The 144,179-nt window shown below is 37.1% G+C and overlaps 2 protein-coding genes across 2 annotated transcripts; one reads left to right on the top strand and one right to left on the bottom strand.

Moving 5' to 3' along the window:
- Positions 1-89,454: 89,454 nt before the first annotated feature.
- CAPZA3 (capping actin protein of muscle Z-line subunit alpha 3) lies at positions 89,455-90,532 on the bottom strand (the record flags this gene model as incomplete). Its single annotated transcript, XM_080609736.1, has 1 exon — positions 89,455-90,532. One exon carries the CDS (start codon positions 90,530-90,532, stop codon positions 89,765-89,767), a length of 768 nt encoding a protein of 255 aa, XP_080465862.1. The 3' UTR covers positions 89,455-89,764.
- Positions 90,533-90,992: 460 nt separating this feature from the next.
- Positions 90,993-143,811, top strand: PLCZ1 (phospholipase C zeta 1; the record flags this gene model as incomplete). The annotated part of the gene is made up of 13 exons (XM_080609725.1): positions 90,993-91,072; positions 91,447-91,597; positions 95,906-96,140; positions 104,285-104,486; positions 106,112-106,256; positions 109,174-109,326; positions 118,958-119,188; positions 123,699-123,855; positions 125,485-125,601; positions 137,838-138,010; positions 141,011-141,143; positions 142,809-142,958; positions 143,774-143,811. The coding sequence occupies 13 exons, from the start codon at positions 90,993-90,995 to the stop codon at positions 143,809-143,811; spliced, it is 1,965 nt and encodes a 654-aa protein (XP_080465851.1).
- Positions 143,812-144,179: the final 368 nt, after the last annotated feature.

The raw sequence follows: 144,179 nt of genomic DNA, 5'->3' as shown, positions 1-144,179 counted from the left end.
AATTTTATCTTCAATTATTAGTTTTAGGGTAACCTTCAGAAGTTCAGTGACATTCATGATACAGAGGCATTATGGAGAACCATGGTGAGAGACAATACCTCCTTATGAGAATTTTCAATGAAATTGCCAGTCTTGCAAGTCTTCTCTATGTTTTTTGCCAACTCAGGGCCTAGGGAAAAAAAAAAAGAACTGGTGAAAAGCATAAGGAGATGAAACAGCTTGGGTATACTTCACAGGGTAGGCAGGAGAGGCAGGAATAGGATACAGCTGTTCTGATGCTTAAGCCCAAGGCACTACCCTTCAGGCCCTACTGACTCTTACCCTTTCAGCACTCCGATTCATATTTACAATGGAAATGTGACTGCAACAGATTAAAACCAAGTTATTCTAGGCAAGTTAGAAAAAGATTGATGACAGAAAAAAGTGATAAAAGAGTAGTTCTTGCATGAATGTGGCTGGGATTTTCTCTTTTCTTTTCCTTTCTTTTCTTTTTCCTCTCCTCTCCTCTCCCTTTCCCTCTCTTCTCCTCTCTTTCTCCTCTCCTTTTCGTTTGCCTTTCGTCTCCTCTCCTCCCCTCATGGACCAAATGTAGAAGAAAATCTTACAGAATAAAACCCCCACTACTGATATGACAAAAGAGTAGCTGTTTTCTACAAACATTTCATTATCTGCTTAAATTATTGATTATAATGATTTTGCACACCTGTGTGCTAGGTAGCTGAAGCAAATTATGCCACTCAATGAAATAATCATTATTTCACTTTGTCTAGTGTACAGAGTGCACCAGAGGGATGATGCAGAGGTGAATTCGGAGCCCAGTGAGGCTGTGGAGTCTCCATCCTTGAAGGCCTTCGCAATTCAGCTGCAGCCTAACTTACTTTCAAAGTTGACCCCTCTTTGGGTAGGAGGTGGGAGAAGAGGACCTCCAGAGGTCCCATTCAACATACATTGTCCAGCGGATTTACTGTGCGAAACTGGTGCTGCTATGTGTACCCTGGATCTGGATTCAGTTCCTTCTGAGAAAGTAGAATCCCTTACACAGCATTTCATATTAAAGGAAGCAGAATTGGCCATGTGTTTATACTTGAGTCAGGAAAAAAAACAACCAACTTACTGAAAAGTAAGCTTGAAACAGAACTTCTCAGTTTCCTTATCACCTTTCCCTTTTACCTATTTGCTTCAATAAAACCTGAAGAAAGAAAATATGACCTTTACTGCTCTTTATCATTTGCTTTCAATTAGAAAATGCAATTCTTCCAGCATGTAGAATTTGCTAATATTTAAAAGGATTCTAGACATAGTCCTTTAACTGAAGAAAAAATATTACAGTTTTTAAACTAGTCTGGAGAAAAATTCCTTTCCTAGTACCCCATATTATTTTAGAAATCCTTAAGACCAGAAGGAAGATGTCCCTCGGAACCATTGCACGTATTAAAAGATGAGAGGAACGCGCATATTTTGTTGTATGTCCTACCAGCTGTCTCAGGCTGAAAGTTAAGAATGCTATTTGCCTCTGAAAATAAACATTTTTAAATGTACTTGAAATTATCACATTTTTTCTTTTCAAGGTTAAAGATTTTCAGATTCCTTCAGATGATTTTAGACAATCAGAAAACATGAAATTGAAAAGAAAGCCAAAAATGCAATGATGCATCAATAGTCATATTCCTTGGAAAAGAAGAAAATGCTTCTTTTAAATAGAAAAAAAGAAAAGTTAGGAAGAAAGGCAGAAAACAAGCCCAGTTCTTTGTCATTCTCTGCCTGACATCACTCACATTTTCTCCAGTGAGAGACTTGAATCCTCAAGTATGCAATTACTACTGCCATTTGTACTCTTCTAGTGCCTGGAGGTCTCAGTCAGGGACTGGGCCCTATTGTGTGTGTGCTGTATAAACACATTGAGGAGCTCACTGTAAAACTTGTCTAAAGCAATAAATAAGCACAATATGAGAAACAACTGAAGAGCAGAGGAGAGGTGGTAGATGGTCAGAGGGAGGTGATTAGGATCACAGCTGAAGCAGCAGTTAGTGCAGCCATAGACTAATCATTGCTGAAGGGCTTTTTGGCATTTAATCTGTGCAGCCATCGTTGGTTTACATATCCACCAGCAGCTGCAGTAAGTGAACATCTTTAGTATGTTTATCTTCACTCTCCTACCCTGTGATAAGAAAGCATTAGCCTCATTTAACACAGTGTTCACATACTTAGCTTGGTTGGGGTACTCCACTCTTTGGAGAAGTACCTCCTCGTCCCTTTGACCCTGACCTAGGAGCTCCCAGCCCACCTGCCAAGGAGAAAGCCTCTGCATGGTCCCACATACTGAACTGTTTGAACCCCAGATCTCCTCAACCCACTAGCACCTTCCTGCAGGAGGGACCCTACTAGGATCTCCTGGGCACTGCAAACCAGCATCTCCTCAAGGTTTCCAATGATTTCCAGTGCTTACCATGTTGAAACACAACCGTATGAAAATCTTGTTTGTGTATGCTAGATATGAACTCGTTTGCTGAAATACTCTTCAGTTTAATTCTGCTTGCCTCCTTTCAATTTTAATAACTGATTATCTTCCTAAATATGCAATGCAGATTAATTGACTTTATGGTTTACCTACAAAAGTCAGAGGCGTGATCAGTACTCTTTATCCAATTTATTAGGCCTGCATGACATTTAGGTAATTAGAAAGCAAAACATAAGGATCAAAAGAGCAGAATAATATATTACTAAGAGCAAAAAGGGACTGTGTTGTCTTTCCCAAGTGAAACGGTATTAAAATAGCTTGCAAAAGTTAAAAATAGAAATTTTGGCAGGCGCATTTTGCCCTCTGTGCACTGTTGAATCCCTGTGCTTTCAAGGCCATTTAAAAAGTTTAATGTCATAATTCAAGCCTCTTATTCCACCCTGAAAAGGAAAAAGAACACACGCACACACACACACACAAAAAAAAAAAGGAAATCACACTAATACATAAGACAAAGGATTCTTGCTCTTGCAATTTGCATCTGGATGATATTCCCACTGAAAATGAAGTCTCAATGTGCACATGTGGGGATTTTTGCCTTTCTCTCAATCTCCTAACTTTTCACTTAAAGCCAGTATAACACCCGTTTCACACATGAGCATACTGAAAACCTTCTGCCATTGATTCCTAATGTGCTCCTTTTTCATTATCCACCACTAACAGTGACCACAAACAAGTGTGAAATTGACAGCTATTGCTGCTGCAGGTGAGTTGATGATTTGTTGCATTGCTCTGACAGCTCCTTGTGCGACTCAGCCACCCATGCCTAATGCTGAAATGTAAAGCACCACTAAGTGACAAAAAACCTGTGCCCCTTAACTGGACCTCCTTGTTTTTAACATCTTGGCTTCCCGTGCCCCTTTCCCATATAGCCCACTGCACAGAGGATTATTTTGCGCAAAAATAGAGCACGGCAGTCTGAGTATATAAAACCCTGACACCAGCTTTGTCACTGCCATGTAGCAATTCAGCGCCTTTTAATTAGAGTTAGCGCAAATGTGGTGTGCTCCTGCTCTCCAGGAAGACCAGGCATTGCACCCAGTTTTTCATGTTCAGTACTTGCACCTGGCACACCAACCCTTGGTGAACAGCTCTGGAAAGCTGTTATTGCTGCGTGTGGTCATGCAAGTTTCTACTCAGTTTTTGCCTGTTAGCACACATAATAGCGAGCACTGCGCTGTGTTTTATGTTTTGGAAGTCTACCAAAACTTTCTGTTTTATTTTGGCCAGAGAACTGGAGGCCAAGACACAAATGTTGCTCTGTTCTATGTTGGCTCTATTTCTAGCCGTGATGTTTGTATAAGGAAATACAGTGAAAATAATAAGTATTTCATTGGAGAGGCATAGAATGACATTTTGGTTTCATTTTCTGCACTCTATTCAACAAATTGAGAGCTCTGTTTGGACTTGCTCATAGCAGGAGGGTAAATAACTCCTCTGCTTGTTGCTTCAGCTTATGTTTGCCAGAGAGGAAATATCCCTGACACCCAATGTTTGTGTGTGCCAGCCCTCACATTGGCCCTAAGCATCTTGGCAGAGATACTACCAGCTGTGATATGTCTGTAATATTTCTGTAAACACAGAGCCTTCAAAAGTCTCCAAGTATTCAGCTTTATTTGCATTTGTTTCCTCCACAGAGGTGGAATAACCTGGGTTTGCCTGTTTCACCTTACTGCACTTTGCACTCAAAATACTAGGCAAGGGTAATATTTAGAGTAATTCCCCCCTCACAATCATACAAACACACACATTTGCATTTATTCAGCAAGGTACCGTGCCAGGATATCAGCCAGACTACTAAAGTAGGTAAACCAGCAGAGCAAACATAAATGCAACCCTAGGTTCACTTGATAATTGGATACCTTTCTAATTGCTCAGTGTCTGATAGCTAGAATACCTAAGAGGCTCTTCAGCCCTTAAAGCTGGAGGTTTAAGATATCTGCTAAGACTATCCAGAGACTGTACAACCTGAAAGACTTTCTTTGTGCTCTATGGGAATATCTGTGGAGTTTGAATTTTGGGTGTAAATGTGGCTGTTCCTGACCATTTTCTGGAGAAAGCTTATCAACCCTCTGGGGTGCTGAACGATGATTTCCTCTCTGCCACAATCGTTTGAGCAGACTCAAATGACTGCTCAAATTGTTACTAATGAATCTGAGAGTTTGAAAGTCGAAAAGCTTTAGCTTCTTTGTTTTTAGCCTGTTGAACCCATGGCTGCCTCCTGTCTCCACCTGGGTAGGGCCTTTATCTGGTTTATGGATAGGTTCATGGTAAGCAGACTGGGCGCCGCTTACACAGACTCAATGCAAAGGAAGAGAGAGACTGTGGCTATGCCACAAATTTTTTTACGAAGAAAACATATGAAGAATCCCTGTGACAGACTGAAGCCTGGTATGAGCTTTAGGGGTGCCAAGCCCTGTATAAAACAAAGCCTTTAACATTTTCAGCTGTTTTGAAAAGTTCTGGTTGCTCCAGTGTTTCCTTACTTCTGTCACATGGACACCAGTGGCTAAATGTAATTGTGTAACTACTGTCTCATTTCTGTCAGGTTAATCTTTTATATCTCTATTTTCATCTGGTACTATTCTGGGAGTAAAATGCTATCAACTAGTTTAGAAGAAAAAAAATCCCCAAGATCTGTAGATGAATGACAAGTGAATTGACTTTCAAATTAATGACTTAGAAGTGTAAATTATTTTTAATTAATTTAAATTTTTGACATTAGCGAGTCAAAATACATTTTTCCTCTTTTTCTTTCTGGAATCAACCAGTTGCCTGCATCATGTTTCTTGTCATTTTTTCTTGTGTCTGCTGTTTACAAAGCTACAAACTTGAGGTCTGGCTGTGTTACAAATATATTAGGCATTTCAGAGAGCAAAATAAAAATGACTTGGTGAGCATGTTCAGTGAAGCTTAGAAGTTTTAGTAACACCTGCTGTAGTTAGCATCCAGAAGCAATACACTAGTCATGCTGAAGTAAAACTGTACTCTAATTTTGCCTTTTTAAACAACTGTCCAAATGTGATACAAACTCGCTACACTACAAAGCGGCTCAAAACTCTCCTTCTTTCAAGTTCAAGATACTGTCATTTTTTCTGACCAGAAAACAAGTGCCATTTCAAGCTGATGGCAATAAATGCTAAAGCATCTTTTTGGCTGTCCTTGACATTAGCGAGTTTCCTATAGTAGAAAGCGATAGGCTGTGTCAACGTAAGAAGCCTAACCAGTCTTGGCAAGCTCAGCTTGTTATTGATTTAGCTCTATTGCTAGTCAATGAAGGTAAACTTGTTTGTGAAACACTGGAATGTTATAATCCAAGAGCACTGCTGGACTGTAATTCAGGTGCTTATCTTCTGAGAAAATCAGAACTTTAAAATAATCAAGTCTTCTCTTGTGTGAAAGAAAACCACATTTGACTACTTAGCCACTGGAACCAGGCTATATACATGCACTCACCTCCTTAGCTTGACAGTAACAATAACTGGTTTTCTAATACACAAAGAAAATTCAGTTAATTTCATTTTAAGTATTAATACAATTTGCTCCTGCTCTTTCTGGATTTTGCAATAGATTCTCTAAGGTTGTCAGTGAAACAAAACCTTCAGGCATGTCATAACAAGACTTTTTTTGTTATCTACGCGGTAGCACACTCCTAGTCATCTGTTTCATTCAGGTATTTTATCAAGATTGAATATTTATAAGGTATTGTATAGCTCAGCAAAAAGAAGGAAAAAAGTACCAGTCACCTGATCTCAATTTAGCCTTAATTACATATCCATCCTTTATAACAGTTATTCCCTAAGAGAGGCTGCTGCTTAGCATGTACCAGACACTTGGGATGAAACATCACTGGCATTCATAAAAGTCTGTACTGGCATTTCACAGTCTGCAATGTCCTTTCCACATAGCAGTCATACTTTTGCAAAATGTAGACGTTTTGGAGGATCATGTTGGTAGCGATAGAGAAAGGAAGTGCATTAGATTATGCTGTGGTCTGCTAATGATCTGTCTTCCAGTTTTTAAACTTTGTTTCCAGTGCATCTTGTAAATACATGGATCAAGCATTCTGATACAAGTTGGTATTAAAATGCTAGATTCTAATGTCAAATCTAGAAAAACTGAGCAAGAGAAATCTATTGTTCAATCTAAGCACTTCCAGTGGCACACTGAGGTTTAAACTTGACCTGCTTGTACCTATTATAATTTTATCCCTTTATTTGTGGTATATCCCTTTTTGGAAAGGAAAAAAACCCAAACCCCATAAAAACCCAAACAAAAACCAACCCAAATTTTAACTTGAGATGACAAGACTAACATCCTATTCTCTCTGTTCTTTTAAATGTATGGGAATCCTGAGAGGAAACTTCAGATTTCCCAACCAACGCCAGACAGGACTGTCACCTGATTTTGTAATGGTAGGTTTGTTTTGACTGTAGTTTTCAGGCATTCAAAATCTCTGTGTGTGATCCTTGGCAAGCAAAGAAGAAAGGCAGTGTTCAAGCTTTGTGGCAGCTTTTTTTAATACGCAAATTTTGTTGTTCTTTTTGTTTTTCTTGAAGAAGCACAGTTGGAAAATCCCATCTTTTTATAGAGCAAGTTCTCTGTTTATGGAACTTCCATATAAAGTCTGTAGGAGTATCCTAAATGGTCTTTGTCTTTCTGACTCAAATGGGTTATGGAAGATCCAAAAGAATTGGTGACATACCAACAATTTCCCCCACTCCTTGTCCCCAGTCTGTATTCTCATGTCTTTGTGCAGAATCCTCTCTTTTCATTTGCAAATAATCAGCAAATCAGTATCCACAGATGGTGCCTGCTGAACAATTTACTTTGCATATGTGATGCTTACCCTGTAATGAAAGTTTCTACTTTTTCTATAATCTTTTCTTAGAACTTCTTCCTGATTTCCTTTCCGTGTTATCATTTTATTTCCTTCTAATTTAAAAAAATTAATTTTTTCTAGATAGGAGAGATACTCAGTAGGTCAGGTCTTTAAGCCAAGTATTGTGTTGAGCTGCAAAATAATAGTATAAGGGTAGTGTAAAGGTGGAGAGCACACAGAGCACAGAAAAAAAGTCTGACTTTTTAAAGGAAAAGTGTTAAGTCAGCTCTTGTGCTGGACAAAGTCATTGTAGGCTCCTGACCAGGGAACTCTGTTTGTGAAATGATTCTGTGATTTCAAGGGTTACTAAGTAATGGGAAGCAATAAGCATGTCAAAGTCTTTGAAACCAATTTGCCCATTCAGCACTCTAGTCTTGTGTCTATTGTAGCACAGGAGGGACGGATCCTACTTTAACTCTCTTTCTCTAGATGTTTTCTGATGATCTGTCAATTTGCAGAGAAACTATCAGTTTCTTTTTTACATAATCTTGTGCAGGATGAAGAATTTTTCCCTAATATGAAACGATTTAAATGAATTTTGTCATCTCTGCCTTCACTGAAAATACCAATTTCTGTAATTTACACATCGCAGAAAAAAAAAAAGGCAACTAATGACTAATGTTGATTGTACTGTGAGATTCTCAGCAGATAATTATATTTAAATATGTGGGCTTAAGAATAAATAATTGTAGCAAATTAAGGTAAACTAATGAAGCTGTTTCTAGATAGAAATAATTTCTTGAGGGAAGTACTGTGGCAGTTTTTTCTTTGCTTCTACAATTTGCCTGAGAAGGTATTTTGAATTCTGACACTAAGTAAATGATGGAAAATGGGTGTGAAATTAGGAGTTTACTTTTTGGAATTCAAGTGCAGTCTTCAACAGACTTACTTTAAACAAGTCCAAAAGAAGAATCAGGACTTTTGTTTTCACATCAAAGCAACTTCTGAACCTGATTTTCGACTTCACAAAGGAGGTTTTGATATACCACGTGGGATTACAAATAGCAAAGATGAATAGGTGTGCATTTAAGTCACTCTAATTGCTATCTCTGAACTGATGCATATTCTGGAGCTGTAGTGTTTTGGACAGAGGCCGTGTTAAACTCCTCCTCTCAGATTAGGTCATAGAAGAATATAAATCACAAGCCAATTTTTGTGGAGTGATTAGGGCCATACAGGGCAGGCTGTATGTAAAATATGTTCAGTGCCCACCTTGAGACAGCAATTCTGGTGTTTACATCAGAATTCTATGAGAGTTCAACTGCATCTGAAAATGGTGCTGAATATATATAACGAAGAACAAAAGACATAGGCTCTCATTCTTGTACTAAAACATAGAAGCAAGTGGTAGGAAAAGCTCTGTCTTGTTTTAGCTGTCAGCAAAAATGGGTTCCTGATTGATCCTTCCCCAGAGGAAGAAGGGAGAAAAGAATCCTTCAAGAGATAAACTTTCAATGTACAGTTAATATTATTATTTTTTTTTGTATTATTGTTTATTTGTCCTTCTTGTATACCTAAGGATGCTCTAACCCAAACCTAAGAATATCATAGCAAAGCTGTTTGGATTTGAAAAGTGAGTACAATGCGTGTAAGATATTGACTTAACCCAAGGAAGTTCACACATTTTAACTTGTTCAGACTAATTAACTTTTCACAGTATCTCTGCTTCAGTTTAGGCTTTAGCTGTGAAGGGTTTGGGGAACCAAATAAAACATTTATGATACTAATAAACCAGTGAAGCTGAAAAGAAAAAAGCATCCAGAAGCCAATGGAAGAAAGTGCGAGGTAGACTGACAAATCTTTTCATCATACAATGAACTTGCAAATATAACACTTTGTGGCTACTTTGGAAGAAAGAATTAAAAAATCACCAACAATTGTTAAAAGCAAAACAAGAATTACAGAATTCGTGCAATTATGCCCAGAGTTAGGTGAAATCAAAGGCTTAGGCAATCTAGGCTAACTAACACCAAAGAGTCATGAGTTGAATGTCAGTCAGTCATTATGCATTAGTTTCAGTACATCTGCTCCAAAAGATGCATCCATCCAGACACCCTTCAAAAACTGAGTGAAGATTTTAAGTTTTCTTTTCTGCAAAGAGAAAGGAAAGTTGTGGGTTTGGTTGGGTTTTTTGTGGGGTTTTTTAGGGTTGTTTTTTGTTGTTTTTGTTGCTGTCTTTTTTTTTACCTAAATGCTTTTTAAGTTTCTAAAGCTCCAAAGAGCTTCACAATCATTACCTCTCACAAGATTCATTGGAGGCAGGCAGTAATTGTGGCGTGCACTTACAGGCTAAATTGTGGAATGGTTTGAACTTATGACACTCTGCCTGTGTCTATACTAGCCCCCATCAAAGGGCTTCTGAGAGGCTTTCCTTGCAAGTTGCCTTTCCCAGGATTCAGGAATCTTATCTGTCTTTGTGACAGGTGCCATTAGGGCTCTTTTACAAAGTAAACTGGAATTCAGAGGGTGAATGGCTCGGTTTGAGGTCTAAAAGTCTTTCACACTGCGTGAGACTGCTTTATGTTTTGGATATTGCTGAAAAGTGCTTTATCTGTCCAGGTTTTCCCTAATAACTATAGGAAATTCTCTCCAGAGCTGGCCCTAGGAGTACTCTAGATCTCATCTGCTGTAGTCAGCTACTGATTTTGGCTTTGACAGCACTCCTGGGCATTACCTGCAGCTATGCAGATGTATCCATAAGGCTAGATTTTTAGAGGGAGCACAAAATGTCAGGAGCACACAAAAAATTGCAATGACAATATATGCTCCTGTCCCAACTGCTAGAAGACATCACAGATAGAAAATAGCAAGCTCTGTTTTGCTGCAGTTCTTAGTGGTAGTAAGAAATATTGCAAATAATTCTGTATTAATGAAGTTCAATAGTTTTCTAAAATATTGATTGCACCAAAGAAGGTTTCGGTTTTGCTGCCCTTAGCAAACTTGAAGCAGTGACTAGTATCTAAATGAAGAAGTGAAAAGTTTAATTAAAAGAAAGGAAAGCATAATGTTCTACTTAGGATAAAGTCTCAATATTTTGTATTCCTCATGTTTTTTTGCTTATGTTCCTTATGGGCATATAATTAACATTACTCTTTTCTTGGGTTGTTTTTTTTTTTTTTGTAATTCCCCTTTGAATGTCTTCTCAAATGTGAGCCATGAGACTGAGATGGATATCCCTTCCATAAAAGCACAACCCTGAGAATTTTAGTGTTGTGTGGTGAAATATTACAGAGCTAACTGGGTTTATTATTCATTTCGGAAGGCAAATACACAAATGTATCCAGTTCTACTAATTTTTATTTCTTTATTTATTTTATTTTGCTAGTCTTGGTTATTTTACAGATTTTAAAACTTTGATTTTTAAACAGTTGTCCTCAGGGAGCAAGCTCCAGATTGGAGACTAAATTCAGACAGCAGAAAATGTCTTTAACTTATATTAAACAGGCATCAGTTAAACTTTGGGAGGTGAAAAGGTATGGCAACTCCTGGAAGATCTTCAAGCAGGAAATCTTGCCCCTGTCTGAATAGTGTGAGGGGTCAAAAGGAAAAGAGATTTACACTGTGTATAAAATTGGATATTGAAAGCCTAAAAAAGTTTTTAAATTGCACTTGGTGAAGTCTAGCATAGGAAATGTCTGTTTTCTGAAATGTGATTTGTCCAAAATTAGTGACTGCCTCAGAATGTAACTGAACAATGAAGTCATTGTCTAAAAGCTTTTCTGAATGATGCTTGGACTACTCTAAGCTTAGTTAAAAATATCCATAGTAAGTGTTTTAAAATGAAAAGCTAAAACCCCCAGTGTCTAATTAGTACTTGAAAGAAGATTCCTCAAGGATACCTTAAAAACTTACCAGTCCATTCCCAAAACAACGCTAGCTATAACCATTGGTGAAATGGTCTGAATACTGTTGCCCTCTGAACAAGCCGTAAGAGCTAAATAATTTCCTTTGCCTACTGTAACCTACACCCAGTTATGTTAATTTATTTTCCTTTGAATCTTTCTTTCTTTTGCTTAAGTTTCCAACTTCTTTTCGTGAAAACAGAAGAGAACATGCCCAATATTTAAGACACAAGGGCAATGGTAAGTGGCTGAAACAGTTCTCACAACATAATTGAGAGTTTGGAGGGAAGTCATGTTGACAATTTGAGTTGCTGGCTTACAATTTCTGGCAGTGCAGCAGGATTCTGTTGTGACAAGTGAAGTCTGAAACCATCTTGACATATATTTGTTTCCTAATCAAACCTCTGCTGACTTCTATCGGAGGGGGTACTTCCCAGCAAATGCTTTCTCCTGAGTAAAGGGATGTAGGAGTAAATGTTGTGGGCAAGGCTGGGTATGGATTAGCACAGCTTGTCCACGTCTGACTGGGCAAGACCTGTGTGTAGCCTTTTTCTCAGGTGCAACAAACAACTTCCTTTGGCTTTGGTTTATATTCTTTGCTGCACCAGATGCAACAGACGTCTTTGGTGATGATGTTTTCTGTGTGTCTCAGTCTTCTATCACTCAATAAGATTAATCTGCTGACAGAGATATCTGCTTCTCTCTCCCTTCTGCTTCACGAACTGGAGGAAGACTGCAGATGAGCATCTATGATGTGAAGCCTCAAGTATCCACAGTAGGATCTGAGAAATGGACCAAAACTGCCCGCTCCTCTTCAGGCAGTGTTGGAGAAGAAGAAAAGAAAATAAAATTCAAAGTTAAAAAAAGAGTTCTTGAAAGGAAAGGAAGAATCTGTTTCCCAGCACTTCCAAGGGGCAAGACTGATGACCCCTGTTTTCCTACTGCTTGGCGCTAGCCTGTGGCTTGTTAAATGCTCTGGTTTTAGACATGCTGCTGATTTTTTGCATACTAGTTGTTCTAAATCTTGTTATGAAATGCCTCATGTTCTCTATGTAACATATGGGCAACTAGTATGCCTAAGACAGTTTAGGAAGGGGCAAGTGCTTCGAAGTTACAGGTCTTTACTTCTGGTCCTTTATTTGGTAGGGATGCTTAACCTTACTTGACCTCAGCTCCCAACTCTGTAAAGAAAGAATAAAACCAGCATGTTAATACATGCTCACTAATATATCCAAAAAATACCTTTTTGAATCTTACTCAAGACAAAGCTCCCCTAGAAAAATCACCACTGGTTTTGGAAGGTTAAATTACAGCTTGCACCGTAAGCATCTATTACTGAACCAATGACTATGCTAGTAATAGTCATAACCATTTAGGCATGAAAGCCTATAGCCAAAATGTTGATGCTACTCTTATTGTTGTATGACCTTTCCTGTGTTTCCAAGAAAGCTTTGCTGTGCTGAGAAAAATCTCCTGACCTAAGCTTTTAAAAAGATTGGCAGACTGCTCTGAGTGGGAGGCTGCGTGAGAGCAGAAGATAAATATTTGCAATACAATGGAGATAAAGAGGAGGCTGGAAATGTTACTGCAGCATCAAGGCTTTATTTTACTTTTGAGCTTGGGTAAGTGCCAAAAGGACTAAATCAGCACACTGGGAAATGCAGGAATGATCTTTCTTAAAAAAAAAAAAAAAAAAAAAAAAGGAAATAAAAAGAAAAAAAAAAGAGTAAGTTTCTAGCATGAGGAGCAGGAGTACAAATTTTATTCTGAATATGACTCTTGGAATTTCTTTCTCTTCTGAACCTGAAGTTATACTAATGGAAAAAAGTAGTATTGTGTTTTTATTTCCAGCCCATATATATTTGCCTTTATAATTTACATAAGTATTTTAGTGGAATATTAACTTCCATTATTTATGAATCTATTGAACTTTGCAAGGATGTGCTGGCAGTTGAAGGATTATAATTTTGAAGGCAGTTCAGTTCACATCATAAATATCCTAAAAGGTCACATACTACCTTACAGTAACATCTGAAGGAGAAGGAGCTTAAAGTCAGGGTTGTTTTCAGGAAAAGTTTCACCAACATTATTTTCTAGAAATCAAAATGTACCAATTTATCACCTTAGGGGAAAATTTTTATATGTTTTTGTGAAGTTCTGTGCTCATATAGGTATTGTGGTTTTATGTAGAGTCCCTCGTCTTGGTTTTTACTGGACCTCTTCACTCTGGGGTTACCAAAAAGCACAACTGCAGAGCATTCAGGCTACCTTCATACAACATGTACATTGCAATATCAAAATCAACTAGATTCTCAACATCTTTCTTGCTGATGTCTACCTACCCTTGAAATGCCATAAATAAAATAAGGCACTCAGCTTTTTCTGGCAATTCAGTCAGCTTTAGACTGTGTAAGGTCAGGAATCCAAAATATGGAATCCAAAATATGGAAGCAATGAAACTTACTGTTTACCTGAAAACCTTATGCTGTGTGAATAATGGTAAGCCTGTGTAGCAGTTCAGCCTAACTAGATTAGATCTGAGTTGTTTCCATTGAATAGAGATCACTACACCAGTGATCATCACATCATTGTATCATTAAAAAAGGTTTTATTAGGCCATGGGTAAAATATTCACAGATAAAATTTGAAATAGTATGTACAAATGTACTGTAAATAATATTACTTCATTTGTAGTAACTGTTCATGCTTTTTCCTTGATAATCCAATGGCTGACAGTGACTTACCATTTCCATTTGCCTGTTTGCAACAGAGAGGGAAGAATAAAACATTTATTAACTTGGTGTATTAAAATGGATGGATAGATGAAACTGAAAAAAAATGGAATATTTCATTGCATTAAAAAAGGGTGCCTATAATTTTTTTTGCTTATTTTTACACATGTCATGTTATATTCCATAATAAAAAGTGCTACCATAGCTTCATAAGAGCTCTTCATTATACAGATGTGAAGGAGATGGACAAATATAAACCAATGCACTTTGTCCACGTTATTAAGTTTTCCTGGGAGAGTTTAAAAGAGTTCATATTCGTTGTCAGCAAAGTCTCAATGTCCATATGAGTCATATGCAGATGTATTTTTGTTTACCACTGTTGGAATGAAAGTCAGAAATACCCTGCTTTTTATTTAAGCAGTTTCCAAATGTGAGGCTCTCACACTGTATCACTATTTCATATAGTTTAAAGGACTGGTCTGCTGCTGCAGAACAAAGCAGTAGATCAGTCTTTAGTAGCTGCTAACAGGCTGTTGTGTTAATGTCTGCTAACAGAGCAGGCCTCAAGTTGAGAGTCTGTATTATACTGTCTGGCTTTGAACAATCTCACCTATTCAAATATGGGGAGCTGAAGTATCCCTATTCATGACAAAGGTTGGCAAAATTATTTTTAAGGAGATAAAGTCTTTCATTATTTTACTGTTTTTGTTATCATGCTGAAGACAATTTATTTTTGCTTTTTAACAGCAGAAAGCATGCACATCAGTTACAAATGGCAAGATTTCTAGTTTTGGGTTAATTAAAATGGTATTAAAATCCCTCTCATAATTGAAAATAAGCCCAAGTAATCAGTTGATTCTCAGAGGTTATGGTATAAACTACTTTGGCTAAGAAGACAGCAAAGAGAAATACAAGGCTGTCCAAGTGAAACTCCAAAGGAATGTAGGTAAATAAACTCAAGAAATCAAGATGGAAGCACAACATCAGATTACTATACTTGAACACTTTCTTTCCTTAGGAAACAGTGTGTGATACAGACCCACAGTCCTTTTTGAAAATGTTTGCTTACTGACTCCTCTTAACTATTTTAGAATCAGGATTACACCCACTAACTTGAATGGGACTACTTGTTAGATAAAAGATGACAAATCTGGTTGTAAAGTGGTAGACTCTCTTGAAGAATGTGCATCCTAATTCTCAATGACATTTAAGTGAGTGAAACATATGTACAGAGAGAATAAGATGCCAAAACGTGTCACCTTGCAAGTTGCCACAGTTGGAAGCTTTCAGAAAATTTCCATGTGTTTGTTGATAAATCCTCCTTTTTGAATAAAACATTATTTCATTTTTACAATAGATTTAGAGTGACAGGTCCTCAAGGCTAGGCAATACCTTGCCTTTTTTTTTTGAAACATCTGTGAAAGAAAGTGATTTCTTCACTTTTGTCTAAATAGCTGCAAGAAATCGGAATTTTCTGGTAGCTAATCTATTTGCTATGCAAATATACATTTTTAAAAGCTCAGAAGCAAATATCAGGTCAAAGGTCTTATATGTCTATTGCTAGAAGTAGAAATTAGCTTGGTTAATTGTTAAACAGTGGGCAATTTCCTGGGTGATTCAATACATAACAGGAGATAGGTAACCCTGATTAGGAACTCAGAAATAATTGAACAGGATAGATTACAAAAGCAAGTTTAAAATCCAAACAACATAAAACAGGAATTCACTCTAACATAATGATTATTATCTTTATAGTTCAGTATGTGATTGTTTTGTTAGGGTTTTTTTTTGTATATTCTATATTGTGTTTCAAAACTTGCTGAAGTTATTGAAAATACAGTGAGATGGCAGCTAATATTTGGAATCAAAACTATATTATTTAATTATTGAAATTTGCAGTAGTCAAGAGAGATATCTATGTACTCTAATTAAAATTTAATATTGTGAAAAAAGCCAATTTTAATTAGTATTAAATCACTCGATAATACTAGTTAACATAACACCAGCTCCTTCCCGTCCTTAACAAGTGATACTGTGATGCAGTTCACATAGCACGGCAAGTCCTGAACTAACAATACTGTAGCTATTTCATCTGTCAGAAACCTTGTATAAATCAAGGCCTCCATAATGGCTATACAGAGTCACAATATTTGGAAACCAACACTACACTTTTCTCAGCTAAAAAGTCCATTCCCATGTGCATCTATTAACCTCTCACCCTCTAAATTTGTGTCCTCTATCAACTCAACCTGCAAAAATCAATCAGACAAGTACCTAGAATTGTAAGGAGAGCCACAACAGCTCTCAGCAAGGGGCTTTACTCTCTGACCACGGCTACTAGCAGGTGCCCGGAGAAGATGTAAAGACATGGTAAATATACAGTTTATACTTCCAGAATATTCTCTCAGTACCCACCTCTGTGACTTCAGAGCTCCTTATTTTTTAATGTAAGCAGAATACAGATCCATATCTGTATGCTGGCAGAATTATGTAGCAGTTTTCTTAAATGTTCTTGAAGCATTGCCCCTTTCAAATCATGAGCCATGCACCTCTCGGTGCTCTAAGCTAAACCCTATTGCCCCTGCAAAACTTTCCTTCTGTCACTACATTCTTAAGGTCACTCCCCTCTTTGCTTTTAAGGATTAGCATGCATAGTCTGTGACTACTGGCTTTTAATAACAGATTTCTTCCCCTTTTCTCTATCAGTATTTCTGACAATAAGCAGTTGTTGTATTTTCTGTCCATGGGATATCTCTATAATACTTCAGTTTAGACATTTCCTCTGGTAATTGATAAAAACCCTTGAAGTTGCAGGGGAAATTACTGTAAAAATTAGAAGGTTAGAATGGTTTACTTAGTAGTTGTTCTATAAAGTCTGAAAATCTGCAGCATCTCAGACCAAGTGAAGATTCAGTCTGATTGTAAGTTGAATATTTTTCTGCTGAAGTTTATAGAAATCGATTGTAGGCAATTTAGTTGCAGAAAGAAAATCTGAGCCTTTGAAATGTCACACTGGCAAAACTTTTTTTTAATGTAGCTTGGCTATCCAAGAAAATATGCTATACCTAGACAGGTAGAGATTATAGGTCTAGCTATATCTGTATGTGACTACTGGTCTCTACTTTGAAGTTCTTTTTCTATGATACATAGAAAATACTAAGAAAGCAAGGAAATTAGGATATACAAAGTATTTGTGCTGCTCATGATTATTATCTATCGATAAGTATATTAGGAAATCTCATTTGTTAAGAATGGAAGAGTATTCAGTCCAAAAAATAATGGATTCTGTAGAGTTTTTAGTCTGATGGCAAATATGATTCTCACCTCTTGCTAAATCTTCTGCGTCTCATCAGCAACAATTATTTGTCCATCCTTCTGACCTACTGGAGTTATCAATCTTCTCAACTGTTCCATTCTAACATTTCCTCTTGCTCCTTATAATGCAACTACCTTTCTCTTTCAAGCTGTACTCAAGTCCCACTCTGACCCATGGTCATTTTAACTCACAGCAACAGTTCTCAAACTGTACTTGACATCAGTGGCTTCTGAATGATAATTTAGGTCTCTCAGAACTAGTATATCCAGCTATATCACTGTGTATAAAGGTATCACCTTCTTTTCTAAGCCTTGTTTTTATCCATTAATAAATAATCAGGGTAATTATGTAGGGTATTTCAAAAGCTCTAGAAAACATCTAAAATGTAAATAGGTTAATCAGTTTCTCATTTGTCCAAATATCCCATTAATGCATATCCCATCTGCATTATTTTAATTAGATGTGATCACTTCTAAGCTCCACATATATTTTCTTTTGATATCTGTGCCAATATCAATCCTATTAGCATTTAATTCACCAATATGACTGCAAAAAGCTGGATATTTGCATTACTGAAGGAGATGTTAGAAGATGTAGTAGATCCAGAAGCTCCTTGTAAAATCTATGTAGTCAATGAGCAGATAAAAGACAATTTTACCAAATACATATTAAGCCATTAATCAAAATAAAATTAAAAATGCATGCCAAATTTTACTGTACATAATGAGTGAAGAGAGAGGGTGGTTTAGAAACTTCTTTTAAAAATATATTAGCTTCAATGTACTGATCATATTGTAAACAGAACTACTTCTTGCTTGCATCTTGCTTTTGCTAGCTGATCAGCATCCAATTTTCGCCACATACAGTGATAACCATGCTACGTAACTGTTCATATTCATGCCAACCTCTCTGCCTTGATGGAAGGGCGACCTGTTGTCTTGGGTGACAGTCAACTTGATGGTAACTTGACCCAAGAAGACAGCAGCAATGGGGATGTTATCTGCACAGACACTAGCTAATATCTCAGAGAGAACACTGCCCTCTCACTGTACAGACTAATCATATCAAACACACGCCCCGGTGGATACACTTCCTTCCAGAAGCCTGGTCCTGCCAATTGACACAAGGCTACACATGGGATTGACTAGGATAGACTAATTAGGGATTAAATATTAAAGAATGTTTTCTGCTTTGTTCCTAGGCAGATATGAAGCTAATCTGGAGTAACCTACTCTGAAATAAAACATAGTATAATACTGAGTGTTTTGTTTTGCTCCACAGTAGCTTAATTTCTGTGCATTTCATAAGACCATGCTAGCTCTTAATTAAGTCTCAATTCATAAAACATGAATATATGGAGAAATCTTTAAATATTTATTATTTGAAATGATCCCAAGTGGCAAAGAAGTTTTGATTTTGAATAAGGACTTTCACAAAGTTCAGGGTTGTCAGAATCAACAGTTTTGGTTTAAGCCATTCTAATAATGACTACAGAAGAGATGGAATGACTCACAAAAAGAGCTTTCAAGCTAAAATGTAACAATATATTTCTAGAAAGTAGCTAGCTCCTCTTCAATTGTCAGCTTCTCACTACGATCAAAAAGGGTTCAACAGCAGTGATTTGCAGCACTCTTCGTTTTCATCAATGTTTCACAATTCATCAAGTTCAAACCTAAATAATATTGTATCCCACTGCAAATGTTCCTATAATCCTCTACTTCTCCAGTGACCTGATCTGCAGAACTACAGGGGAAAAATCCCCACTGCTCAGCACTAAATATAAATCCTGCATGAAACAGATGTTTTGCCTTCATCTTTTCCATTGCTTTGTTATTGCATTTAATGGTCTGCCCATGATTTCCCTCATTTTATTTCTTTTAATAACCAAGGAAGACCAGACAAATCCACTGTAATACACTCATCTCTTTGAAGTCTCCCACTTGATAATTATAGATAAAATGGTGCTAAAGAATATTAAAAAGAAACAAGTTTAAGGGAGCAAATGTGCAATATATCTGTAATATTATATTCCATTGTATCTAGCTGTTTATTATAACCTTGCCTCTTTGGATGTTGTTCAAGAAATCTGAGATACCAATTGGTTTCAGATTTTGTTATTATCATTTTCTGTGGTGCAAATTCTGTGTATTGCTGGAGATATTTTAAATATTGAGTATTTTGGGGTTTAAAGCGTTATTCAAAGAAAAAAAAGGTATACATCTAGGATGTATATCTCTTTTCCCAGTGCTCATCTCTAATACTTGATTGATATACTCTCCAGGTCTGATTTTCAAAAGAAATAAAAAAGCAAGGCAGGAATCTGAATGTCCTACTTTCCTTGAAATCCCTGTTATTTCCTTAGTTTTGTTGAAATTCTCAGCATCTCCTACAGATTCTTTCAAGTTGTTGGCTTCCTTATCAATGTCAGAATTCACCACATATGTGAGAATTATCTCCTACCTCTCCTTGCTCTATGTGATGTGAGTTCCACAATGCCATATAATAATTCATCCTTCAGAAGGACCTTCAGCATGCATTACAGCTGGACTTGAAATGCTTTTATCTCCTACACAGAATTATGGCCAAGTAATGAGCTAAACTCCTCGCGTTCTATAAGCAGCAGATAAGCTGAGAGGGGACCACATTCAGAGGAGATGTACAAAATCTGGAATGGAAATCGATTACTGCAGAAACCCCACAGATTCGGAGGGTACCTCATCCCCTCCCAAATCTCTCCTCTTGTTCAGAGAATAAGGCTGCTGCAGCAAGTCATTTGTATGTCCATGAACTTGTGCAGCTTAGTATAATTTAGGTATGGATCCCATATCTGTATAATTTAGAGAAGAAAATTTTGCTAGAGAAGATCCTTTAGGGGTCTCTTTGAGAGGCCCTAACGGGCTAAGTAACAGGGGCCAGAGTCCACTGCCTGGCCCCATATCAGGTGATGTGGCCAGTTTGCATCAACATGTCCAAGCTTTCTTCTGCCCAAAACTGTATGGTCACCTCCAAAATCCTGTTATGAACAATGTCCTGCATTTGGCAGCTCCCAAAATATGCCCAGCATAAGGAGAGTCCTGGCAATTACCCACCCAAAGGTTAGATAGGTAGCATAAGTTCAGTCAGAAGAATTGCATTCTCTCTGTTGTAGTTTTCAAGGCACAGGGTGAATCATGAAAGGATGTTTAAAAAGTCTTACAAAAATAAGAATTTCTCAAATGTTATTCAAATGAGAGATACATAAATCAAAGGATCAAAGGACAGTTCATGTTGGAAGGGATCACAGGAGATCATGTTGCCAACCTACTTCTCAATGTATGGTCACCTTTTAGATCAAACCAAGCTGCTCAGAGTTGGGTTTTGAGTCCAGTTGCATTTTGACTATCCCCAGAGATGAAGAGCACACAGCCTTCCTGGGCAGGCTACTCCACTGCCTGGATTCCTTGAAGGGAAAAAGATTTTCCTCATGGCAAGTTTGATCCTCTCTTGTTTCAGTTTAAGCCTGTTTTCTCATCACACTGTGTCCCTCACCCCACTCTGCTTTCTTGATACCCTCCCTGCAGGGCTGAGCAGGTTGCTGTTAGGAGTCCCGCAGCCATCTCCAGGCTCTCAGCTTCTGCCCACAGGGCAGCTGCTCCAGCCTCTCACCCACTGTGGTGTGCCTCCACTGAACTCGTTTGCAATGGCTTTCTTCTACAGGGAATCTGAAACTGGACACAGCCTTCCAGATATGGCCTAACAAGTGCTGAGCAGGGAGGATGATTCCTCTCTTTCTATGAGCTACTGGCTGTGACCCAGGATGCCATTGGCCATCCCTGCTGCCGGGACACAGCTGCTCGTGCCCACCTCAGTGCCCACCAGCATTGGGTCCTTTCAGCAGAGCTGCTGTCCAGGTGGGCAGCCACAGTCTGTGAGGCTGACAGGGCTCATCCTCCCCAGGGCAAGGCTGTGCCCTCAGCCCTGCTGGATGTCACTGGGCTCCGGGAGGCCTGTCTGGGTCTCTGACCTATCTGGACAGTGTATGTTCTTCATCCAGTGTTTCAGTTAATCCTGTTGAAAAAATTTCCTCTTTCTCCTTCATATTCCTCTATCAGTCTATCTTCTTGTGCCCTTCTTCTCTCTTGTAGGCATCTGTCATTAGTAATGGAAATCCAATAGGTGACTGTTGCACTTCTCCAGATTCTTCCAGATTTCACTAGGCTTCGTTGCCTAGTGAACTCACAGAAACAGGCATGTCTCTGAGGGCATGAGGCATTTTCTGCTGTTTCAAAATGTTGTCTGAGCTATTTATTACCATATGAAGGGACATTCATTTGGCATGATTTAACGGTTATGTAGATAAGAGATTACAAAGAAATAATATCTATAATCTGTGGAAAACAGCCATCCAGCTTTCAAAGGAAATTTTAGAATGAGCAAATCTGGGTCTTTCTATCTAACCTGATCATGCTCTTCCATAATACAAGCCCTTCCCTGCTACTGGCAATATCTGCTTCTACAAGATCTGAAATAAGCTACATCTTTCAAGCTGGAAAACTGGTAGATTGGATTGGCAGTTTGTGAAAGCACAACATACAGAAGACAGCAAGAGCTTGATATATTTGCTGACATTTCATCTTTGTTCTTGTATTTATTAGACTGACAAATAACTGTGGAATGCAGATGCATAAGGAAATCTTTTTAAAGAGAGCAGTGAATCAGTGTTCAAGACTGATGTTACATATGGTGACAATTTCCTGTCTCTCTACAGTATGTCTCCTGTCTGAAACAGTGTTCTGCATGTCATTTCCTATAGCTTGTTTTCCTTTACCTCAAGTTCCCTCTTCCACAGTTTTCTTATGTAATGAAGTGCTCTAAAATATACTGATTATACCATTCTGTTCTGTTTTCTTACCCTGTCACTAGTGTCCTCCCTCCCTCACATATGCATTTTTAATACACAAAATTTTGAAAGTGGGAGCAATAGCTTAGAGGTCAACATCAAGCCATTCAAACTGCTTCCCTAAGGATAGTCACTGTTAGCACCACAAATATAGATGCATTCGAATAAAGGCGCTAATGCTTCATTACTACTGCAACAGAATAATTGGTAGTCTAATTTACATCGTCCCAACACTATCTATCTATCAAGATGTAATGAGATATTTAACATGTTGTTATTCTAGGTATGCACATGTTTTATACATAACAACCTGTTATCCATTAGCTTAAACCAGAACTGTACTCTACAATTAGATTCTTTCCCCTGTAATTATCCTAACATATGTCTGGGCAACCTCAGTAAAATCAAGTAATATGCACTGGGTATAAATCATGACAGAATAAGGCCATGAACTCTTTTAGTTTGGTATTTTATATTATTTCACTTTCTTGAAACTCCAGATCCTTAAGACAAATGGATTTTTAAAATGAAAAATCTATTCCTTCTTCTAAGCAGATGGCATAATACTTATAAATGCTTTCTTTACATTCTTATTCAAGAGAAATAAAATGAGCCATCCAGCAGGGTAGAAGATGGATCGATATGTGTTTTCGACAGCTCCCACTGAAGTCAGTAGGTGTTTTGCCACTCATTTCCAAAAGTGCAAGATTAGCTAAAACTAATATCAATCCTGTCTTATCTGCTTTTTGGCGCACAAATAGTCCAGAAACCTTGAAATTCCATTGCCTATCAGTAAACTATGCCCAGAAACATGGAGTTCCCCCATAATCTGAAAGTTCTGCAGTCATTCAAAGTCCAATCAAATGGCTGCTCTTGCAAATATTCTTTCTCAGTAAAATTAAAGCAGTAATTTTCCCCTTGTTCCTGATGATCTTAGTGTGTTTTTTCATGGCCTTATACATTAAAGATATTTTCTGCCCTCTCTGCCTGTTTTGTACAAAGAACTGCAGTGAACAGCGTGTTTGTATACTTAGTAGAGATGATGCATGATAACATCAGGGATTAATTATAACAGGCTACTCTCTCCACCACCCCTGGCACCTTCTGCATGAGCAGAAGGTGGTCTTTTCCTACATCAGGTAAGCACATCAATTTTCCAAAATGCTCTGTTCTTTCAAATGAAAGAAAAATAAAAGTGAAATTATTCAGATTAAAAGAGAATGATTAATTAAAAAGAATTAAGAATGTCCACTATTTTGAAAAACACTAGGTAGAAACAATGCCAGCTACACTGAGACTGATTGGAGTGTTTCGTTCCACAAAGGCATGCTCTTTTATATTGACAAAGTGATTTTAATACTCACTTTAACATTGTTTTCTTTGAAAAGGAATTCCACTTTCTGATTTTACTTTTTTTTTCTTAATTACACCAACTGTAGGTTAATTGGAGTGAAGGCAGCCCAATTTTTTGCTCTTTCTTATAATATCCTTGTCTGTTAGCTGCTGACACATCAGCAAATAGCAAAATGCCATAAATTTCATTGTCTTAAAGAAACCCTTTGATAAGAAATCTGATATTCAAAGCAATATTACTTTTGGATTTTATGGACTTCAGAGATTAAATAATTTCTAAAATTAAACTTGTTCAAAGTTTTTCACTACTTTTGCTTTGCAGACAATAGTAACTACAACCTTGGGTGGACTCTCAGCATGGAGCACCATTGAGATATGATTAGGCAAATGCTCTAGAAATTAGTGCACATAGTTCTGGCATTCCAGATTTACATCTTAATTTTCCCTCCCTTCATTAAATGTTAAATAGATTTCCATCTGTTTTTGTCCAGTTAGCATAATGTGCTATGGTGTATTTAACATGTACAGACATTTTGCCAAAATACAGAGATCTGCAGCTATTAGATAAATAGGTCTGGATGCTTTCTTGTAAAAACATTTTGCTTTTATTTCCAATTTCAGATCACCTTACTGGGACTCTATTTATTCTCCTACAGACAAGGATGTTAGACAGATTAGTTCTTGTTTCTATACAGTAAATAATTTCAATCAGGGAATACAATTCAACTCAACATTTGTTTAATTATCAAAATAATGTATTCTCAAATATGATTGACTTCTAGACACTACCATAATATAAATGTTAAAAGAGGGCTACTTTTCATATTAAGGTAGATATTAGACAGTAATCATGGAAAACAAATTTAATACTGGCTTGGATGAGCATATATACTATGTAGTTCAAAGTTACAGTCATCAAATATCTGAAAGGAAGTATATCAAATATCTAACCAGGCAGCCAAAACAGCTCAAATTGCAGCTATCAGACACTTACAATGAATTGCTCATGAATAAGCAACAGGCTGAGGATTACTGACAGAAGCTATTCGGAAAGGAGTTTTGAACAAATCCAGGGAAAAAAAAGTCATGCTCTTTCAATGACAGTTCACGAACAGGGAGATGACATTTGGCAAACAGATATTCAACATCAATTACTCACTCAAGACTAGTAATAACACCTAGCAATTATATAGTGCTTTACGCATTCAGTGGGTTGTACAAACTTTGACATTAATTAAGTTGAACTGCCTCTTCTTGTCTACTCTTTGCTTTAAAATTCTTCTTAGTTAGAAACTTAGTTTGGCACATACAGATTTTCACACAGGCCAGTTGTGTGACTAGCAAAATCTCCATCTTTCTGTGTAAAAGCAAATACATAAAAAGAAACAATGTCAAAGTCTGAGGTAAAAGCACAAGGCTAGCTTCTCAATTTATAGTACACCATAAATTAGGAATGAGGCACAGTTGTTGTGGCGAGCCGAGGGATGGACCTGCGAATTCTAAGTTACTGTCATTATTGGGAGGATGAGGAGAAGGAAGGATTTGTCTGCTGAGTCGGTATCAGCTAAAACCTTGGCAGTTGACTTAGTGGAGCTGGCTGGTGCACAGCCTGTACCCCTTACAGTGCTCATTCCCATTCCTGCATAGGAAAAAGTACCACCATCATTGCTGGAAATATTCAAAGATTATTTAGCATGTGAAGTATGTGTCAAAACACTTCAGAGGGACAAGAGAGAAGAGGCTTTCATGTGGACTCTTTCCTCCTTCCTTTATCCATGCTTTCTTTCCCAGTTATTCAGGACTGTATATGAAAAAACAAAAGCAGAATAGTACAACTAAGATCTGAGTAAAAGCTATTGGAAGAAAACAGGAAGACTAATAGCCTTGGCTCAGCCTCATAACTAAAGGCAGTATTTTCTATCATTTCTCCTAAAACTTCTGTGAAATTTGTTTCATAAATAGTGGCAAATCATCTAACCTCTCTGATCAGATAGATGATGAAAGCATGAAGTTGAATAGTCTGTAAGAAATATATACTGAAATAATATAGGTCTCACAATACTGGTATAATCCACTTTTTGGAGGATGTCTTGAATAGATTAGAAATTAGAAATTGTTCTTAATACACTCAAGAGATTGCATATCAGTTTAGAGAGATGATACGTATGCTAAAGAGGCAGAGAAAAATAAATTAGCCCTAGTGCTTTTAGCTGATGGGGTTAGAAGGCAAACTCATTAGCACATTCATGCATTTGCTTATCTGTACATGAGCCTTCTGTGGCTGAACAAACCTCTGGAGTATCCGCAGGTTCATTTCTCCACCATTGTCAGCTGTGCCATATGTATAGAGTTCAATATTGTCCTAGTTATTCAGCACTGGTGAGTAATCAATATGCCCAGCAGCCGCTCACTCGTGTGTAGGAAATCAAATGGTTCAGGGTCTTTGATCTCATTGCCTTTCACTGGTTGTGTAATTTATAAGGCTGATAATGGAAAGTAATATGGGTTCCCTGAGTTAAATTCTCTGCTCATTTTACAATGTGCTTTCATAAATGAAGTAGGTTGGTAAGCATAATTACAGTTCTGGGGTTTGATATTTTTTTCCCTCTCACTTTTTAGGATTATATTTAGATATAGTGGCAGTACAATTTTAAAAACAGCTTTTCCTTACCATATGCCGAGTCTCTCCCAAAACTCAACTCTTTAAGGCACAAACTCTTAGAGAATGCATAAGTTTCTGACAGACAACCACCTGTCATGTGCTTAATTGTATGCATTATAAATTGCATGTCCCTTCATGACTGCAGAAAGTGAACACTCATACAAAACATTCAAGGTTTGTTAATAATCAATAGCTTCATCTTTTCCTGAAATGTTGGTATTCAGATAGAAAGGGATACATTCATGATGGTGTTCAAGACAAGTGTAAACTATGTCTGGCTATATCTATATTACTAAACTCTTCTGCCTCGGGAAGCAATTCCTGTGTCTGCGGCCCTGAGATATAACTAGACTATTTTGTGTTTTCAAAGTGATAATAAAGTGAGATAATCTGAAAAAAATGTGAAATCTGTACAGCAGCCTATCAGAGCAGTGTCTGCAGAGCGTGATGCCAAAAGCATGTTTTGCTTGCCCTGCAGCCTGTCCTGGGGGCATGTGTTTGTCTTTGTGGGCACAGGGCCCGCTGGCGTCATGTCAGAAATCTGTCCCAGGCTGAAAGAGCCCATTTTGCCACCATTTATTTCATGTTTTCTGCCTGGAGTGAACCCTGAAGCAAAATATTGTGCCGATTGTGCCTTGGTTTCCTCCTGGAGAAAACAAGTTTACTCATTCAGAAAGGGGACTTGACAGGCCGTGGCATACCTGCAGTGTGATGAATAACCAGCAAGCAAGGCTGTGGAGCTTGCTCACTTAGCATAGAAGCCCCTTAGGATACCATGTGGTCTTCCTATACTGACTAAGGGTTGCAAGCGCTGCCACAGTCAAATAGATAATAAAAAAACACCTACGTTACAATTTCCATGACTATAGGAGCTTGAAGAGCTTCTTATCTCTCATCAGTAAGTTGTAAAAAGCAATCTTTTTGTCATCTTCCGTGTAAGATCCTGGGTCTAATACAACAATTCTTACTGAAGCACATTGTGTTCACATTTCTTCCTATAGCATGATTTTCTATTGCATACTAAATAAGTTCAGAAGAACATGGAGAGAAGTGGTGAAGAGTACTGGATCTCCACAAAGCGGCTATCAACATCTAGATATTCCCCAGAGATCTGCCTTCCAAGCACTAACCAGGCATCACACTCTTTTCTGGATAGCTGTTTCAGCCTGCCACTTTCACAAATATTAAAAGTAATTAAAATAGCAAAAATAAAAACATTGACTCCTACACACCTGTTTTTTTAAACTATTGCTTAACATTTACTTGATTTTCATTATTGTATTTAGTACCATCACTTCTTTAGATGGATCTGTAACCATGGCAACATCATCATCATCTCATAACACGTTCTTTAAAACCACATTCTGGAAGCAGCACATTGTTCCAACTTGTATTGTTTACTCTGATGCTTTGGATAAAAATTGACTGAACCTTTATGCTGTTGCTCTCGTAATGATACTCTGCAGCTCAGTAGCCCCTTCCAACAAAAGTGCTTTTCAGGTATCACTAAGTGGTTCTCAAAACTTTTGTCAAAGTTAGTCTACATTCCTACTGAGGTGAAGAAACCAAGGCACAAATATATTAGCTGACTTGTCCACTGTCAGACAGAATGTATGGGCAAAAAGAGGTACTAGAACACATTTTCTACCCTTCCAGGCACAGCACTCTCTGTTCATCAAGTAAGCAATGAAACAGAAGGGAGGGAGGGAGGGAGAGAGGGAGGGAGGGAGGCAGGCAGGAGGGAAGGAAGGAAGGAAGGAAGGAAGGAAGGAAGGAAGGAAGGAAGGAAGGAAGGAAGGAAGGAAGGAAGGAAGGAAGGAAGGAAGGAAGGAAGGTAGGTAGGAAGGCAGGAAGGCAAGGAAGGGAGGAAGGGAAGGTAGGAAGGAAGGCAGGAAGGAAGGAAGGAAGGAAGGAAGGAAGAAAGGAAGGAAGGAAGGTAGGTAGGAAGGCAGGAAGGCAAGGAAGGGAGGAAGGGAAGGTAGGAAGGAAGGCAGGAAGGGAAGGAAGGAAGGAAGGAAGGAAGGAAGGAAGGAAGGAAGGAAGGAAGGAAGGAAGGAAGGAAGGAAGGAAGGAAGGTAGGAAGGCAGGAAGGCAAGGAAGGGAGGAAGGGAAGGTAGGAAGGAAGGCAGGAAGGGAAGGAAGGAAGGAAGGAAGGAAGGAAGGAAGGAAGGAAGGAAGGAAGGAAGGAAGGAAGGAAGGAAGGAAGGAAGGAAGGAAGGAAGGGAAACTGAGAGGCTGAAAAGAAACTCCAGGCTGAAGCAGAATAATTCCAGATCCATAAAACACACTCAGAGAGCCAGTGTGGGATTTCTCTTGCTTGCACTGCTATTTGTTTACAGTAACTGTTGAATTTCAAATTTATGCTGATTTGAGAGCAGAACTTGACCTCTTGTTTTCATGCAAGCATCCACCTCAGGAAAAAAAGAAGCAGTAAGAAAATCTGAAAGAAGCCAAATAGTTTCTCAGCAGCACGATTTTCATAGTTCCTTGTGAGGCCTCTCTGAAGGGCACAGTTGTGCTTTTTGTGTAAGATGACATATTTTTGCCCTTGCCTTTTTATTGCTGTTCCCATTAGATTAGAACAGTAAACATTTTTAACGATGATATGTTTTCCCAGATTATTCAACAAATATATGCAATGTCAAGTTAGAGGAAATGAGGCATGAAGTACTGCAGGCAGAGTTCATACAAAGCACCACAGAGGCTTGAGAGCAGCTGCTGAAAGCCATTGTGTAAAAATTTCACTTTGAAAAAGGTACACTTCTGTACAATAGGCTATAATGTTTGTAAAGGAACTGTTCAAAGCCTTTTGTGTAAATCATTTACATTCCTATTGTGTAAATAATTTCATTTTAAAATATCTAGTCAGTGGAAATGCCACAGATATTTGTATGATTGGCGTTTGGGCTTGAATATGTGAAAACACAATTAAAATATCCATTGCAAAGGCTGCAGATTGTCCTTGGTTCTCCCTGCTTTGGAAACAAAGCATGTAGGATAAGATACTCAAAGTTGTCTAGCACAGTAAAGGTCTGAGCTAGGCATCAACACATGTCTATTGGGTTTGCATGGCAAGATTTTGATAGCTACAGGGGTGGCTTCTGTGAGAAACTGCTAGAAGCTTCCCCTGTCTTCAACAGAGCCAATGCCAGCCAGCTCCACGATGGACCCACTGCTGGCCAAGGTCAAGCTCATCAGTGATGGTGGTAGCGCATCTGGGATAATGTGTTTAAGAAGGGGGGAAAAAAACTGTGCAAGAGCAACTGAAGCCAGACAGAGGAGTGAGAATATGTGTGAATAACAGCCCTGCAGACAACAAGGTCAGTGCAGAAGAAGTGGAGGAGGAAGGAAGTGTTCCAGGTGCCAGAGCAGAGATTCCCCTGCAGCCCATGGTGCACACCACGGTGAGGCAGGCTGTGCCTCTACAGCACATGGAGGTCCATGCTGGAGAAGGTTTGCTGGCAGGACTGGTGACCCTGCAGGGGATCCACACTGAAGCAGTCTGCTCCTGAAGGACTGCACCCATGGAAGGGGCCCACACTGGAACAGTCTGTTCCTGAAGGGCTGCACCCCATGGAAGGGATGTGCACTAGAGCAGTCTGTTCCTGAAAGACTGCACCCATGGAACAGATGCACACTGGAGCAGTTAATGAAGAACTGCAGCACCTGGGAAGCACTCACATTGGAGCAGTTCATGGAGGACAGTCTCCCATAGGAGGCACCCCAAGCTGGAGCCGAAGAAGAGTGTGAGGAGTCCTCCTCCTGAGGAGGAAGGAGCAGCAGAGACAGCATGTGATGAATTGACCACAACGCCCATTCCCCGTCCCCCTGTGTCACTGGTGGAAGAAGGCAGAGAAAATCAGGAATAAAGTTGGGCCTGGGAAGAAGGGAGGGATGAGGGGAAGGTGTTTCTTAATATTTAGTTTTTATTTCTCATTATCCTACTCTGATTTGACTGGTAATTAAATTAAATAAACATTAAATCAAATTTTCCCCAAGTTGAGTTGGTTTTACCCATGAGGCAGTTGCTGAGTGACCTCGCTGTCCTTATCTCGACCCATGAGCCTTTCATTGTAATTTTTCTCCCCTGTCCAGATGAGGAGAGGCAGTCCAGGCAGGGTCAACCTGCCACAACACCTTAGTAAAGCTCTTTCTTTCATATAATTAATCCTTGTTTAATGCTGCTGCTGATGGTTCAGGAGACGTTTATATTTTCATGTTACCAGATTCATAAAGTAGTACAATGATGTCATTTTTAAACTAATATATGTTCTGCCAGTGCTGAGCATGGACAGTCAAATGCCATTTCTGATGACTCATTCACATAACTGTGGTCATTCTTTTGCCTTGTTTTTCCTTTGATGCTCTGGCTTTTCAACTTCTTTTTGATTTCTCTGCTCTTTTGAGCCATTCTGAGTCCCCATCTGACCCTCACTGGCTCCAACCTCTTTGACGCTTTTATTAGGCAACCTACTTCCTATCGCCTTAACTTTTTAATTTATTTCTGCTTCTGTTAATGCATGGAGCTCATCAGACTTCTCTGGGGCAAAGGGGAAATTAGTTTTCTTTGCTGACAAGAAGTACAGTTTGAGAGCTGTGGATGCTGTGGTATTTGTGAATGCTGAATAAATAAATAAAAATACAAAGGACCATAATATGTGAATGAAGGACACAGTACCTGAGTGTGTGGCAAGGAAAGGAAAGAAACTCTATGAAATTTGCACTCCTGCCCTTTTTTCTTTAAATAAACTGAAAAAAGAGAATTCCACTTAATTGAGTGCTGGCATCACAGTCATCAAGCAGCAGTGTACTCCAGCACTTTCCACAGAGCTGTTTTGTAGAACCATGGGTCACTTTGTCTTTGGGTTTTATACGCTGATAGCAGAAAAATGGGAAGACTCAGAAACAACCCTAATAAGGCCCAGCTCTTTCCCAGCTCTTCCTCTGGGCTCTTTGACCAGTCAACCTCCAGTCCATTGACCCCATCTTCTTACCAGGATTGTTTCTCCCTTGTTCCCATGCTCTCCACACCATGCTGTTCTCTTGTGGCTTGCTGGGGATTTTCCTTTCTTGTGCTCTGCCCTGTGTCTTTTCTCTTGTCCCTGTGAAATATTCTCCGGGATCCAGTGCTACATCAGGTTGAGATAACTTGCTGCAGCTCCCTTCCCTACATTTTCGGTCTCCTCATCTGGTAAATCTTCCCTTATGGCAGAACTACTGTTCACTGACAGTTACACTAATACATTTAACTTTCCCAATGAGCATAACTTGAAAAAAATATTTTTCATTAACTTTATTCATTGATACATTTGGATCATGTAGCTCAGGCTGTACTCAGCCTTTGGACTGAGGGAGATATCTACCATGGCAAATTTTAGCCCTTTCATTAAAAGATTAAAAAACCCCTGTATTATAAGAATAGTGTCTGGCAATTTTAATAATAAGCGTAATACTTTCAATAATAATACTAACATCAGTCACTCATAATATATATATTTTCCTTGATTGTTATGGAAGGTTTCCCTGTGATATTCATTTGAAATTATATTATCTTTTCCTTCTGTGAATAAATTATAATTGACACTGCAATTTATCATTTGTGAATAGCACCATGACGTTACATTTTCAAAGACTGCTTTTATTCAGATTACACAATGGGACAAAATCTACACAACAGAAAAGACCATGTAGTTTGTCTTTCAAGGTCAACAAGATTACAGTGAAACAAGCAAACTTGGTCTACCATTGACAGCTGTATGCCATAGCTCTGTTTGAAGATCTTAGCTGCCTTCTGAAATGTTTTTCTGTTTCAACCAACATCTCTCTCTGTCCCTTCCCTTTCCAAGTCAAGCAGATATCGGTAGAGAAAACCAATTTGAAACTGTTACACATTGTCTCAGAGAAAAAATGTGAAGACAGAATGTGAAATTAAAACAAGTACAGTGCATTTAGTTCTGAAAAGAAATATAACTTAAATTAAGAGCACTGATTTTGACTTTATATTTTTGAGGGACTGACCAGTGAAATGTTAGTGCACAGTCCAGGATTTTAATGGAGAGGTACTAGTTGTCAATATTTTTAATCTTGAGTTTACCCACAAGGTATATAGATGTCAGCAAAAATATCTGCGTAACAGAGGTATTATAAAGCTTTACTAAAGTGTAATCAAAACCTTAGAGAATATATAGCAATGCTATAATGATTTGCCTTTCTTTTCTTCAGGCATTTTTAGTCACAACATCTTTTGCATCATTTCCTAAATCTAATTAATACCCCACAGTAATACTGAACACGACATATGTGTTGTCCCTAAGTAAGTCTAATTCAGCATATAATGTGCAGAAAAGTTTTGCACTCCTCCTATAGGATATTTTGCTGAAATTACTCCACATAAATCAAAGAGAAGGCACCAAAATAACTTTAATGAGTCTCCTGTTTGCTTAATGTTTGCATGTTGGGCATAACTGATTCACTCTCTAGCATGCCCTGGAGAGTTGTGAAATCCAGAAAACGAAGCGCTCTCTGTTGAAACACCATAGTATTATTCATGAAAATAAACCTGCATTGGAAAGAAAAGAATAACCCTACTAATTAACACGGGGTTACTGCAAACAGATCTATTATTTCCCAATATTAAATAATTAGCATTTTTATTACTGTACCATTATATACATCATAGGCTTATTTATTAAAGAGATGTAAGAGGGTTCTTAAACTTGCCTGAATAAGGTTTGATGCAGAAGAGAACTGCATTACTGCAACAAGCTATTCCAACATTTTTTCTCATTTTCATCACCTATTCTTAAAGGAATGAAAGCTGATGAGCCTAATAAAGCTGAAGTTACTGTATCGATCCATACGCACATGTACCATTCCCATGACATTGCAGTGTGTTGCTATCATCTTTTTAGATTTATAGTTAATTCAATGCAAAAATAAGCTAATTCCTTGGTTCTGTCTCCCTACAAGGGTGTCTGGAGTTCTTGGGAGTTTCTTTTGGAAACCCATCTTCAGAAGATGCTCAGTAGGAATCACTTGTTCTCTAGTACCAGCATGGATTGACACAAGTCCATCCCCTGTGAAAATGCTCTAAAAGAGGGCACACAACAAAATATGTACATAATTCAGTACTGTCTGAGAGAGACACACAGTTCTTTATGACTGTGCTTGACTCTCCTCTGGTGCCAAAGGGGAGTACCATTCTTGTGTATTCTGTTTGTTGCTTCTCAAATATTTGATTTTTTAATAACTGCGTGTCAGTTCTCATTGAACAAAAAATGTCAGAACAATTGTGTGAACTATGGTCAGTGTCCAAATTGCATTTGGCAAGCACCTCTGTATTATGGTGTTTTGCCCACAATTGGATTTGCTGATCAGACTAACAGCTATTTATTTATTAGTGGTGGAAGTAGGATGAAATTCTATTTATAAGCTATGGAATAATTCTGACTTACTGAACCGCAAAGTCACAACAGCAGCATCAACTAACATCTATATTTGATTTTTATTTTTCTTTGCTTATCTGTGCAAGCCTAATGCAGCAACAAAGTTGAACTATTCACTGTCCTGTGCAGTTATGTCCAGGCATGCTAAAGCACTGAAAAGGTTGCCTTCCACGAGTGGATTTTTTTCTCTTTGCAAATGGAGTGAGTTGGCAAAGACTGTTGTAGCTTCAGCCTGACTTAGGTAGACACAAGTATTGAGAAATAACGTTAGCTTGTAAAACAGAAGTGCTACCCACATCTCACAGATAGAGCATACAGTTGTAGAATCCATTCATATGGGACAACTGCCCTTCCAATGTTTATATATTGACCTGATTTCCAAGTCATCATAAAGCTAAAAGTCATCATTATTTATGAACTCAAATACAATTATCTGAACTGGCTGTATATACATATTCAGGTCTTTCTGAAGATCCTTATCTAGAATAAAAGATATAGAGTAGTTTGCAATAATGGAAAATTACAACCAAACTCTGAAATCCAGAGCTATTCCTGGCTTTGTCTTTCGTGTGTACTTAAAGTTTATTATTATAGACATATATATGGCAGAATTTTACTTGCATAGAACAGAGGAAGTGTGTAATTTTGTATGAGTTTTTTAATTTTCTTTTTTCCCATGGTGTTTTTTAAAATCTCATCTAAAGTTAATGAATAACCATCCAAAAATAATAAAGCCAACTAACCTAATAAAGCTATTAGGCTCTTTTGAATAGGCTGCACTAGAGTGCCATGAGCTAAAACAGATTTTAAAGAGATTATAGGCTGAAGATAAAAATCCCTATCTGACAGATCCCTCTGGAGGTCAGGGAAGGAAAACAAACAAGAAGCCTTGTGGCCAAAAGATGATCCTCTTACAAACAATTAAAGGATATCTGGGTCAGAAAACAGGGAGAAAAAGTGGGCAAAATTGGAAATATTTGGTTGTACAAGATGATTGAGATGCTGATGGAAACACGTATCATATGCCTTTATGTTCCTGATGTCCCATCTCTTCAGATGTTGAGATGCCGTGTATTTTTTTTAAAGGCAGTTGTACCCTAGTCTGGTGGAACATTTGCCAGTGGTTCCCTCCATGTGGCATATTCCTAGCTGATGTGCAGTAACTGCTTCATGTGATGCTTCAGCTATGCCGAGCCCTCTGGGTCAGGTTGCTCAAGCTACTGCAGCAGTGGGGGAAGCACTGTATGTGCTAGCCCTCCTCCTACCTCCTCATGAGATGCAGCTGGCCACAGGATAGTCCAGCTGTATGTGAGCAGTAGCCCTGGTCTTTTCCCAAACAATGGACAGGCAATATGTGTGATCCTGGTCTCCACACATGCACAAGTGGCTCCTGGAAAGATGGTGCCTGGCAGGTGCCAGGTATGGACAGGGAGCAAATGAATTTTCTGATGGCAACATCCAATTCTATCTGATTTCAGTTTCCAGGAAACTTGGGAGTCTCTCATTTTTTTTTGTACAGCAAATGCTCTGTATTAAACTGCAGAAATGATCCCTCTGGTAGTCAGGGTGTATTGTACATTGCTCAGCCTGAGAGCGGAGGAAATGAGTGGCTTCACTCCATGTCAGATGCTAAGTAACATATGAAGTATGTTCACTGTGGTAATTATCCTGGAAACCATATCTTCTATCAAAAAAGTTCCAAGCTAACGCTAGTGTTCTGACCACTCTCATGAAGAAGGAACTGCCTCAGGAGGAAATGTCATTGGAAGGAGAAGTATCAGCATTATAGCTTTGGGGAGAGGCTATAAATATAGGACAGAATGACTAAAGTTTGCTCAAACAGGGCATATTTGTATATACAGGAAGAAACAGCATTTGCTACTGGAGTTATGAATTCATAGGAAAAGAAAATAATTTTACAGTCTCCAGCTCCTGAGATTGTAACAAACGTGAATTCTGTCTGACGACCCCAAATGCACTTGCTACATTAATTCTGTGAACAACTCCAGCTGAAATTAGGAAGCTGGAGAGAACAAGGGCTTTTTCATTTGCTTTGAAAGTATGCTTGAAGTCAGATGGATTCTACAGAATAAATTAGCGGTGTGCTGGATTGAAGGTTGAAGGCTGTTTTATGACTGAAAGACACTCAGAAAAAAACAATGTCTATTTGCAGAAGAGGAGATTCCAACCAGAAAAAGAAAATGGTTAAGAAAAAGAAAGAATACAGCTGGTTTGAAGTGAAGTGATATATCAAAGATGTATTCACTATTTAGGTAACCTATTTGTTTTTATAATATTTTCTTTTTCTCTGACTTATTCTTTCTTTGTCAGAATTTTTCTTTCATTTTGATTTAGGTTTTTTCTCCCACCCTGCAATACTTTGGTTGGCTGTAAATGATGCTTTGGCCACAATTCCTACCACTACCTTATTCAGAAGAAAAGATAACTGGAGAAGCGTTTTCTTTCTAAACTTTCCAAGTAATCCAACACTAGTCTGTAAAAAAAAAAAGTTACACTGAAAAGTGAGTTGGGAGTGAAAGCAGGAAAAAGACTGTGGAAGAAATACCTGAACTGCTTAACTTTTCTGGTAAATACACAAGATTTTTGTCTAAACCAAAAGGATCACTGGTGATCCAAGATATAACAACCCATGAGCCACAGATGGTAATGATGAATACCATCAGAAACACAGAATGACAGTTGTTCATGGCTTTTTTGTTGTTCTGGTTTTTTTGAATGATGTTCAAAACCAGTGGACTTTTACTTATTTGGCCATTTTTACCCACACTTTGTTTCCTTTTCATTTGTTGTTATACTGAGATCTATTTAGGGATTTAATGTAAAGCTAAACTGGATCCCATCAAAGGTTATTTTTTGTGCAAATAAATCATACAGAAAAACTAAAACCTTATTAAACCTTATTATTTATGCTATTATAGAAAGAAGAAAGTTATGTGGGGTTTTTTTGTTGTCATGGTGGGGCGGGTTTTTGGGTTTTTTTTAAAGATGTTTTTCTCTTACAAGCAAAATCTTACTCATACTGGGAAATAAGAGTTTTCTAACCATAATCGCCAAATCAATTCTGTAAGTAGTAGTGAACTAATTCCACTAAATTTAGATTTAGTATTTCATAAGCTACTATAAGTTTTCATTGTTAGATGCTAATTATAGGTAGTATGCCATCAGTTTTGGAAAACTTAGCTTGTCTCTTAGTTGTTTCTCTTTTCCAAAGCCTCTGCTAATGCAAGGATTGTTAATTCCTATTTCTAACTTGTCTAGTAAGACTGGCTACAACAGCTGAGTGAAATTCAGTAGAGAGAACAATGGATCTCTGTAAAAGGGAGGTGAGTATAAAACCCGGGTGGTTATACCCACTCAAGATTTAGAACTCTTTGAACTACTGTCTTGATTAGCAGTCCTGGAAAAGAAAGAGGTGTATTTACACTGTTGGCTGCAAACACCCCATGTAGCTGTGAATAGTAAGAGGGAAAATCAATCTAAATGTAACTCCATTCTGTCTCAGCTGGGTTGTTTCTATTCTTGAGCTATCTTCTTTATAGCTGTCCTGGGCAAAATGTCCAGGATTGACATAATCAGAGTAAAACCAGCAATGTCTTAAATGCATCCCTGTGTGGCTAACAAAGGATCTTACTGAACTGAGAATTACAGGGTTCGTCAGGTAGTTTTGTGTCTGAGCTTTTATGCGGCTTCTCCACCCTGGGAAGTTTCACTGATGTGCCTCTACTTAGGTTATATAGACTCATCATACAAAAATCTGTTAATTAGTCTAGGCTTCATAACACAGTTCCTAGTGTGGCATAATTAGGACTGCTGGACAATAGGTATGTGATTACTGAGTCAGGTCCCCAAACTATGAACAACCTGGAAATACACCAAGAAAAGAAAGAGTACTACAAAGCAACCACATTTGTATTCTGAAAGCACAGTCAGGATGCAGTAAGGCAGAGTAGATCAGAAAATGACCACGCAGAACAAAAGCATCACTCAAGAAAAAATCAAGCAAGCAGATTGTTGTGATGGAACTGGAAGAGACAGCTCTCTCAAGGGCTGTGTTGAATATGTTTGTGAAAAAGCAGAAAGCATAAAAATGCAATGCCATGGAAAAGAACTTAGATGACAACTGAAGAGACAGTGACAGGACAGATATGAGACTGAAAGTAGCTGTAGACTGAAAGAGAAGGAATGGTAAAGAAAAAAAAATGTATTAAAAGGAAGAGTAGAACTTGTGACTCAGCTGTTACAGACTCTGCCTAAACTCACAGGTGCTGGAGGCGTCATGAAACCACTGTATGCCAGGCTTTTTTTTGGAAATCTGAAAAAGAGGATTGCCTCATGGAAAGGGCAGCAGGTGAAGTACTCCAGTGCTGATCCCTGGTTGCTAAAAGGACTCACTCAAACAATAGGTAGACATGCATAATTAGGGGTAACTGAGACTGCTCTAATCTGTGACAAGGAAGTGTTCAGCTGGTTTATTGCTGCCTCTCCACTTTCTCTTGAGCTGCTTTACATACAGCTCTTGCTTGGCACAATTATATTCCTCAGTGAGCATAAGATGCTCTCTGAAAGAGAAACAATTGAGCTAATGTTTAAGGAAATCTGTAAGGAAGAAAACACAGAAATGCTTTTTCATCTGATCATTCAGACACCAGCAAGGTCTTCATAGTAGAACTGGTAGAAATGCTTTTGAGATTACTTACTGCATGGCATCAGAACACTTCATTAGAAACTTTGAAGAACACACCTATTAAAATAATTTCAGTCATATGTTATATACACACACACCTGTATTTGAGACTGTCAAACATTATTTTATATAGAACAGTAATAGGAGAGAAAAACGTCCGTCATGAAAGGTCAGGACTCTTTATAAAACGTAATCCTCCCTGAGTTTTGTGCTTACTGATTGCAAGGCACTGGGGAGAGGATGTACTTCTAAAACTCTTCATAATCTAGAAGTTTCAGTAGCTAGAGTATGGAAAAGATTCATTGAATCCTGCAGCTACTAAACCAGCACGTATATATCTTTGCCTGTATCAAGATTCATTCTCTCAAGATTATGCTAGCACATCTGTGAAAATCATAAGTGTCATTGGTGTCTTCAAATAGAGCAGGAACTATACTTTAAGAAATGTTGTGGCTGGAGACAACAAGCACATACACTAAATGAAGGGGGTTCATTTCCTGCCTGTCTGACATTCATTCAGCCAGAAAGAAAATGGGAAAAATGAAATCTGGAGGGGGTGTAATTTTTCTGTTTCTCTGTAATAAGAACTTGTTCTCATAATCTTCTGAAACACATTGAAGGCATTCTTGAAGTTAAAGACTGTCATTTCCATCATCTAACATGAAGAAAATAGAAAACCGAACTTAGTGCCTCCCACTGCAATTTTAGGATATCTGCACAACAGAGATGTCTAACAGCAGACATTGAAAAATTTATTGCTTAAATTCCTGTTGACCAGAGCTGTCTGTAGTCATAGCTACAAGCTACAAGCTTCCACAGTCAGAATAGTACTCCAGAAATGTTTGTGAAGTGACCATGAATATGCAATCCAGTTTCCAATAGTATGGGTCAACAGAAAGTGTCCTCACCCTGAGTAAGGGTGAAGAAATGGTGGTTTCTAATGCAGGAATGTCTTGTTCAAATTTTCACATCTTAGCTGTAAACACAGGCAGGATAGCCTTGTGGAACTGGAAACCGACAGCTGAATCTTAGACACTAAAATAAGCGGTACAGAGAGAAAAGAAAAAGAATCAGCTGCCAGAACATGATTAGAATTGTGTCTAGTTTGCTTTGTTCGGTTTTTGCTTTACTAGTTTAAATCACAGTTCTTTGCATTAAAACATACCAGTTCAGGCAGCTATTAATATCCTCTGAGATTTAGAAGCAATTACTTTTAAAAATGGAATTTCAGAAGATGTATAAACAGGAATGATGTTTTAAAGACATTAAACAAAAACCTTAATTGCAAATCCAGTCATATGGCTAAGAACAGGAATAAACCTTTGTTAAATAAAGTCTCTGTGACATGAAGAACTAATAATCTGACATTTTATTGCATGAATTAGGTGTTTCTTTCTAACTGCTAAATACTTGCCTGATAATCAGTTGCTGTCACATTTAGAACTGTAAGTTTCACCAGAAAAAATTGAGTGTGTCTGACAAGATGCATTACTTACCATGTATCTAGAACAGCACCAGGGACTAATATAGACTGTAGTCCTAACAAAGACTGCGGCTATATAGGCTCCTTTTAGTAATTTCATGGTTATAAATAATGCCAATAAACATTTGTATTTCTAAATGAGGCTGAGAAGAGTCTTGGTCTCTTTTTTGGTTAGTTGTTCTTCCATAGCAATCCATGATAAAAAATATTCTCCCCCCACTGTAACTGGAATTATCCAAGTCTTTTATACTCTAGATAAAAATGGATTCCTGTTCAGTTCTGTTACAACCTTTCCTTATAAATTCCTAAATGACATGAAACTTACTTGGGCCAGATTTTGTTATAATTCCCAAATAAAAATTGTGTTCATTTCACAAGCTTAGCCAGAATTTTCAAGGAGGTTTGGGTGAAGTGTCGAGCTTGTATTACAGCATTACATTTAGAGAAAAATTTGACTGATTGATTGGGTTGGCATTACAGAATGCTGATTTTACAGTACAACGGTACCTTGGCAGATGCCACAATGCTTTTTCTATCAATATTTATCTCAATTTTTTATGAGACTTATCATAAGTTGTATTTTCCCAACGATTGTGTCTACATTTGAGAATCCTGTAGGTCTCGTTTAAGATGATGTCATAGTCTGAGGCAAAACAGAAGTGCAAAGATCTCCTGAAGCAAATGATGCAAATGGTGAGAATCATGAGTCAAAAAGAACATGAACAGTTATATGACATGCACATATGCTTTCCCATTCTTAATCCTTAAAGAATGACTTTGCTTTTTGACATCTTACAGCAATTCTTAAGTTTGTAGATCAGGAAGCTCATGCAAAAATGAGAAGGAGCAGAGGGACAATCATTCTAAGTAATCTCTGTGTGCAGTAACAACCAAAATTGGTCAAATATTAACAACTAGTCAGAATAAATATTATAAAACACTGCTATAAAATGACCAACTTTCAAAAAAAAAGTTAGCCAGGCATATACAATTTCTAATGTGAAAAACATGGAATTAGTCAAGTTAACCTTATTTGTTTTCTCAGCTCTAACTGTAAGACAATAGCAGAAGTACAGTATGGTGTTTATTTAATTTTGTTGATGAGTCATATATCTTGGATTCTACAGTTACAGTTTAAATTTGAATCAGAAATATTTTCTGAATTAATTGAACAAAAAACTAGAATTTTAAAAAGTATTCTTTGTGTTTATCAAAGTTTTCATTCATTAGAAAGGAAACAGTTCAAAATCGTTTAGACCATTTCTTCCTTTGTTTGTGATAGTACATTCCAGGTCTTCAATTTCACCTCTTTTAAGGTTATTAAACAAATGGTTTCTCAGCCAGAAATGTGAATTACCACAGTGTTTACTTTTCACGATACAGGAACAGAAATAAGAGCCTCAACGTTGTCTGAGTAAGCAGTCTGATTCTCCTCTCAGTTACTGGTGTGTATCTGCTGAATTTTCCAATTTAGAACCTGATCTACCATAACTGAATTCAATGAGAGATTTGCTTTTGACTTCTGAGGGATGTGTTGATGTTTAATGAAAATAAACCACAAACTGTTCTCTTTCCAAGCTGAGCTAACCAGGACTGGAAGCTGAAATTACAGCTTCAGTGGAGTCGTATTTCCAGGCCTGTAAGAAGAGAAAAAGGTGACCAGGAAAATGATGGTAGCCATAATCATCCATCTCTATACTTGAAGCCATTAAAAGAAAACAGGAGTCTTTAAATTTAGTGGGTTATCTTTGTCTGTAATAATGTTACATGCGAACAAGCATCTTTTTACATGCTCTGCATTTCATTTCTAAGCAGGCAGAATTGGATCCCCTAGCCCCACTCCCCCAGCGCAGCTGTACATATTCTGTTGACATTATGACAATACTTTGGGTATTTTGGGACGTTTACTTTTACTGTCAAGCCTGTTTGTTGAATTTACACTATGCAGTATCAGCACAGATGCTTTGTCTCAGCAGCCTTTGAAGAGAAATGTTAATGAGGCTTGCGCATGGGCATGAACAGCAGGACCAGAGCTCCAGGAAATACAGGGAAGCATGAAACTGCCTGAGAACTAGGCATAAAATGAGAGTTAATGATTGAGAAGCAAGAAGTGCTTGTTGCTTACTGAATACGTAACTCTGGGTTTTTTCACAATGTAATTTTATTGAACAAAGCTTACTTGAAGGTAAGGAAAATGTACTAATTTTTAACACCAATATAGGTACAGACTTCCCTATGGATATGTCTTTATGTGTGTGCTTGCTTATTTATTTTATCTACAAAGGCATATTCATGACCACTTTCTCAGTGGGATGAGCTATATGTTGTAGTATATCGTAGGAAGGGCAAACTATGAATGGCACTTGAAAGCTGAATTGTACTCTCATACCATAAATAAAGTTCTGAACTTGGGTGGAACTTGCAGATGGGAGGTCAATATAACTAACAATAAATCTGAAAGATTATCTACTAGCCCAGTCCCAACACAATTAATTCCTAACACTCTACAGATTTTAATTCAGTTGAAACCAAGTTAAGGCATAACAGTGCTGTAAGACAATAGCCTAACACAGCTATATTTGTAATAGAGACATGTCCTTTTCGGTGAACTAGAAATAATTGATGACTTCTGCATGCAGTGTTGGGAATTTCAAAGTTCAAGCACTCACAACAAGAGTTAGAAGCCTGGAGATAAGGTGAAAGATTCTGACTTTTTTTTTTTTTTGGCTAAGTGACCGAGAAGTTCTCTTTGATTGAAAGATGGCTGAACAGTTGTAGAATAGTAAATGGGCAATTGCATTCTTTGTTGTAGATTTTACATTAACATTTAATAAAGGGGAATAAAATTTGCTGATAGTACTGCACTTTCTGCTTTCCTTTATACCAGACATCACACAGAGAAAACCTACAGTGAAAGGAAATAAAGGCTGCAAAATTAACTACAGGAAAAAAATTGAATTAAGATTACCTGTATTTGAAGTGATCTTTCCCTTGTGTATATTAATTATTCTACAGTCTAATTACATGATTACATATTAATTTTTTCTCTAGACTCCAGACTCAGTCATGCACAGAATGAATGGTGCTTGCTGCCTGAGGATTTTTCAACATTTGGTTCAGTGTGCAGCTCCAGGCCTCACGGAAAGTCAAACCACATTCTGAAAAAAAAATTTTTTCATTTCCACATGGACTTTTCTCCTTTCATTACAATATCTAAGTGTCTCAGCAATATTAATTAAACTAATTCCTAACACTTTTGTCAGCTAAATGACCTTATGGTTTCCTATTTACAAAGCGAAAGTGAGCCACAGCAACATCTGCCAGTGGCAAGCAGTGTAGAAAACGTCAGCCAAAATGGTTAGAGTCTGGTGATGTCATGAGTTGCTAATTAGATGATCTAGTGATAGGAAGCATTGCCACAATCAGCACAATTTAGTGACAGGAAGCATCAACACAGCAGCAATGTGATGTCAACTATCATATTTTTCAGCATTTTTAAATTGTTACTTCTAGCGTTATAGAGTAATTACATAGAGCCTTCTTATAAAGCACTGCAGTAATAAGATCAATGCCTAAAGCTGCTACAGCTTGTTTATTTGTGAGCTGTGATCTCAAAAACAGAACAGGGTCACGTTGGGCAAATACTTCAGAATAACATCAGGTTTCCTAGGAAACTTTAGATACCACAGGTAGGAGCATGCTACTGTACAGTGGGTACTGCATAAAGCTATACTTTCAAAAAAGATGAGTATCTCCACCTTACTGTGAATTTTCCAAGAGAGGAAGTGATCATATCATTACTTTCAATTTGGGCTAGTGGTGACATCTCTATAGAGGTCACAAAGCCCCCAGTAACAGTTACTGTTACCTTTGCACTTCCATCACCTACATCAGGATGATATTATTGTACAAGGATTCTGTGAAACTTAATATAAAGAAAATGCTTTGAAATGGCAGAGAGAATGATATTATATAAATATCAAAAATACCAAAAACTGTAAGGCACTGCTGATGGTTGCATATTTACTCCTCAGAAAGAATTATGAGTTTGTTCCTTTTCCTTGTTTATATTTATCACAATATACATGAAACACACTTTTGCCTGTGGAGGATCTTGAATTTTTATTTATTATATGGCATTTTATTTCTTTGTTTTAAAGGAATGTTGTATGTGTTTGTCTGCATGTAAATTTCTTATTCTATTGAGGTGCCTAAAACCTTTGGTAATTGAAGCCATAGTGTAAAATTGATGGTGTTATTTGTAAAGTAGCTTACTGGAAAGTAAACAAACAAACAAACAAATCTAGTATTCTCTGCCTTGAATCTAAGGCAAACAAAATTTAGTTTTCCTGACTGTTAAACTTAAATCTAACTCCTACGGTCTTCGTATAAATCTCAAGAACCTTATTAATAGCACTGGCCTGAATTAGTAGGATAAAGACAGTTGTAAAGCTTATCTCCTGCTCCACAGTTGTTAAGTTGTCAAATCAGGGCACTTAGGTGAAGATTAGTTGCACTAAAACACCTACTTAAGTTAATTCCCAGGAACATTCTGCAATAGGACATATCAGACCAAACACCATAAATAGTTGTAGCAAAATATGATTTTAAGGCAAGACATATGTGCTGCTCAGTTTATGGCTGGCTTTATTTGTACCAGGCTAGAAGAACAAGAAATTCATGTCCTTGACACCTCTCCCCAATGGCTAAGTGTTGCAGTTGTATCATTTAAAGCATATATACATTCACAGCCTGCAGGAGTCGTGGTTAGCTCCTACACCTGGAAAAATTACAATTCCCACAATGGCTTCATGATACAGATGATCTTGTGATGATTAATTAAAACAAAAGTATTTGAGCATTGTAAGACGACAATTAAAGATGCCTAAACAGCCTCTGCAGTCTTCCTCTCTCCCAAGAGAGATTAACCTCTATCTCTGGGGTTTTGACTAAAATTACTTCTCAGGCAAATTCTATGTCATCAAAGATAACTTAAGGAAATTCTGTCTCCTCTTTGTCTCCTACCCATCTCCTCCAGAAAATTTCAGTGAATGGCTTTTAACTGCCCTTATCAAGAAACATATTAAAATGTTTCAGAGGTGAGATGTAATCCAGCCAGCGAAGGTTCGAGCATAGAATTATGGAAGCTGCTTTCTGGCAATTACTGTTGTTATACAGTCACTGTGTCACAGTGTCACAGGGAGACGTGATGTCACAGGGGGATTTGATAATGCAGATGTCAATGACCTGGTGGAGTATTTATGATAATGGTTTCCAAAATAGAGAAGGGCTCTAGTTTTCTGTGTGTGTGCCAAAGGATCTCCATACCTTACAGCACAGCAAACATCCTGACACTTTGTTGATTTGTACAAGTCTGATCCCAAGAGCGCAGCTTTTATTTGGCAATTGAACAGTTCTAATTGCTGTGACAATGGAAGACCACAAATATTACATTTCAAGAACAGCTTTTTAATTTTCTTAAATCAATAATAATAATAATAATAAAAAACCCCAACAACCTCTAACTGCCTCAAACTGCTCTTTGAGTCAGAAAATAAGATGTCCCCATCTAGAAAAACCCAGATGACTTTTTGAATGATCAGCAGTTCAGCATTTTTGATTCATTTACTATCTTAAATGCTGTAATTCATGAGTACTGGGTTTGAATCCATTCTGTCTGCTAAAACAATACAAAGGCACCAAACCCGTATCTGTTTCAAAATACACCGTTTTGAGACACCTCCTGTATTCTGTTTAAGGATTATAAGATATATATCTTATATATCTTTTCCAGGTTTCTAGTCTTCCAAGTGATTATATTTTGCAAGACCTGTTGTATCTGAACTATCACAGGTATGCTTACCTGCAACATTTCAAAGAAGCTTTTGGACTACTAAATCCTGTTTTTCTAGTACTCCAAGGGAATAGAGTTTTGTAGGTGTTCTTAAATTTAATTTTCCTGTTATGATACCAAGGTATCACAGAAGAAGATTTGGTATATATCAGAATTATTGAAACACTGACTTTTCCTTGTCACCTTGATATGAAAACTGAAGTCTGTGACTGAACACATCTTTTTAATCAGTTGAACAGAAAAAGATGAGACATGAAAAAGTGGAAAATCAGAAAGACCAAAATTGATTTCAAGAAAGCAGGATATGCACCCAGAAGGCACTGCTGCAAATACGACTGAGCGCAGAACTAATGTGGGCTGTTAGCAGATTTGCAAAATGTGTGTGCAAATCCTATTTTTGGATTAAATGACTCATGTTAACTACACACAAGCCAACTAACTCTCTGAGTACAACAGTAACAGCTTAAATGCAAACACGTCCTTCAAAGAATGTTGGGGGGGAGAATTAATGGTTATTTTTTATTTTTTTTAAACAGGCAAATGACCTGCTAGTAGAACTGACACAAGACATAGGCAGTTGCTTTGGGAGACTGTTGACAGGAGGTAGTAGACATGTCCTTTGCCTACGCCCATATGTAGCTAGGTCAGGCTTGCTGCCAGCCAGCTCAGTAAATGCCACAGTAATTCAGAATTTAACCTGCCATCATCTTCCTCCACCAGAAATGAAAGAATGAGGCCACATTGACTAAACAATATTAGCTGGGAGAAGACAGCTCTCTCCAATCAGGTAGGTCCAGTGCCCTCTCTCTCAGGAAGTAGCCTTCTGTCTTTCACATAAGTAACTGTTCCCTGTGTCAACTCTTTTCCATTTCTATGTTGAACTAGAAGTCACATAAGAGGTATTGTGGTTTGAGAAGGTACAGCAGAGAATGTTAAATACAGCAGCAATAAATGTTTTTACTGTTTAGGTATAAGTCCTGTAAATATCTACGGGCTATGAAGCATAACAAGGGCTAAAACTGGTGTTAGAGGTTAGGACTGTAGCATCTAGAAACCGTGGTCAGTGTTAAACATCAAATAAACGATAAGATTAGAGAGGAAGCCATTACTGTCAGATACTGCCAGTGCTTTGCTGTAGGAGAGGATCCTATTCTCTGATATGGTATTGGGAATACAGATAAGAATGAGATACAGGCTAAAGAAATTAGGATTTACAAAACCTGCTCCAAAGCATCTATGAGCCTGACTCCTAATGTTACCAGGTCTCTTAATTGTGTGTGCTTTATGGTAGCTCATCATTCTGCCTCCATTAGTAATCCTAACTTGCACCCTGCTCTTTTCATCATAACTCAACTATTCTGAGGACTGTATTGGATCACCACATACAGAAACCACTACGTTTTCAGAAGCCACAACAGCACAGTATTTTTTTCTGTGAATTAGCATTGAACCATTCAATAGTATCCTTAGTCAATCATTTGCTAGGATACCTTGGAAGTTTCCAACAAAAATAAATATTGCTTCTTGCCAACGCTACCACCTCCACATCCTTAATCATGATTTTAGGATGAAGGGGAAGCTGTTTGCTTGTTCCTTAAAAAGGATTCACAGACTATTTTAATTAAAGCACAGGTGATACGTTGTTGGCAAAATTTTGGTAATTAAAGTCTGCCTATCTGATATCCCCTGCTGTAGCAGTTCACTTTCCAACAGTGTTGCAGAGTCTTTTATATCAGAGATCACATGGGTGATTTATTTTTCAGAGAATGATACAATTCTGAATTATTATTGTGATTTGTGATAAAATACACCATGTGTATCAAGGATTAATATAAGTGAACTGTACAATTCCAATTAGCTGTTGGCTTTGTGGATTTAGGTAAAAGTTTAAAGCTCCATCATCTTGACCAGCAAGATGCTTTATCCTTTAGCTTTGTCGTTGAATCCTGACTGTATAATCAATCAAGCCTCTCACTTTGTAATCATTTTCTAGCCTGTGATGAAATGTGTGAATACCACAGCAAACAAGAGAAATACGTAGGTGCTGCCATTATGGTTTCAAGCTAAAGCTGTTAAAAGATAGAAGCATGAATTACTGGAAATACATTTTTTGGTTAAAACAGAACAATCAGGCAGAAAAAAGGAATAGGACTAGGCAGAGTTTAATATAATTCTATGATTCTACAAATCAGGTGATCCTGCCCCTCTACTCTGCTCTCATGAGACCTCACTTGGAGCATTGTGTGCAGTTCTGGTGTCCTCAACATAAAAAGGACATGGAACTGTTGGAACAAGTCCAGAGGAGGGCCACGAGGATGATCAGGGGACTGGAGCACCTCCTGTATGAAGATAGGCTGAGAAAGTTGGGGCTGTTCAGCCTGGAGAAGAGAAGGCTGCGTGGAGACCTCATAGCAGCCTTCCAGTATGTGAAGGGAGCCTACAAGGATGCTGGAGAAAGACTCTTCATTAGGGACTGTAGTGATAGGACAAGGGGTGATGGGTTAAAACTTAAAAAGGGGAAGTTTAGATTGGATATAAAGAGGAAGTTATTTACGCGTAAGGGTGGTGAGAAACTGGAATAGGTTGCCCAGGGAAGTTGTGAATGCTCCATCCCTGGCGGTGTTCAAGGCCAGGTTGGATGAGGCCTTGGGTGGCATGGTTTAGTGGGAGGTGTCCCTGCCCATGGCAGGGGGGTTGGCACTAGATGATCTTAAGGTCCTTTCCAACCCTAACTATTCTATGATTCTATACAGAAGTTAAAAATTTCAGGTACAGTTTTCTCTGCCAAAACCATGGTTATTAATTTGTGTTTTTCGAAATGTTATAAACAGCAGAATTCATGAGCAGAACTTAGCATTGGTTCTCAAAAGCCTCCTCTATTTAAGAGAAATTACCCATACACATTTAATTGGAATTTGAAGTTCCCTAAATAATACTGAGCCACAGTACAGTATAGTACACATCTCTTTAAAGCACTTTTACTTTTCTGAAACCCCAAAAATCAACTATGCAAAATCCAAACATAGGAAGAATCAAAGCACTTAGAGATGCTTGTGCGAAAACACCTGCAAGAAAGGTCTGTGTATTTGTTATTACTGATGTGGCCTGCAATCAGAACATCAGTCAAGGACTCATTCCGTCACAACATTTACTGTCAAAAAGATGATGCTTACCCATAGGTAACATCTAGAGAGATTGCACCGGTATATATAAATGACTTACATGAGAATTGAGTACACTAACTTAATCTTTGGGTTGTTTTTTACTTTGCACACAGCAAAAGATTGTAGTAGATCAGCAGTTTAAATGAGGTTTAAAGTTTACGCTAAAAATACCAGCCAGGTGCCACAGAACAAAACAGCAGTTTTGTTTATTGTCTTGCCCCTGTTAGTTCTTGATTTGTTCCTTGACTTGTCAATACGCTAACATCAGTTTATCCTATTCTACCAAATTCTTTGCATTTAGTTCCCTAGTTTCAGAATCTTCTGAAAAGAAAAAAAATCCTTCCCTTAAATGTCTCTTTTTAGTTCCGTATAGGGAACACCTGATCACTTCCCAGTGGGATCTAGTAACAGCTTGTGCAGTTATCAGGCTCCTAGCTTCCTCACCTTTAGAGGACTTCTGTAACAAATACAAAATAGTCACATTTAAAGAAACAAGACTCTTAATTTTAGCCACAGAAACTGAGTACTTAAGGACATGCTGAATCATATTATTCCAACATCATTATCAATAGCACAACACTGTACATTTACACATCCACAATATGAGAATTTTGAGAAGGAAAATAGAAAAATTGGTATTTTCTGTGTAGTCTCTCTCACCCTCCCACAGGGTTTGAAGAACCTGTTTTTCCCTGACATGACCTCCCACTTCTACATTTACAACATTGCAGCCACTGGAAATTCAAGGTGGCTGCAGCTAAGGGCAGAGGAGAGGGGAAATTTTTTCTTCTTAACAGCTAGCAAAGAACTAGAAACCTGACTAGAGTAAAATCTGTGTGTTGAAAGATGCACATGTTTCTGGGCAGCTAAATAATGTTCTGAAGGCAGCTTTCACCTTCCATTCTTGTTGTAGTCACTGATTTCATAATATTTAAGCTGTGGTTTGCAGCCGAAATATCTACAATAATATATTCTACATTTTACTGTAATGCCAAGCGTCATTATAAGAGAAGCACTGGGGGTATGCGTGGGGTGTGTCAGTAAATGTACTCTGATAGCCCTGACGGGGACTTATACTCTTCTGCTCCTGAAGAATTTATGGATTTGACCTCAGCAAGACAAAGCACGCATTCTTTGTTCTATAAGACTGAAAGCAGGAGGACATTCAGAGACAAAGTACTACCACAGTAATTCTGCAGTCTTTGTGCTAGGCTGCTGGCAGCACTGCAGTTGTCAGCAAAGCCAACAGTGGAACTAAACAGGAACATGAAGAGAGATGCATAAGAAAGCTTTAAAAAGCTAACATCTGGATACAGTTACTGGAAAAAGCTCACCTCTGTGACTGACATCTGGGCTGACTATCTGCCAAAAACTACCTATTAAGCAGCAAGACTAAGTGATTCTGTTGCTGGGCCAGACATCGAGGGATGTCAGATGATCACACAGCCCCATTTGTCAGCTGGAGGAAGATCATGGCACTGGCTCTGCAGGTGGGAGGCAGTACCTTGCGCACTGGCTGAGAGGGGCTCGCTGGAGGTCATAGTCCTGCTCTCCGGTTGGTGCTGTGTCAGAGCACAGGCTGCTTCCTCCTGCTGTGAGGGGAGGCTGGGGACAACAGCTATGGCCAGGGCTGGAGGTGGCCCCAGAGGGCAACAGCAGGACACCCAATGCTCAAGGGTACTCCTCATCTCAGTTTTGTACTCTCACTCACCTCATTTTCCCTGCCATGATGGCAGCCGTGCAACACCAGCCCTAGCTCCTGGCGTTGTGATGAAGCAAAATTCAGAAAGCCTGAAGTTGGCTCTGGGAAGATTGCAAAGGGCTCAGAGATGACCATAATGGCTGTAATAAAGAGCCACAGGAGAAAAATAAAACATATTCCAAGACATTATTTTGCGTACACTAAGGTGATTTGCGTCACGGTTTGCAGAATCCTGTCCTGTTTGTGCACACAAATTCTGGGATTTTCACATAGCTTACTAGGCATGCAAAACTAGAGGCTGGTTTCAAAATACCTGTTTGAACATACAGTTTAATATACTTTTACTATTAGATTTTAAGCAGCAGTTGTACTAATTCTTTGGTGTCAACATGTCTTTTACTTGTGCACTAGAAGCAAGACAATAGGCCCAGCCATTTCAGAGAAGAAATAAGCACATATTTACAGAGTTCTGTGGTAAACTTGATTAATTCTGCTGATTTCCATTTCACAAAAATATTTTACCTTGTTTAACAAACAAAGCAAGAAGCTTTTGCTGTCATATAAAATAATTACATGAACAAATTAAGAGTTCTCTATCTGAGCTTTGTTTTGAATGGTGAATGGAAAAGAGGAATTGATTTACATGATGGTCATTATGTTGGCTTGGAAACACCAGTTCAGTCCATGTCCTGGTGGGAGCAGAAGTGGCTGAAATTTACATCTGGATGAAAGTTACATAACTGTGGGAAAGGTGATGCATATTATAACACATGGCAGATTTATTACCTTATATTCTCCTGTATTTCCCAACTTTAAAAGTGAAAAGCGTACCAATGACTTTATGAACATAGCACTAAATGATCCATAAAGAAATTGCACTTATATCAGAATCTATGGTCTTCCATGTACATAGCTGAAAGTCAAAGCCACGCAGCTAATAGGACGGTTGCTTCCTGATGGCATTTATTACATTAATATTGAGTTCCATTAATCCTGGAAAACAGTTTGCCATCCTTAGCATCTGCACAGCAAGCATGTTACCAAGAAATGAGGTGATGGAGATATAGCAGAAACTGTTAACATTGAAATATGGTCAGACCAAGAGGCAAGCATCAGAGGGCTGCAACACACTTCATAAATTGAATGAACATCCATTCAGAATTTGCAGGGCTTTTCATGAAAAGTGTCTTCAAGTACTTTGAGGCCTAGAACAACCCTGCAGGTGCCCTGCTTCTTTTCTGCTCAAAATAATTCAAACAATGTTTTCTTCTGGCAAAATTAATTTTACTTATGTGACTTAATTTCATCACATTCACAGCTCTTCTTAGGACTTATCTTCTGTTGCTTTCTTTTTTTGTGTGTGTGCTTGCACTTTCTTTTTTTCCAGACTCTGTAGTCCACAAGTTCCCCATTCCCTGAAAAGCCATATTGTGTAGGGCTGTGCTTTCCAGCCCTATCTGCCACAGCCTGATGATTCCTGGCATTCTCTTTCTTAATTTTTCTACTCTTGGCTTTAAGAACTCTGTAAAAAAGCCCAGCTCTGAGCAGGGCTTGAGCTTCATTGTACAACATTTGTCAAACTGTTTAATCCCTTCCCCAAAGTTTTTTCTATTAGCTAAGAGAAACACCTAGGCTGTAAAATGAAAATGGCTGTTTTCCTCTACTTTTCTTGTCCCACAATCTTCCACTATTGAAGTCTCCTTCAAAAGACCTTTCTCCCCATTTCCAGAATGATGTTGTCCTGGACTCAGCAGTAGCAGTCATTTTTCTGCTTCTTAATAGCTGGTGCAGTGCTGTGCTTTTGACTTTCAGCCTGGGAACAACTCTGATAACACTGATTTTTTTCAGTTGTTGTTCAGGAATGTTTAGTCTGACCAAGGACTTTCTGAGTCTTATGCTCTGCCAGGGAGGAGGAGAAGCCGGGAGGAAGGAGAGACAAGGCACCTGCTCAAACTAGCCAAAGAGGTATTCCATTCCAAAGCACGTCATGCTCAGTATATAAACTGGGGGCAGTTTCCCACAAGGGCTAGATCACTGCTCGGGTTGGGATGGGTATCGTTCGGTGGGTCGGTTGTATTCTCTTCCCTTGTTATTTCCCTTATCATTATTATTATTGGTGGTAGCAGTAGTGATTTGTGTTATACCTTAGTTACTGGACTGTTCTCATCTCAACCCGTGGGAGTTACATTCTTTTGATTCTTCTCCCCATCCCTTCGGGAGTGGGGGAAAGAAGTACGGGGGGAGTGAAAGAGCTGCTGCGTGGTTCTGAGTTACTGGCTAGGCTTAAACCACGACAGATGTATATGATTTTGTTTCCCCAAAAGGACTCTTCACCACTCGCACTTTTTCATGGCCTTAGGTGATTAGTATTCTGTAAAAGGGTCTTGATCAACTTTCCTTGAAGGCAAAAGGAATTTTTATCAAATAGAAGTCAAATCTTAAAATATATTCTGTGTATTCCAGTATATATTTCAGAGAAATATGATAATTAGATCACCTTAGCTAGCCACCTCCCAAATAAGGACAAGGAATGTGGTCATTAACTTCTTATTTAGACACCTAAAATGTGGCCTGCAAAGTATTATCACCCAGGTAGTTTCATTGCACATAAAAAACACATGAAGCAAGGGCATGAAAACAGCAAGGACACGTTTTGAAGCTGTAAAACTGCTACTAAACACAACAGTAAAAATACCCAACACAGTTGAAGAAGGCAGGTAAACACTGATGTCAAAATGTTGCCTATTATCCAATTGGCAAAGGAGTTTTTTCTGGTATAATCAAGAGTAGACAATTTTGAGGATGGAAAAGATGTGCTGTAGTCATAGTAAATTAAAACAGATGCTTAGTTACGCATCCAGTAGGGATCTGAAAAAACCCCACAACAATCTTATATGCTTTACAGATATTTTGGAAGATAAAACCATTAAAGGGAAAGGTTCAATTCAGTCTCTGAGCTGGTGTAACAGGGGTAGTGAAGTATGCTCACCATGAGTAAAAATAGAAAACTTAGAAGCACGTAACTGAATCAAGAAAATGTTAAAACACATGCCCTACAGCGTTCGCTTACAGCAGTTTTGACACATTTGTCCATCAGTATGTGAACCAAAAAGATTAGTTTGAAATTATTTGCCTTGAAGAGAAGGAGAACACAAAATGAAAAAAAGGTGAGAAAAATTTTCTTTGCAGCAACTTCCTTTCCTTCTTGTAGGAACACCGAATAAACTGCAAGTTGCCAGGCTTAACAATATTGATCCCAAGTTTATGCAATTGTGTGCCACATTTGACTGCATGCAAATAATATTGCTTTCATGAAGAGAAAGAGGAGAAAAAAAACAACTAGAATTTTGAATGCCAAGAATAAAAATCTTCAACGCTTGAGAAGAAACATGATAAAAAGCTGCTAAAGAAACTTCTTCCCTTAATGCAAGTGTTACCAGAATACTACTTAGATTTTTAAGGCAGCAGACAGGCTTATTTCACAAGATGCATTACTACAAGTTACTGATGTAGATAAATTAACATGATCTTTTTTGGTATATCTTATACCTCATATCTTATATTGGTAGATACAATAAAACTATTAGACAGCATTCTTCTCATACCTCCCAAATAGAAGATGTTTTGAATGCACAAAAAGTGACAACTTATATAATACATTACAAAACCAAAACCAAAATGTACCTCTTTAATAGTATTGTCAAAAGATTAATTCCTTAAAAATAATAATAGACTTAAGATACAGAAATAGATTATAACAAAGTTAATAATATTAAAACATTTAAAGTTTCCTGCATTACTAATCTTTCTGGCTTAGTTCAGCTGCACTTCTATTACACTTCACATGCTCCATTTGGTCTTTCACAGGGCATGAAGCATGGGACCTCTCATCTGTAGTACACAGACAATATAAAGAAATTAGAGGCAAAGAGCAAGAGACACAGATGGGCAGTCACTGCAAATCTAGAATAACTGGCTTTCTGAACTGTAAAATAATTTCTAAAAAACCCACAAACTAATATATCATACTTTTATAAATAAAAATATACATACATGTGCATACATATAAAATGTTATTCTCTGATATTGTATTAATTTATTACACTGCAATAAGTTGACCAAAATATCTTGTCTCATATGAGGCAAAACATCTCACAATCTAATAAAAACAATGGCAAAGACATTTGGTCACAGAACTGAAGTGTTTGTCATCTGTGCTTGCCAACAGCAAATCCCACACCAGCTAAAGGCAGACAAACAGTCTTCTCTTCCACTGTGCTCTGGCAGCTGCCAAAAATCAAAATTGGACAGATCGTACATAGAAAAAAAATTGTAGAGTTTAAGACAAATTTGAGGCATATGGTCATTCTACTACACACAGTTATCTGTCATTCATTGTTTGACAGGAAAATCTTATTTTTATATTTCTTATGTTCAAGTTTTCCCCTACCAATGCTTCTTACTGAAATTTTGAGGTCAAATGTGACCATTGATTGCTGCAGTATGAAGATTTTTTTTTAATGATTAGGCCCTAATCCAGCTCCAATTAAAGTCAGCAAAAAGACTCTAATAGCTACATTGAACCAGGCACTGTGCCAGTGCTTCCAAACTTTGCAAAAGCCCTAAACAAAGGTACTTATTTTGCAGTGAGTCTCGCATTCACCAATCCAGCTATCTACATCCAGGAAAGTGGTAGCCGGATTTTTGCAAGCTGCTGTAACCTTTCTGACAGGCCCTGACTGGCAAAAACCATGAACAGGGTCATTGGAAAACTGATGAAAGCAATATGAAGCAAAACACGAAACCACATTTCAGCCCTTCATGAATATAAATTATCTGGTTTCTTGGTCAGAAGTGCTTGGGAATCTCCATTTGCAAGCAATGGGTTAAACTTATTTACAGAAGACAAACATTATCAGGGAGCAGAGATGAAAGGGAAACTCAGTATGACTAACAGCTAGGAAAACCAAACAACTCGAAATGTGCAAGACTATCACACCTCAGAGTACAATGAGCAAGAGTAAAGTAACCAGCCATTAGCCATACTTGTCAGCATCCTACATGCTCACTAGTGTCTAGATGTGGGTGAACCCAACTCCTGAGGAGAAGGATCTGTTCTTCTAAGGGCAGGGGTAGCGGGGATCCAGGTTTAGGAATGCTGTTATGCAAACACCCCCAGTAGTGAGCATTCACTAAGAAGTGGAAGTGTCAGTGCAGATGCAGCTTTGAGCTGCTGATCTTGATGGACAGGCTGTCTGCTACCACTTTTACTTTTGAATCTGGTTTGCCATTAGCTATTCCCTTTAATCTGCTCTCTCGAGACCATGTCTACCCAAAGCTCTGATCAGAGCTGGTGAGTCAGATCACAGCAAGCACCTGCAGCGTCCCAGGTTTTTATGATGGATGAGCAGAACACAGACTACCTCCACCCCATAAAAAAGTTACCAAGTGAATCCTTGCTCCCTTCCTTAAAAATCCCATAAAGCCCCAAATTGTCTCTTATAACTCCTTTTGCCAATGATTCTTCACCTAAAAATGCAGCTATAAATACCTGCTTTATATGATTCCTTGATCCTGAAGCACAGAATCCAGTGAGGTTGTCCAAGATCTCATAAGCCTAATGAAGAAGAGCATTTTGTCATTGACTTTAAAACCAGAAGCTCTTGAAAGCGAACAAAAATGTATTTCAAAATACATAGTTAAATCATATTTCTCTGGGTCTGGCCCCTTGTAATCATGAATTTGCAATTATGAAAGAAGTACGCATACTGTCATGGGCAAATACTGCTAGCATTTTCAGGGAGATGCTACTTGCCTTCCTTAGGCCACTATATTTTCTCCTCATTTCCACCAAATTACTTAAGAGGTATGTTTGATACAGTCTTCCTGTCAAAGTAAATTAGTGTTAAGTGGTTGTCAACTGCATATGTTAGCAAGGATCTGACGAAAGGCTACAAGAAAATAATCTAGTGCTAGTACAAGGATGTGAGAGTGGACAATATGAAGTACACCACTGTATTGGTTTTGTGTGGCAAGGTTTTGGTAGCAGGGGGGCTACAGAGGTGTCTTCTGTGAGAGGCTGCTTCTTTTTTTTTTTTCACCAATTTGAGTCTGTTTTGCCTACAATGGTAACTGCTGAATAATCTCTCCCTGTCCTTATCTTGACCCATAACCCTTTCTCTATGTTTTCTCTCCTTTGTCAGGTTAAGGAGGGAGAGTGATAGAGCAGCTTTGGTGGGCACCTGGTATCTAGCCAGGGTCAACCCACAATAGTCACTGACAAGAACATTTTTAAAGCTCTAAGCTTGAAGTCCCAGAGTCCCTCAGAGAATGCATGTTTGACACCACCAACACAAAGCAAAGGTAATGATTGCTATCCTGGTAAACATTGGATTCATCCTGTCATTGGATTCACCCTGTTGTGGAATGGCTGTGCTGTGGTTGTAGAAACAAATGTTTCTGGTGTATCACAGATCAATTTTAGAGAAGTCAGGGAAGCTGTATCAGTTTAAACTACTAGAGAATCTGATAATCAGTGAACTTCTATGTTTTATTATATTAAATGTCATTTATCTTTGACTGTATGCTACAATAAGAAAATATGAAGTGTATTACAACGAAATGTTAACAACCAGTCAGAAATGTTTGTCCCTTTTTATTGCAATGATCCAAGAGGCTCAAGAACAAAGACATTACAGTTTTATAAATACAAAAGTAATAGAAAAAAGGAAAAAACCGAATTATTTCTGTACAGAATTGACACGATGTAAAAAGTCTCTGCCAGCCATCTTCCTGTGGTGCTGTTGTTGGTCTCTACTTTGTTATGCTGCAGAGTGTGTGGTCTTGGGATGAATACTGTGCGCTAGGACTGAAGAAATTTGGAGAGTAATACCAGGTTTATCATCATGTCAAATGCTTATATGGCTCAGGTAATCTAGCACTCCTGTCATTTTTCCTTTTTAATGATAAGACAGACAATGTACCCTGTTGGCTTGGTACAGATCAGTAGAATAGGAACCTGCTCTTGCACAGCTAAAACATGACTCCTGTAACTTTTTAATGAAACAAATAACATCACTATCTTTCCTCTAAGTGTTAGAGTTCTTACATAACTGTAGGCCTTAAAAGGCTTTTCTGGTTTCTAATGTTAATTGAGGTTATATACAGGGTCATCTCTCCAGAACAAATTGTTCCCAAAGACTCTGTACTTGTTAACAGATTGAAAAGGGCAAAAGGAGATTAATTTTGAGTTGTGGGGTTTTGCGTGATTGTGTGTGGGGTTTTTATTTTATTTTTTTTCCCAGAAATAAAAAACATTGAATTTCTTTGTGAATCTCTAGAATAAATTATTGCGGCACTTTAAATGTAGACAGCAGAACTTTTTGTATGCTATGCCAACTGCACTACAGATGAAGTTTTTGAAGAGTAAATGCTATATTAAGTCGACATCACAGTGTTTGTTGTGCGTTTGCCAGGTCCAATTAAGCAAAATTTATCAAGGCTGGCAACAATCAGCTTGTTTCATCTGCTCCTTGAAAGGCTGGATCCATATTTTCTGTGAGAAAATTAATGGTTGGCCTGACTTAGAATACTGATTACCATTTCAGGAAAACAGTAAAAGATAACTTGGAAGAGGCCAGGATTGTCTATGGAGTTTATTATCCTATGTGCAAAGTATTACAGCTAGTACTCTGTTTTTATTTTTTTTTATTTATGTATTTATGTATGTATGTATGTATCTATCTATCTTATTTTAGTTTTGGACAGGCAAAACAGGATTAATTAACAAGCAACAAAAATGCCTTTTAATGGATAAAATGGATATAATGATGATGCATGCCATAAAATTGCCTAAATATTGCTCTTTTCTCTTACCTGGAATCTGACATATCATCAGTTACGTAGCATGTATACAGTCTAACAGATACTTCACTAGCTTTCTATCTGGCCTTTCTATCAACTGGATTTTGCTGATGGCTGTAAGAGGATGTTATAAGAGCCCATTGAAAGTCGTGGTGCTAGACCAGTAAAGAATAGATGGGTACATTAGTGTCAAGAACAACCACAGACTAAGTTGCACTTAATGTTGACAATCTTGATAAAGCTCACTCTACAGAAAACATCACATGCTGGAGTGTGAAGTAATGGAAAGATACTGTGCTACAAAAAAATTTGTGACAAGCCAAAGTATCCCCAAAATGCTGACACTCTTTTTACCTCCCTCAGGATTATATTGGCTGCCACTAGTTTGGCTCAGGCCCTTAAATGGGAAACTGTAGATCATTCATCTGACAGCCTGGGGAGGTTGATTTCTTCTGCCACTACTTATGCAGTGGAACACTTCACTCACCATTCTGCCTTTAGGAAGAGCTCACTGATCATTTGAAGGCAGATGGAATTTTGTTGTTTCCTCCAAAATACAGTTTTTGTGTTCTTAAGCTGCTTGCCAGCCAGCTTGATCTCCAGCATTAGCACTGTTCGAAATATAGACCACAGCTGATGTGACAGCTAACATTCCTATAAATGAATGCTGACAGTACGGAGAGAATTTACCAACCTTTGTTATCTAAAAATCTAATTAAGTTGTTGTGGGTTTTTTTTTTTGGAACTAAAAGTTTGACAGCAGTGATTTAGAGTATGACAACCTTGTTTATCTCTCTAAAAACAAACTCTCAAAGAAAACAAAGTCTGACGGAGAAAAAAGTTGTACCTATTTGTTCCTTTGAACTCCACTGAAGAACTAATTTTTTGACTACCGTTCCACAGCTCACATAAAGGCTAATCTAAAATTACTCATTGAGCTACGTGAAAAAGCACAGCAGAGAACAAGACATCAGAAGTGAAATAAAATTCATTAATTTGGTATCTTATTCTTCTCATGACTCAAAGAAGCAGCTCAAGAATATTTTTAAGACCAGGCTGTGGCCTCCCTTCTGCAAAATTTATGACAGTAAATAAGAGCGTACCATTCCCCATTATTCATCCTTTCCAGTTGGAGACTTAATTTTGGAATTTCTATTCAGTAGGCATATTTAAAGTAATGAATGGCCAACAACCTAAGAAAGGCCCAGGTCTACACTTCACTCCTGAGTAAATCTGACAGGTGAAAACTATTGTCTGATTGTTCCTCAGTACTCTTGCTCCAGTGGAGTCAGTGAAATCCTTACAACGAATCTTAATTCAGACTCTGATGTGACCGAATTTTAGATGACTGGAATTAGAGACTGCTTAACTAGACTGCTACATATGACCCACATCCTTTGGATGCTATGTATAAAGATAAAATGGACTTGCCAGGGGCAAGATGGGACTTTGTGTCTCAGGAAGAGTTGTTTATAAATTTCCCATGGGTTTTCTACTTGGCCATACTAATTTGCAACAGAAGTGTTGCTATAGTTTCTCTCTCTTTCCTTTTTGTCATTAACTTAATACCATTTCTGATCTACTCGATTTTATTTTTTTTAACTTTACTTTGACCTTTAATTACTAGCAAAACCCAGATTTGCTAACAGACACCTGCATTTCCTATCTGCTCAGCCAGTTTAACCAGTATATAGTTTGTTTACAGTGTCAAATTGTAGTAATTGAAGATGTTCACAGGCAAATGTGAGGTAACTGCAAAAATGGCATTTTATTAATAAAGCAAATAATAATGGAGGCCATTTAGTCAGGATGTGCAGTATCTCTGCCAAGTAAGCATTTTTATTGCTACTTCTTCAAATGAACTGTATATGAAGCAACAAAGCATCAATTTTTAAGCAGTACACTAGATATGAGTTGCAAATGCTCCTGCTTCACCTAGTCAGGCAGTGAATAGGTCACTCTTGGGTACTATTCTGAAAATACACATCTGAGTTATTTCACATGTTCATTGTGGCTATCACTGTTCATTTGTTATAAACAAAGATAATACATGCTTTGTTAGAGCATAAAATCTGCATGAAGAAAACACAGTGGCCATTACTTTCCTAGTAGTTGAAAACAGAAAGTTATTTGTATGGTTAGTCTATCCAGAAGTATATTATAGTGTTCTACAAACAGAGCAAATAAATGACAGCATGAATCACACATTCACTATTATACACTCATCATATAATCTCTATTTCTGTCTTCAGGACAGCTGGAGGATATCCTATCGCTATCACACTGTAGCCTGTTACACAACTGAGACAATAAAATCCCAACAACAGATCATTTAAGTTCCTGCTCTTTCTGCGGAGACTAGCCTGTTCTGCATACTTTGTATTTCCTACCATGGACAACCACAATATTGGATGACTCTACTGTTTATTTTGAATTTCATGGTTAATCTTTCTATCATAGTCATCTATCAATCAAAACATGAAGATAGTTCAGTTCAGTCACAAATGTTATGAATGGAAAATGGGACCCTCACAGCCTACCAGTTACAGTTTCTCACTTACTTCTACTTCTATCATAATCATAATCACATGCCTGTTAAAAGCAAGGGAGTAATTTTGTGTAAATCTGATTCAGCAGTATAAAAGTCCAGTATCAACATTAATTTCAACAACCTGCTTAGGGTTGTGTTATGCTGTCCTGAGCACTTGGAGTTCAGTGTTTAAGTACTACACTGGAAGTGACCTCAGGCAAACTGACTACAGATTTCCATGTGCTGGAGAAAAAGGAAGGTGTACTTCGTATGATATTGACTACATATCTAGGTGCCTGTATTTGTGTATAGCTTTATATATGTGGTGTATTTACATATTATATGGCACCATACAATTTTTTTGTTGTTGTTGTTGTGGGTGGTACAATAACTGAGATGCCTTGACACTAATTCAAGTATTTCACAAGGCAGGTATGCTCCTAATACAGTCAGAGGGACACATTTCTGTCTACTGAACACTTGCATCAGGTATTGCATTGCACTTCCTCAAAGCCTGAAGTTTTAATTACTGGCTTTGAGTTTTGTCTGCTGCTTACCCATACGGAAAAGAGGTCAGGAAGCTGTTGTTCATAAGAATTATTATTTACACAGCACTTCTTAAATATCAAGTGTTGCACAATATTATTTTAGTCTTCTGGTTTTTATACTCTGCTCAAAAGAATATTGCAGTTTGTCACCACAGATAATTGCTAAGTCTTTCAATTTATATCTTTAAAAGATAAGCTAGCACAGAATAGTAGAAAAAACCAGGACCTGCAATTAGTGCAGGTAAAGTGCGTTTTAGTGTGCTTTCCAAACCCCTTAAGTGTAATTATAGCAGTTAATTTTACAATACCCAAATCTCTAATAAAACATTTCATCTGCAATTTTATTGTCCTTTTGAAGAGACATTTTTGTGGGGCTCAGAAGCAAAGTATTTATGTTGTTAAATGGCAAGTTTAATGGTGAAAAGACCTAAATATATATAATGCACTAGCTTTAATTAAAAGGTCTTCTAAAATATTATTGAGACAATATTTTTCTTACTGGCAAAAGTCAATAAATATTGAATGTTATTTATGTTTATAACTTTTACCTGCCCTACTAAAACAAATTTTTGAAAGCAAATTTGATGCAAAGAGACGGTTTTTAAGATCACTTGTGTTTTTTACACTCTGCATAGCCATTTTGAATTTGAAAGCTTTTAAATGCAAGAGAGCAACTTGTTCTACTTCTGTTTACAAGACAGTATACAATGCACAAGACATTGTGTAAAAATGGGACGTTAAGTAGCTAAAACAACAATGAATCAGGTTAATAGTTGTCATTCTACAGAATTACTTATTTGCTCTTTTTATGACTTTGGCTTTTTTTGGCCTTTCTGTTTTCAATACCTTTCTTCCTACTGGAATATTTTTTTCTTTACCTATTATCACCTTTTCCTTTTCTCTCCCAAAATGCATACTGGGATCAGTTTAGTAGTCTTTTTAGAAAAATAAGTAACATCTCAATTAATAAAGTTTTATATTCTTCCACCATGTTTCACTCTATAAAGAACCTTATTCCATATCCTAGAATAAGACACTAGTTTCTAGACACTATTTGTTGAGGGCAGCTGTTGACAAAAAAACCCCCACCAAACTAGAGTTTTATTGCACATTTTTATTTTCTATTAAAGCTAATAGCTCCTTAAATTGGGTTTAGGTTTTTATATGTCTTCCCAAAATATCAGGATGGAGGTTTTTCCCCATCTTTGTGTTTTATTGCAAAACTGTGCATTCCAGGAAATTTAAAAAATAAAACACATTGGTGGTTTACACACTCCAGAGGTCAGCATTTACAGCAGGAAATAAAGTTGTGACACAAATTTGATGACCACAGTGCATGACGGCCATAGAAGGATGCAAAAATTAACCTGTTTAAAGTTCTATCACTATAGTGAACTTGAAAAATTAACAAGGGAGAGAGGAGTGAGTCTTGATAACAACTAGTTTCAGCTAAAAAAAAAAAGTCAGGTCTGAAATGCAAAGAATTCACTAGCCAAGGATATGATTATTGTTGAGTTAACAAATAGGTATGATTGTATAGAAACATGCTCTTCTTCCTCTTTTTTCTACAGTGAAAATTGGCTATTAGAAATCTTTCGCCCTTTCAGTGATTAATGCTTCTGCAGTATTTGATCTGCTTAATATCTATCCGTATTCTTCCTGACCCTTGTAATGAATTCAGTCATGAATGTTCTCCAATTGAAATGAGGACCTATGCTTTGCAAAGCACCACCTGCATCTCAAGGAGCATACAACCTAAACAGATGGCAAAAAGTTAAAATAAAAAGACTGTTTCATCCTCATTCAACAGACAGCTGTGGTCCAAAATATGTGGGTCATTTCCTCAAGTCTCTGGTGAAGTAGTTATTAAATCACATCTCATACATTTCACTTCAAGAACTCTCAATCACAGTATTTCCTTGCTTTCTAAACTTACAAGGAAAAAGTTTTTAAGAAAGTTGCATGTAATAGTCAAAGAAATCTAACTGCCAACAGCTATTCCAGTAAGAAAGAGTAGTATTTGCTAATAGCAGATTCATTATGCTCCCATAATGAATGAGGATGAGACATCACCTAGGAGAGGAAGGCTCCATGGCACAGGATGAAATCCAGGAAACATGAATGAAGGCAGCCTCTCCAAAATATGACTCAGACAAATTATGCTGAATCACAGCTTTGCTGCTGGGTTTTCTTGAAGGCTATATAGACCCACTGTAGACATAATTTTTTTGTCCATAATATAAGCAATATACTTGCTAAAATATCTCAATATTGAGACAAAACAATGTCTGCTACTAGACAGACTAATGGTTTGGCAGGAGTCAAAAGTGAAAGTAGCAGCAGTACAGACAACTCTAAGGCCTGAGAATAAAAAATGCATATACAAATACATCCGCTTTTATTTGCTAATGTAGTCTGGCTCTCAGCCAGACTACAGGTATTTGAATGCCTGGTAGTCACTGAAAAGTGAAAACAGTTATAAAGCAAATCACAAAGATGCAGCTATTTGGAATGATGATAATTACATAACCGTAAATTATTTACTTTTGTGCATTTAAACTGAAGCAACTTAAATAGCCCTCAGAGTTAACACTATCATCAGAAACACAGGTCAGAACAATAAAAGACAAAAAGAAACCCAATGCATGAGGTAGGAAAAACAGAGAAGAGAGAGAGCAAACTTAAACAAAACTCTTATATTTACACTTGATAAACACTCTTTAAACATCTACTCAGAATGGCAGTATTTGTAAGATAATCTGCAGGTCCAGTATGCAAGTTTTATGTAGCATGATTGGGTTGATTAGTTTCATACATTGTGATCATGTTGATTAAATGAGATTTTTAAAATCTTTTTCAAAACATGAATATCTATAATAATGCTTTGTGTAGCATTAAATACTGCATCAATATGTTTTAGCTAGCCTTAATCTTCATATGAAGAATGAAACAATTTTTTGTACTGAAAAAATCGATTGCTCCCCTCTACCTCCTGCACTTCTGCCTGAGATTCCACAGACCCAAAACTTATGATCTTATTATGTATTATATAGGAGGTATGCTGTGTAAAAATTGGGCAAGATTTATCTGTATCACTTGGAACAAACTGACTATTAATATATTTTAAATAGTAACATATTTAGGTATTACACAAAGGTACTATTATAATTTAATATCAATATATGACTTTTTTACAAAGTACATAAACACCAAATTTTTGGAACAGAACATGACAAAAAGAAATCAGCAAGTAATTTAGGAAATGTTTGGAAATCCAGATCTTCCATTTATTGTTCTGTCTGTGGAGTCCAATTTGAAGTACAAGCTTGCGTGCTCAATGTACGTTAATTCACCAACATAAAAATAATGGGAGGCTAATTTGATATGTCTTTTCAAAAATTTCAGTACATTCTGTGCCAAATTTGGAAGTCAATGGGATTTTACGAGTACTTGAGAGCAGACTATGTTCATCATCAATCACAGCATTCTGCAGAGAAATCCCACAGACATGTAAGTTCCCTACCATACAAATACAGCATTTATAGGACAGTATGTGATTTAAAATCAAGATTTAAATCATTCTCCATGAGTACCTTTCAGAAGAGATTGAACTGATAGATATTACCATAACCTTGACAGTCAGCTATTCTGAAAAGGAATTATTTGTGTCATAGCTGAAATTTATGGAGTTTTTTTTTTTTTATTTCATTGGCTGCCATAGGGCTGAAGCTTCTCCCATCTATGGAAAACCTTAGTTCTATGAAGTTGAACACAGATATACCAACTGGTAAACAAACGAAGGTGAAACACCATATGCACTGACAGCTAGCAAAGATTTATGATCCACTTTTGATGATTACTGTGGATTTATACCTAAGTAAATTACTGCAGAAAATACTGCCCTTTTGCTAAAAAAACAGAAAAGCGAGGAGCTTTTTCTGATATACAAGCTTCCATTTCCTAATATAATACTAGATAAATAACAGTAGACTTATGGTCACCTGTTAAAATTTGTGTATTAGACATAAGACTAAATTTTGGTCTTTCTCATGCCAATGAGGTAATTGTAATTAATCAGATCTGCTGATTGCTAAACTGATGCATAATCTGTCCTCTCACCCTTGCAACTCAAAATGAAGTCAACAACAGCTACTAATGTTTAAATTTTTCCATCTGACAATTTGATTTGAAAGTTTTGGGTTGGTGTCGTGGTTTAAGCCCAGGCCGTAAATTAGAACCATGCAGTGTACTTCCCCCCAACCCTTTTTTCCCCCCCTGCTCCTAGAGGGACGGGGAGGAGAATCGAAAGAATGCAATTCCCACGGATTAAGATAAGAACAGTTTAGTAACTAAGGTGTAACACAAATCACTACTGCTACCACCAATAATAATAATAATGATAAGAGAAATAACAAGGGAAGAGAATGCAACACCTCACCACCTGCTGACCGATAACTCGCCCCCACCCAGCAGCGAACTAGTTCTTCTGGGGACTTTCAGTTCTACATCCTGGGCATGACGTGCTGTGGTACGGAATACCTCTTTGGCTAGTTTGGGTCAGGTGTCCTGTCCCTGCTTCCTCCCGGCTTCCCCTCCTCGCTGGCAGAGCATGAGACTCACAAAGTCCTTGGTCAGACTAAACATTCTGACCAGCAACTGAAAACATCGGCTTTATCAGTATTATCCCCAGGCTGAAAGTCAAAAACACAGCACTGCACCAGCTACTAAGAAGGAGAAAAAATGACTGCTACTGCTAAACCAGGACAATTGGATATGAACCATATTTGATTACTTTTTACCATTTTTCATATATGAAGACAATACATGAATTATGATTAATAATGAGTCTGTTGAGCAGAAAAGTCAGCAGGCTGGGAATGGTTTTGGAGGCAGAATTTGTGGTTACATTGGTTGCGAGAGTATGTAGCATTGTAATGTAAGTCTGAGGGTCTTACAAAACACAAGCAAAATACTGTCTTCTAAAAAATCCAAAACTGTATTGAAAAGGCAATAGCAAATTTTAGTTCACATATTCATTATGCAGGTAACAATTTCCAAGACTTTCTAATGAATTTAGGGCAAATTATTCAGCAAGCTAGCTTTTTTTTGCCAGCTACCTTAAAAAAAGAATCATATTACCTAATTTTAGACACCAATTTCACTGGTGCTTTACTGCTCTATAGAGTACTTATACCCAGAATAATTCTATAGAGAATGGCAGAGCAGAGCTGTTCAGGACACATAATATGTCTGCCCACATATCTGTGTTTGCAAATTACCTTATCAGAACTCTTTAATCCCAAATCAGTGCCCGTTATACCTAATACAAACACCTTAATATTTGTTTTGCAGTTCCTGAAATAGCACTATCTTGTAGCTGTCTATACAAAGATAATTTTCAATGCATATATACATATAGTATTTTCATCAGTGAAGTGCTACTAGCAGCCCTACAGACAGTAGACATGAAGCAAAATACATAATGTGCCACATCCCATCATATCCATCAACTTACACTAGCTTTCTCCTTATCTCAGAAAGTTATCACTGTAAATTTAGTTTCAGAAAAATATTCATTTTTATACTATCTCTGCTAAAAAATTTAAAGTATTTCTGTATAAAGTTGGTGAAGTAACAACAAGAAATAGAATAGCCTTTCATTCCTCAATGTTTTATTGAATTTGTCTATGAGAGAGCAATCAGATGCATCTTCTTCATCTATGTTAGAGATTCAAAAATATGAAAAATTAGCTTGAAATAAGAAATATTAAAATGTGTGTTACCCTTAACACCCTATTAAACAGCTATTCAACTTTCTGTCAAAAACATGCCTGGCAACAGCCAATTTTTGAGATGGTTTTAAGAACAGAAGCTCCCTGCGGAGGAGTTTTTTGATCAATCAGATTATAGCTCACAGTTCCAGTTGAGGATGGCAGAACTTATTCAGAGAAATAAAATCTGTAAAGTAAGTTACTTCATCTGGAGAGACAGAGGTAATAGAATCAGAGAAGAGCTACTGGGAGCTGTGAGACTCTAGGAGGGGGTGCTGGGTTCCACCAAAGCAGCTACTGGATGTTGAGCTGTTCGTGGTCTGTTGATGAATGTTTGTCCAAATGCAAATGATGGCTGAGGACATTCTGGGTTCAATGTGTTATTATTACTCCTGCCTGGGGAAAGCAGCCAGCAGGGCATTTCTGTACTATTTTAGAAGTCCTATACACTTCTGCCTGAAGATACAAGGGAATGGGCAGACCATTCCTGATATAAAGCTGAGTGAATAGTATGATTAATTATAAATTTTAGGATAATGCTCCATTAATTAGGGGAGTGAAACAGACAAAACAGTACAGCAATTGCATCTAGTACAGTGTAATGTATTATGAGATGAGGTTTGATGCTACAAGACAATCAATTGATACAAAGATACAACTATATTTCCTTGAAAAACAGAGATTCTCATATTAAATAAATATGAGACTCCATAAAAAAATTTTAGAAGACAATAAATTTACAAGGATATGATCTGACTGTGTCAGAAAGACACAGTTAAGAGAGCTAGAATGCTTCTAAGATGTCTGAGCTTGACATAAATGTGATTTACATAATCAAAAATAGAGATAGCTTCTCTCAATCAGAAATTATCCTTCTGATCATATGAATAATGATCATCTAGCAGGGACATAAGGGAAACAGTACATTTCTCAACAAGTTCTTGATGACTAATCACAGCAAATAAGATTTCAAACAGGTAAATATATATCACAGCACTACAACATGTCTGGGGATCTCTCAACAAAGACTGGAGTAAACGCAAGTTATTCAGGAAACCAAATGTGAGTGAACAGTTGCAGGGTTATAAATATAATTTGAACTCCAAAAGAATAATTCATATAATCAATTGTAGTTTTCAATTTAACTTTATTTGGATTTCTTTGTATTTGTACCTCAAAGTGAAATTGCATTTTGAACTATTGTTTGTAAGCAAAGATGTGCAAATTAAACCTACCATGATTCACAACATAGAGATGTTGTAAAAGGAACTGAGCAGACAAAAGTGACTAAAATTAGGGCTTTGCTTCAACCTTCTGTTCAGTGTTCAGAATAGCATGATGTCACCTGCCTTATGAATAGTGGAGACTCATTCACCACTTTGACAGCAGTGCTAGATAAAATACTCCGGATAGGAACCCCTGGGAATTGACAAATTGAAAAGCTGATGAAAGACATTCATATATTTTAGATGGCCTTTGGTAACCTTAAGGACAGGAAATCAATTATTCTTGTTATTTTTTGATCCGTGACTGTCCCTAATAAGTGAGTATACAACATTTTGAAGGCTGTAGTTCAAAAGTTTTGGTGACTAGCTGAAATTCAATAACAAAGGACTGACTTCTGGGATATCATCTGTGGGAATGATTAAATTTCTTCCTTCCCAATATTGATCCCAAAATGATCATAGGTACCAACTTTTCAGCTTTTAGTTTAAAATCATGATTTCATTATTCAAGTCCTTATGATTAAAGCCAAAACTTCCTGTCTCCCCAATACCTACAAGCAAAAAAAATTTGAGATGACATTCTGAAGATTTCCAAGGTTTTCCCCACACCCCCCTGTACTTTTTGGCTCACAAGACCAGAGTAAATTGAATTGAATCTGCTAGCCCCAGGGGAAAATGAGAATTATTCATGTCAGTTAGTCAAGCAACTTCTTACAAGCACTTATTTTATATTTTAAGGGAAAGTGGCTTTTAAAACTTATGAGCCTTGATTACTACTAGTCTTTCAGCAAACACTAGTGGAGGTTTTTCAGCTGTACATCCTAAATAGCATTAAATCATATAAACATGTTCTGTTATCACTCACTGTTCCCTGCTTGTTTTCTCAGCAGAGAAATAGCAGCTGAAAGAGATGGTAAGGTTAGAGTTCATGCTTTTTCTTCCCCTTTTAGGAGCTGGCAAAGCAAGAGAGGTAAGGCAAGGTGTGCATGTCCAGCTTACTGATCAGGTCAGAGCAAGTTTCACAGCAGTGCAGAGAGTAACACTTGATGAGTGACTGTTTCTTTGTGGTACTTTTTTTCCAGAGAGTGTTATGTTGTATAAAGAGTGACATTTAATCTCTGTTTCCTTCTGTCCCTACCCCTATAGGGATATATTTGGAAGTAATAACAAGCAACATTGTGATGATTAATTCCTTTTACTTTGTTCACCTGTTTAAATGAGGAGATATGTTATTGCTCCTCTGCTCTGGTACATGACCTAATCATCTATGAAGTTTATGTGTGTTTTTAGCACTATGTAGATTAGATGTGTCAATCTTAACATGCTTTTGATTTTAATCTCTAGAGGAAATATAGATTTTTCTGCTTTAGCTAAAGCAGCAGTCAGTACAGCCGAAGATTGCTCTTTGTGGTTAGGCCACAATCCTGAGTGCTCTAATACAGAGCCCAGTGAAGATCTGTAGCAACTTTTAGGGATTCGTGTGATAAGACACTACTGCAGGAGTGAGGCTTTACACTGCACAGTTTGCCTTCAGGGAATCTAAATTTCCAGAGAACGTTATTAGAATTTCTACATCTTTTGTAATAAATCTTTTCAAGAAAGAGCAGGATATGCAGCAAAAGCAAGGTCCTTCAGCTTAAATGAGAACAGAATCGATTTCCTGAAACACAGTCCATCTTGCTGAGACTGGAACAAACATCCAGTAACTGAGAAGCAGAGAGTGGATGTCACCGAAGGTCTAATGGTTTAACTGCCTTTCTTCTGAGTCCAGAATTTTTCAATTAACTGATGATAGGAAGGAGAATTTGCAGTGGCCATTCAGGTACTTTTGCAAAGACATAAGATGAACAGTTACGTATAGAGAATTGGGGCTGATACTCTGCTGATGAAGTCAGGCTACAAAATTGTATCATTCTATTATGCATTCGGTACAGCAATAGCACTCTATTTGATCTGCTTCAAAAAAAGCCCACCTCAAAATAAAGTTCTTTCTTTTCTTATCTTAATATGTTTCATTTTGAAAAAAGAATAAGTTTAAATTCTATCCCCAGTTTATCTAAGGGAATGAAACAAGGTAATTAATGAAACAGAATTCATACAAAGCAAACTAACCAACACACTAGCCAAGCAAGCTGAAATTAACTAACGTACAATTGTGCAGGTAAAGAATGCCTCAGAAAGTATGAATACATAAAAGTAAATATCTTATCACTTTGCTTTCAATATATTGCTCTTTAAATAGAAAATTAAGTTTCAAAGAGCAAACTTACTAAAATAAGAATTCTGAAACCTGAAACAACATCAATATTTCTTTCAAGAGTGGATCATTTAGCTACACTGTGCAAATGTCTGTCACTTCAGTAAACAAAGAAAAGGTCATATAGCAAATTCATATACACAGATCTATCCATAAGCTAGGACATTATAATTTGACATTGAGTTTCAGAGCTATATGCAAACAGTAGAACAAATTCAGAGTTGACCTATATGCAAAAACCAGAATAATATTTGGGAGCTATGGGCAAGTCTGCTGGCTACAGAATACATTTGCCTCTAGTCCTTATCTAAGTCCCATTTTTTTAACTTCTTGTCCCTTGTCACCCCTCTTTTATCCTTCACAATCTTTTTACTCCTCTGCATTATAATTCAGCTAATTCCTGTTTCTGCGGGCTGTGTGGCTTGCAATCATAAGAACAGTAAAAACAAAGGAGGGATTATCTGTCTGCTTTCAGTGGCATGTAGATGCAATTTCAAGGGAGATTCTTCATAAACCTGGAAGCAATCTGCTTGGATGGACTGTCTGAAGATCTCCCCTCTGTTCAGCACTTGGAAGACTGTACCTTTAGTTCTAAGTCCAGTTCAGGGCTCCCCAGTGCATAAAAGACAATGACATACTGAAGTAAGTCCAGCAAACAAGCATTAGGTTGGTTAGAGGGACAGGATGTATGTGGAGAGGCAGGGACAGTTTCTTCAGCCCTGAAGAGAGAGCAAAAGGGAGAAAGATATAATTGCTCTCTACAAGTACCTAATGGGAGGAAGTAATGAAGGCAGGTCTAGTGTTCTAAAGGCACACTATGGAAGAACAAGAGAAAATGGGCACGAGTTGAAACATGAGAAATCCTGACTCTACACAAGAAAAAATGTTTTCATCATGGGGTTGGTCCAGCACTGCAACAGGGGCCCAGATAAGCTGTGGCCCTGCTGGTCTTTTTTCAGGCTGTGCTTTTTTCCAAGTACCCCTCAGGGAAGCCAGTTAAGTTGTTTTAACAACAGCAGGCTACTTTTAGCCACAATCTCTCCTGAGAGTCAGATGTTTCCTCTTCTGTCATGTGACGGCACACGTTCACTCCACATGACGTGGAATGTGCCTTATGGAAAGATGGGCAGCAGCCTGCCATAACTGCAGGCATTCATTCCCCTGCAGTCTGATTCGCACAGGCACACAGGGATGAGGAAAGGCAGCAATGGTCTGTCTGAACAGTACATGCAGAAGTACCCCATACCTATCCCTAATCTTTCCCAGGAGCAACGTGAGCATGGGCAGGAAATGTAATACTCATTGATCTGACTGTGCATTTGCTAAAACTGATCCCTCATGGTACCTCAGTCTGAAGCTCTTCTCTGTCAGGTGCCGGTGTGCTCCACTTTGTCTCTCTGAGCAGACTGTATTCTGTCTCCAGGGGCTTACTGCTTCTCTCACTAAGACTGAATTACAACTTGTTAAAATTTTATTCCCCTTGTGGGTGGAAGCTGATTTTTTGATGGTCCCTGTCCTTGTTCAGGAAACTAAATTGTACTTTACTTACTAATTTTTGAGAGGTCTGTGTATGTAATTAAAAGTATTGCTGTGTCATTGCATTAATTCATTAGGATGTGGCTTCCCATATGATGGATGCAGGGTATGAGATGTGTTGTCTTAGTATAAGTACAGTTTCTTCTCGGGAATCTATGAGAATATGCAATACTATTATAAGCAGGATAAACATGTCTTTAATAAATATTTATATTCCTTCTGTCTAGGTTTCTAAACGGGCATTGTCATAGCTACTAAATTCATACATACATAAGCCTTTACTCAGTCTGGAAGGTTTTTGGCACAGATACTCAAACTTAGTGATATTTCGGATGATTTGACATGATCAAGGCATTTAAATATTCTTTTAAAATAAATAAGAGTATAAAGTTAAATATTATTTCTAAAGCCATATTTATTTCATAGAATTATAGACACATAGAATGGCTTGGGTTGGAAGGGACCTTAAAGATTATCTAGTTCCAACCCCACTGCCATGGCCAGGGAGACGTTCCACTAGACAAAGTTGCTTTAAGCCCCATCCATCTTTGCCTTGAACACTGCCAGGGATGGGGCATCCACAACTTCACTGGGCAACCTGTTCCAGGGCCTCCCCACTCTCATAGAAAATAATTTCTTCCTAATATCTAATCTAAATCTCTCCTAGTTTAAAGCCATTCCTCCTTGTTCTGTCACTGCTTGCACTTGTAAAAGTGATGTCTTTTTATAAACAATTTAGATTAAATTTGAGAGTATTTTAATGAGGCATAGTATTACCATGAGGCATAGAAAGTTAATATATAGCAACTCTGTTTTAGAGGTATTTACAGTAAGTGTGATCAAAAATGTCTTAAGCCAAATATTTTAAGTGATCAGTCAATATTTTAAAAGGCTGTTATTCTGAAAAACATATCATTTGCTGCTTTTTAAAAAAGTTTGCAAACACCAACAAATGCTGCTCATAAAGCTACAATGTTCTGTAATTATATTAGATACAGCAGCTAAATCGGTATTTCTAACTGCATATTTGTAAATCTATTTGGCAACCAGAGAAAAAGTTTAGCAATCAACCAATTATTATCGGATCATTAAACTTTATTTCAAAGGAAAAAGTTGATTGTGATGAAATGCGTAAAGAGCTATAGATGTACCAAGCATGCTCAGCTTCATATTGCTTGGATGCGTTGGATTCTTTGCAACTTTGTTTCTTGTGGCAATTATTCAAAATCTGCATAGGATGACTCTTGAATGGTAAAACATTAAACATGAAATAAGGGATTACAGCTTGGATCCTGTTTGTGAATTAAAGCTTAGCCCTTTAATGATTTTTAGCTCTCCTAGCTTTATTTGCTCTATTTCATCTTAAAGTGTGCATATATATAAATACACATATACACTTTGTGTTTTATATATATATATATATATCTCCTTTTTTTTACTCCCCTAAAATATATTTTTGGCAGGTCTGTGTTGTCCTATATGCAGCATTTGCAGTGACCCCTCAGGTAGCAACATTAATGCTGGTATAGCAATTCCTGAGGTGAGTAGCTCGAGAGAGGACGCCTTCAACACTGGAGCCGGGGGGAGATCAGCGTCCAGGAGCCTCAACTCACAGCGGCCAGAGCCACCGAGAGAGCCTCAGGTCCTCGGCAGGACTTGCCCAGGAGCCGGCAGCTCAGCTGACGCGAGCAGCTGACTCACAGGGGGCGGAGCCACGAAGAGCGGCACCAGCCCTGACTGGGTAAAAACCTGCCCCAGGGAGCGCGAGTGACCAGGGCGGGTCGAGGCAGTTTGAGCGGGCAGGGGAGCGGGATGGTGAGCACTCGCCGTATGAGCAGGGCCCGGTCTGGGAGCTCTGCTCTGGCTGCCCCGGCGGTGGCCAGCGTAGGCACCCAGACAGAGCCGATGAGAGGGGAGGCTGCAGTGCAGAGCTCGGGGTGTGGAGAGTGCCTGCACTGGTCTCGCGAGGGAACGGTGCCCAATGGGCAGGACTGTACTCGGTGCTCCCTGGGGGAGGTCCTCCTGCAGCAGGTGGCTGAGCTGCGGGATGCTGTTAATAGGCTGCAAGATATCAGGGAAGCTGAGAGGAAGCAGGAATGCTTGCTCCAGGCCCAAACTGTGCAGGGGCCTCAAGCGTCCCCTGAAGCTCATGGGGGAGAGGAGGAGGCTGTCAACCCAGGAAGCTGGGAAATAGTAACAACAAAAAACAACAAAAAAAGGAGGAAGAGGACAATTAAAAACAAGGGGCTTCCTCCTAAATCTGTTGTCCCCACCCAGAACCGCTTTGCTGTCCTGCAGTGGGCTAAGGAGGAAACGCACTGGCACCAGAAACAACTGGCTGGTGCACCGGTAAAGAAATCACTACTGGTGCTGCCAGGAAAAAGAGACGGGTCATAGTGGTAGGGGACTCTTACCTTGAAAGGGACAGAGGCACTCATCTGTTGGCCTGACCCAGTCTCAAGGGAGGTGTGTTGCCTACCTGGGGCATGGATCAGGGGCGTTGCAGAGAGGCTGCCTGCTCTAGTGAGTCCCACTGACTATTACCCACTTCTGGTGATCCATGTGGGTGCTGGTGATGTTGATAGCAGTAGGCTGGAGAACATAAAGAAGGACTACAGAGCCCTGGGAGAGGTGGTTAGGGGCTCTGGAGCTCAGATTGTCTTTTCATCAGTTCTCCAGGATAGAGGGGGGGACCTTAAAAAAGCTAGGAGGATTGGCCAGGTTAATTAATGGTTGAAAGGGTGGTGTCATAGTCAGGGGTTTGGGTGTTTTGAATACGGGACCCAAGTTTGTAGGCCAGGTCTACTGGGGGCTGGTGGAGCTGATCTGACAAAGAAGAAGAAGAGAGGTTTTGGTAGGAGGCTTGCAAGACTGGTCGAGGTTGCTTTAAACTAGGTGTGTTGGGGGAGGGGGGCATCGTTCCATCCCAACACACCCAGTCAGTTGCCAGCACCTACAATAAATGCTCAGAGCAATGTAGAGGTATTCCAGCAGCTCCAGCCAATGACCCGGCCTCATTTAGAGATTGGCTCAGATGCCTCTATACAAACGCCCGTAGCATGGGGAACAAACAAGAGGAATTAGAGATGTGTGCAGGTCTACGGAGGTATGATATAACAGGCATCACAGAAACATGGCGGGATGGCTCCTACGACTGGAGTGTTGGAATGGAAGGTTACAGGCTCTATAGAAAAGACAGTCCTGGCAGGCGCGGAGGGGGGAGTTGCTATTTATGTTAGGGATAGGCTGGAGAGTATGGAACTGTATCTGGGGACGGGTGAGAAGTCGACAGAGAGTTTGTGGGTCAAGGTTAAAGGGAGAACAGCGATGGGGGACATTACTGTGGGGATCTGTTACAGACCTCCTGATCAAGAGGAATCTGTGGATGAAGTGCTCTATAGGCAGATAGGAACAGCCTTATGCGAGCAGGCCCTTGTTCTCATGGGAGACTTCAACCACCCTGATATCTGTTGGAGTAACGGTATGGCCCGGCACAAGCAATCCAGGAGGTTCTTCGATTGTGTGGAAGGCAACTTCCTTCTGCAGGTAATAGAGAAGCCGACAAGGAGAGGTGCCATGCCTGACCTCGTGCTCACCAACAGGGAAGGGCTGGTTGGAAATGTGACGCTCCAGGGCAGCCTTGGTTGCAGTGACCACGAGATGGTCGAATTCGAGATCCTTGGGACAGTGAGAAGAGCGTGCAGCAAGGTCACTGCCCTGGACTTCAGGAGAGCAGACTTTGGCCCCTTCAGGAACCTGCCTAGTAAGGTTCCATGGGATACAGCCCTAGAGGGCAGGGGGGCCCAAGACTCTTGGTTGTTATTCAAGGATCACCTGCTCCAAGCTCAGGAGTATTGCATCCTGACTAGAAGGAAGCGCAGCATGAGGGCCAGGAGACCTCCTTGGATGGATAAGGAGCTGCTCAGGAAAATTCAAAAGAAAAAAGAGGCTTATAGAAGGTGGAAGCAGGGACAGGCAGCCTGGGAAGAATACTGGGATGCTGTCTGGGAAGCTAGGGACCAGGTGAGGAAGGCTAAGGCCCAGTTAGAATTGAACTTGGCTAGGGATGTTAAGGATAACAGGAAAGGATTCTATCGGTACGTAGCGAGTAAAAGACAGACTAGGGACAACGTAGGCCCCCTTTGGAAGATATCGGGAGAACTGGCTACCCAGGATTTGGAGAAGCCTGAGGTTCTTAATGACTTCTTTGCCTCAGTCTTCACTGGCAAAGGCTCTGACCGCACCACCCAAGTCATGGAAGGCGAACGCAGGGACTGTGAGAATGAAGACCCTAGGCCCACTGTAGGAGAGGACCTGGTTCGAGACCATCTTAAGAACCTAAATGTACACAAGTCCATGGGACCTGACGAAATCCATCCGTGGGTCCTGAAGGAGCTGGTGAATGAAGTTGCTAAGCCACTGGCCATCATATTTGAAAAATTGTGGCAGTCAGGTGAAGTTCCCGATGACTGGAAGAAGGGAAATATAACCCCCATTTTCAAGAAGGGGAAAATGGATGACCCGGGAAGTTACAGACCAGTCAGTCTCACCTCTGTGCCTGGCAAACTCTTGGAGCAGATTCTCCTGGAAGGCATGCTAAGGCACATGAAAAACAAGGAGGTGGTTGGTGACGGCCAGCATGGCTTCACTAAGGGGAAATCCTGCCTGACCAGTTTGGTGGCCATCTATGATGGGGCTACGGAACTGATGGACAGGGGCAGAGCAGTTGAAGTCACCTACCTGGACTTGTGCAAAGCGTTCGACACTGTCCCACATGACATCCTTGTCTCTAAATTGGAGAGACATCAATTTGATGGGTGGACCACTCGGTGGATAAAGAACTGGCTGGATGGCCGCACGCAAAGAGTTGTGGTCAATGGCTCGATGTCTGGTTGGAGACCGTTAACGAGTGGTGTCCCTCAGGGATCCGTGTTGGGACCGGTCTTGTTCAACATCTTTGTTGGTGACATGGACAGTGGGATTGAGTGCGCCCTCAGCAAGTTTGCCAATGACACCAAGCTGTGTGGTTCGGTTGATACGCCGGAGGGAAGGGATGCCATCCAGAGGGACCTCGACACGCTTGTGAGGTGGGCTGATGCCAACCTGATGAAGTTTAACCATGCCAAGTGCAAGGTCCTACACCTGGGTCGGAGCAATCCCAGGCACAGCTACAGGTTGGGCAAAGAAGAGCTTCAGAGCAGCCCTGCAGAGAAGGACTTGGGGGTGTTGGTCGATGAGAAAATGAACATGTGCTGGCTTCAGTGTGCGCTCGCAGCCCAGAAAGCCAACTGTATCCTGGGCTGCATCAAAAGGAGCGTGACCAGCAGGTCGAAGGAGGTGATCCTGCCCCTCTACTCTGCTCTCGTGAGACCTCACTTGGAGTATTGTGTGCAGTTCTGGTGTCCTCAACATAAAAAGGACATGGAACTGTTGGAACAAGTCCAGAGGAGGGCCACGAGGATGATCAGGGGACTGGAGCACCTCCTGCATGGAGACAGGCTGAGAAAGTTGGGGCTGTTCAGCGTGGAGAAGAGAAGGCTGCGTGGAGACCTCATAGCAGCCTTCCAGTATCTGAAGGGGGCCTACAAGGATGCTGGGGATGGACTCTTCATCAGGGACTGTAGTGACATGACAAGGGGTAATGGGTTCAAACTTAAACAGGGGAAGTTTAGATTGGATCTAAGGAAGAAATTCTTTACTGAGAGGGTGGTGAGGCACTGGAATGGGTTGCCCAGGGAGGCTGTGTATGCTCCATCCCTGGCGGTGTTCAAGGCCAGGTTGGATGAGGCCTTGGGTGACATGGTTTAGTGTGGGGTGTCCCTGCCCATGGCAGGGGGTTTGGAACTAGGTGATCTTAAGGTCCTTTCCAACCCTAACTATTTTATGATTCTATGTTTCTACTATGCAGCACAGCTGTATCAGAGATACAGCATGAATTCTAAAATCAGTCTAACTGCAACACGTCCATATTGTATGTGATCTCATTAGCCTGGGTCTTAGCTCTTCTGACTGAGCTGTAATTAATCTGTTTCAAGAACTAGCCTGGCTGTTGATTTGACATCCCAGTACCAAATATCTATTGTGCAAACATTTTAGATGGATTTAATACCAAATGGATGGGAGATTCTTGCTTGGTAAAAGCTACTAACCGACAAGATCTAGACAGTAATCAGTACTTGCCACTACTGTAAACTAGTAGTTTACAGGTAGTAAAATCCTGAGACCAGGTTTTCACCTGGTAGAAAATTGAGTAGCTAAACTGTGATGAAAATATTAAAAATTGATTTAAGTGTAAAATGGTATTTGGAGTAATGAAGTTTTTCTAATATTTAATGCAACATGGTTGTGATTTAGTGTACTATATTTAGGTAACATGTCTTTTGACATTAATAAGCTGTATAGATCATATAGGTTTTTTTATTTAATACTGTATCTGTCTTCAGCTGTTTATTCTAAATAATGTTTAAATACTGATAGGAAATATTGTTTCTTTTTATTTAAAGCATTCAGGTAATAGATTTAATTGAATTATTTTTGTGCATTGTTTTTACGAAAGCACATACACTTAAAGGACATCATATTTACACTCTGAGCATTCTGAAAAGTTTTTGCTCTTTAAGGTTTTTCTGTTTCAGGATTCACTAGTCCCTATTTTGACAGTCTGATAGAAGTATATCAGTCCTGCACCTATTGTATTCTCTGTCTTGTCTACAGAAAGAACAAACACTCCAACCTCCCACTCCCCCCACCCCCCCATTTACTTGGACTTTTTTCTGTCTTCTTCCTTTTCCTTTTTGTGTGGGTGCTCACATTCACTGTGTTGCTTGCCAAGCCCCCTTTCCTTTCTATGTGCCAGTGGAAAACAGAATCTTCATCGCTTCCCTTAACACACTGAAGGAGAGTTTCTACTTCATTCTTCAGACTTTTGTCTTCAGACTTTGGTCTGAAGCTCTGAGTCCAGAGTTTGCTTTAGAGAGAGGAAGTTGTGGTTATTCAGAGTTCTGGACAGTTGGTGAACCACTAAGTTGAGCGTGCATCACAAGTTACACAGTATATACTTGGGAGAAGAAAGACATTAAGACCAACTTCCCAAGGTAAAAATGGAATCTCCTATTTCACACCAGCTTCCCTGACATCAAAAACAGTGAGTCCAACTGAAGTCTCATGTATGATGTCTTTATTCTTCTTTTGACCAATCTTGTGCACCTGAGAAACAGCTTTTGAGGTACTTAGTACTCATGTCACACCAACCTGGACACTGACTTTTGGCCTCCATGGTCCAAAGTCGTGAGGCTAATTCAGCTTTCATTTGAGTTTTCTTTAGGTATCTAAAGGCAGAAAGGAAACAGGATAGGCTTTGCTGAGCTCTTCTGTGAAATCATAATTTGGCAATCAGGGTTGCGCATCTGAAAAGTGAGAGAAGTGGCAAAAAGAATAAAAATAAACAAATGCTGAGCAATATATTTTGGGTTTTGCATTGTTTTTCTGCTTCTGAAGGAAACAAATAATGGCCCCAAGAAACCATTTCTGCCACTGGTGATATGAGACTACAGATCTGCATGGAATACTTGAAAATGCATGAATTCCTCACTAATTTAAACAAACATTTAACATAATTTCAGATTTTACTTCATCATACCAATAAGCTACAAACAACTGTCCTTTGACTCAGAGCTTACAGCCCCTGGCAATTTCCTTTTTTAGCACATCATGATGTCTTTAGATGATATTTTACAGTATGACATAGTTAATAATTTGGTCTTTTAGAATAAAATGTAATAGAGAATGAAAATTAATATTCTTCTAGGGAGTTAAAATTATCAGGATCATGCTGCCAATCAGGAGTTTAATGAAACAGGAACAGAAGCATCAAAGTGACTTTTGAATGCAGAGTTTTATGATAAATATATTGAGTTATTTTTGTTGCCACTCTAACTTCTTGCTTATAAATATATTGTGACAATAGCAAAAGAAGATAGACATTGGAATTACCTACTCAGTTATAGGGGTAAACTTGCAAATGCTTTGACCTCTTCTGATATGGTCCTATGTGTTTACAGAATTGAAAGAAATTATTTTAATAAGTATCTTTAGGAAATTCTTAAAATTTATATTGGTGGGTTTTTTTTTTCTTTTTTTCTTTTTTTTTCTTTTTTTTTTTTTTTTTTTTTTTTTAGTACTGTAAATAATCTCAAAGTCTAAAATAAAGATGCTAATGGCAGGCAAAAATCCAAGATTTCTTTTCTTCTTCATACTGCACTTAATTTCTTCCCTACCTCCTGTTATCTGAAGACATGTAAGTAACCCCCATTCTTGAAGAATCTCAGCAACTCACAGTCTTTCATGTATTTCCTTTCCCAATACACAATGGTCAATTACCTTGTCATCAAAAAATAATTAAACATTACTGAATCCACAAAAGAAGTATGGAAAGTTGAAACAGTTTTTTATACTTCCATAGTACAACAGAAGTGATCAGAATGCAGTTCTCCAGCTACCTTCCATCCAAGTAATGAATTATGTAAATCTTGCTCTTTTTTTATCTCCACAATTTACGCATTCCGTGGTATACATTAACACTTTTTCTATAGGTGCAGTGGAGTGTTTCTTCTTTGAGTGCCAGTCCATAACGCAGCTGTAAGCGCACTCCATTGGAAGAATGAGACACATAGTTGAACCTCCTTAAACTAAGAAGACATTAAACACTTGCAGGGCATAAGTTTGGTATAGAATCATAGAATCATAGCTCAGAACCAAAGTACTTATGGACTGCATAGGTGCTTCACTTGACTGTTGTCTATTTGATTAGAGAATAAATGCTTTTCATTTAATTTACTGAAACTCCTAGACTTTTAAGTTCATTTCTGAATCTAGTAAAATTAATTTAAAGAAAATTAATTGTTTCATAATCAACATGTTTCATAGACTAAGGAAACAAAATGGAACAAGATAATGTAAATTAATTTATAGGAATCATTGGATCAAAAGGCTGGAAATGTTTCTGTAGGATCTTTGTCCAGGCTGGTCCAAAGTTCACAGGGAAGGGAATCTTTCTGCCTCTATCGGTACCTTCTGTATCAGGTCCTTCAGTGTTGTATGATACAATTTAACCAGATGTAACACCACAGTACCTTTATCATTCTATTCCTACCAGTAGAAATAGTAAAATGATTATAATTAATCAAACAAGTAAGTATTTTATTGAATTGGGACTTAAATGGAAGAGCCAGAAAACAGCTGCAGGCTGAAGGCAAAATAGACCCTATACATTGTAATCTTCTCTTTCTCCCCATGAATACTTCAAAGGGCATAACATGCTGTTTGGGGGGGAAAAGAAAAAAAGCTTTTTAAGCACCGCTTGTCCCATAATCGGTTTCAGATATTTGGCAGCCTATGCAACTTTGATAATGGAAAATAAATTATCGCACACAGAATACCGAAATGTTAATTATGCTTTTCATTGGCTTCAGCTAAATCCATGTTTTATAATGGATTTAGGCATACAGAACTACAGCCCAGAGGCTGAAATAACAGCTTGGTTTTTGCAGAGTTTTACAGATCATAGAAAGCATGTTGTCCGTGTGTCTTCAAAATGACTTTTTGATGGGGAGAGAAAAAATGGAATTATAGATGCTCAATGCATATATACTGCACACTCTATTATAATTAATAGAGGAACTGGTCTGAGCAAGAATATGTTAGCAGATAATGTTAATTATTTAAGAAAGAATGGCAGAATAAATTTGCATGTAAATGTTATGTATGGAAAGCAATGGTATTGAATCTATGTAATACAATACCTGAAGCAGTCACGTTTATTTTTATGGACATGCAAAACTGATGAACAAGAAGGTGACTTTTTACTACAGATGCACTTCAGGCACCAATTCATTAACAATACAAAAATGAATAATAAATACTTGAAATACGCTTCTCGTATCTGTCTCTAATGAGGATATAATTAAAAGTAAGTTGCAAATGGGAAGTCTTGTGTGAAATAAAGTTTTTAAATAAAATTAATAATATCTTCAGTGAACTGGCAAAAATGTTTTTATCGGAAATAATCACAGGGATTTGTACAAGATATTTAATAATGAACTCATGCATTAGAAACAAAAAATGCTTTTTCTCATCTGTTGAATGTTGTAAAGCAAGAAAGATAGCATAAGGAAAATTTATGTCTTGGAATACACCTGGTTTTTAAAGGTAGGTTATCTATGGCACATGCTTCAAGATTAATGGAGTTCTAATTATTTCACAATACATTCAGGACAACACAGCTGTTAGAGGCATATACAAGAGTTTCTGTTTCTCACTCTGTGAGTCTGACTTCTGAGTGATGAACTTCTCAGACAGCATTCTCTTAATGGTGTCTGCAGTGTAAGGTGAAAGAAGCCAAAACTCTACAAGGTAAAAGAAGAAAAAAACCTACAAAAAATCTCTACTATTTCATGCATCTTCACTTTCCTTTTGATTTTCTCATTCCAGACAGAAAGTATTTCTATCTGAAACCAAATGTATGTATTGAAACTTACTTTTTTCCACTGAAACCACTCTGTAGGAGGTTTAGCTGTCAATTCTCCACTCAAAGACAAGTGGCTTGCAGGGTGAATATATATTTTTCTCAACCCTTTGAGGAACCCTCTTTCAACCAGTGATTCTCCAAGCCTTTCCCAACTTCCTGTCAGCAGAGAACCCCAAACTACACATGCACTTCCAAGGGAAAGAATTGTGAGCAAACAATGAGCCATAGGAAATAAGCAGTACACTGTGTGCCCAGGCAAAATGACTGGAGGACTAATGTCAAAATGGGCCACTGTGACAGTCTCCAGTCACAAACATGAATAACTATAAACACAAATTCAAATTTTCATCTTTTTTTGTGTGCATAGGACTTAGAATGGCCTGCACCATACACTTGGGTTAAAGTCTAACTATTCAGTGGCCAGACTTTGTCTCAGAAGTCAGATAGCAGGGAAATTACATGAGCATCACTGTACTCAATGCCTTCTTGTCTTTCCTGGGCCTATAAAGTTCTTGTGTTTAAGAATAAACAATAAGTATTTAAGAATAAACAATGAATAAGTGAATAAGCAAAGACTTTTGATCCCTTGCTTTACCACCAGTCTGTCCCTGAGGGCTTTTCCTACCCAAAACATAAGCATACCTATGAGATGAGCATACCTAAGTACTTGTAGGCTTGAAAGGGCTGATGCACTGATCTATGATTTGTGCAGGTAGATCGTGAAGCTTCATCATTTTAATGCATTCTCATAGGATACCTCTGAGATCAGGAAGAACTGTTAGCTTTCTTGGTCACAGAAAGACTGAAGATCACATATGCTGGAGTACTGATTTGAAATCTAGGAATTGAGATCTGTACGACTTGCCCAAAAATTAAGGAAAGAAAGACAGCAAGGGAGCTGAGATTTCCGTCCTACTCTTCTGAACAGTCTCCTCAAGTTCCAGAACAGTGGAATAAGAATACTGGACTCTTTTATCTTCCTTTCTTCAATTGTGAATTTGCCTTATTCCCTTTTTCCTTCAACATCATCCCATTTACAACCTTTCCCATATCGCTCCTATTCCAGGTTGCTGGTTCTTCTCTAATGTCATATGAGACAATGGGTTTCCATTCCTTTAAGCAGAGACACTTGTCTCATGTGCAGTTCTGGTCGGATACATAGGTATAGCCTTCTTTAAGGTCTGTTCTGCAATCTTTATTTTAAAACTCTAACATTTTATCACTATCAGCATATTGAAAATTTGGCTATGATTATTGCCATGCAGACTTTAAATTTTTAGCCTTCTGGTCCTGTAAGAATATTTAGAAAGGCTCTCAGCTGCTCTTGTTACCAGCACAGCAGTTCTGAATGCTATTTAAGTAGCAGTGTATTTAAGAGTTGACATGTTCTTAGTAAAGTAAATGCAAAATATAAAACTTTAATTATGTATAAAAATTCAGGACTGAAAGACCTATACCTACCTCTAGAAAAAAGCTGAAACCCACATTCTCATATTGTTCTATGTACAGTAATATAAAAAAAACCCCAACAACAAGCAACACCAAACCCAATCAGATTCCATTATCAGGATCCCACAGTCTCAGGATACTTTCTGGGTATGAATTTAAGGTTACATAGTAATTCCCGTTCTATTCAAAGACAATTTGCCACATAAATGACTTAGTATATCACAGGTCATCTGTTTTAATTATTATTATTTCTTATTCCATCAGCTTTGTATGGTAGCAATTCCTAAGTCTTACTGTAACAAATACTTCTTGTAGCGTTGGAGAATCCCAGGTACTATGTTTTGAATAGTTCATAATATTTAATTTTTTGAATAGTGACTTTTTGAAACCATTCCACATCTTTTATAACTCCAAATCTTTCATTAAAAAGGAATTGTAAAAATCAACTATTTGTGTAAGAATGGCATACTGACATACAGACTTGGAAAATATCTTGCACTTGCTGTGTAATAAATCCGCTTTTTCAGATTTGTTGAACATATTAAACCATTCCTACTGCAAAAGGGAAAATAATCCTTATGTTTGGTCTTACTATAACTGGAGCATTAATGAATTTATGATTATTTGAAATCAGTGAGAGATATACACTTGACAGAATGTTCATTGTATTTCCTTCACTTTTATATCCTCTGTTTCAAAATAATGTTTTCCTTCTCCACACGTTTATAAGGAATAGGGAGTAAGGAATCTAGTGGAGATTTTAACACAGACTGAAGCCTAGGCAACATACAACTAGGGGCGCTTTTTTTGTTTTTTATAATATTATCATTTTCATTCCATGAATGAAATAAAGAAAGAATTAGTACTGGTTTTGGAGAAACCCCTCTCTAGGGGGGAAACATTAATTTCTTTCAATAACTAGGAATATTGATAGACCTTACTTCTGCCAACAGATGACTTGAGTCTTTAGTGCCCTTTAAAGATATATCTGTTCTGAAATATCCAAATAAAGTTGCTTTTAGTTCAACACATATAATTTAAAATGAAATTATGAAACTTGTTTTGCCACGTGTCCTCATTTTGATATGTTTTCCATCTGCTGCAGCACTAGCAAACATGAAGAAACTTTACGATGCGAACCTTAAATATTCAGTCCAAGTAGTAACATTGACTTTTGATTTTCTTCCAATTTAGTGCAGCTGGAAGCTGACAGTGAAGTCCCAGCTAAGCTCCAATGTTACGATGTAATAAAAATTATAATTTTCTTTGCATCCTCAATTAATGGTAGATAAAATATTTCTTTCAGATATCAAAAATTAGAGCCAATTTGGCTCACGTACATTTATACCAACTTCATGATTCTAATGAGTCTGCAAGCCTGTAAATAGAATAGCAGAGTTTCAAAAAAATTCCCATTTTTGCTTGAAAGAAAAATACATCCCATCATGTAAAAGTTCTGAGCTGATAAAGTAGGTGATCTTTTCCTTGAGATAAAGAACCATAGCCACTGAGTAACAACCAAAGGTAAGAAGAACAAGAAAGTAGTTTTGGAAGCATACTACAGAAAAATACTTGATGACAATGTATTTTTGCAGGCACAAAGCAAGTCTTTAAAAGTAAATAGTTAGGTAGATATAGCTTTAAGTCTTGGTATGCTATAATCCAAGCTGCAGTAGAAGGCAATTGTAAGATACCATTTGAGAACTTTAATTTTTGTTTTAGTTATATTCTTCATTTATTTTCTTAAAATATGAGGTACTGATGCCAATAAAAAGAGATGGATTTATAGCCATCTATAAGAATATGACTGGTTTTCAAAGAAGTAGACTGAAAAGGAGGTGAGTATTAGAAACAAAGATAGTGTGAGTTGGCATGTATACCCTATGCAACAAAAAAATTCTGATATGGGCAAAAGAGTAAGACATTGCAACTAAATTTCAAAGATATTCAGTCACAAAAGTGTATATGTAGAAGCTCAGTGATGTTTCTGAAGGAGTTTTACCCCTTCAGTTTCTTCTTATGTTTATTCCACTCTAAGTTTCAACTTTCCAAAAGAAAAAATAAGTCCAAGCCCATCAGGGAGAATGTAGAGGGAAAAAGCCTGTATTGTAATTAACATGTAAATGCTGAAACTCCAACCCTCTGAACAGCTTTTGTTGCAAAAGCTGTTATTCCCTCCTTTATAGAGAAAGGAAATTGAAGAAAAATTAAAAGTTCATAAAGGAAGACTGATAGGGAGGATAGGATAACAACCTTGTCCTACAATATTAATATTTTTATTATTGCACTCCTTGTTACAGTTTTGCCTTATTTAAAATGCCTGAATTTTAAAGAAGAGATAACTTAATTCTACAGAGTAGAACATTATATTGCAAAATGTCATATACTTGCATCTCATAAGGGATTGATCTTGTGGAATAAATGTTCGAACTGAAAATCATGTAACTGCTTAGTCTTTTCCATTGTTACCTACTGTTCCTCATTGTTACTTCATGTTTGATATTTGTGTTTGAATAAAGTACTCTTTTCACAATCCAGAATTTCTAGTGTTATGTCCCTGTTTCTATCAGGACTTAAATTTATGTCCAAAATTTCTTCTATTATTCTGTACTGCAGACATGAACTAAATTCACTACAGGCCATTCTCATTATAGCAGCCCTGGGTTGTATAGCATTTTAAATAAAATTACTCTTCTTTTCAATAAAGAAATAATCACATATTCAAATAAATACTATGTAAAGGCAGCTGCTTACTCATTGGATGGTCTCCAGCAGCAACATAGGCACTAAAAATGCAGACTGGTGTTGTACTGACCTCAATAACAGCTGTGAGGTGAAAAGAGAATGACCCATAGGTAATGCAGCTTTCTGTGAAAAACTGAAGGAGCACAGAAAATGCTCTCTATGCTCCATCCTTCTTCTTCCTGTTCAACTGCATGGTGCAGATTCTCTAACAAATGGGCATCTATAAAAGGCATTGTCAAAGGACTTTTTTACAAGGGCAGAAGTCTGCTGTCTGCTTGCAGGAGGGAAACCTTATGTAATGAGGACCTTTCTGCACATAGATTCATACAACGTTGCCAGAATCTTTGTGTGGAGTGACCATAAATAATAAACAACCACATGAAAAAATGTGCTCTAGTATGCAAATCTGAAGAAATTCAACATATATCGAATTACATATTTATTTTAGTTTCATTCAAATATTTTAGTTTCGTTCAAGTAGTTGAAATTCATTCAATAGTTCCTCATCTGCAATAAGGCTTTGTGAATTCATAGGCTTATTAATAAAAATTAAGCACATGATGTTGTTATGGACAGTATAGAATGATGGAGAGTGATGTGTTTTATATTAGACACCTTTGGTTATTGGTTTCTCTGAGTAATTAATTATCATACCAACATGTATAGAGTAAGGAACCTCCCAAATCAGGTGTGAATAGAGGTGCAAAATCTTTATTTTGTATCAGAAAAGTAATCTGAAGATGGCATTTTTGCACAATGTTTGTTATCCCTAAACCCATAATACTACCTTTTAAAGCAAAGACAATTAAAGCAAACATGGCTAGTCTTAGCAGTAAAGCCACTGACCAGTATTTACAAAAGGGCATGCTCAATCCATGTGACAACACAATTGCCACCAGTAGTGATGAACAAAAGCAAAATCTTATGTTTACATTAAAAACATCTGATGTTTGTAAAACTGTTTAAATGTTCATGTCACTATTTTTAGAAAGTTTAATGTTTACTGCTTGAAATTAAACTGTTTACAGAACACAGAAAGTGTGGTGGGCTTTTCATTTATTGTAATAAGTATGATAGCAAAACACTGTCATAGTTTAAAAGTAAAACAAAATCGCATACATTTTTTTTTGGCATTTGTAATAAACACTTGGAGATGGGAAGTAGCATTGCTTTATTCTGTAATGCTGAAACACCCAGGACACAGCCCTGGTCACTCCTGAAATATCTTTTGCACTATAAAACAAGAAATTTATTCCTCCTGTGTACTGGTCCGCCTTTGTTCCTGTGACTATGTTAGGGATGTCTCTTGTGTATATAAAGTGGTATGCACAAGCAAAGCCTGAAGGCTGAGTTTCCTGCATTTCAGTATTAGAAAAATCTAGAAATGGTGTCTCAATATCTTTGCTAACCTACCTTACCAATTTCCTTGTAACCAATGATATGTGTAATATGAAGTTACATAAGTAAATACAAAGTAAAATTACAAAGGAAAGTGGGAGTTTGCTTGCTGGGTCACCTGCAGTACTCTACTGACTTTGACATTTTGACCATTTCTAGTAACTCTAGAAGTAGCTGAAAAGTACATGAAGAAAATTTTAAAAATGCAGCAAATTATTGTCAGTAACTACAGACCTGAAATATTTTCAAAGTGGTGATTGATGATGGGTTTTGCACTCTCCCAAGTAATCCCAAAATAAATCAACCAAGCAACCCTGTTTTGCCTTTTTCTTTCTTTCTTCCTTTCTCTCTTTCTTTCTTTCTTTCTTTCTTTCTTTCTTTCTTTCTTTCTTTCTTTCTTTCTTTCTTTCTTTCTTTCTTTCTTTCTTTCTTTCTTTCTTTCTTTCTTTCTTTCTTTCTTTCTTTCTTTCTTTCTTTCTTTCTTTCTTTCTTTCTTTCTTTCTTTCTTTCTTTCCTTCCTTCCTTCCTTCCTTCCTTCCTTCCTTCCTTCCTTCCTTCCTTCCTTCCTTCCTTCTTTCTTTCTTTCTTTCTTTCTTTCTTTCTTTCTTTCTTTCTTTCTTTCTTTCTTTCTTTCTTTCTTTCTTTCTTTCTTTCTTTCTTTCTTTCTTTCTTTCTTTCTTTCTTTCTTTCTTTCTTTCTTTCTTTCTTTCTTTCTTTCTTTCTTTCTTTCTTTCTTTCTTTCTTTCTTTCTTTCTTTCTTTCTTTCTTTCTTTCTTTCTTTCTTTCTTTCTTTCTTTCTTTCTTTTTCTTTCTTTCTTTCTTTCTTTCTTTCCTTCTTTCTTTCTTTCCTTCTTTCTTTCTTTCCTTCTTTCTTTCTTTCCTTCTTTCTTTCCTTCCTTCTTTCCTTCCTTCCTTCTTTCCTTCCTTCCTTCTTTCCTTCCTTCCTTCCTTCTTTCCTTCCTTCCTTCCTTCCTTCCTTCCTTCCTTCCTTCCTTCCTTCCTTCCTTCCTTCCTTCCTTCCTTCCTTCCTTCCTTCCTTCCTTCCTTCCTTCCTCTCTCCCTCCCTGTCTTTCTTTCTTTCTTTCTTTCTTTCTTTCTTTCTTTCTTTCTTTCTTTCTTTCTTTCTTTCTTTCTTTCTTTCTTTCTTTCTTTCTTTCTTTCTTTCTTTCTTTCTTTCTTTCTTTCTTTCTTTCTTTCTTTCTTTCTATTGTTGGGGTTTTTTTGTTTTGTTTTTTAATTTCTTAATTTAGGCCACCATATCAAATATTGCGTTTCAGTAAGCTTGGAGGCACTTCTGTATTGGAGACATTAGTGTTCAGATGCTGATCATTCAATAGTTTACTCCAGTTGATAAAAGTGCGAGTAACAGGGAGTTTCCTTCATTGATATTTCCCCCATATATCTTCTGAGAAAGCCTGAAGGTTTTCCAGAATGGCAGTATGAAACCTGGTGTCCTCAGCTTTCAGAAATTTCACAAAATCTGTGGCAAACTGACTTTGGTCTATCATATGTAGACTGTCACTCACAGACTTGCTGACAGTTACATGGAGGTTGGCATCTTTGAAGTGTATCTGGAGGAGAAAGATCCCTGTATCTTGGGTGGTAAATGGAGTCAGGGCAAAAGTCCAGTCTGACTTCCAAAGGCTGTTCCAGTGATTTGAAGCCTGGTACTGATGAGCCCCAATGCAAGCCACAAGCATCTGCCTCTTCCCCAGGCTTTTTTTGAACACGCAGCAGTTTGCTACAGGAAAGCAGCAACTTATGTATGCCTTCAAGCCTTTGTGGAGGTTTTCTTTCCACAGTTCCCCCTCATCTAGCATCACCCCATGCAGCTGAGGTTTTCTGGTGACCCGACGCAGGTGGTCAAGCTCAAAAGAGAATTTGTCCTGAGGGTCGAAGAAGCGGTTTCCCCCCAGGTCATCGTAGTGGGTCAGAAGCACAGTGTGCCCATTTATTTTGGTGCGGGTGAAGTTGCTCTTGTGACAGGCCCCTATGCGGGCAGCCTCCTGCCTCACCAGCTGCTCATCTTGCACCAGAGCAGAGAGATCTTGGACAATCTGGCTGAATTCCCCAGGAGGAGACTGTCGTAGTAGGCTGCAAATGAAAGGCACCTTCTCTGGCTTGCACAGGTCCTGCCTCATGCACATGCTGGGAGCTAGGGTGTCCCAAAGGGCAGGGGATTGCAGATGAGGGGAGAGCACTTCATGATGGAGGGATAAGGTACAAGATGGTGGCAGGGGAAGGGAGGGTGTGTGCTGGGAAGGGATCTGTGCTAGGGTCCCGCAGTCTGTGACCTCAGAGCGTCACCAGGGCAGCGCTGGTGGGGTTCCAGTGCTGGGAGTTGTGCCAGGTAGGGAACAGGGGTGCAGGGGTAGGAAGGGGGCCTGATCGGCAACTGGACTAAGCCAAGGTGATGTCCTGCCAAATACCACTGCAGTGAAGAGACCTGAGCAGGAAGTGCAGAGCCACCATGGAGGAGAACAGATATCCTCCCGATGTTGTACCTTATCTTCCTTTTGCTGCTCTACCTCTTCCTCCTCCTCTCCTCTCCCTGCCCTGCGACAACTGCTGCTGTGTGATCTCCCCCCCCATGTCTGTGCTCGGCCTATGACTGCATTGGGAGGGCCTGTGGCAGCCAGTGCAGCCTGGTCTGGCCTGGTCCAGCCAGGGCTGTTGAGGCTGGTTGGGTAGGCACAGGGCTGGTCCTCGCTGATGCTTGCTGTTGGCACTCCTCTTCCCACCATTGCCCACAGCTGCTGAATCACATCAGCCTCCCCACATTTCCCTCCTTTCACTGCACCTCTTTCTTCACCCTGACTACCCCTTGTTTTCCTTCACACCCTCCCTTTCCCTTTCTTTGAACCTTTTTGCTACCTTTGCCCTCAGTCTCTGGGCATGGAGCAAAAATGTGTTCTTTTGTGCCTCAGAGACTGCTACATTCTCAGAAATCAGAAGACAAGGATGTTCTAGAGTATGAAAACAGCAAAGTGCAAGCTTTTTAGGCTAAAAAAAATATAAAACTTCTCCCCTTTCCCTATTAAAAGGCAATGACATGAGCCAGAAGTTTCCTTAACCTGATCTCCCATACATGGTTTTTGAACATCATTCAGGATGATTTCATGGATGGGAAGATCGATTTTGAAAATACAATGCAGTTGTTTAAAAAATTTGAATTGCCTTTTAATTACTCACATGTAAAACATGTTTTCAAGGTGAGGAATATGTAGATGAAGCAATTAAATACATTTAGAAGTCAAGTTATATTTTGCTGACTTATAAAAATTAACATTTTGAGAAGTGAATTTCATGCTTGTCGGGTCTGCAAAACCAGCAAATAACTTGTCTTATCCAGGTCTTTTGCTTCTGTGTAAAACAGATAACTGAACAGTTGCACTAGAATCATAGAATAGAATCACAGACTCATTTAAATTGGAAAAGACCTTTAAGATTATCAAGTCCAGGCATTAACCTAGCACTGACAAATACACTACTAAATCATGTCCCTAAGTGCAGCATCTACATATCTTTTAAATACTCCCAGGGCTGGAGCCTCAACCACTGCCCTGGGCAGCCTGTTCCAATGCTTGACAGCCCTTTTTGGTGAAGATTTTTTTCCTAATATCCATCCTAAACCTCCCCTGGTGTAACTTGAGGTAATTTTGTCTTGTCCTGTCACTTGTTACTTGGCAGAAGGACACACAAATAATGCCAACTTTTCACCACACCATAATATTGTACTTCGATAGAAAATATATAGGTTTTGATTCCCAGCTTTTTTGTAACTTAGCTTCACTTGAGAAAAATTAAAACATTCTCGTTTCACCCCATCCTTCTGTGATCAAGCTAACAAGCCCAGACATGCCTGTCTGATGCTGGGCAGAACCCATTAGAGTGACTTTCTAGAAATCCTTTTGCTGGGAGGACAATATGGAATTGTCTGTACTTCTCAGGCTTCAGGTCAACATAGATCCAGCACACTTGTTAATTCAATTTTTCACTATACATCTTCTCTGAACTATGTAAGAGGTATGCTGGAATGGATGGCGATTACACTCTAACACTTGGGAAAGAGTGTGAGTTTGAGATATGGCAACATTTAAAAGATTTCTATGAAAGTTATATGATACAGCTAGAAATTTGACATACTAATAAGTTAATTTAGTGTAGGCAAGCAAAATACCACAAAATGAATGCAGTCCTAAGTGAGAAGATTCAGCAAAATTGACTGTCTTTGGTTTTCATGTTCTTTAGGTCCCCTCTAGTTCCCTCAGGTCCCCTCAAAAGATATATGATTTTTCCTTTTAGCTCACCTTTTTTAACAAATTAGCTGTTTGGCAAAGCTGTTTTCCTAAGGGACTGAAGCCAAGTGGCTATACATATGTGATTTCTTTGAGAATTTTGTAACCAGCTGGCTAATTCTGTCCAGATTTGATGAGGAAAATTAATTATGGCAAGTCTGAAACTTTTAGGTCACATCATGCTGACAGGCAGGCAGAGGATAGGCATAAAAATTTCCTCACTCTATCTTGTTCTTCTCTCATTGTTCTATGCCTTGTCAAGCCAAGGTAAAACCAGCAGTGTGAACTCAGGCCTCGCTAAAGAGGCTGTCGGTGGCTTTTGAACTTGCACTGCATTGAAAGAATTTCCAGCCTTGAGAATCTCATGAGAACTTGAAAACATTTCTCAGTGTTTTGGTATTTTCGACCTACTTTACTTTCTGACAGAAATTTGAGATAGATAGCTGGTCAGTTGTAATAAAGAGTAATTATATGAGGAAGTGACCTGCATAGAACGACTGATTTAATTATATTTAACACTATAATATACTCAACAGTCTGATTTAGTTATTTATAGCAGTACTGCTAGGTATTCTTCGCTATTTGAGAGAGATTTGAGTATATTCAGTAGTTTTGGGGCTCAAATTGTTCATCAGTGTAATACTACGTAAAAATGCAAAGCAGTCTGGAAGGAAATCTTAGCCAGCATCATTGTCAGTAACTATGCATTAACAGTTAATTGAATGGTTATACATGACAATAATTTTTATAGAAAATATTTTTTAAAAATATCTTGATTCTTTCTTGTCTAGTCTCATTGGATTTATTTTACTGTAATGTTCCAATGCTCTTTTGAGCATTATCAGAACTATGAACATTAAGATTTTAAAGGTATAATCCATTTTCATATAATTCATCTCAAGTCTGTCTTTGCCAAGATACTTTTTATGAATAGCAAAGAATTGATGTGAAGAAAGAAAAATAAAAATAACAAAAATAATTTTTTTTTAGCAACATGATTTTCATAACTTTAACTTGAAAAGTTCTCCTGTATAGTATTATTGCCTGTATTCCATCTAGACATAGCTGAGGTAGAAAATTTAACTTTTTGCCCAGCTTTACTTTGTGCCAATACCTAAGTAAACATTGCCAAGGTCCTCACAGATTCTTTCATTCCAAAATGAGTTGGTATTTTCTTTTTCTACTTAATGGTTATGAGTAAATTTGTTGTTTTCTTAGAGTTGTTAAGAATCAAATTGAAGATATCAACCTTAGATGTGGGATTTCTCAAGCAGCAATGAAATGAGTATTATTAGCATTTGTATTGAATTATTTTCTTGATGGGGATTTCTGTTAAAAATCATCATTACAAATGTCTTTCACAAACTCGAAGCAAGTTCTTATGTACTGATTTGCAAAATTTTTGTCTAGAACTCCTTATGAAATTCACTTTCGTACTTGTTTTGGTTATCGAATGCATTCTTTATCGTTGTACTATTCAGACAGTCCTTAATAGGAACTGTACTGCATAGGAAGAATGAATCATTATCATTTCAGGTTTTATGGTATCTCTTCAAAATTAATCTTACTTAATAGTAATCAAAACTCTTCATCAAAGAGAAGCCAGGACTCAAGTAAACCATTTCATGTTTATAGACATTTTTGGAGCAGCTATACTATCAACGTTGGCTGTCATATTATTAGATGCTAAAATGTAGCCTCTTTGGTAGTCTCAGTTTAAAGAGCCAACGATTATAAATTTTGATGAGCTTACAGTAAAAAAAAAATGAGGCAATGATTTTCCATTTATTTATTTTTGTGAGTACTTCTGCTGGTAAGTATCCAAAATATCTCTTAATTTGGCAACTTTTAAGAATCATGCAAGCTAAAATGTTAGGAAGATCTATATTTTATATGCACAATTTTTCTTATGCACAAACTACAAATATTTCTTGTAGATATTTTTTTAAGAATAATTAAGATTTTTAAGCCTGAGAAACAGGTAAATGGCACAAATGGTAAAAAAGTATTATACTACTCAAATGCTTTTGCCCTTTCGATTTTTTGAGTGGCTTTTATACTGAAATACTGAAATTAATTAATGTGCTAACATTTTGTAAACTCTGAAAACAAGCTTACAGTATAAGAATTCTGAAAGTGTGAATAATTAATCTGAGTTAAACATTCTGGGTTGTTAAGAATAGAACATGTTGTCATAGGTTATTATAAAATATCTTGTCTTCAAACTTTAATAGTGTTTCCTATTTCATTGTGGTGGGTTTTCCCTGGTTAGATGCCAGGTGCCCACCAGAGCTGCTCTATCACTCCCCTCTTCAACTGGACAGGAGAGAGAAAGTATAATGAAAGGCTTATGGGTTGAGATGAGAACAGGGAGAGATTATTCACCAACTACCATCATGGGCAAAACAAACTCAGTTTGTAGAAATTAGTTTTATTTATTACTAATCAAATCAGAGTAGGATAAAGAGAAATAAAACCAAATGTTAAAACCAACTACTGCCACCCCTCCCTTCTTCCAAGGCTTAACTTTCAACTTTAACTGCTCTTGGGGCCAGCCGGCATTGCCTCTGTTTCATGTAAGGGAGGCTTCCAGCACTTTCTCACAGAAACAACCCTTGTAGCCCCCCTGCTACCAAAACTTTGCCACACAAAACCAATAAATTGATGTATTGAAAGAATTTGATCTCATGATAATTTGGTCATCCTTATTTTATTTTTTAGATTACTGTTTTCCATATGTTGTATGTAAATTTACCAGACAGTATTTAAAATATGATTTAAATTGCTGTTGGAGAGACAGCATATTAAATATATTTTCCACTCACTGATTTTCATACTGCAGGTTTATTTTAGTGCATAGCACTTTAGAGGCTTTTTATAATGTGTTTTAATATTGCATATATGTTAGATAGAAATTTATTGTGATTACTTAGGAGCTAATTATGTCATATAGTACATTTTAATTTGTATGAAATATTTTTAACACACAAAGTCAAACCCAAAAGTTGCTTATAGAAGTGGAAGAATATTATTTGATAATGCATAGCAGTCACTGTTGTCTGAGTTTTTTTTCTATTATTCTTGCTCTTATGATCACTTATAATAGTGATTTGTGTGTATCTTTGCATCATTGCATATCTTTGTCTTGACTGCTTTGGTGTTTGTGTTGGTTGTGGTTTCTTTTTTATTATTATTTATTTATTTATTTATTTATTTCCCCAGAAAACAATTGACAAACGGAAGGAACATGTGATTAACATAGAAGACTTCAGGGCAATTTATCGAACCATTGTACACAGACCTGAATTCCTTGAACTTTTCCGTGCTTACTCTCCAAACAGCAAAACTCTAGCTCATGGCCAGGTCGTTGAATTTCTTAAGAAAGAACAATATGAAACTGAAGAGTGTGAAACAACTGCCTTAGAAATAATTTTAAAGTATGAACCCATTGAAGAAGGTATGCATAGTTTAAGTATTTGATTTCTAGTTCTTATTTATTGTGCTACTGTCAGTGACTGTGTTTATAATTTTGAATACTTACCTGACAATGCAAACTGAAAATTAAAGAAAATGAACGTAAGCAATTATATGATAATTTTGTATGTTATACAATATCTTTTGTGAGCACATGTAAGAATGCTGGTTTTCTTAAAATTCAGATCTTTGAACACTGTGAATGTAATAATGCAAAAACCCATTAATAAAGCACAATAAATTTCCATGACCTATTGCTTAATGATGGCATATTACATACCAGATCCATCATTCTTACTTCTGTTTGCAAGACTCTGTTCCAAAATCTACATGTAGATTGCTTCAAACAAAACACTAAATCTTCAAACTGCACTAAATCTTTTTAATGCCCATTGAAACATGAGAATGACAATTATTAGGAAAAAAATCTGATTTTTTTTTGTTTAGCTAAATTGTTCAAAAGTAATTTTGCTTAATAATTTAGAGGAATATGAATATTGGATTAAAAAGATAAAAAAATAGCTTGCATTTTGTTAGCAACCGGCCTGTTCAGCACAGGATCTTTGTCTTAGAGGAAATCAACCATAATTAAATCAGTAATAATGAATTAATTTTTTAAGTTTACAGTGTTAAAATCTGAAAACTGATTACATAATTTTTAAAGACTAGAAAATGTCAGAATTTAATGTAATATAATTTAGTATAACTCTACAGACTACTGTGATTCACAATCGTAATAAAGTGAAAATAAGTGTAGTTAAACCCATTTCAAAGCATATTTTGCAACCAAGATCATTCTAATCTTATTTCAGGGTCATATAAATTGTACAGCATTGTTGATACAGTGGAGATTTTTGCCAAAAGTTTATCATGCAAATGAAAAAATGCTACTAGAGTTTGTTATAGTACTTATTTTTTGTACTATTGAAACCTATGATTTGATAGAATATTCTCCATTAATCATGCTTTTTGCACTTGGTATAATTGAGTGTCATGTGGTAGAAAAGTTAAATGTAGAAATAATCCAATATCAGAGATTTTACAGGGGAAAACATCTTCTAAGGATGTATCTACTGAGAAGATTGAAATCTGAGACAGTTATGTTGTGGTTTCCCCTCAGCTAGGTGTGATTAATAATGACATTAGGGGTGCACTGAAGCAGTCTTGCAGATGTGGTAGATTCTCAGCATCTTCAGCGGGCATGGGGTCTGATTGTTAATCTGTCCCATTATATATATATTGATGCTATTATCTGTGGTATTGGGGTTAAAACTATAATAATGCTATCCCAAGCAGAAATGCCATTTCCATTTTCTGCTCTGATCAGTTTCTGAGAGTAGGTCTCTAGACACAGACTTCTACTATTACAGAGTCATGGAACTGTTTAGATGGAAATGGACCTCTGGAGGGAAGCTACTCTAGCCTTTTGCTTAAAGCAAGGTTAACAATGACTTTAAAATAGGTTTCTCTGGATATTTTTTCAGTCAAAACTTGAAAACATCTGTGGACAGAGATCCATAGTTTCTTTCATGTACCCAGAAAAGGCTTCCAAGAGTTTTTACACCAGGAACCAACTGGCAAACTTGTAGTTTCCTGAATTGAATGATAAAATCATAGAATCATAGAACAGTTTAGGTTGAAGGGACCATTTTAAAGGTCACTGAGTCCAACCCTCCTGCAATAATCAATCAGATCAGGTTGCTCATCTATCACCTCTCTGGGCAATCTGTTCCTCTGTTTCACCACATGCATTTCGTACACTTATTGCTTTAAAAGCCTTTTCTTTTTATATAGTTATTATTTTTTTCTTTCTGTGTTTCAATTTCTTTGTTTTCATGGTGGTCTGCTTTCTCTGCTCTCTGTCCTTTATTTAACTTTTCCCCTTGTCTTTCTGTATATTCTGTTCTTCAGCTCACTTTTGGTCATTATACACCATTTTTTACTTTAGTTTTCTCAGGGTTCTTATCTGTCATTTTACTTGTCTACTCATTTTACTGTCTTCTCTCACTTGAGTCATTTAGTGATAATGCACACCTTCTTCCTCTGTCACCCAAAGACTTATAGGTCCCTGTGACTGACTTGCAGAAGCAGCACTGTTCAAGATCCTCGTAGGTGCCTGATCACCTTCTCTGAATCATAAGAATTCCGAGATGAGTGGAGTAATATGCATATTCTTCAGCTACAAAAGGCTGCCTCAAGTTATGGTGTAACATTTCTGCCAAGTTTCACTGAACATAACTTGAGGCAAAATCTTCAGCTAAGCTAAGTAAAGGAAATCAGAGCTAACTGAATTTTACTACAAGCTGTTACTTTGGCCAGTAGAACATGAAGCTCAGATGTTTAGCTTTGTCAGTTTCCTTTGGTTCTCTGTCTTTGATAATGGGTGGATATGATTACTGATTAAGAAAAATAAAACCCAAGAAAGGGAAAATCTTCCTTTTGAGATAATAGCCTTGGAAGATCTCTCTGAGGATTCACACTGTACTTGAAAGGAGAAACTGGATTACTCTTTCAACAAGAAGCGGAAGACATTCATTTTCATTAAGAGTCACTCACTAATAGCTACAAGACCTTTGATTCCTTATGCCATTGCTCTCTGAGGTTGCCTTTCAAAATAGAACATATTTTACTGAATGCATTCTACTCTTTCTGAGAACTAATATGTTTACTAATTAATTATACAATAAGTGAATGGTTTATCTATTTGTATGGGAAAGTTAATAGCTATAAAGTAGTTAAACTATGAAGACTCTTTACTCAGTTAGAAAACAAATTTGTAAACATCAACTGAAGTTTCTATGGTTTTCAGTTCAATGTCTGGTTTAAATTTCAGATGCTGAGCCAAATTCTTGTTTGTTTCTTCATCTGTGATAAAATTGTTTATTTTGCAATTAGAAATAATCTTACTGAATGAAATAATAATTGCATTATTCATGCTCCTTCAAGTGAACTAATACTCCCACTCAAATGTATTTATTGGAAAGTTCCAGTTATGACTGACATGGTAGTTGATTCATATGGTATTGAGATATACCCATTTTGTGTAACTGTTATTCTGAATTTGGTGTAGAATATTCTTCATCTGGATGATTTGCTGGACTCATCTGCTATCCTTGTCCGGTGTATTGCAGAAAGAAAAAAGGGCAGACTGACACTTGATTTCCTGGTTTACTAGTAGTAACAACCATTATCTGTTAAACTTGATAGCACTCGTATGTCGATATTAAGATGAAAGCAGTGACTAGATTTTATATACAACTTTGATAAATCCATCTATAACCTTTAGTGCATCACTAACGTTCACGTACATATAGAGAAGATCCAAATGTCACTTTTTTCTACACCATCATTTGGTTATGTCTCCATTTTACTATTCATTTTGCAGACAAAAAGTATTGCTCATTATTCAGTATTTGCATGGATGCAACTAGAATCAGAGTGAAGATAAGAAGGTGTATCCCACTATTATTTACACTGCAATGCCATTCAAAGAGTCTGCTCCTGTCTATTTCCCTGCTAGGCTGTACAAAACCAGGTCAAACATACAATCCTGTCTTGAAAAACTTACTTACTTTGTGAATAACAATATAAGCTTGGTGCATCCATCAGATAAAGAATTTGAGTAATCATAGAATTATAGAATGGTTTGGTTTGGAAAAGACTTTAAAGATCATCTAGTTCCAACCCCCAATCCAGAATGTATTTATACAATTGTATAATAACAATATAAAAATATAAAGAAGTATTGTACATTTATATGCAAAATATATAAATATATAATATTATTAATATTGTTTATTTAAAAACCCATTTTCAGCTTATTCCAAGCATATAAATTCTTTTAAGCTTGTTTTTTGCATGGGTCAGAGAAAGACAGAGAGCATGACTTTGCAGGAGAAAACTTTTAATTCCATTGGCCACTATATACAAAATTTAACAGAGCAGATTCTTTCTTCTACAAATTTTATAAAAAGTTGCATGAAATAAGAAAGAAGACTTAAACTGTATCCTTATTATAGCCAAGGAAATGTTTCTGTCTTTACTGTTCACTTAAAGCATAAATGTTTTAGTCTGATATTAAGTAGTCAGATATCATAGCATTAAATCCAATTTGTCAATGTTTATGTCTTGATTATATTATTACCTGATACCTTTAACAATTATTGAAAGCTTCCTTCTTCCAATATAGCAGAATAATACCCTTGTCTCTGACTGCAAGTATTTCTCAAGAGTTCACCCCTAAAATTCCCAGCAGATGTATTTGTACTCATTTTGATATTTCTGATGGCCAAGTAACATAAACATTTAATTACTAATTCAGCTATTAGGATATAAAGCATACACACATTTAATACCAGGGAAAACACTTTTCTCCTGTTTCCAGGCTCAACTTCAGATCAGTTTCCTCTCCTCCCCATTTCCTAGTCTCCACTTCAGGCCATACATCTGCCGTCATCTGAAACTGCAGGTTGTACTCAGTCTTTCAGTGAGGAATGAGGCACTACAGGTTGCTGTGGTCAATGCATTTATTGATTTCTTTCTGCCACTTCACCTTTGTCACACTTTAGTTATATGCAGTTCAAGGACAGCAACTACCTATACCTGGGAATAAAGTTTATAAGCCAATGTAATGTAAGGGTATGTAATAAGCTGTATAAAAATATAAATATTTTAGTATTTTTCATTAATATAAAAGATAAATAAAAAAAAGTAAACAGTTAGTGGTCCAACTTCTAATTACATAGAGAAATATACAGAACATGAAAAAGAAATTAATCAGAAATGAAACCCAGATACTATTGATGAAAAGCCTTCCCTTCAAACAAATCGAATTTACATTTCACGTAATTCATTATAGATAAAACATACAGGATGAATGTATTCTGGTTTGATCAACATATAAAAAAATTCAAAATATATTTTAAAGACCCAGAAAGTAGAATATAAACCTTATTACGACAAGTTTAAAACAATATAAAGTGTGCATGTGAATAAATCAAAAAGGTCAATATACTAAATAAGATGCAAGTGTCTAGAATCATCAGGGTAGCAATAAGGCCTTTTGCAAATAAGTTAATTGAAAGAAAACCCAAGGAAATTCTTGATGCACTACCTAAGTACTATTGGGTGGCTAATATTATTAATGCGACCAGAGCAAGATCTCAGCCAAAAGTGGGGAAAAAAACCTGGGTAGGACATGCTTAAATGGGTTAATCAGGTCAGTGAAGACAGATTGACAAATGTGAATTCTTAGAAAATTGATTGTAACAAGCTTGGCTAACACAGGTTACCTTTGAAAACCTGTGGGGCATGGATAATGAATTGAAAGACTGGGAAAGATCAAATCTAATATCTATTTTAGAAAGGGACCATCCAAAAAACCAAACACCAGACAATTACCAGAAAAAAATGGGAAAATAATGGACATGTAATCACCTCTAAGATGGTAAGGATGAGTAATAGTTTGTCAGGCCTTACCATAAAGAAATAGTATCCAGTTTTCTTCTATGAGAGAGTAAGAGTGCTGGTGGATAGAAGAAAAACATACTTTTTAACACTGTCTTGCATTCTAAAAAGCAATTTGAGGAAACAGGCAAACTAACTACATAGTACATAAGGAACTCATTAGATAATTGCTCTGAGAAGTTATTAATCCATGAGTTAGAGTGAAAAATGAAAGGCTACATCAATCTACACTTTCACTGAGCATTCTTTTGGGAATCAGACTTCAATTATGTCATTGATAAGCTGGATGATGGAATAAAAATTAATTTTATTTAAGTTTGACACCAAAACTTCAAGTATTATAGGGAACAAGATTAGAAATCAAAGTGATCTGGGCAATTGGATGATATAGAAAGGAAGGGTAGAGTTCAAAAAAGAGAAGCAATAAGGAGAAGCACTATGTTCCGTTTAGGGCATCATCAAGAAGGAAGTTCACCAGATGGGAAGAGTTGTAAGAGAACAACTAAAATTACCAGAAATATAATAAAACATAGCCTGAATAGAAAAATGCACTGAATTGGATTTGTTTCTTCTGGAAAGCAGTGGAAGGAGGGGAAGTGTAATAGCGGTCTTCATATATGCACAAGACTGTGGAAACAAAAGGAAATAGTACAAACTAGAACAAATACTTTGTACAGCAAAGAAGTTTCAGGTTAAATATTGTAGAAAACACTCTAACAATAGGTTTACTTAGGTGTTGAAATGGGATTATTTAGATGTCTGTGGACTCTTCATTAATCAAAGTCTTTAAGAATAGCTTCTACAGACTTCTGGTAGGAAGACATTCGTATGGTTAAGGGCAACAGCATATGTATGTATGTTTGATGCCTGGAGGTCCTTCATCCTTATTTTCTATTCCCGTTTAGCCTTTCAAAACATTGCAAAGTTTCCTAATTCAAAAGCCTATATAATTTAGAAATAATTATTTTATTTGTGTTAATATCACAGTGATTTTCAGGAATTCAGATAGAAAACTTTCAGTCTGTACACATACTGAGGATTCATAATTGCAATTCTAACCTGTAATTTGTGATTCTTATATTTCTATTGAGAATTAAGAGGGCAAGTAAGGTTTTCGGGTTTTGGTTTTTGGTTGATTGGGGTTTTTTGTCAAAAGTTTGTATACATTGATCTCTAAATTCTCATTAACAGAAAGTAATCTTGGATTACTTACTGCTTAATTATCACTAGCCTACTGTGGTGACAATAATAAGGTTATTTTAGAAGCAGAACTGGGCAAAATCCCTGACTAATTCAAACTAGGTTATGTTTGAAGCAAAGCTGACTTCTGAGATTATATCATTTTCAAAATTACTACATTTGAAGCATGACATTGGAGGAGCAGTTGGCAGTATAATGGATCTGTTTGGCATTAAATCAGTTAAAAACAAAACAAATGAGATGACTATCTCTGGTACGGAGGCAATTAGCATACTTTGTTATAGATGCAGGTTGAAGGAGGTGATCGTGCTCCTCTACTCTGCTCTCGTGGACCTCACTTGGAGTATTGTGTAGAGGTCTGGTGTCCTCAACATAAAAAGGACATAGAACTGTTGAAACAAGTCCAGAGGAGGGCCACGAGGATGATCAGGGGACTGGAGCACCTCCCGTATGAAGGCAGGCTGAGAAAGTTGGGGCTTTTCAGCGTGGAGAAGAGAAGGCTGCATGGAGACCTCATAGCAGCCTTCCAGCATCTGAAGGGGGCCTACAAGGATGCTGGGGAGGGACTCTTCATCAGGGACTGCAGTGATAGGACAAGGGGTGACGGGTTAAAACTTAGGGGATGGGGACAGGGGAAGTTTAGATTGGATATAAGGAAGAAGTTCTTTACTGTAAGGGTGGTGAGGCACTGGAATGGGTTGCCCAGGGAAGCTGTGAATGCTCCATCCGTGGCAGTGTTCAAGGCCAGGTTGGACAGAGCCTTGGGTGACATGGTTTAGTGTGAGGTGTCCCTGCTCATGGGAGCGGGGCTGGAACTAGATGATCTTAAGGTCCTTCCCAACCCTAACTATTCTATGATTCTATGAATCTAATAAGCGTGATTTGCAAATCATCTTTGTCGACAGTCTCTTATATTGTTCAGATGTTATTTTTATTTGAAATACTTCTAATTTAGACATTATTTCAGAAGTATTTGCTTGGAACTTTCCACCACTGAAGAAGACATTTTGTGCTAGGAATTACGGTTTCTGCAAGATTGCCTTGACAGTCTTCAATTGATAATTTGGAGAACAATTCCTATTCTTTCAGCAGAGAGCAGAAGGTTCTCTTTATTCATTGACTGTCATGTTACTTCCCAAAACTAAGACCCAAATATTTTCCTTTCTATTTAATTAGGATTACTGCAAACTCTTCCTACTGGTGACCAAAGAAGAATAAAAATGTCAGAGCATATTTATTTTCTGTCATAATTTTTAAACACAGCAATTCAATTCCAGAATTGCACATATCTGATGTTTGTTATTTATATTGTTTGTTATGAGTTTTAAAATTGCAGGAAAGTGTTCTGCTGTATACCCTTTAACAATGTTCAGAATTGGCTATTAAAAGTTATGGAAAGTACACAGCTATCACTATCAGTTTAAATTCACCCCATAAATTTTTTGTTTTCTTTTTTTTCAGTGAGAAAAAGAAGGCAGCTGTCATTTGAAGGATTTATAAGGTACATGGCTTCAGAAGAGTGTTCGGTATTTAAAAGACATCACAGGACCGTCTACCAAGATATGAACTACCCATTATGTGACTACTTTATTTCATCTTCTCACAACACTTACTTGATAGCTGATCAACTCATAGGACCCAGTCATTTATGGGGATATGCCAGGTATTTAGATTTTAAAATATGTTTATTTTACTGTCAACTGTTTTAAAATATTTTAAATATTATTTTTTCAGTGAATATTAAGTCATACATAATCCTGATTAGCAGTAAGGAACAAAACCATCACAGATACAAGTAGAATGGTATTTTATCACAGATACAAGACAGTAGTGTTTTATTTTGTGTGTATACTTTTCAATATAATTGCCAAACCATCTGTTCGTAGTCTGGAAACAATCTGTTGTGGTTTTTTTTTCACTTGCATCTGAAAATATCAGCCTTATAGCAAATGAAATCTATAGTATGCTGCACAGAATATGATCAAGATTAAGTCAGTTTTTAACCTCAGCATGCCATGCAAAAATAAATAACTCCCTGTAATAAATGTATACAGGATATAAGGGCACAGTACAGCAGAGTATGTGAAGGATATCTGTGATCAGTATATGTTGCAATGTGTTCAATTTAAAAATAAATAAATAAATAAAACTGTGGGCAGTAAAGTAGCCAGGAGGGAGAAGAAACTTTGAAAGTTTAGCGTATGACTCCAAGAGGAGTAGGAAACCAGTATGGCTTGTTACCAAGACACATTTAGAAGAAATTATTAGAAAAGGAGAAAATGGGTTATGTATTAAAGGCAATTCAGAAGGGGACAGAGTATGATGAATTTGGAAGACAGGCATCCGTCATTCCTATTACTTTGTCCTACTTCAGTAAAGTGAAAGCAGTCAGAACCACCATCTACCCAAACTTTTTTGTTTTGATCTTTCTCTCGATATTCTATCATAGCTTGTAACCATGAGAAACACTAGAGAATTTGCTTCTAACAGTATTTGAAATGATATGACATTGATATTATATTGCTGAAAGTAAATGCAAACAAGGTATACCCCTCTCCCCTTATCTACTGATTGTGTAAGGAAAATATAAAATGCTAAAAATAAGCTAGAAGCATCTTTGAGATAGTTGTAGCATTTAAAATGGAGCATGTAAAAGACAGATTTGTAATTAGGTGAAATAGTCTACAAAAATGTTTAAATTAGTAAGAAGTTAAATGCTAGAAACCTAAGAACTTTAAGAGATGCCCTTAAAGTATTAAAAATTAAACCAGAGTAAATTTAAGGCATTCAAGAAACTTTCAGCACTCACTCTTAGAAATAAGGTGAGGAGAACAACTTGATCATGTAAAGGTCAAGCACAACCTGATTCTGTAAGTAAGCGTGGTGCTGTCAGTTTTATGTAATGATGATCAAAGTTCAGACAAATAGCATTTAGTCGGCCAAATAAAACATTTCTTCTTCTAATTTAAGCAACAATTTGTCGTTGTTCCAGATTTATTTTATTTGAATCTTTGGTCCTCTCTTTTTGTTGCTTATAAGGTTATTCAGATAATCCATCTTATTCCTTAATGTTCTAAGTTTATCTAAGATAAGATAAATAACAGAAAATCTAGCCTTATCTCATATCTGTATAATCTTAGTTCTATAGGATTTCTTTTGTCATGAAAAAGTAGGGGGTTTTTTTGTAATAATTCAATGTGCTTGTAATCAGAAATACAGTGACTTGGATGAGAAAGTATGGTATCTTTCTTTTGACTGTAAAATTGTTTTACAATTGTTCTTTTGAAGTGCTCTCTTAAAAGGATGTCGTTGCTTGGAAATTGACTGCTGGGATGGCTCAAACAATGAACCTGTTGTGTATCATGGTCATACTTTGACGAGCAAAATTCCATTCCGTTCTGTAATTCAAATAATAGAAAAGTATGCATTTGAGGTATGTATATATAAATAAATGTTGGATGAAAAGTGGTGATGGCTTTAGCGAAATCCCATGACATGGTTGTTGTCAGAGATTCTCCAAGGTCAAAAAATATGGGACAGAGACAGTGTTTCTGGCAGTGAGCACTGTTGAAATAAATTCTGGGAAAAATTTTCTATCTGTTTTTAATATATAAAAATATATATATTTAATATATATTATATTTTATTTAATATACATTAATTTTATTTAAGGAAGAGTAAATATATTTTTCTGAAAATTGTTACAAACTAAACTTGGTGGAAGGAATTCAGAAGATCTTACTGAATTTGTGAGATGGAATTGTCTCCTGAGGTCATTTAAGGAAGGACCAAATATAAAGTGAACAACTACTTCAGAATCAGTTTGGTTTACTCCTTAATATCTTTTAGTGTTTTTACTCCACTTATCAGTCTGTCTTACATCCTAGGCCTGAATTTATGAAATAGAGAAAAATGTTAGACTGTAGGTGAGTTTGAGACTTACTCTGTTTTCCATTTCTTCTCTTTTTATTTTGAATTCAACCCTGATAAAAAATTACCATCTACTGCTGTCTTGTTGTCTGGTGACTCATTAGGGCAATGTCCCTTCTGCCTATCTGGCAAAGGATTGAAAGCTGGGCAGCTTTCGGCGCTATGTCAGTCTTTTGTTATCGGTTTTTGGCAAAACTCATGCTCAAATGAATTCCCGAAAGAATATTAAGATAACTCTTGTATTCTGACCAGCATTATATATGTGAATATATACACCTGTGGTCATACATTTATATGGGTTTTTATACATATGTATTTATAGACTTCTCAGAGTTAAGCAAAACTTTTTTATTTCTCTGTTCTTATTTCTATATAAAATGTAATTAGTCTCTGATTTTAAAAGATAGTGAAACAAAAATATGCTTTTATTTCACTCCTTCATAACCTGCTACCTATAACTCTCCTGCTTTTGTTCTTTCATGGTATATTGTACATAACTATGCTACAAACTTTAGCAGGCACAAGTTATAATAAGAGGATAAAATCGCAATAGGTAATGGTTTTTATCAGCTGCCTAACCAGCCTAAGGTGTTCTTCTATTAGTGGTAAATAGCAGATGTTCAGGGGAAAGTGTAAAAACAAGGTACACATAAAATGGTACTTCCCTTAGGAACTGATAGTTTAGGTACTTCCCAAGCAAAGGTTTTATTCAGAATATTTGTTTTCAGTAGCCACCATTTTTACTGGCAATTTATGAGATTTATTTACACAGTCTAAATGGACAAGTGTCATTTGAGCTATTCTCTAATTTTTACTCAATTTCTCATGTTTCACCTGTCTTTTTTGAGTACTCTGATGAATAAGGTGTAAAGAGTCCCAAGAAAAGTTTGCAGTATATAAACATACACATAACTTGTTCATGTGAAGGCAATGATTGCTGAGCAAATTTTAAGGGATATTGTCAACTTGAAATGTAGCCGATTAAAACCTGTCATAAATTAAAGAAAACAACATCAAGTCCTGTTTTACTTTGTCATTTGCAATGTTGGAATCTGATTTTACCTTTTAAAAACAAAACAGTTGTCTCATCTCATAACAAAACTGTGTAAAAAAAGGAGGAAATTCTGTTTACAAAACAAACAATATCTCCACAAAGCAGAGAAAAGTTTTAAATCAATGTTCCTTATACTAAACTGGTGGCTACAATTTATATTTTGCTGAAAGTCAATCTTGCCAAAAGCCAATTTTGCCTTGTTTATCATTGGTTTTATATTGTCCTTTACAATAGAGGCCAGTCACTAAAGGAACTATCACTAAAATATGTCAGATGTAAATTTAAAGGTAAATTAATACATGGTTATGTCAAAGCTTAGAAGGTCTTCCTATAGGTACATAAAAATTGGAATAATATTGTTTTCTGTATTTCTTTTCCTTTATTTCCCCTTATTGAAATTATTTTTCAGAAAACATAGTCGTTATTTCTAAAAAAATCATCTACCTAATGTAATAATTCCCTGTTGGGATGTCTTAGTAAACAGAATTTCAGAGCAGTTGTGACATATCATTTAGGCACAAAAGAAGGAGCAGATATTAGATCTGAAGATATGAAGATTTCTTTAATTTTGAAAAACACCAAAATGTCCAACACTGATGTTTTTAGAATTCAGAATGTTTGAAGTCTCCTTTGAAATTAACTTAAATAAGTTTTTATATTTTAATGTCTGGGAGTTTTACCTCATCGTCCTTTCCTTGCAAATTCATTTGTTAAGAACTGCTCTTTCAGACACATGATAGCCAATGCATCATTCTTTATAAGCTCTGCATATCAGCTAAGCCAATGACTCAAAATGAGCCAAAACCAAAAGGGTTAATGTTTTTTTTTTTTCCAGGTTGTACTCTGACCTGTGCAATTGAATCAGCCTGATTTTTAGCTGATTGAACACTTATTTTCTCCGTACTTTCTTTACATCCAACACTAATCAGGACATTAAATGCCTCTGATAAATTGTATTCTATAGGTTATTGGACAAATAAACTTCAATAAGTGTTTTCCAAGGATCAGCAGAGATATTACCTGGTTTACCTAATGAAGTATTGTGTCATTAACTGATCTACATTTGATTTCACTAATTGTTTGGGTTTTGGGTTCTTTCATCTCTGTATGTGTTTAACCTTGGTTTAGCCACCACTTATTTTCCTGAAGATGCACTTTTTCCCTTCTTTGATTATGTTGTCTCTATTCTGCAAATATTATGAGCTTTCTCATTGTTACTAACCTGAAACAAGTGACCTATATTCTGAAAGTTTTGAAAATAAAGGAAAATACAGATTACTGAAAGGACTTTTGTAAGTTATTGTGGGGAAATCAAGTAGTCCTCTTTTATTTGTTTATAACAAAAGCCTTTAAATTATATTTCCAGGTGTCTGACTATCCAGTTGTGCTGTCTTTGGAGAACCACTGCAGCACTCAGCAACAGGAAGTAATGGCAGACTATTTAGAAAGTATTCTAGGAGAAAAACTTCTGACTTCAACATTAGGTGAAGCAAGGGTGACTCAACTACCATCTCCTGAGGTAATTACATTACATTTTTCCCTCTGTAAGGCAAGGGGGAAAAAACACTGTTTTTTTTGGTTTGTTTTGTGTTTTTGTTGTTTTTTTTTTTTTTTTTTTTTTTAAATCTTCTGAAACTGACTTTCTAAAACTCCTTATCTGGTGTCTGAAATAGACTTCAAGTGGTAACAAAAAATAATTAGACCACACACACACTCTCACAAAAATCTCTTGAAAAGATAAAGAAAAAAGGAAAGGTAAAAACTTAATCATGTGTATTGATGTATGGAAGTTTTTCTTTAAAGGAAAACAGGTTTTACTACAATGTTGAGGCATGTTTTTTTTAAAAGCGAACATACTAACATTTTTGCAAAGCTTTAGGTCTTCTAGTTAATATCAAACCAACTTCTGGTGTTTTGGATGCATTAAAAGTTTAATTTTATTTTATATAGAAGAAAAATTAAGTAAAGTTTTGTGTTGAAGTTTATTTCATGTGGCATCTGTAGTAACATGCCTTGCTTTCTTGTACTGTACTTACTAACACTGCATTAACTACATATTAAAAACTGAGTAGCAACACTGAAATTACTCTGGTTTTTCTTTAAGTAAACTATTACTTAATTATTAAGAATTAAGTTATAGTGTCGTTCATCTACAGTAGTCCTATCTTGGAGACATGGTAGCCTAAACACAGAAAATGGCATCTGCCTTTAAAGAGGATGGATTTATACACAGGGAATGACTTGCTAAAGATGTAGAAGTAAGCACTACCGAATCTGAACTCTGGATCTGACACCTATGCAAACACCTGAGTAATTTATTTTCAGAGATTTCAGGTTTTCAAGTTATTGATATGTTGTATTATAATGAACATAGAATCATAGAATCATAGAATCATAGAATAGTTAGGGTTGGAAAGGACCTTGAGATCATCTAGTTCCAACTCCCCTGCCATGGGCAGGGACACCTCACACTAAACCATATCACGCAAGGCCTCATCCAACCTGGCCTTGAACACTGCCAAGGATGGAGCATTCACAACCTCCCTGGGCAACCCATTCCAGTGCCTCACCACCCTCACAGTAAAGAATTTCTTCTTATATCCAATCTAAGCTTCTCCTGTTTAAGTTTGAACCCGTTACCCCTTGTCCTGTCACTACAGTCCCTGATGAATAGTCCCTCCCCAGCATCCTTGTAGGCCCCCGTCAGGACAAAAGTCCTTTCGGTAATCTGTATTTTCTTTTATTTTCAAAACAGCTTCAAAGTTCCTGATGACCTGTAAAGTCAACATTTTGAGGTTAAACTGAACAATCTCTCCTCCTCTTCTCTCATCTCTCCTTTTTCTTTTCTCTGAAATGAGGCTTCCAGTGTGTTAGTTTTAAAAGAGGAAACAAAATATCAATTTTTAAACAACATTATGCTTTGATCCAAAATTAAAAAATCTTCTCTTTGAACATGTTAGTGTATCTGGTTTTCTATGTATTTATTTATTGTTCCCTAGGTTAAAAAATAGATCTTGAAATTTAAAAATGTTATTAAAATGGAAACCTGAATCTACTTTTTTTTTTTTTGTTAATAGCAATTTTAATGAAACTATTTCATCAAGTTTGGTTACTTACACACTTTCTCTGTGTGTTTCTCCCTAAGGCAGTGTTTCTCAGCTGGTGGCTTGAGACACCTGGGATATGAAGTCAGAAAAGGCAATTAGATGGGTGTTGAATATTTTATTGTAAACTCAAAGAAATAGATTCCTATTGTTCCAGTCTTTGCACATAACTTTCTTTCAAGGACAAAAGATTTTTTTTAATGTCTTGTAACACAAATGCGTGCATGCATATCAAACAGTTATGTAGGCTTCTCACTGTTATCAGTGATATATCAGATATATTTTTTATCTTTTTTTTTTTTTTAATAAGTAGCTGAAAAGGAACAGTGCAAATGAAAACGTGGGGAGGAAGCACTGTCATAAGGAAAGACAACACACAGAGATGTATTTTTGTAAAGGATTTGTTACAGAAAAAATACTTGAAGTGGTATGTCCAAAGGCTTGCCAAAGTACTACCATACTATTATATTTTCAAAACAATGTTGTTGTAAATATATTTAATACATCTTACTAAATTTCTCACTAAGCCAACATATTTTTTTTTTTTTAGATTTTAGCTTTATATTTTTTATATCACACTGTTCAATATCATTTTGCAACCTTGAAAACTCTTCTGTACATTAGAAAAAATATAAACTGTATAAACATGATGGTTTGTATTAAAGCTTCTCAAACCGTAGCTGCATTCAATCTGATAGAAGTCTGAGGATCATATGTCCTCTATATAAAAAAATTGGTGTACTATGTCTGAATCACAGACTCACTAAATCAGATACTTAAAAATATTACTTTCTATGAAATATGTCCCTTACCATAAGTTTACTGTGATACATTGAATTCATACTTCATATTTCCATAGCTTACAGTTTACATAGGTTAGCTCTGTACATGTTTGTCTGCAAATGCATTGCTGGATTCCATACTTACTCCTCACTTAAATGTATGCTGTTCAGGTGAGATTCGTTCCACTGGACTTTTAATCTTTCAAAGTTATGTAAGATATTTTCCACATCTTTGTAAGATGTAAGAGTTACCTGAATACCACTGTCCTCAGCTGATTTACAGAAGTTTGATTTTAATAAATTGTTACATTGAGAATGAACAAGAATTAGGATCATGTCTTCTTAGCTGCTCTGATCAAGCGTGTAAGAAAAATCATTAAGATTTTATTTTGCAATGGAAATATGTAGCTATGACTGAATTTGCAAATACAGTAGTAATCTTGACTTTTGGATAGCATCCTTTCCAAGAACCACTTTTAGTCCATGGTAAAATTATTTTATTGGCATCACATCCTTAAAGCTTGGGACCTTGTGCATATTCAAGGGCTGAGTAAATTCATTATCCTTTGAGTGAGCCAGATGCTGAACTTAGTCTTAAGCCTGCTTTACTTAAGTGATGCAAAGGTGATGTTACTGAACCATAAATGATGCATTTAAAATGTTGCTCACGAGAAGGATGCTAGGTTAGTGTAAAACCCGTAGTTGTAACCTACATAATTTTCTATTCCACTTTTTTCAAGATGAAGCATTAGCAAGAACAGGGAAGAAGCTATCACATCTGGTATAATTCTATAATAACCGAACTGATAAAGCCATCTCAGGAAAAAAAAAATGTATCAGAAGTGTTAACACCAGTAACAGAGTAAAGATATTGTTATTCAAACATAGCAGCTTTCTGATTTCTAATGTAGGTCTAATGAAATATAGTAAATTTCAGGATGATTAAAGTTCATTGTAATTGCTCAGATGTGAGATTGGTTCAACAGAGTGGTTAGTGTTGATTGGCATAGCTCAGGTGCAGTAAATACACTTGCTCAAAGGTTTGTACAACCAATAGCCTGATAACTAATTTTGAAAAAAAAAAAAAAAAAAAAAAAAAAATCCTATCCCTAATGCACGCAGGGAAACTGCTCTACCTGGCTACAAGAGTATTCTACTAGCAAAAAGCAGGTTTTGGGTTTTATTTTTTTGATGAAATCATGCTGTCTAATTTACTTTTACTTCGTAGAGTTCTGCTCAACATGTTCTGTGGCCAGCATACATTCCTTTCACCAAGGTTATCAGCTTTTTCCTACGCATGTTTTACAGTATATGCTTTTAAATTCTGTTCTAAATATTTATTTAAAATTATGTTGTCTTCAGTGTTGCTTCTTTTTTTAGACTGTTACACTCCCTTACATCAAAACAAAATAAAAGTAGGTGATAAATTGTTCATATGCTAATATATTTACTTATCTTGATTCTAAATGAACATAGATGTCACATTAAAGTAGCTCAGTATTAAGGTGAATATACTTCAAGTCACTTTACTGTGGCTGTGTGTGTATACATATGAATTTAATTATTCTGAGTTACAAAATGAAAGTATTGGGATTAGAGTTTTAGTGCGTTACTTCCATTTCCCCTACAATCTTGTTTACCTTCTTTTGTCATCTTTTGTCATCTTTGTCTACCTTGAGTTCATCTCCACCTTCCACACTTCTGGATGAATCTTAGCAAGGAAGATGGGAAGGAAGTCTTTTGCTCTTAGTTGAAATTAATAATAACCACAGAGACATTTTTATAATATGCTTTGTTGGAGAATAGTGCGATCTAATAATATGCCTAGAGGCACAGCACAAAACTACTGCTACATATGTCTCACATGTCTATAAATGTAATGGGCATCCTTCTGTCCCTTGAGTTCTCTGATTGTGTCACAGCAAGTTAATTATCACTTAGTTGTCACCTCTTGTGTTCATGAGCTGTGTTATTGCCTCCTTTGCCACTTTTTTTTTTAACAACCTGCTAATAAGATTCCTCAAAGACCTAGCTCTGGGCTAACCAGCCCTTCCTTTTTCTCTCAGATTTCTTTGGCAAGGACTCTTAACATCCAGCTTCTCCCTGTCACACAAGACTGAAACATTATGCTTCTTGGGTTGGAAATCCTTGTCATCTGTCAGATGCCGTTATTTTTTTGCTCATGCAAGGCTTCCTTTTTAATACCAACTTCTCAATGTTCTTTAAGATCTGAATCAAATGGTTCCCTTGTCTGAAAATGAAGAGGAATGTCACATAATTCTTTCAAACAATGTCACAGAAACATTTGTCAATTACACGTTCTTGTTTAGATCTTGGGGATTTGGAGATCTCCATGGAAATTATATTCTCCTCTGTTGTCTGATCAGTCCCCTACTTCCTTTTCTAAGTAGATTTTGGGCTACACCTTTGCCAGCTGAGATGACTGTGTGTGTCTGGAAAACAGTTTAAAATGCAGAGCAAATCCATTCTTAGGTGCTTCCTTGGACCACAGCTCGTGCATGGTGTCTCCTACCATTGTATGCCTAAGAGAAAACCACAAGGAGATCCAGAAAAGAAAATTGGATGGTCATGAATGTTATTGCTTTCTGCTTTTTTTTCTTTCTTCTGTGTTTCAAAACCTTCTTGCACTGAAACACAAACCCCATAAAACTTCAGGGAAAGATTATGTTTTAATTCTTTGGCTTCAGTTATATATTCACTCTGCAGCTAACTATACTAGTATTGTTAATTCCCTGGAATATTACTGTATTCTACAGCATCCCAATAAACAATTCTTCCTTGACATGTGGAGTAAATGAAAGAGAGGGATTTTGCACTGTTTCTTTCTTTCACACAGCCCTTATCAAAACTGAGGCCACCCTTGAGTTTCACCAATCTCTTCTACTGTATCCACCGTCTTATTTCTTTCCCATGCACATATTTTGCCAACCAAAGCAACAGACTCACTACAGTCCTTTCCTCACAGTCTTAGCTGTGATGATGCCTCTAAAGAGACTTCATGAGCTTCCTTTAATATTTGCTGGAATATCAGGTTCTTTGAGCCAGTTCCCACATTAAATTATATTTGATATCACTAACTGATACCAGAGATTCCTGATGATTGCACCAGTTCTGGATTATGCTGGTATAAAGTGACAGAATGTGGTGTCTTGTGCAGCCCCTTGTAGATGAACTTAGAAAATATTAGAATCCTAAAAACGAGATCAATTTTTATTTACCCTGCTGAATCCTTACTCTCTAATGTGTTTGACAGATGCTGAAAGAAACAAGTAAGCCACAAATGTAACACACAAAAAAGTTTGTAAACACACTGATGCTTTTGATGAATGTTTGTTCCTCAATTATTTTGCATTGTAGTACATCAAACTACCTTACACTGCTGGCATGATAGATACATGAACTACTTAGGAATTTTTCATTATTTGCAGGTTTCCTATCACAGAATTTGAAAGAAATATTGAGGCATTGTTAACTGAAATTGAAGTGGCAAATACTGTTGCTTTACAAGTCATCTTTAATGTTTACCACAGATCTGGAAGATTAAGTACTATATTGTAGATGTTCAGAAACATTTCTGTCCACAGTTGCCCAGATTCTGAGTTGCAGATTCTTGAACCATGAGCAGCAGGTCAGCTAATAGTGTTGTTTGCAACAAACTGGTGGAGCAATTACACTCCCCTCTTTTTCCTTAAAAGTCTCAAAGAAATGCAAAATCGTCTGCACTACAACTTTCTCCAAGACTACTGTCAGAAGTCTTTTTGATGCATGGTTGGCAAAGTCTATGCTTTTTCATATTTCCCTTACATCTGATGGAGTCCTCAGGTAAAACTGGCCAAAGCATTGCCAGCTAAGGGTTCTGTTTTTCAATGGAATCTAACTTGCTGCCAATGGTTTATAATAGGTCAAGCTTCTAAGCTATTAGCAAATTGATTCGGTCTTTATCTTTGGAGTTTGGTTCCTGAGCGGGACTCTTGCCAGTAGACGAATGAGAAATATACTTTGCAAAATGGTTTTTAAGGAAAAAGTGTTCCTTGGAATGCCTTTTTACCCCCAGGACTGTGTAAGTTTTCACTTCACCCAGAAAACTAGTCTGTCAGTGTCACCCCTCCAATTTCCTCTTTTAGGCATATATTTCCTTTTTTGTATTTTTAATAAAATAACAGTTAGAAAGATTCTCTCATGTATTTTGTGTCTACTACACAGCACAACAAAGAACTGGAATTTTTAATGTAGGTGACTTCTTACTAGATAACTGTGTCATATGAAAACTTGTTATGAAAGAGATGAAAAGGTATTTCTGATATAATTAATATCCATTTAACTACAGCTCAGGGATTACTGGTGGTATTGATCTGAAATATCTAGTAACTGTGATTTATCAGGTTGCCACAAAGAAATCTATTCACACTTTTACTAAGCATGATTCTATTGCTGACTAATTAAATAATGTCTTTGCTGTGGGGCGTTTCTTTGTTTTGTTTTGTTTTGGTTTTTTAACAGCTGTACTTAAGAATAGCGTCCTGCTATTTTCAAGACAAATTTTGTTAATTCCTGAAAAGTTTCCCCCATGGTAGATTTCATGGAATGTGTCTCATCTTTACCTTATATCTGTATTTAAGACAATAATTTAATTTTTGAAATAGAAAATTATGTAAAACTTTAAATTCATTTTAACCTTGTTACTCAGCAAGATTCCTGCCCATGGGAGGAGGGCTGGAACTAGATGATCTTTAAGGTCCCTTCCAACCCAAGCCAGTCTATGATTCTATGATTCTAGCACCTACAAGCTGGTCAGGAGAGAAGAGAGAAAACCATGCTGAATCTAAATAGGGAGTTATTCTGTTTTTTAATAGTAATGACCCAAATCCAGAGTTTGATCTCTATGTTTCTGAGCAGTGAATTTTGTCCCTTTTTACATTAATTGCAGTGGTCAGAAGGTGGGTTTGCCTGATTCATTCCAAAGTACTTGTGATTTTGTCCTGGAGTCTTGTATTACTTCAGCTGCTCTGAATTGTGTTATACTTCACATTAACTGGGATGCCTATTTAGTACAACAAATAAGTATTGTCCATTTAATTATTTAAATGTTTGTTCCCATTGACTGTACTTGCAGGCTTTTGCTTATGCCATCATTAGAGTCCCATTATCCCCTAGGGGAGATGTTTCACTTATTTAAATTTTTTATTTTTTTAGGATGCTTAAGCTTATATATGAGTATTTAGTACTCATATATTTTTTAATAGTTTGCATTTTATATGTAAAATAGTAAAAAGTCATAGTGAATGTTCAGTTTCAGCTCATTATCTCCTTAAAAGATTTAGACACTTGTACAAACAGATGCCACACATTTAGCACTGCTGATTACCAATTTGAACTCTAATTTCACATAGTCATTGATTCTATAACTATATGTTCGTTATAAGGTTTTTTTAAGAGCTGTTTGAAGTTCAGGCTTGAAGTCTGCGGTCTGTCTGTTTTCAGCTCATGGTTCACTTTCAGTAATTTGGGATAACTATCTAGCTACAGTATTTTCTGTACTGTTCTTGAGAAGATTTTAACATGTTATCTTTATAGAAAAAAAAAAGAAATATTTGTGTTACTTTAGGGTATTTACATCTTTGCTAACAGTTCATGAACAGAATTTTAGAAACAATCTGACTTAAAATATCATGGCCCATTTTTATATGATGACATTGACTATGAACTTTTTTTACTTAAAGAAAGTTTACATATCGGAGGCAGTAATATACCCATAGAAAAGTTTTCCATCCCTTGTATACTAGGTATTTAAAAAAAACCCCAAAATGTAGAATTAAATCTTGCCTATGAATAACAAAATACGAGACCAAAAATGGACAGAATTGCTTTTAAATATCGGGAAATGTGGAGATTCAAAGGAGCTCTTTAAAAATATGAGTACCAATACTCATATAAAACTCTTGTAAAAATAATACAGAAAAAAAAAAGAGTGCATCAATAAAAAATGAAGGAAATGTTAAAGGGCATCCTTATTCTGAATCATCAATGCAGACAGACTAATCAAATCTTACACTAGCATGGCACTGATGGATATTAAGCATAGGATATCTCATTCCAGTAGCACACAGTCAAACTACTAATATAAGATCTGAAGTGATAAGAGGATTATCAGCAATGGAGACTGCAATATAAACAAATTGAATGCCCATTTCTCTGCCTACAGTTCTAGTTTGTAATATAAAGATTTGGATATATATATGTTTATCATCCATGCTTTTCATATTTACTTAATGGATACCCTAAAATGCATATTTTATTTAATGTGTAAGTATTTGTTCCTTGCTTCTGTAACCTTCCCAGTAGTGTAGCACTTTTCACTAGTGCATATGAAACTTTGGGAATATTTTTGTGGACCACTTTATCCAAGAATCTAAGCAAGTCATGCTACTCACTGTCAGTTCCTGTGTACAGAGGTAGAGATGAATGTCTGCTACATAACAGCTGTTTTACTATGAATATTACTTTGTAAATCTACGTGAAATTTATACTCAGGATTCAGGTGCATAGATGAAAGCCATCTTACTAGAAGTAATAACATCTAATGATTTCCCCTCCCCCTTCCCCCCCTCTTCTATATTATGGAAATTGAAACATGCCCATTTAAAAATAGAGAGACTGCTTAGGCAAGAAATTACCAAATTTTGTTAATTTCCTTGACCAGGGAAGATCAACATGAGGGTCCACTCTAAAATGATATAACGATAAGTTTTAATTTGGTATGCTAGACAGATGTGCACAAATGCACTAATAGAATAGGGTACCAAATTTTTAGATGCTGCAATGATCACTAAAAATAAATCAAATTAATATCAGATACATGTCTATAAGTCTATATTGAAAAATTAATTAATGCATAGTAAAAAAATATACCTCCTATGTCTTACCTGGCCATCATCCCTGGCACATACTTAGCTTCTTACCTTAATCTTGCTTACAGTTTCAGCATTTGTTTATCTGTGTGGTGGACAGCTTTTTTCCTGTCAAGGGATTAGATATTCACATTCTGTTACCTACTTTGATCCCCAGATTCTGTTTATTTTATTTGCCTTTGACTTCTGCCACCAGTATTTATCTTCACCGTGTTACCTCACTTCATTATACTTAATAAACAGCTTTGAGCATGGATTAAACAGCAACTAGATGTGAAACGTACAATTAGTAGGCATATAATTCTAGTTACTACTGTTTAATCTTTTTTCTACAGGCATTAAAATTCAAAATTCTACTAAAAAACAAAAAAGTTGGAACAGTTGAGGAAAGTATGCTCAGGAGAGATTTAGACAGTCATGGTGAGACAGGGGAAGTTTCTGAATCTGAAAATATATCCGATGATGAAGACGACAGTGATGATTTAGCCTCTCTTTGCCCACAGCGTGATTCCTCAAAAAGAAAAGGTGAAGGTGCACCTTCAGCCCCACCCAGAAAAAAAGCAAAGGTAACTTTTGTCTCAACTGAATTTCGAAAACACATAGATGTGTGTCAGCTATTTTTTTTTAAAAAGGAATATATTATCTTAAAATAGAGTCAAAAATTAAAAGGTATGCTTCAAAATTACTTAGAGCAATATATTTTGAAATAATACATTTTAATTCAAAGTTTCAGAGTTTTCCTGATTCTGACAAGACACTCTAAACTAGAGCATATTTTAGTACCCAACTAAAAAGCAAAAAACAAACCTTCCCTTGGGTCCTATCCTAAACTCACAGTATCACAGTATCACAGTATGATAGAGATTGGAAGGGACCTCAAAAGATCATCTAGTCCAATCCCCCTGCCAGAGCAGGAATACCTAGATAAGGTTACACAGGAATGTGTCCAGGCGGGTTTTGAATGTCTCCAGAGAGGGAGACTCCACAACCTCCCTGGACAGCCTGTTCCAGTGTTCCGTCACCCTCACTGAGAAGAAGTTTCTTCTCAAGTTTAAGTGGAACCTCTTGTGTTCCAGTTTGTACCCATTACCCCTTGTCCTATCATTGTTTGCCACTGAGAAGGGCCTGGCTCCATCCTCGTGACACTCCCCCTTTATATATTTATATACACTAATAAGGTCACCCCTCAGTCTCCTCTTCTCCAAACTATAGAGACCCAGCTCCCTCAGCCTTTCCTCATAAGGGAGATGCTCCACTCCCTTAATCATCTTAGTTGCCCTGCGCTGGACTCTCTCCAGCAGGTCCCTGTCCTTCTTGAACTGAGGGGCCCAGAACTGGACACAATATTCCAGATGCGGTCTCACCAGGGCAGAGTAGAGGGGAAGGAGGACCTCTCTCGACCTACTGACCACCCCCCTTCTAATACACCCCAGGATGCCATTGGCCTTCTTGGCCACAAGGGCACAGTGTTGGCTCATGGTCATCCTGCTGTCCACTAGGACCCCCAGGTCCCTCTCCCCTACACTGCTCTCTAACAGGTCATTCCCCAACCTATATTGGAACCTGGGGTTGTTCCTGCCCAGATGCAGGACTCTACACTTTCCCTTGTTATATTTCATCAAGTTATTCCCTGCCCAACTCTCCAGCCTGTCCAGGTCCCGCTGGATGGCAGCACAGCCTTCTGTCGTGTCAGCCACTCCTCCCAGCTTAGTGTCATCAGCAAACTTGCTGATAGTACACTCAATTCCCTCATCTAAATCATTGATGAATATATTAAATAATACTGGTGAATATATTAAATAATACTGGTCACAATACTGACCCTTGAGGCACTCCACTAGATACAGGCCTCCAACTAGACTCCGCCCCATAGACTACAACTCTCTGGCTTCTCTCCTTCAGCCAGTTTGCAGTCCACCTCACTACCTGATCATCCAGACCACACTTCCTCAATTTAGCTATGAGGATGCTGTGGGAGACTTTGTCAAATGCTTTGCTGAAGTCAAGGTAGACCACATCCACCGCTCTGCCATCATCCATCCACCGTGTTATTTCCTCATAAAAGGCTATGAGGTTGGTCAAGCATGACTTCCCCTTGGTAAAGCCATGTTGACTGCCCCTCATAACCCTCTTATCCTTGACATGCCTTAAGATGGCATCAAGGATAAGGTGTTCCATCACTTTCCCAGGGATGGAGGTGAGGCTGACCGGTCTATAGTTACCCGGGTCCTCCTTCTTGCCCTTTTTGAAGACTGGAGTAACATTTGCTTTCCTCCAGTCCTCAGGCACCTCTCCCGTTTCCCAAGACTTGGTAAAGATGATGGAGGGTGGTCTAGCAATGACTTCCGCCAGTTCCCTCAGCACCCGCGGGTGCATCCCATCTGGACCCATGGATTTATGGATGTCCAGATTGATCAACTGGTCCCTAACCCATTCCTCATCGACTAAGGCAAACAGCTCCGTTGACCTGACTTCATCTGAGGTCTCAGGGGTACAGGGCTCTTCAGGACTGCCTCCGGCAGAGTCGACAGAGAAAAAGAAGGCATTCAATAACTCTGCCATCTCTGTATCTTCTGTCACCAGGACACCCATCCCATTCACCAGTGGGCCAACCTTGCGTCTGGTGTTAGTTTTATCAGCCATGTATTTGAAAAAGCTCTTTCTGCTGTTCTTGACCCGTCTTGCGAGATTTAATTCTAAGAAGACCTTAGCCATCGTAGCTGCCTTCCTACATCCTCTAGCAGCAGCCTTATATTCCTCCCAAGTGGCCAGTCCCTCCTTCCATGACTTGTAAACTCTCCTCTTCCACTTGAGCATACCCAGCAGCTCCTTATTTAGCCATGCAGGTCTCCTGGCCCTCTTCCTTGACTTCCTGTGTCAGGATGCTCTGCTCCTGAGCTCAGAATAAGCAATCCTTGAATGTCAACCAACTATCTTGGGCCTCTTTACCTTCAAGCAGCCTTGCCCATGGGATTTCCCCTAGCAATTGCTTGAAAAGGCCAAAGTTTGCCCTGCTAAAGTCCAGGGTTGCAATGCTGCTTGCTATTGTACTGGTCCTAGCACACAAGATCCTGAATTCCACCATCTCGTGGTTGCTGCAACCAAGGCAGCCCTCAACCTTTACTGCTTCGACCAGATGTTTGTTACTTTCAAATCTTGTGCTTGCCCCAGGTGCTCAGTAACATAATAGAACCAAAATGAAGTTGCCCAACTGCTTTATTGGTCTCAAGGTTCTCCTGGAGCTATGCATGGAAAGCACTGATAGCAGTTCCTGATGATGAAGGGTAAAGTGAACTATTTCTTCCTGCAGCCCACCAATCTATTGTGGAAACTTTGAAGAGTTTCCTTTCCCATATTTTGTTCAGTTCTAGATTTATGCATGAAATTAGGTGCAGAATTCTGGTTGTGCTAAAACATTTTTAAGCACTTAAAATACAAAAGGTATTTGTATGCTTCTCTTGTGAAGACTTAACATTAAATATTATTTCTGAAAGAGAGTGTAAAAACTGGATTCAATCTTCTTTTTGATGGTCAAATTGAACTTACTAATTTTTTTAACCAAATAGTAATTCTCTGCCATATTAATCTGTTGCTCCATCAAGGTTCAAACTGCTTTGTTCAAATTTTTAAGCAGGCAGGAAGCTCCCGGTATCCAGTCATTTTTGCACATCATGCTCTCTTTATCTGAATGCAAGTAAACTGGCAATGCTTCCCAAGCCTCTCTGTTTTTGCTGAGAGCCAGTGTCTTTTCCTCTGTGCCTGTTTTCTCTAAGTGTTTTAAATGTCAAGATATTAGCTTTTTTTCTCTTTCCATCTAATATAGAGAGATAGGAAGGACAAATTCTTAGGAAGGATGGAGCCCTTTCTGAACAGGAAAGGCCAAATTTCCAGATAATGGGGTCACATGTATTTGTAACATCATGTTACAGACCAGAACATACACCATAATACATCTTGATCAACAGCAGTAACAACAGACGTCTGGTCATGTTTCACAGGCAGAAGGGAAAATGGTTTCTGGGGACCCATGCTATTGGAGTGGGAGTATTTATTCTGCGGTCTCGCTCTATTGCTCTCTTGATGGGTAGGAGAGCATTTGAATCCATACACAAAATACCCGAGTGATACTGTTGGCTTTGGCTATGTCACTGCCTTCCACACTAGATAGTTGTATTATTCAGGAGTTCTGTGACAACAGACTTGAACTTTATGTAGCTAAAGACCCATAAGCAGGCAATCCCTATTATTTTGTCAGAAGAGAATTTGCATTCAAAAGCTCTAATGGAATGTAAATAATATTAGCACCACCAGCTCGTTGCTGGTTACTACCACTAATTAGCTCACAAGTTCATGCTAAGTAAAATGAAGATGTCACATAGTACCTCAGCTTAAGAGATAAGATTCAAAATTTCAGTGTACTGCAATGTAGAGCAGCCTTTGCTTTTGCTTGGTTTGGAAATGGGACAAGACTGAACAAAGACTTTGGCCAAAGAATTTTCCATCTTGATTAAGAACAGTGTTTTCCTAATTCCAGAGCAATGCTTGGAGGAACATACCTATGATTGATTTGCCTGTTATTCCATATTATTTAGTTGAGTTTTTGTTACTGATGTATTGATTCTTATGATTTGTTTTTCTTTAAATATTTCCTACCAGAATACCTTTTCTAGTACTTTTATTTCTTGAGGAGTATTAAGTTGGACATATGTTTTTAATGAGTAATGTTAAGAGCCATGAAAAGTTATATTAATTTACATACCAATCTCAGAATCAGGAAAATTACAAGACTGTCCAACAGAATACTGTGCTAGAAAGCATTGGAAGCATCTCTCCATTCACCCTACAATTGCAATGATGAACATAGAGGCAGCAACCTTAATTGTCTCTGACTGGGGTCAACTCTCAGTACCAAAAGTCATATCTTAAGCTCAAATATTCATTACTTGTAACATGTTTTTCCACGCTTTATGCATCTAAAATTGTAATTACCTTCTTCTTAATTGTAATTAATAATAATGAAATATGTGTATTTTTTTATTTTTTTATTCTTCCATTATTTTATACTATGATTATCAGATGAAAAAGGTAAAAATTGCCCTTGCATTGTCGGACCTTGTGATTTATACCAAATCTGAGAAGTTTGTGAGCTTTGAGCACTCCCAAATTCATCAGAAATGTTATGAAAATAATTCAATTGGAGAAGTTCGAGCACGAAAATTTGTAAAACATTCAGGTAATTTCTTTTGATTTAATCAGATAAAAGTTACAATATGGCTATGGTTCACTGCTTAGGCATTGGGTTAAAATTTTCTGAAAAGCATGCTGCCCAATTTTATGTGGTTGTCTTTATAACACTGTTATAGAAATATCTAATTATTTGCACTGCATTTTTATATTTCAGTTGGTTTTGTAAGGAAAATTGAGATTCAGCTTTAATTTCTCGCAGTTTTATTAAAACAAATATTAACATAGTATACAAAATGTATGAATACCTTTCGATTCATTGTTTTCTGCATCAAATAATTTAGATGTTACAGTCAATACTTGAAAGCGTGTGGAATATATTTCACACACACATACCACCCATGTACAGTCTGTAGTACCCACTGGAGCTGGGCATACAGTAATCCTGGCTTTGATGATAAACACAAATTAGATAATCTCCATTGACGGAAAGAATAAACCCTATAGCAGGCAGCTTGCTCCATTAGGCCAGGTCTTTCATACCAATCACTTTGGATTATTCAAAACTCATTCTGTGTGGAGCTTCTCCATTTGGTGCAGCCAATACAGGGCAGCCTTTGCTGTTTTTACTCCAGCTGTCTACCAGCAACCTTAAGGGAGAGTTAAGAACAGAGATGACTGACCATGAGAATGAAGTCTGCCATAGGCCCATTCATTTAAGGTCAGCTCGGCTGTCATCCACCACTTTGTGGAGATGATTCAACGGTTGACTAGATGAATGGTGATAAACAGCATCAAAACCAGTAGGCTTTTTTTCAGATTATCATAGAGTCCTCTCTGGTCCCTCTAGCAATCTACTGAGCATAAAAGTAGGATGGAAAAGAACAGGGTGATGACCCTGGAAACATAAAGCTTCCTTTTTTATTACTAAACAGGAATAGTGTACGTAGAAGTCATCTGAAATTTTCCACATCTGTGTAGTTTATGCTTTTGTGTGAAGGAAAACTGCTAGCAGTAAGAAAACTCACTTGAATAGCTAACATCATCTGAAGATTTTGAAGGAATCAATTGTCTTTTAGAGATGCACTGTTCAATTGTCTTGAGATTATTCTGGGTTTTTTTATTTAAACCTCAAAACAAATTAAGATCATCTTTGGATGATTGTTTTCCTATTGAACTACTAAAGAATGAATGGGCTTTTTTACCACTTTCCTATTTTGTGTCTCTTAGTTTTCCATGGGGACCCAGTGGGCTTTAGAGTAAAGATCATGCGTTTACCGAAGAGGTGATGAAATAGAATCATAGAATCACAGAACAGTTAGGGTTGGAAAGGACCTTAAGATCATAGAATATTTCCATGAGGTAATGATACTTGGTTATTGAAATTTTAACAAAAGACTGCACTATACACAGATATACTATCAGATTCAAATATACACAAAATATTGTGGTTTAAAAACAGGATTTTAGCCATATCTCAGTGGCCCATACACTAACAAACATTACCGTGCATATAAATATCCTAAAATAGAAATACATTTATATGATATACGCATTGTGTAAATAAAAATAAAAAAGGTGCTGATCAGGTTATTACATTTTTATTATTATTTATTCAAATAGGATCTTTTTATTAATAAAATTTTCCTTACCAATGTTTCATCATTCTGTTTTTCAGCTAGAGATTTTGTTTTACATACGTCAAAATTCATTACAAGAATCTATCCCAAAGGAACAAGAGCAACCTCTTCAAATTATAATCCTCAAGAGTTCTGGAATGTGGGGTGTCAAATGGGTATGTACATTTGCAGAGACTGCATTCCAGGCTTTGTAGAGAAGATGATGATTTTCATTCCTCTAGTATTTTTTCCATTACATGGGTTACACATTTTCCCTCAGTGGTATCACTTTCATTTTGTGTAATCTAAACTTTCTTTTCCGTCTACATATCCTAGAATAATTTTTTATCCTAGAACCCAGGAATTCTGGTATGTAATAACTAAGGGGAATATTATTTTCATCTATTTACTTTTCGAATTATTTACAATTAGGCCCTAAGTAATTCCAAATATCACTTTCTGTTAAACAGCTCTACCTTATCCCAAATATCCCAGTTTATTTTAATTCATTAATTTCTTTAAACTACTACTTTTTTTCTTTTTTAGTTTTTTGTTTTTTTGGATAATAAGAAAAAGAGTAGTAAGAATACAACTTTTTTAAGCTTTTAACTTCATTTTGCATTATTCCTAGACCTAAAACTAAACAACGCACTATTTTTTTTCATGGAAGTGTAGCAAAAGCACATCTATAAACAGCTTTCAACATCTAAACCAGAGTTTTATTCTTTATGTATTATCTCCTTCTTTATTAATAGTTCTATAATATTTAAATATGGGTGTCTGGAAGGAGAGTTTAAATGATAATTTGCATTTTATTCCCTGTCTGTTTGGGCTGAAATTATGTTAAGTATGTTACCTTAGGTTTTGAGGTAAAAGTGAGTGTGCTTTGCATTAGGCACTGTACTGCCAAAAAAGAAACAAAAAATACAATATGCCTTTCACAAAAATGAAAATAGATTATAATTTTTTTGCATGCTCTATTAATCAAATCCTATAACCTCTGTGCTTATTTGTCAGCTGTGGCTAAGGTGTAAATAGAGCACATTTAGAACAGAAAATGACAAAGGTAGCTTCTTCTTATTATTTTTTTTTCCTTTTTTTTCTTTTTTCTTTTTTGTTTAATTTCTCTTTGAAATAAATTCTTTTTCAGCTGAGGTCTAGCACTCTTTATAGTTTAGCAAGCACAAGGAAGCATCTGCCTGTTTAGCTAAAAGTGGATATTGTTGTAATGCAATTTTATTTGCTTTTTCCAAAGGTTGATCTATAGCATTGAATTAGAATAGGCAATGGAAAGATATATATGTGTAGTTTAGGAATTTTTACACAGCAATGGAAGCCTCATCTGAAGGATGTGTGGGTTTTCAATTGCTTTGTGCGACTGGAGTGACAAAGATGCAGGAGATGTGGGCATAACTATTAATATTGGTGCCAACAATTCCTAGATTACGGTAAACTACTGCAAAGAAGCACTCAAACGCTCCTGGTCAGCAGAATACCCAGGAACAGCTGGGAGTCTCCAGTGACTGCATAGATGCAGTGTAAATTTAGTATCTTAACTTCCAGTACAAAGCATTTTAGTTTCCTGAGCAATGAAATAACAATAATTTTGTTTCTCTTTATTTCAAGATAGATTTGTTAAAAATAAGCATGACTTCTGTACTCAGCAGGCTTTGAAAAACCTCTCATCTGTAAACACTTTCTCCTTTTTAATGGCATTAGAGACAATCTTGCCTTCATCTCTTTGTTTTAAAAGATTCTCAGCTACAGAATATTCTTCTTTGGCAGTCTGCTACACCTTCTTCAGCCTTAGATAAAGAGCAATATTTTTTGCATCCACATGTGTATTCTGTCTTTGATTCCATATCAAGGCCACCTGAGGGAGACTGTTGGGTGAGCAGGGCAATTTGCCATAGGCTCAATGTTTTCAGAGGTGAAAATACCGTCTCACCTTGTTATATTATGGTACACACTCATACTGAGATGGGCACAGATTTCACTTTGCCTGTAGGCCTCTGGAGCTTATGTGTACCCTTGCTCCAGGCTTTCTTTTCCACTTGTTTCTTTTCTCAGCTCCCAGAATATCTTGTTTCAAGTTACCTTCTCAGAAATGGTTTTAACAGTGTGCTTTTTTTAATCAATCTTGCACATGCATATTATTTATTATTTAAACCCCTAATGTTTCTCCAGATACTCTCCTACAGTTATAGAATTTATAAGGAGCATCATGACTCAGCTTTCACTGGCAGACTGCTGTTCCCATGTCTGTGGCCATGACCACAAGCAGTGGAGGAAGTCCTCAGGCCTAAACTTTTTATCATTTGCAGTCCCCACCCCACTCTACACTGTGCTGCCAGTGTCACATGTTGAGATAATGTAAGAAACAATGACTAGGGAGATAGTGTGAATTCGGCCACTCAGTGCTGGCTGTTCCATGAAAGAACTGAAATGTACTCAGAACCCCCATAATTCTCACATTGTTATAAATTCTTCTTCTCATCCTGACTGTTGCTTTGAGGTATAGTTTTACAAGTACAGCAGGAATAAAACAATTACTAGTTAGTCTACATTTTGTCTGTGTCATTATAAATGTTTATTGATAGCAGAGATTTGGACTTGGGCTAGGCTATTGCTGGAAGTATCTTGCTGTTCCAATACCATTTGCAACTGATTTGATTATATTCTGTCCTTGTGGTTGACCCCCACTTAGCTTGATGTCATGCTATTGGATTATTTAGCTGGGGTGGTGCACTCTCCGTATACTATCTACATTGCTATTAAAAACTGGTAAGTTTGTTTCATGCTTAGAGGAATGGCTGGCCAGAGGTACCTAGTTTAAAAGTGAATTCATGTCTCAAGCTTATCATACTGCAGTTAACTAGTTTTCTTTCTAGCCTGTAAATCTCCACATTGATCTCTGCAAAGAGTACTGACTTGTTAGATCTCAATCAGGACTGAAGTCTTTCAGAATGACTACTTTGATTGTTGACTCAGAGCAAACTTTAATGAAAAGTCAAACTGAACATTAGTGTAAAAAACATATTAATTTTGCTGTATAGGAGCATTGGGCCCCTTCCTGGAAGAATGAAAAATATGCAGGAAGTGGTTAGATCTGCCCTCTTGGTCACATCATTTTCATCTTCATTTAAAGAAACATTTTTCTCATGGGAATAAGCTGATGTTATAAGCAATTTTCATATATATTGTTTCCAAGGCATGTCACTTCTATTCTTGATTCCCTAATCTGTTTCAGATAACTGTTTGACAGAAATATAACTTCACAATGCAACTCCCAAAGCTCCACTCAGTGAATCATCTGCTGATGTCCTTCCAGACAGATTTTTTAATTTTGTGTCTGTCTTGTGTCCATATAGCCCACATACCCTCCCTTGTCTCCCTGCCATTATACTCTGCACCCCATGCACAGAAGTAATCCCTCCAGATACCTTCTACCACTTTCCTAAACCCGTTCACAGGACTCAGATTTCTCGTATGTATGTCCTGCATTTGCCTTCTTCAGCTCCTTTCACCCTCCCTACACCTGCTAGTTTACCCTTCTCACCTTTTAAGTTCCTCTAATTTCCATAATTGTTCTGGCTGGACAAAGAAAATATATTAGGTTTTGTTCAAATCTACATATAATATTCCCTGCCAGGCCTCTGAATCATGTAAATTATGATAGCTGAGTTATTCTTTCACTTCCCTTAGTGATAGACCCAAAACAGTACTCTGTTCTGTACCTTGCCAGCAATTTTCTCTAAACTGGTTGAAACGTATTAACTTAGAGTAACCTGGCACTCAGTTAAAGCAGGATGAAATTGTTCAACAAGCTGAAGATTTGTTGGGGCCGAGGATGAGAATTATGTAATTGTGTAAATCTAATTTCCAGAGGAAGGCAAGTTAGAAGCCACAGTAAAAAGTACAGCTTCCACAAAATTGCTTTGGATATCACTGTGCACTCAGTGACCATTCTCTGAATATTGAGATTCATAAGAACAGGATAGGTTTTGTGAACAAACAGGTATTATAGAGAAAAATACTTTTTGTAGTCTGGGAAAATTAGTATGCTTCCTGCATACAACTGCAGTGTGGCACTGGAAAGAACTGGTTTGGTTTATCCATTTCTGCTTTTTATCTAGCAAATAAAATGGAATGAGAAGATTAATGCAGGGAAAGAAAATTCAGCACGGTTATTTAAATAAACAGATATCGGTTGTATTATATTGACTGAGAAAAAAAAATTAAAAAAAAACCCCAACCAACCAACCAAAAAACCTCAGTGGGAAAAAAGCCAAAAAAACCCCAACCAAATAGAAAGACTTAAATATCTTTTTGAATATGTTATTTACATGAAGTAGAAAACATTTTCTATGTATCAAAACAATTTACAGGAATGACTAAAATATGTCATAATTTATATGAAAAAAACATGCAGGTACAGAATTTTGTTTTACAATAGGCTATATAAAGCATATGTTTTCTGGAGCACTCATAAAAATTTATATGGTGCTGTGAAAGTTCCAATACTTGCATGACAGATTTTTTTCTCATTGTAGTTTTTATTTTGGCCTGTGCCATAGAAATGCAGCTTGGCAATTTTATCAGTCACATCTGTTTTGTGACCAAATCTTGCGTGCAATAGTACGATGAAAAGTAATGCATAAAGAGACGAGTCATAAAGAGTTCTTCAGCTAGTTCGATTTTAACTTCTGAAGCTACCAAGGGGAAAGCAACCCACCCATTTAGATCTTGGTATGCATCATCTGTGCAACTTAGAAATGACTGTCAAGTCTGACCTTGCTTGGGTCAGTTTAAGTGAGAGAAAACTTAAAGAAGAGGCAGACTTCGGAAAGCCTCATAAAGACAAGGATAATGCCCTCATAAAGAGAGCATAGGATTACTAATTTACTTCAGAATTTTTTATTTTTGTATATTTTCTGTGAGGCTGTTTTTTCCTTTCTCCCTGGACAAATGGCAAAACTGGAAACAACAGGACTGATCAAGTGTTTTTTTGTGCCTAAATAAACAGATTATGTTTGATCAGAGGAAGTTCAGATATTCTCACAATCTTAATGAACACTATGCATTTTAGAATATGTGATGGAGTGTTAAATTTAGTAAGGGAATTTATGAATTAATGAAATTAAAATTAAGGAAAAACACAAGCTTTTCTATTAAAAGACTGTGGAATACTGATTTTTCTTACAGACATAATTAGTTTTTCTGCATTATAATTTCATACTCTTGGTTATTATTTTACTGGAAAATTATTTATAACACAGCAAAAGGGTAAAGCAAGCATTTTCTATAACACGGCTTTTTTCAACGGCTAATGTCACATCTGAAACAAACTTAAAATATTCATTACATTAGAGCTTTGAATTGTTGTTGCCTGAATTTCTAGTGAAATCTGTGAAGTAACATAGCTAGTCTTCAGCCATTAAAAAAAGTTTCAGCTATTTTTCCAAACTGGTCTCCAGATTTTTTTGCAAACTAAAATACCTGCTCAAAGGCAGAGCATAGGTCTGGCACATCATGCACCTCATGGCAAAAACACGCAAAAGGTGTTCTGTACAACTATTCTTCCAGTCTAGAACTCATTCTTTCTTTGGGCTTGCAGTGGCTGTGGCCTTATCCCATGACTGAGTCACACAGAATGTGCTATGAGAAAAAGAAGAAAGATTCCCTGGTAGCTCCCAAGCCAAGCAATGCCCTGGAAGAATGAAATGAGAAGGGTTACAAAAGTATCTCTTAGTTGGACGCTCCCTCTTGTTAAGGTTTCATGAACAAGGCTAGTCATAATAGGTCAGCTGCAGAAAAGGTGCAGGGGTCAATACCTCTGTTATTATTTTCTTCCTAATATGCTTTTGGCAGTCCAAAAATTAATCTTTAAGAAGTGAAAACTAGATCTTGCACAACCTACATAAATTTTACTAAATACTGTTGAACAGTGTGTTGTGGAAAGATAATACTAAGATGCCAAACAAAAACGTGTTTATTGTGAATGAAGTCATGTAGTTGGAAAAAAATCCACAGTTGTAATAGGCCATATGGGCATAACGGTTTATGGATCCCCAAAAAAGGTTTTGCTTTACCTCTTACTGTTTGCTCCTATAAGTCCTCAGCCCAGTGGGGTGGCTTTTAGAACTGCAGAATCCAGGGATATGATTAATCTCATCCTTAAAAGTGTGGACCCATTTTTGGTTACATTGTCCTTAAACTTCATCAACTAGATCTCACTAGTTGTAGTGGGGCAGCTAACTTGTGTAGAGATCTACAGTTTAGGTGGGAGAATACCACACTGATACATGAAGCTACCCAAACATACTCAACTTTCCTTTGGAATGGCTCCAAGGGCTGAAGGTGTTTTGAATAATGGTTTCATGTTTCTCTTGCAGGAGATAAAGCTGTTGGGCTAGTCTGGAGACTGCATTTTTTTTTTTAGGCAGGTTTTTTTGTTGGGTTGCTTTTTTTTTTTTTTTTTTTTTAGTGTGAGTAATAGATACTGGAATTTCACTTAAAAGCAAAGAAACACGGAAAATTTATCATTAATTTTTCCAGCTATATACACTAAGGCCACAACTGTAGATAAGTAATAGAACACTAAACCATTGATCTGAAATCTAATCAATTTTAAAGAAAGACAGAAAAAATTGCAGGGACACAATTGTCTCTGAACTCCTTGATGACCTGTGCCAAATCCTGTGTTAAGAGACCCAGACTAAAACAGGAAAGGGAAGCTGATAATGTATGCTGTTCTACCAAGAAGCGCAAGGCAAATAAATTTTAAAATTATTATGGAAAAGTATGTATTTCAGGTGTGAAATAAGTGAAATGACAAGCAAAAGATGCTCAGGCTTAGTGTAACTTTCAGACTGATAAATTAATTAAATACAAAATTCAATTTAGATTTTAGATTTGACAGTTTATCAGAAATGCTTTGGGTACTTTTCCCATGACAGCCTCACAAGAGAGGACACCTAATTGAAACCAGTTGCAAATATATTTGGACAATGAATGATTTTTAGTCACCTGACATCTTTTATTTCCCGTAGAGCTACTTGTAATTAAGTAGGAACAGTGTCAGCAATTATAAATATTAGAATGACTGAATTCTTAACATTTCTAATGACAGTGACAGTGTCTTTAGAGTAATAATACTGAATTAGCCCAAAGATGATAAGAACATACAGACCGCACATGCCAAGCACGATGTGTCAGACAGTTACGCATGTTACTCAGTTCTCAAAAGAGTAGTCCTTCTTACTACAGCAGAATACCACATGATGTAAATCACTTATAAATTAAGCTTCTGTAGAATAACAGCACCCATTTCAAAATGCATCAGTGATAAGGAAAGCCAGAATTTATAATTAAGCTTAATAAAATTTGGAGTCTGAATAGCTAAAGCCCCACTTTATTCTGCAAGGAGAGTCAAAAAATACATTGAGCTTTCGGTAAGAAAAAGACGTGAGAGACAGTTTGTATGCAAATATTTTGCTAACCACTTAAGTCTGCTGTGTGCTGTCAGGGAACCAATCATCACTCTACTTTTTCCTAGAAGATGTAAGTGTTTCTTCATAAAGTTTGGGTGGGATATCACCTATGCATTGGTTTGGCAAGAGGGCTAAAGCTTCATAAAGATTTTAAAAAATCATGAAGTCCAAAGCAAAGGGGATCCTGAGGACAGTTATAAAACTGATTTTGGACAGTATGCCCATGAGCCTGAATTAACAAGCACTCAGAGGTGGCAGTGGGGATCAGAGTGACTTGTCAAGACATGACCAGAGCAAGTAATACTCAAACTTAGAGCCTCCCTGTTGCAATTTGGCAGTCTTAATTATGCTGGAAGTTGTTGTAGTTTCTCAGATAGACTCAGATAAAAAACATGTTGAAAAACACCATCTTACACCGTTTTTCCAGGTTACACGTTCTGACTGCTTGGTGATAGAGCACATGATCTTCCTTATATCTGCTGTTAGTGGAAAGGGTTTACTGAGTACTCTAGTATGCACTGGATTTCTCTTATGCAAACTCCATCAGATTGCATATGAGACTGAATAATATTTTCAGTATTATTTACACTTGCAAATATTGTGATAGTTAATGTTTGTATAGGGCTTAGAAGTTAGTGTTATATTTATCATTCAGATCATGAATATATAATCATATTTTTGTTTGATAGAATTTGTTTACTACTGATAAGAGGTCCTCCTGCTGTGTATGCTGCTTCTGTAAACGAATATTTGCTTCCTGGTATATGTAACAAGTGGTAATTTGTCATCATGTTGCAGTTTATCTTTCCTTCAGATGTCTTTAGTTGGTTTCAAATTGGTAGTCTGATGATGGAATATCCTCCTTTTTCATGCACATTTTGAGTCAACCTATACTCAGCATGCCCTTTATTCAGGCTATGGATGAAATTTTTAAAAAGCCACTTATATCTTTTTGGAAAAAATAATGTCACACAAGGACTTCTGAAAATATTTCTGTAGGTTTGGGCAGTGATGGATTGAGAGCAGCTGAGACTTGCATGTGAGAAGAAAGGATAGACAGTCCTATCTGGGAGTACTAATGTGACATGAATGCACTGTCTCCAAATCCAATCACATAGATCATCTCATAGCCAATGATAAAATACACCAGAGCATTCTGATATGGTCCTGTTTTCATTTCTCCAGTCTGTGTAGAATTCAGTTCAAATTTTAGGTATATAGGGCACAAAGGATGCATTGCATTCATTGGGAGCAGCCCATTTTAAGAGCATATTCAATTGGAAAAAGCTGAAAGGATGGCAGTAAGACTGATCAAAGGTTTGGAAATGTGATCTATTACATCTCTTTAGACTCAAATGAGTGAAGTAAATCATAGAGATAGAAATATTGGAACTGAGTGGTTTTTGCATATGGTATTTTTGGAGATTTCATAAAATTCAGACATTTTGAGATGGATTTTAAACTGCATAAAATGCAATTAAGTAACACATTTTAAGAAAAACTGGTGACAAATCTGTGCTTATCCATTTTAAAATCTTCCCCTTTAAATACAGAAAATATATTAAAGCTTAGGGCCATAATATAGTTAATACAATCAGGAGGCAAATACTAAAATATAAAAAAATGTCAGTTTTAAAGTCCCAATAGGAATATTAATTGGGAGGAAGCATAACAGACAAAAGACATGTAGTTTTCATCAACTGTCTTCAAATCATAGTCACTTAAAAATCTAAGAACCCAGTTCTTCACGTTGGTTTTCAAAAGCTTTTGCTTTCTGTTTAAAAATCAGTTACATCTTGAATGGTAGTGATTATGGAAGGTACTGTATCCAAATACTTCAGTTAACTGCTTGTGATACATAGGCGTGGGATGAAATATACCCTTTGTATTCGTCTGTGCATTATGGATTGTTTCACCTTTTTGGATCTAGGCTATTTCTAACTTGCATTTGCTACAGAAGTGATTTAACCCGGAGTCAACAGGGTTAGCCATGGCAGCTTTGGTACTTTGCAAGAAGGCTTGAGTATTAAATATTCTGATCTGAAGGAGATGTGGTCTCATGGTTTCAGGAAGAGTTGGATGTAATGCAGGAATCCTTTCCTCAGCTTGCCCTCCAAGCCTATGTTTTGCTCTGCTGTTTTGATTTTGATGCCAATACTAAAGCTTTTGGTGCTTAATGAAAGGACTGAGAAGAAAGTTTAACTTACACAGTGCTAAACTTCAGGTGCCTCTACTTTCCCATGGAAACAATATGTTAGGATTAGGCACTGTTCAGATGTTTTCACAGTAAGCCTATTTGGGCTTCTTTCCAAATGAAACCAGCAGTTTGAAGCTCTATTTGTACATGCATTAAATTTCTACTGTTTCATAAAACAACAGTACAAAGCATGTTATTGACAGTTCATTTCTCGAATTCAGCAAAACTAAAATGAAACATTGGGTAAAACTCAATCTTCTTTGCAGAAAGATGTTACTAAGACCACACTGCTAGACAACGGCAAACATAGGTTTTACTTTATGAATTTTGCCATTTCTCAAGAAGTGTAAGGGTGATAACTGCATCTTATTAAAAATAAAAACTATGCCTCAACAGTATTCCATAAGGTGTCCTGGGACACCCAAGCAGCTATGAATTTTGCAAAGAGATATTGTAAGAAGTAAGCACCTCAGAGAATATAATATAAAATTTCCAATTTGCTTACCTTAATCAGATTACAACCGGGAAATCAATAGATAAATTAAAACTACTGTTCAGTGTGTTTTTAACTTATTCTAAGGTAAAATTAAATGATGTAAAAATATAGTGTTGATGTTTGAAGATATCAACCCATGATAACATCGCCCTTCACTTGTGTTGCAAAAGTAATTTTCCTAATATGATAAAATGCAAAGTATTCTCTTCTGCTTGTTTCTGTTGTTAAATCAGATTTTCCTGCTTAGTAGCCTATAAAGCTTGGCAAATTTAGTAAGTCTCATTATGTGCAATCATGTAATTTATTTGATCATGTGGAAGCTGCTATTTGAAGCTATGACTATTCAATTTGCCTAATTTCAGTTACACTTTTTAAACCACATATTCTGAAAGTATGCCTAGGAATTACCCATGGACTGAGAGATTCTGGGTTATCTGTAGATCATACCAGGACCTAGGCTTCAAGGCATCTCAGGGTTGCAGCTCTTTAACATTCATTGCACTGCTTGAATCAGTGTATTAAAATAGAAGGGTCATATAGCACCACATTTGGGGCTGTTTCTGGATGATGTGTTAAGTCATAAAAAACAAATTGTGAACCACTGCTAAACTATACAAGAGAATACTTACCCTCTTTAAAAAAGGCAGTGGTGTGCAGTGGGTCATATGAACATTTAATAGTTTAATTACTGTTGTCAAAGGTAAAATAGGCTTAAGGTTGCTTTGTATATTGACATAGAATCTATGCCTGCATCTACATTAGCATTTAGTTCAAAACAGGAGTGCATGTTGTGGTTTTTTGTTTTGTTTTTGTTTGATTGTCTGGGGCTTTTTTATGCAAGGTTCCCAATTGTTCCTCCTTACTGCATGTTGGGTCATGTTGCAGAGCAAACTTAGCTAGCACAGATGGGATTCCTTTCAGATGAAATAGAGGATGGCACTCTGAGAGCACTTGACGTATTCCAGCTATTAACTGGTATTGAGGTCATGGGACCAGGCTAGAGCTCTCTCTGAAGTAACCCCAGTGAAAACATGCGTAGTGCAAACATTCCATCCATAATACCAGCTGCTTCACTCTACAGATCTGTTGCTATTTGTATCGTTACTGCAGATTTTTTAAAAGCATCATCAAAGCAGTGATGAAACAAATATTTTTTTTGCAGTGAAACAGACCTAATTTTCTTGCATTTTCCATGTGAGACAAGGATTTCAGAATTCTGCCAAATGTTCATTCAGTGTATTTAGATTATCTCCATAGGAACATGTAATAAGGTCCTCCTGAATTATTATGAGTCACTTGTACTGTTTAAAGTCTTCATTTTTTTTTCTTACCAAGCCATCAAGTAAATCACTTTTTATCATTTTCTATTTAACACATGTCATGCTATCACTTCACTGATTTGACTTGTGCATTTTCTATCTTGAATGTGACAAGAAGCTCCAGTGTACTGGAATAGGTGGAAATTTCATCAAACAGGTCTATTTCAATATCGGCTTTATCTCAAGGATTACAATATCCTGCTGATGAGAAGTGTGTTATTTTATTATTGCTCCTGAAGCAAGCCAGAAGTGTTTTGAGATGCCAAGGAAAGGAAAATCTGTCAGGTGTATACTAACAGTAAACACAAGTACTGGAGGATTAACCTTGAAGAGAGATTGCTCATATAAATTTAAGAACACTTTTAAAATTGCTTCTACTTCTATAAACTTATATGTATTTGTACTGAATATTCTAACTCTAAACTAAAGCTTACTGATCTTCTGGGTGACATGCTTTTGTGATGAATTCTGCACCATAACTGTGGTTAGTTCTAAACCTATGTTTTTGCCTTCTGCACCAAAACTTTGTAAGCAGGTTCAGGGTGCAGGGTCTTGCTGCCGTAGAGAAACGAGTATGTGAATTTAGTTCTTATGGAGAAAAAAGATTCACATTATCCAAGGTCTAGTTTAGAAAGAAAAGGAAAATCACACAACACAACTGCAGTGTAAAAAAGAACCATAGGGTAATTCTTAAAACATGGTGCAGTTCTAAATAGTGCACTTCCTTAGCATGTGAATAATTCATCATTGAATACTGTTGAATTTAAGAGAAATAACAGAATCTTACATATGAGTTGAAAGATTTTTATTTTAATCTTATTTGCTTTTGAGTTTACTGTCAGAGAGCTGTTTTATAAAGTATTATGGACTGTAAATCACTAAAATCAATATTTATTTAATTTTATAGTGGCCTTAAACTTCCAGACACCAGGAGTGCAAATGGAATTGCAAAATGGAAAATTCCTAGACAATGGTGGTTCTGGCTATATTCTGAAACCAGAATTCTTGAGAAATCGAGGTTCATCATTTACCCCACACAATGTGGGAAGATACAGTAAACCCATGTCTCTGTCAATAAAGGTAAGCTTAGGGTAGTTTCTGGTTTGTTCCATAAAATGTGAAAACAAATGTCATGTAGTTCAGACCTATTTTTATGTATTATTGGTTTGTCATTTTATCCCCATTTCTGGTTGTTGGGAAGTTTAATGCTTTTTTCTTAACAAGATGTTAAAACTGTCATATAGTATCTACTGCTATTTGGATATGTAGTTCACTTATGTTTGCTAAAAATACATAGGTGTTTAGAAGTTGTAAGAGTTTGCAAAAATACATGGGTTTTCATGGTGTTGTATGCAGAAATATAACTTTCACTGTGTTTCAAGTGTAGCTGACAAAGGGACATGTCAGTCACCGTTGTGGGGACTGAAATCTGAATAAAAATTGAATGTGCACTTTTGATGTTATTTTAAGTATTAGTAGTACCACATATACTATTATAATGCTAACTGACAAACGGAGATGTTTAAAGATACAATAGGAAGATTTATTCTCCTTTTAAATTTCATTATCTTCCCGTGCACACATAAAGAGCTATCATCCTAAAATGATATAAATAAGTGTAAAAAGGGGGCTGAATCAATAAGCCTTTGAATTATTTCTACTTCCTACTTCTCTCAAATTAAAATCTGATTTACTTCTTAAAAATATTAGAAATACATCCCTTTTTAAAATAATGGGTGAGAAAAAAACTTATTTTGAGTTCAAGTAGATGTTTTGCAATTGTTCGCTGTTTAGAATATTTTTTTCAAATAAAAAAGTGCTATTTCTGATTACATAGTACACTACTGGCATAAATACAACTTAATTAGTATAAAATTAGAGTATAATTAATATTTTGTTTCTTTCAGAAAAAATAAATGGTAGAGATAAAGCATTAGTTAATAACGATTATAAAATACTTACATAATATATGCACCTAATCAAGAACACTTTAGTGTCCTAACAGTAAGCATATCAATTATGAGTTGACATTACGGGATGATTTCAAGCACCCATGCATATACAGTAGCTATTTTAGCCCTTATCTGTATAAAACTGGAATTAATTAAGATGAGGAAAAATCCACAATTGGAATGCAGGAGACAGACAAAATCATTGATAATTGTAAGGAAATTTCTGAGTTTGGAAGAAGTTGGAAAAGAGAAAGGCAGCTTTATAGACTGAGGATGCAGACTGAGGCTGTAGGTTGGGTAGTGAAGGATACAAAGAAGCAACAGCACCCTAACAGCTGAGGGACTGTAGGGCACAGAGAGTCCCATTGATCAAGTCAGCAGCAAAGACCAGGAAATGGTTGAAGACAAAAAGAGTCAGGGGCAGGAGTTAAAGGAAAACCAGCTTCTGCTAAAGAAGAGATTGGAAAAATTACTTATCAGAAGGCAAAGATATAAAACAACTGGGGGTCAAATTTCTCAAACTGACTGTGATTGAGTGAAGAATGTAAGCGAACATAAAAATCGCACAGGGCCCAATTTTATGGAATTCAATATCCTTCTTAACATGATGTGCCACAATTCCCATCAACAAGAAGCATGTAGCCTTTGAAGCAGAAATACAAATAAACAAGGTACTCCATAAGAAACCTTCTGAGTCTACTGTGTTACTACCCTCTCTATATGGTTACTTCACATTGAGTCTCAAATATCTATTGGATTTATGGATTTTGGTCACTGTGTGCTAAAAATATCTCCCTGTTTTCATACCCTGTGGGAAATATAGTTAGATATAATCTGGCAGTGGGGTAAGATTGGGAAGCAGGACTTGGGCAATATATCTGAATTTTCATCATGATATTCAAGCATGTCAAAGATCCTCCACTCTAAGTGGGCAGTCCATCAGTGCTTGGATCTTACACGTGAAGGTGCTAGCTGTTTTCTGGAAAGAAATGGACAGTACCAGGGTTTGCTAAGCCACTGTTCTTCAATATTTCAGGCTAGAACTTTTTTTGGAACAAGGTGATACAGAAAATACCTAAGCAAAAAGTAGAATCTGCGGTGTTTGATTTTTGGGTGGTTGACAGGAGAATAAGAATCTGTATCATGAGTTTTGATGCTTAGTCCTGAAATCTGGATCACGAGTCATATCTTTCGCCTAGGCTTGCAGGTTGTATATCTGTCTTGATATATTCCATACGTTTATTTCTAAAAGCAGATTACAGTACAGATGGTTATTCTCTCCTAGGTGTCCTGAACTGTAGATAGAAAGGAGAAAAAGTTGTGACTTTCATAAATCCTTTCTTAGGCTAGGTGCCAGACTACAGGGCAGTGTGAGGCAAAATTTCCAGGTAGCTAACTAAATTAAGAAAAACATCAGGGAGCCTACCAAATGCAGAGGTTTTATGTGTTACTGTGATAGAGAAGGAACACAGGTAAGGCAGTCTGCTACATACCCTGTAACATAATGCTGATGTTACTGTGGGTGTTAGTGCTGGTCCACTGGACACAGCTCTAATAAGAATTTATGAGCTCGATCTCAGAAAATGCAAAAATCATAAGACTGATTTCCCCAACATTATTATTTTGCATGGTAATCAAGTATGATTTTAATGACTAAATATTGAATAAAAACTTAAACCAGAAAATTTTTATTTAAAGCATGGTATCAGATTTATTTATCTATTTTTTACGATGAGGGTGAGGAAACACTGGAACATGTTGCCCAGAGAAGTTGTGGCTGCCCCAAACCTGGAAACAGTCAAGGTCAGATTGGACAGGTCTCTGAGCAACTCAATCTAGCTGAACATGTCCCTGCTCATTGCATGGAGGTGGGACTGGATGACCTTTAAAAGTCAGCTCTTCCAAACCAAACTATTCTACAAAATTAGACAAGAGTTAAATTAAATGGGAAGCACCATATTCTTAATCTCATTGTGTTTAATATGTATATTATAACATCTTATGGCTGGTATATGCTTCTTGTAGTAGTTTCTGATGGAACAGTTTTTGCTACTATGACTACTACATGGCTATTATGTAAAGTTCATTCTTACAGTTACTTGAGTAAACTACAACTCTAATTTTTCAGCTCATCAGTGGTCATCAGCTACCACCCAGTAACCTATCGAAGACTAACAAAGCTGACCCTTTGGTGCAGATAGAAATTTATGGTGTTCCAGAAGATCAAAGAAGAAAAAAATCGAGTGTTATAAAAAGCAATGGTAAGCATCAGTCTTACTCTTTTGACTGTGAACAAAGCACAATAATATTTTATAATTAATTACCATTTTTTTCATCTGAAGAAGTTGTTATGTACTGATAGAGACTGCCATTATTTTTCTTTAGGCTAGGATATTCTGGCACAGAATTTGTAGCGGAAGTTCATGCTACATTCCATTTTTGTAGACTAGCAGGCTGAGGAAGCATGAACTCTCCTAGTTAGTAGTACTGTCCTCCAGGAAGATAGAATGCATTGTCTTTACTCACTGTTGTGGGCTCACCCTGGACAGCAGCTCAGCCCCACACAGCTGCTTGCTCACTCTCACTCAGTGGAATGGGCAGTAGCGAGAAAACTCTTGGATTGAGATACAGTTTAATAGGTAATGCAAAAGCTGTGCATTCAAGCAGAGCAAAAGAATTCATTCAATATTTCTTATCAGCAGGCAGGTGTTTAGCCATTTCCAGGAAAGCAGGGTTTTGTCATATGTCATGGCTACTTGGGAAGACAGACACTCAGAATGTTTTATCTTCCTCCTTTCCCCCAGCTTTTTTATGCTGAGCATGATGTTATATGAGCTTGGGATCAGCAACTGACTGATCCTCTTGTTCAGCTGGGGTCAGCTGTCCTGATTGTGTCTCCTCCCAACTTCTTGTGCACCTCCAGCCTCCTTGCTGAGATGGGAAGGGGGGAGTTGCAGCATGAGAAAAGTCCTTGACGCTATGTGAGCACTGCTTAGCAATAGCTAAAACACTGGTGTGTTATCAACACTGTTTTGGTCACAAATCCAAAACATAGCACCATATAGGTTGATATGAAGAAAATTAACCTTTTCCAGCCAAAACCAGCACACAAATTGTTAAATTTAAAGAAATTATTTTTCTGAAGTTTCTGTGACTTAACCACTTAGCTCATATGAAGTTTCGAGTAGGACTAGTCCCTTAATTGCTTGACAGTGTACTCTTTGTAGTTGTCTTTGAGTATTCACTTACCCTTATTATATAGATCTTTATGCCTCAGACGAAAAGTTCCCTGTGATCTCCCAGCTATTATGCCTTTTTTTTTTTTTTTCCTTTTTGTAGATGACTGCTGTTTTAAATTGGCCCCTGAATTTCTTTTCTCAAGACAAAGGCACCTCCCTCCTTTTCCACATCCTCTTTTGGTATTTTCAGTCAAGTGATCACTTTGATACCTTAATTTATTTAGCTCCTGCCTCATTTCCAGTGCTGTAAAAGGAGAAATTTTGGCAAAACCATGAAACTGGTATGGCTATAGGAAAGTTTTAGTTGAGCAGAGGCTTTTAACCTGGTTCAGTCCCACTTCACTCTCTTCTGAGATGACAGTAACTTTCTTAGGCTTTTGATTTACATTATTATGTAGCTAATATATGACAAACTCTTAGAAGGGGCTGGCCTGCAAGTCCCAAGCTCTCTGTTTGCTTCATTCTGAGAACTTACGTCTGATAGTCCACAAACTATACAAAAAGTATGACTTATATTTTGCTGCAGTCAGTGGAAGTCTCATCATTTGTTTAAACGGGCACAGAAATCTAGAGAAAAAGAATGAACCTTTACCAGTTCAGACTATTGATAGGAGATACAATAATTCAGGTATTAAGTAGAATGAATGCAATGGTATTTTGATACTGTGTATTTTCTCTTTTCATCAGCTATGAGCCCTAGATGGGATGAAACTTTCTCTTTTACTATCCAAGTTCCAGAACTGGCATTGATACGCTTCTGTGTGGAGGATGAGATATCTCTGGTTTCAAATGAATTCCTTGGTCAATATACTTTACCGGTGCTCAGCCTGAATAAAGGTAATATTTTCATGTGAGCCACCTATAATGGCTCAAAAAAACCCACCAAACCCCCAAAACCAAAAAACAACAGTGTTTCAGGCTTTTATCATTAGTGTATGATTGATAGAGTATAGCATTATGTTTATCTCCCAAAGGAGAATTGTATAACCATAGGTAAAAATTGCACTCTCTTCTTTTTTAAGTCACTGTAGTCTCCGAATGCAAGTCCACAGTGTAGAAATCAAAAGGATATTAATGATAGTCAATCATTTCTACTGCAGTATTCCATTTTAGGTAACAACTTCTCAGATGGTATTTTAACACACTGCAATAGGAAACAAGAAAAGAGATTAGTCAGAAGCACTATAAAGGCAACATTTTTGTGCACTTTCTACTCAGACTCAAAACCCAATACAAGCCAAATTAAAAAAAAAAACTAAACCCAAAGCTAAAACCCAAAATCAACCAAAAACTAAACCCCGCAAAATGCTCAAGTAACCTACCTGCAATTTTTCAGAGTGGAGAATGAAGAATATAAATTAAGAAAAATATTTGTAATATTTTTCGTTCTAGTGTTTGTTTTAGTGTACAGCTTCTGGAGTTGTACATGATTAATAGGCAGCACATAAAGAGCAGACACAGAAGTCAGCAGGCCAAGGAGAAAAGCTTATGTAAAATGGCTACTTACTATATTGAATTTCCAAAGCTATTTCTGACAAAACAAACAACCAACTTTTATTAGTGAATGAAGATGTGAAGGCAAAATGTTGGAGCAGGCAACCGGCACTGTGGCTTTTTTATTAACAGGATTTTTAATGGCTTTTTCTTTCCAGGTTCTGAAATCATAAAGCTGTTTGTGATTCTTAGCTGAGGTTAAGGAGTTACACAAGAACAAAGACATTACTCTTAAAGCACACTTTTTTTTTTTTTTTCCAAAATAAATTTTTACACTGATCACCTTTTACTTTCCTTTTATTTATATATTACAGGATAAAGATTAAAAACCCATGCCAACTCAGGATGTCTGAGACAAATCTATGTAGCAGACAGTGAGGCTTGCATAAGCTTGAAAAAACATCAATTTGTCTCTAATGTGCCAGTAGCAATTTCAGTCAAAATTAGGAATTCATGTTTTGAAAATGTAAGAGCAAGCTGACTCTACAGGAAAGATTTTGAGTGTAGTACTTCAAAATGCTAGGAAATGAGTATAGGTACAAAAAGTATAAACAGTGCCAAAAC

Source organism: Psittacula echo (assembly GCF_963264785.1).
Source record: "Psittacula echo genome assembly, chromosome: 1".
Taxonomy (NCBI): Eukaryota; Metazoa; Chordata; class Aves; order Psittaciformes; family Psittacidae; genus Psittacula; species Psittacula echo.
Note: the sequence above shows the minus strand (reverse complement) of the source record. Positions and strands in the feature narration are given on the sequence as shown.